At 44.1% G+C, this 144179-nt stretch overlaps 2 protein-coding genes across 5 annotated transcripts; both read left to right on the top strand.

The window, feature by feature from the left end:
- The first annotated feature begins 3132 nt into the window (after positions 1-3132).
- Positions 3133-17542, top strand: LOC122840129 (inhibin beta B chain-like). The gene is made up of 2 exons (XM_044132327.1): positions 3133-4005; positions 15408-17542. The coding sequence occupies exons 1-2, from the start codon at positions 3621-3623 to the stop codon at positions 16202-16204; spliced, it is 1182 nt and encodes a 393-aa protein (XP_043988262.1). The 5' UTR covers positions 3133-3620; the 3' UTR covers positions 16205-17542.
- Positions 17543-80708: 63166 nt separating this feature from the next.
- On the top strand, positions 80709-143755 carry gli2a (GLI family zinc finger 2a). 4 transcript variants are annotated; one of them, XM_044132013.1, is made up of 14 exons: positions 80709-81086; positions 97032-97136; positions 113795-113897; positions 118111-118316; positions 118939-119118; positions 126538-126739; positions 126951-127128; positions 130507-130617; positions 130784-130924; positions 132048-132197; positions 137015-137179; positions 137266-137538; positions 139945-140290; positions 140528-143755. In XM_044132013.1, exons 2-14 carry the CDS (start codon positions 97046-97048, stop codon positions 142744-142746), a joined length of 4365 nt encoding a protein of 1454 aa, XP_043987948.1. In that variant the 5' UTR covers positions 80709-81086; positions 97032-97045; the 3' UTR covers positions 142747-143755. The 4 variants fall into 4 exon arrangements, with proteins under 4 accessions (XP_043987948.1, XP_043987950.1, XP_043987949.1 ...); XM_044132014.1 differs by lacking the exons at positions 80709-81086; positions 97032-97136; positions 113795-113897 and adding an exon at positions 114142-114209; XM_044132017.1 differs by lacking the exons at positions 80709-81086; positions 97032-97136; positions 113795-113897 and adding an exon at positions 116883-116905.
- The last annotated feature ends 424 nt before the right edge of the window (positions 143756-144179 follow it).

The following is a 144179-nucleotide window of genomic DNA, read 5'->3' as shown; positions in this document are numbered from 1 at the left end:
TAAACAATTATATAATGAAACATATTACAAAAAATTAGACTCTCCAATTTATATAGATACGGCCCCCCTGGTTACCCAAATTCTAGAAAATTTACATAAAAATAAAATCATCAACTCAAAACAAAAAACTTACCTGCGTGGTTCCTCGGAGCCCAGGGCCAGGAGGTTCTACTTGCTCCCTAAAATTCATAAAGAACCTGAGAAGTGGAGCAAACCTTATGAAATCCCTCCCGGCAGGCCCATTGTCTCCGACTGTGGTAGTGAGACCTACTACACAGCGGAGTTTATTGATCATTATTTGTATCCCCTATCAATTCGGCACCAAAGTTACATTAAAGACACTTATGATTTTGTAGAAAAAATTAAATTAATTTCTCTACCTCAAGACTCTATTTTATTCACAATTGACATTGACAGTTTGTATACCAATATTGACATAGATGAAGGAATTAGTTGCATTAAAAATATATTTTTGAAATATCCAGATTCGAGGAGGCCAGATCGTGAACTCATTCAATTATTAGATATTAATTTAAAAAGAAACGACTTTGTTTTCGATGGCCAATTCTTCCTCCAGGTTAAAGGGACAGCGATGGGCAAAAAGGGATTTCCTCGTCCGTGCTGAGGTCAGACCCTTGAAGACACCAAGGGTCAAAGGTCAGAGTGGATTCTTCAAGCAGCTGCACTGGGTACAAAACAGATTTAAAAACACAATTTTCAAATCAGACCCATCAGGAAACCCCAAATCAAAAAATTGTGTTTATTTGATAACATGTAAAATTTGTAAAATCAGTTATGTGGGTGAGACGGGTAACAGCCTCCTTACTCGTTTCACCCAGCACAGACACAACATACAAAAACACAAAAAGACACACGTACCCTTAGTGCAGCACTTCATCAACCATGGCTGGGATGCAGTTTCAGCCCTTGTGCTGGAATGCAACCCAGAGGAGAAGGAAAAAGCAAAAAGTAGTCTTATCCAATCAGTCCCACTGGGAAATACATCTTCTGTTTTGTTAATGTTGGTTTTCAATATGTTGAAGTGGTTTGCACCTCAGGGCCACCGTACATTTCAACAACAACTCATAAGAACAAAAAAAATTCTAATGAAATGACAGGAGCAACATAAAGTGTGGACTGATTCACTGAATGAACTCTTTAAAATATAAAATTCAGAAAACATCAGCTTCCCGTCTCTCTGTTGCTTCTCATTCTTACTGACTTCCCTCTGCTGTCAATCCAAGGTGCTGAAAAGGAAACCTAGGTCTCAATGCCTAACCCACTATGGTCTATCCAGAAAAATACATAAAAAAATGTTCTATTAGTTTGTTTGGCCAACTCGTTAGTGCCATATGGGTTAGTTAGGCTTAACACTTACCTGTCGGCCCTCCACCTCAGCCTCGACATCCACCTGCTAAGAACTCACTCAGTCAAGATCTCAGACTGGAACCCGGATCACTTCACGGACCCCCACTGAGACCAAACCCCGGAAACCACTGCATTGCCCCTCTGGCGGAAGTTTGTCTTCCTCTCAAGTAAGATCAGTCTAATTCTTCATGAATTTCCACTTTCCGACTACCTCAAACTCACCATCTCTTTCACATTCTCACCAAAAAAATAAATAAATAAAGCTATGGAAGAAACAGCTTCATTGCAATCAGACTATTTTACATTGCATTTATAATACTGAATTTTATACTATGCACTCATATATATATATATATATATATATATATATATATATATATATATATATATATATATATATATATATATATATATATATATATATATATATATAAAAAATTCCCTTCTCACCCACCGCGGGTGGTGATTCTTCTTCCTCTTAGCTCGGGTCCTCTACCAGAGGCCTGGGAGCTTGAGGGTTCTGCGCAGTATCTTGGCTGTGCCTAGGACTGCACATTTCTGGACTGAGATGTCTGATGTTGTTCCTGGGATCTGTTGTAGCCACTGTTCCAGTTTGGGGGTGACTGCCCCGAGGGTCCCGATGACCACAGGCACCACTGTGGTCTTCACCTTCCAGGCCCTCTCCAGTTCCTCCCTTAGGCCCTGGTATTTCTCTAGTTTCTCATGCTCCTTTTTCCTGATGTTGCAGTCACTTGGTATTGCCACATCCACCACAACGGCTTTCCTCTGTTGTTTATCCACCACGACTATGTCTGGTTGGTTCGCCCTCACCATTTTGTCTGTCTGGATCTGGAAGTCCCACAGGATCTTAGCTCGGTCATTCTCCACTACCTTCGGGGGTGTTTCCCACATTGATCTTGGGGGTTCCAGTCCATATTCTGCACAGATGTTTCTGTACACTATGCCTGCCACTTGGTTGTGTCGTTCCATGTATTCTTTCCCTGCCAGTATCTTGCACCCTGCTGTTATGTGTTGGACTGTCTCAGGGGCCTCCTTGCACAACCTACACCTTGGGTCTTGTCTGGTGTGGTAGATCTGGGCCTCAATTGCTCTGGTGTTTAGGGCCTGTTCCTGGGCGGCCATGATGAGGGCCTCTGTGATGAGGGCCTATATATATATATATATATATATATATATATATATATATATATATATATATATATATATATATATATATATATATATATATATATAAATATATATATATATATGTATATATATATATCTGATTAGATCTTGTATATATCTATTCTACACACAATCCAGAGTGGCAACAAGTAGCAGGACATAACAAAATGAGTGGAAAACTAGCATAGCTGTAGATTCAAACTGTTTCAAAGATCTCAAGTTACAATGACTGGATCAAAATTTGCCTGACAATGAGTAATTTATTTCTGCCAATAGGTGGCGCGATTTCTTTGATTAAAACCTCCTAACCTCTGAAGTTTAATATACTACAAATAAAACAAGTTAAAAAATGGAAACTTTGAGCTGTTTGAAAGCTTTAAAGAATTGAAGGAGATTCAGTCAGTTGTTACATTTTTAAATGACGTTATGAGCAACTAGAGGCTCGAGCTTTACACAGTTTGGAAACAATGAGAACTTAGTTGTTCCTGCATTTACCGCAACAGAGAGGAAAGCGGAAAAGACTAAAGACAAAGTGAGACTGTTAGGAGGTAAATAACGCAACCTCTGCGTGGGGCCGGAGGGTAATGAAAGTGGGACTGAAGATGTCGCGATTGTCCCTCCTATGGGTGGAAATCCTCACGTGTGTGTGCACACAAAACACTCGGGACAGACGGAGCGGCTTCAGACGCTTCCGACTGAGCTGCTGGATGTAAGAGCGGACTGGACGCGTGGCGAGTCCGTTTCTCTGCTGTGCGCTGATTTGACAGATCTTCAAGTGAAGGCGGTGTGACCGAGACCCACAGAGATGAACTTTTATCTGGCACAACATTTTACGCAGTGTTGGGTCAGGCGCTGATTGATGACTGGAGGACGTTAGTCCCAGTTCCTGCTGCTCTTCTGCATGTTTGGGAATGTCTGAGTGGATTTCTGCAAGTGTCTGCTGGAGCAGCGGTTCATGATCCCCCGGAACTTGCAAACGTGTGAGCTGAATGTAGCTTTAATTTATTTGTGTGTGTAAATTAATTAACCCTATATCCTTATTTGAACTAAAGCTTGGAGGCAGAATGAGCTTATACAGTTTGGCGTTGTCATTGGTTGCGTGCGCTGTGTGCGTGCGCAGCAGCACTCTGAGCGCCACGGAGACTCCGAGCTCATCCCGGGAGTCGTGCGCCTCCTGCGGCCTCAGGGCGCCGGATCAGTCGGAGCGGGTGAACATCGACTTCGTGGAGGCGGTGAAGCGGCACATCCTGAACCGTCTGCAGATGCGGGACAGGCCGAACATCACGCACCCCATCCCAAAGGCAGCCATGGTGACAGCGCTGCGGAGGCTGCACGCCGGCAAAGTGCGTGAGGACGGCCGGGTGGAGATTCCCAACTTTGACGGCCAGGCCGCCTTTAGCAACGACGTCCAGGCAGAAACCTCGGAGATCATCAGCTTTGCCGAATCAGGTAATAATAATTCATTGCGCATGTCTGACTCGACCCCCACGTGAACCCCCTCACCTTTATTTTATGAAAGTCGTGCAACAGGTGAAGTAATGACCCAACATCAGTCCTAAAGGATTACATTTTATTCCCAAGGCTTAATCCTGTCTGGGTTATGGACACAATGGAGAAAGCAGTCACAACAACAGTTTAAAACGGCCATAAACTAATGAGATCGCGTGGAGTCATCATTTTCATCCTCTTATTACATCACAGCTCCCTCCTGTAAATCCAGTGACTGCTTCTAAATCCCCCTGTTTTAGTCTGATGAAAATCAAAATGAAATCAAACTAAAGCCAGGTCCTTAAATTACCTTGATGTGCTAAGCAGAGGATGCAAAACCTTTGAATCAAATGTCATCTCTGAAGTTCTGCTCCCACTCAGCAGAGCATGAATTCTTCTTCACATAAACACCAATTGGCCTCAATTGGACATTTCTCCGTTCCTTTAAGGTGAATCTAACTAATTATCTGAAGTGCAAAGACTCTTGCTCAGTCCCTGGCACACCTAAAATCTTCTGTTCCCCACAGATCCACTAATTGTCAGCCAGCTCTGGCAGAACAGTGTGTTTGACACAAACTATTAGTTTGAAGGAAAGAAAACTTGTAATTAAAGGCACCAACATGGACCCAGAGCCAGCTAATTCCCCGCTGGCCTGGCTGCTACAATTAGTCTGAATGAACTGTGAGCTCCTGCATTGCCAGTAGGAATGATCTGAATGCTTTCCTGACAGGAGAACAAAAAGCCAGGCAATTATTCTAAGAGTGTGAAGAGTTCCTGCTGAACACGCCGTGTCAGAGATAGAAGGAAAAAGTAGGCAAACAAAAGAATTTGCTTGGAATAATGCATGAGATATATGAGATCCAGCAGCGTTGTATTGGAAGGGCTGTGCTGATGGAGTAATATTGTGTGTGTGTGGGGGGGGGGTGCGTGTGTGCGTGCGTGTGTGTGCGTGTGTGTGTGTGTGTGTGTGTGTGTGTGTGTGTGTGTGTGTGCAAATATTGCAGCATTGAAAAGAATGCTTTTGTCATTCTAAAGGTTTGTTGGCCTCCTTTGATTCTTCTTGTGTTTTCTTTCCCTGAACTCTATTCTTCCTCACACCTTTGAGCCTTTGTGTGGCATTGTACCATAAAACTGGCTTGGGTCCCTTCTGTCCTAGACCCCACCTGCCTCATGGCCAGTTGGCTAAAATCCCTCCTTTCCTCAGATGCCATGCTGCCAGCTGGGGCCCGGCCCGGTACTGGGGTCTCCACGCTGCTCTGGGGCCAGGGTGCAGGCTTGCTTTTGGGCAAGGTTGGTTGAGGGGGCAGCTGTTTTGCCAACAGATGGATGTGGATAGGTGTTTCACTCGCTTTGTGTTCCTATGGAGCTCAGAGGTCAGCTGGAGTCCTCCGCCTCCCTGCAGCACAGGATGAACTGCGGCGTCTTTGTGACGTCTTTGCGGTTTGCAGTGGTTAGGGCTTTGCCAAAAGGCACTGGAGCAGGTGAGGTGAGTCGATGCCAATCTCCCTTTAGACCCTGCAATGCACCCATGTGTCTTTGCTGAGGGATTCGATGTCCCGTATTCACAGGAGCGGAGCGGGAAGCACAAGAGAGGGAAAGAGGTGAACGAGAGAGGTCAGCAGAGAAGTTCAGCTCCAAACTTCTCGATTGCCCCTTTTAGCTCTTTGAACTCCGTGCAACATCCAGGGTTAAGACTTCATTATAAGAGGTCATTACTGGTTCATCCAAAGGTTCAGTCGGAGCCTTTGGATGTTGTTTTCAGTTGTTTTCATGAGAAGATGTCACTCATGGCACACTTTGAACAGGCGCAGTCTGTGTCTCAGCGTCACAGATTCAGTTCAGACATTTGAAATTGTCTATATATTCTTGTTGAAGTTTTTTGGGGTATCAGCACCTTTTCTTTCTGGACAATTTCTGGAGAAGTGAGTTTCAGCCCTCAGAGACTTTTGGGTCTGAACAGAGAAGGACAGAAAGTATTAAAGTCTGGTTATTTACTTTGACTTGTTCTTGGTCCGTCTTCTGGTTGTTGCAGATTTTTCAGTTTTTGATTAATATTTTTTTCCTACATTTGATGGGTTGAATTGGAGGTAGCTGCAATTCAATCTTTCTACATGACTGCACTGTGTTGAATTGTTTCATTATTTATTTTTGGACATAAGTTGGAGGTTTTTGTCTTGTATTAAATCTTAAATTTGACTTTATTTAATAAGAGACAATACATTTTGATCACTCTGAGGAAATTAAACAGTCATATAAATATGCCAGATTTAGCTGCAAGGGCAAATTTTCATGGTAAAGTAAAAAGGAAAACAATACTAACATGCATATGGACAAAGAATTGATTATTATTAAAACAGATTGGCAATTATAAGTTCAGATGTTATTTTAAAAGACTAATGCAACATTGCTTCAAAGTCACTGTTTACATGATTTGCTCAAAATGTCCAGTAATGTGTTTTAAAATTTTGATGGTACTTTATGCCAAGAGTTTGATGCTCTGACTGAAAACAGATTAGGATTAAAGAGCTTCTCTGAAATTCAAAGTTACAGTCGTCCTCACTTGCTGCTCAAGCAGGTTTATTTAATTTGATTCAAATAACATTTTTAAAAGGCAGTGAGGGGAAAAACATATTGTTCCAAGACAAAAAGCTAAAATCTTATTTTTTTTAACCAGTTTTCAATGTCTGCTCATACAGTGTACTGGTTGCAATGTGGTCCAGCTAGTCAAACAATAAGTTATATGGCAATGAATTTTGGCATTTTGAAGCTTCTACTGTCTGATTATTTCTAATTTTTCTAAAGTGAGATATTGAATTAATTTGATTTCTTTATTTGTTAACATGACTTCTAAATGGAAGTTGTGAATCTGGAACCCTTTATACTTCTACTTCTGTTCTGGTGTTGCTGTTTGCCCAGAAACCCGGATGAGTGGATCTGCCTCTTTGTGTTAGAAGAATAAACTGAATTCAGCTGAACTCCATGTGGAGCAGGTATCTGACAGCCATGCCTGGGCGTTCGGGGATTTGAAGAGACCAAACTTAGGCTACGTTGTCCCTCCACAGTAGTCCTCAGCTCTGCTTCACCCTCAGCAAGGTGGTGCAGGTGGAGACACGCTGGAGCGGCTCCTTAGCATCCCAAGCCCACCCAGGTGTCCCTGATCATCACTGACAACTTCCTCTCCAGCGCAGGTCAGGTGAGGCGTGTTGAGGCCAGCACCTTGTTGTTAGTGAGGCTGGATGAAACCAGAACTGCATTAAAAAGCATTAGAGAAGAACGATAAACCCGAAAGGGAAGGAATTTATTGAGCTGTTTGTAATTAGCTGTGTTTTTAAAAAGAGTTCTTGAGGAGTTAGTTCAAATCACAGTTTAATTAAAACTCATTAGTTCTTTTTTAACAGAAGCTGTTAAGAAATGATTGCACTATTTGAATCAACTTAATTGCTTCAGGCTGTGTGGAGAGTAAATTCTGTTTAGGTACAGAAACAGCATCCGTCCTCACCCCCTTCATATTTATGACTCGGTTGCGCTGCAGAGCCCGTTTTTCTCAGCTCGGAGCTGTTGAGACACGTAAGGAGGCTCTGTGCTGAAAGAGGCAAGGTTACTTACTTGTACCCCTGAGGGGTGTTTACAATGTTTCCAGGCAAGAGCTGCTGTTCAGCTGACTCCTTTCTGTTAGCCATGTATTCACTTTGCTTTGTGCTACTCATAGTCCAGGCTGTTTGATATATATTGTTCCCTGCTTCCAGGATGGGTGTGTGTAAATATGCATGGATGGATGCAGATGTGTGTTTAAAGTAGTCCGGTCTCTCGCTGTGGTGCCTGAGAGAGGAGAGCTGGTCTGAACAGGTCTCTTTGTGAATGTAAAGCTGTGGTTTACAGGAGGAAGAGGCAGTTTAAAGAGGACGAGGGGCCCATCTTTGGTGGCCACCTGTTGACACTGACACACACTAATCAGTCAGCAAACAAAGTAATTTAACTGCTTTGAAAGGCGCAGCATGGGCACATTGTACCAAAACTCCTGAAATAGAAACCTTTCAAGTTACCTCAGGGTGATTTGGGAGACATCATTAAACAAGAAAAAGAGCCAAAACAGTGCTGAGTGTCACCTTTGGACACCCTGGATCTCTTCATTGTGCTGTTGCAGAAAGTAGCCAGTGTCATGTAAATGCCTCTTATTTTTTGCCTCATGGTGCTTTTTGCTGGAAAAGCCACGCGTTTGAATGCCTTGCTGCTGCGTGCCTGTTTCCTGGAGCATCAAGTACAGCGCAGGCCTGTCACTCTCCAGCGCTCTCACTGGACGGATGCAGTGATGGGTGGGTTTTTAGCGAACTCGGTGAACCCCCCACAGACTCTGACCATGTCCACCAACACCCCCCACTTTGCTCCCCTCTGATCTCCTCCCTCTCCTTTTTGGTCCTGTCAGGTTCAGTGGAAGACTTGGAGCCAACTGGGCTCGATCCCAGAACCGGCCAGTCAGAACTGACCTATCAGAAGCTGCTGCAGAGGTCACCTGATGCAGGGATAGAAAGTGAACAGAGAGAGCAAACCTTAAGGGACAAAGCAGTGGCCTTTATAAAGTCTTCTGTGTCAGTCAGCATGTGTTGGTGTGTAAGTGTGTGTGTCTTTGTGAAAAGCCACAGAATAAAGCTTGGTTTAAATCATGTTTCACTGAAAACTAAACAGTTTGTTTGGCTGTTCAGTGAGAAATATGTGAGGATGTTAACTGCTACTTTATCGCGTCGTGTTTGAAAAATGTCTGTAGGTTCTGATGGAAGAGGCATCAGAACAACTTTTAGGAGCTTTGAAGGTGCAGAAAGTCTCCACATAAAACTCCAGATGTTTGAGAGCTATCATTAATTTCCATGTTCCTTCGACACATTGCCCTTCCCCAACCCAGTGGCAGCAAGAAGATCCTGGGTTCAATTCCCAGTGGGAACGTTCATAGAGCGTTGGCCCAACACTCCATGATCGTTCGGTCAACATGTTCATGCTTCTCTGTCATGAGATGGACTGGACTGAGAACCTTGCCACTTGAGAGTGTGGTATTATTTCAAACTGGCAACCTGTACAAGGTGTACTCCACACCTTTCAGCTGTTGAAAACTGGAGATGAGCACCAGGCTACCGAAGTTTCCCCTGAGGGTCGTGACCTCGTGTATCAAGATACGGCTCCTGGCCACACTGCAAAGGAACAGCTTTTGGAAAGCATCAGCAGCAAATACAACTTTGTCTTTAACTCTAAATGTTCAGTTAAACATCTGATGGATGTTTGGGACAAGCTGCCATCCAGTGCCTGAAGAATCACTTTGCAGACCAGAAGAGTCTGCAGTGAGGACCAGGATGAAGCGCAGTGTGAGGCGGGCAGTCGTAACCAGAGCTGGGTAGAGCACCTGAATAATGGACTCAAGGTAGAGTGCTACTGCATTATCATTTTTGTCAAGTAAAAGTCAAAATTAGTCATTCAAGGAATGACTTGAACATGAGTAAATATAGAACTCTGTGAACAAAGCTGACTTCAGTTCTCAGTAACTGAGCAATACTATTGGCTGAGATTTAATTTCTGAAATTATTCTAATAGTCTAAAAATTTGTGCAGGTTCTGTTTAGAACAAACAATTTAATAATATGTAAAAATAAATCGCTTAGTTGCAGAATCACTGATTTCCAAAACTCTGTTTTCCAGAATGTAAACATTTCAAACCGATACTTACAGCAAAATACTTCTAGTGACAATATCTACAGTTTACTGCATGTTGGCCTCCAAATGGCTCAGCAGATAGAAACTAACAATCAACATGTGATGGTTTGTTTCTGGTGTAAACTTTTTGTCATGGCCAGAAATTGTGTTTGATTTAAAAAAGTGAGAATAATCTAAAATAAAATCAGACTTAAAAAATGCTTCTCTGGAGACTCAGATGGTCTTTAAAGAAATCAACCGTTCCAGTTCAGGCAAACCCTCCGCCTCTGATGGTGGTGAGCTACTGGACAGTAGCCACAGCTAAAAGCCAGGGTGCCATGCGCCGACGCCCCCTGCTGGGCCGTGGAGTGTCTTTCCCAAGGACACAGCAAAGGCAGATAGAGTGGGAATCGAACCAATAACCTACCGATTGTAGGATGAACTCCCATCACCTTCCTAAAAAAAATGACTCCAGTTAAAGTTAAAGTTTTAATGGAGTAAAATACAATATGTATGTATGTATTTTTTTTAAGTTACTTAAATAACCTCTGGTCATAATGTCCAAAAACTTTCTGGGTTTTTAGGTAATGCTGCATCTTTACCTAAAAACTCAGGCTTCAGTAAGACATTCTATTTTTGTTGGGTCACATTCAACAGTAAACTGACCCTCATTCATACCGAAACGTCACTGTGGCTGAAAGGAAAGGCCCAAAGATCCAAAAGCTGTGGATTATATTCCAGCTTTCTCCTGCCAAATGTCAGTGTGCCCCTGAGCAAGGCAGTGATCCATGAAACACACCAATTTGCATATCAGTGTAAGAATGCATGTGCAGTTGGGTGAATATGGTCGCATTGACTATTGATGTTGTTGCTGTGACTTATTGTGGCACTCCTGATCAATAGTGTAAGAAAACATGGACAACTTTGTCACAAAATGTTAACCATGGAGAGGCTGGAACAGATGTAACGTGGCTTAAAAAGTTTTTAAAGTGTTCAACCTGCAGGACCAAACATGACTAGTAAGTGATGGTGCATAACTAAAGTGTTTTGTCAGTAAACTAACTGTTGAGACCCATAAAGTCAAACTAAAATTCAAATGTGGTTTAGATCTGAGTTTGGTTCTGAGTCACTGATCTAATCTCTGCTACACCTTTGTAAAAATTTAAGACTAAATAAAAACAAGTTTTAATGAGTGACTCTACTTAATCCAATTCCTCATGGATATTAATTTATTGCAGTGGCTCTCAGTACAAGTTATCTGTTATTTAGGTTATAACTTGTTAAGTGGCTTTATTTTTAAACCTTTTCTGGTTTTCCCGTCCTGGTGTTTGAGAACCTGGAAGGTGAATATCTGGGAGAATCATAACTTCAGTTTAGAGCACCAGGGATTTGATGGAACAACATTTAGATTTTCTTGTGAGGTTTTAAAGGCTCTACGTTGAAGATAGAAAGAAATAAATACTTTTTTCTACACTCAGTTGCTTAACAACAGCCCCTGTGCCGTGGGCTAGTGCTAACGCTCAGTTAGCCAGTTTCCATCTCTTCTTATTAACATACGAGTTAAAGAGCTAAATGTAATGAGATATCAAAAAGTTTAAGTCTATGAAAGAAACGTAGCAGTTTAGCTAGTTTTGATTATTACAAAACTGAGGAGGTAATTTATCGTGAATCAGCCAAAGTAATGAAATAATAAACTGTAGTTTGATTTTTATGAATGTTTCTTCCTATTGAGCAGTGAAAGGAAATAAAATGTGTTACATGTCTTTTGCTTGAAGTATTTACTTATTGGAGGGTTATTAGTTTGCACTGCAGAGCCACAGCTAACAGTTAGCTCCTTTGCACTGAATTTTCTTTTCTTATTAATATTACCATCACTGTTAGAGCTGTTTTGATTTTTATGCTTGTTTTTGTGTTTATCATCAAAAATATTTCCCCAGAGAACCAAAAAGCAATGTGAATAAAAATCCTTTTTACAGGCGTCTAAGAAAAATTCAGTGAATGAACATTCAAGTTAAAATCGTAGGCCTAGCAGCAGCCAATCAGAGAGGAAAAAATATTCTTGTTCTAACCATTTTCTGATGTTAGTTGCTAAATGTTGCACAAAATGACCAGATAAAAGATGCACAAAAATACCAGTTTAAACTTTGATCCATTTGCAAAACGACTCTGCTTTGCAGTTAGCAGAGCACTGTCGTAACATGAATAGAACAGCAACTATATCAATCATAACTTCTCTTCTCTTCAGTGTTTCTGTCAGTTTCTGGCGGAGCTGCTCTGTGCTGCCTTCAGGAGAATGGGACATCAGAGTATCATGGCATTTACTGTGTAAACCAGAGCTTTCAGTGAAAAAACAAAAGTTCCAGATAATTTGAATTCCATACAAATATGAGACAGAAACATGGATTATATCTTTATATAGACTGTCTATTGATTTATAGATTCATAGTTTTACTGGACAGAAATTACAAAGACCAAAGCTGGTTCTTAATCCAATCCTAATGAGTCAGATTGAGAGTGTCATGGAGTCATCAGCATCATGACATTAAAACTGACATGAAAAGTAATTTTAAATAAATAAATATATCAAATCTAATTAAAAAACAAACGTTCTTTACTGTTATCATCTATAAGACATATTTCTACTTAGTACTAGATGTGGTTCCAACAAAGTCATGGCACTTTAACTATATTATTTTACCTTTTATTTGAAAACAGTGTCTGTTGTTGCCATACAATCCTTTCTATTAATTACTGCTCAAAAGGTCTTGCCATACCAGTTTGTTCCTTTACTTTAGTTTCTTAATTTATTCTTGCATTTTGTTCTTCATTCATTTCCATTTAGTTTTCTCTGATTGGTTTTATCCTGTCTTGGTTTATTGTTATGTCTTCTTTAGTTTCTTTTTAGTTTTATTTGGTTGTTTATTGATCCTCACCACCAGTAATCTTCACTCATCACGTGTTGATTTGTCACTCATAATGATTTTTCACTGTTCAGCCTCAGATTCTCTGTTTTTATGCCCTGATTTCATCTAGTTTGTTGGTTTTCCGGTTTCAGAGTTTTGATGACAACATAAAAAATGCTGGTATTCAGATGATTGCAATTCAAACATGCTGTGACGCTACTGTTTCATACCAAACCACTTACAGCGCCGATGGTAACTCTATAAAATAAAAGCTCCCTGTTGTGGAATCAACCATGGATGGATTTCTTTATTTAAATGGCTTCATTTTCAGACGGATACATAGTGAAGGTATCATGATTTTAGTCCTTACATGTCCATAAAAGGGATATTCTGTTGTCCTTCTATGGAAGCATTCAGACGGACAATAAAACACGTTTTAATATAAGTTGCTGCTTTAACATGATCACAGCACTGCCAAAACATATGCACAAAAATCCTCAATAACACATAAAATGTTTGAAAATCAGACACCAGACAAGTGAATCACAGCAGCATCATCAGCCGGTGTGACGCTGAACTGACGCGGTGAAGCTACCATTAGCAGGAGAAGCTACCATTAGCAGGAGAAGCTAACATTAGCAGGAGAAGCTAACAGACCGTGAAGAGAAGAAGAGCTGCAGCTAAACATGTTTTAATGTCACAATACCGTTTTAGCAAGTTGCTCAAAGTCTAAACTGGTATTGTTGTGCATTTAAGAAGTAAAGTTTACCTTCAAGCAAACGCCCCCTAAAGAATCTCAGCGCCCCCTGCTGTCCCCTGAATGCCCCATGGGGGGGCGGTACCGCCTGTTGAGAAACGTTATCTTAGATGAAAGGCAGATTTATTTTGTTCTTTGTTTCCTTTGCCTTTTTATATTGATATTATTTAAGTACAAGGGTTTTCTTCATGAGTTCTTTGGGGTCTGGACCCCCCAGAATCTTCTGGGATTTACGCCCATGGTTAGCAGTGCAAGTCAAAAATGTTCACCTTTAAATTTTCTGCACTTACACAAAAGAAATGTTCAAAAGGAGAATATTTTTACAGCAATAACTGCTATTACATCACAAAACCATCTGTGGTGGTCAGTTCATCCCCAGATAACAATATGAGTGAAACAACATGGAAACAATGAATCTACGTTGAAGCCTGACATTCAAATGGAATTAAAAGTGATCGGTGACTCACTTGTTGAATCAGCGTTTCAACCATAACTGACAGAATATCAATGTTGATTCAGCCATCAACTGAATGTGGGTCTATATGCACATTTAGTTTGATTTTATATTAAATCAGTCAGGAATCAATTATTGATTCATCTACACTTTTTGGTTTCGATAAGTCTACATCAGAACATACCACTAAATGTTTCTTTACTGGTGTTAATTTTATTGGCAGATGTTGGGTATTATGGGTACATGTTGTTCAAAATGATGTATTATTATACATTAGCATATTTCCAAAAATGTGTTTCCAAAAGGTTAAAATATTAATATTATGTTTGATTTAAGAAAACAGGAGTAGATCTGTAGATTTGACTCCTTTTAACAACCAGATTATCAGTCTGTGGTCCATGAAGATCAGCATCATGAGGTCCAGTCTGGTTCTGAAGGAACCAGGACCAGTTGGGCTGACCCAGGTCCGACTCTGGTCGGCGTCACTCTGGTTCCTTGGTTCCTTCCTCCCGTTGTGACGCCTAATGAAGCCACTTCCTGACCGTTTCCCTGCAGTCGGTCGGCTCTGGGTGGAAAACAGAGATCAGAGTGAGGAAGGCGCCGGATAGAAAGAGGATAAACATCAGAAACATTTGGAAAGACATGGAAATATTAAATAGTGTACTGGTTAAAGAACAAACACCAAGCGTTCGGTTCCTCATGTACACTTAGTTTAATTAATAAGGACACGCTAATGAATATTCATTAACATTTAACTCAATGTTAGTCAACATATACAATTACATTTACCCATTAAGCTGCAGCATCGTGTAGCATTTATGATGCTGCACTCCTTAAAATGAGGGAATCAATATTTAAAATAAACTCTAGATCTAGAACTCTAGAGCTAGAACTCTAGAGCTAGAACTCTAGAGCTAGAACTCTAGAGCTAGAACTCTAGAGCGTTCCTGTTTCAGTTTCTGTTCAGAGAGTTTTGTCTAATCTTCACATTTCTTTGTTCTCAGCATCTGTTCAGTGATTGGATGGGGTCAAAGGTCACCCGGTGACATCCTAACGTAGAGCCGTGTGTGTGTTGTCATGGTAACTGATCTTTTTTCTTGCTGTAGCTGTACCCAGTGGGAGCATATAGATATTGAATGAGAGGAATCCTAGGATGGAGCCCTGGGGAACTCCACAGGTGACCTCTGACCTCTTGATGAGACGTTCACTATAAGAAACCCCAGTTCAGTTCTTCAGTTCAGATTTGAACTGGGTCACATTCCTTCATTTTAAATAACACAGCAATTTAAACATTTTTCACTGATAAAAGTTTGCCAACAATATTCCCATAACAATCCCAAAACAGGAATTTGTAACGTTTTCCAGACATGTGCAGCAGATGGCATTTATTACCCAGAATGCATTGCTGTAGAATTACAGACAGTCCGTCTACAGTAAGCAGTAAATCATCCACTTAATGTTATCATAATTTTAGATATTTCAAGTTATGGATGAATATCCCATTGTGATGTTCCTCTTTATCTACATCCATGTGTAGATAACGGACTGAGTTTTGTTTTTTCTGTTTCCACCAGATGAAGAGACAAACGCTAAAACCCGTCTGTACTTCCTCATCTCCAACGAGGGCCACCAGAACCTGCATGTGTCCCAGGCCAACCTGTGGCTGTATCTCCGTCTGCTGCCCGCTGGACCCGAGAAGGGCCTCCGGAGGAAGGTCACCATCAAAATCCACTACCAGGAGGCCGGAGCCGCCGAGGGGAACCAGGCAACGGGCCGCTGGGTTCTGGTGGAGAAGCGTGTGGACCTGAAGCGCAGCGGCTGGCACACGTTTCCCCTCTCGGAGGCGGTGCGGGCCGTGTTTGGAAAGGGCAGCCGGAGACAGGACCTGGAGGTGCACTGCGAGGGCTGTGAGACGGCCGGAGTGGCTCCGGTGCTGGTGGACCCGGGCGACCCGTCCCACCGGCCCTTCCTGGTGGTGCGTGCGCGTCAGACGGACGGGAAGCACCGCATTCGGAAGCGGGGCCTGGAATGCGACGGCACCAGCGGGGGGTTATGTTGCCGGCAGCAGTTTTACATAGACTTCCGCCTCATCGGCTGGAACGACTGGATCATTGCTCCGGCTGGTTACTATGGTAACTACTGTGAGGGAAGCTGCCCCGCCTACATGGCAGGCGTCCCTGGCTCGGCTTCGTCGTTCCACACAGCAGTCGTTAACCAGTACCGCATGAGAGGCATGAGTCCGGGCTCGGTGAACTCCTGCTGCATCCCCACCAAGCTCAGCACCATGTCCATGCTCTACTTCGACGACGAGTACAACATCGTGAAGCGCGACGTTCCCAACATGATCGTGGAGGAGTGCGGCTGCGCTTGAGTCTGCCCAGCAGATTCTGTGCCTGCAAGACTTTTCTGTGCAGAACATCATCTCCATTTATCCATATCTACTGAGAGCACATTCACACAGAGCTGGTCTAATCCAGAAAACACGACGTAGATGTTGCGTCCACATGAGTGTGTCGGGACGAAAGAGCGTGTCTTTTTCTGACTTAATGAAACACCTGCGTTCAGTGATGGGGTGACAAGCAAATTATCGTCACCAAATCACATCTTGCTCTAGTTTGCCATTTCTAGTCAAAAACTAATGGCCCATTATCTCCTCTGAATGAAGTTTTTTAAAGCGCTTAAAGACAAAGACAGGATCAACCAGTGGAAATCCTGCTGTCAGACTTTCTCCAACCCTCTTAAGTACTTAAAGCACAAAAGAAACTTGTATTCTTAAAGCACTGTCAGTTCATCACCTTATACAATTCAGCACTTCTCCACTATGCAGGCAGATGCAGCCTGACTGTCCTTTCTAGTGGAATTCGATAAGCAGCCACAGGTTTCGATGCCGAGCCGCTGCTCAGCTGCTGGTGAAGGGACATCCGGACAAAGAAAAGTTTGCCTGCTCTCCCTCCCTGGGGCTTGGCAGAAGACAGGCTGCAGACTCAAAGACTAGTTTCCACCAAACAGGTCACCACAGTGCAGTGCAGCACTTGCAGGAACTGAAATGCACACCCTGAATAGCACTTGTATAAAACTGCCTTCCTAGGGTCCAGAGTGTCCTGTCAGATTGCTGAACAAGTGCCACATGAGCTATGCAATGTGTAGAACTCCATAAAATCCATAATCAATTTGCTCCATTAGACTGAACTCTGCATCTTCTTTCTATCCTTAAGTCATTTCTTTACTCCTCAGCTCTTTAAAAATACTTGAAATGTGATTTTTCGCTTGCTTTCCAAAGCGAATGATTGTTGTGATGTTTGCACTGAGACGTTGCGGAATTAACGAAACAGAAACTGCCATTGAAAAGTTATTTTTCTATAGTTAAATTGAAATAAGTTTCAGATGTATTTTACAAAATAAATGAAACCAAAGACGCCGAGATTCCAGCTGTTTCACTGAACCTATGAGGCCGTTAGTGACAGTTCAATAAGTAGAAAGGACCTGTCACTGTATCAGGGTATGATAGACAGACGACAGATTTTCATTTTTCCAGCTCTTTTTTTCCATTCTTTTTTGTACAATAAACATCATTTCATTGTTCATCTTAATGATATATATTTTTTTCTATTTAATAAAAGTTATTTTTAGTTCATTTTGAATCATTCAGTCAAATAAATGTACAATTTCAGTACAATCTATGTAATATAAATGTTTTCTTAAAATATGACAAAATGTGTGTCTTGTGTTTTTGTCCTTCTGACTTTTCCTTCCAGGCGTTTTGGGACGATACCCACCTAAAAACAAGGCGGGGTTCAAATCCCTGCCAGGAAAACAAGCAACACATTTCAGTCTCTGCCTGCACTGGTCCAGACATAAAACATCTCCACTCTGTCAGTTTGGTATGTTGATACCATTTTGTTCACCCAGTATTAACTTTTGTATCAAATTTAAATAAACACAAACGAAGTTTGATTTATACACGTTTTGGTCTACATTGTGAACATCACCAAGAATATTCAGAATCCTGGCAGAACTATCTTTAAAATAATGTTCATTCAACCAAAGAGCTTTTTTTCTGATGCATAATGAAATGAACATATCTTGAGATAAAATGCATTTGTCTGAAAATGTTTCCATCTACTTCAGTTCAGTCTGATATATTTTCCTGCAAGGCAAATAGCACATTAGGGAGGGACAGAGTTTAAAAAAGGTTTTCCTGCAGCAGGAGAGATGGCTCCGTTTTCCTCTGGGTGAAAACATGTCAGGTTTTTTATTGACAGAGAAACGGTAACGCTTGTTTTTAATCTTCTCACTGCTGCTTGAACTGTAAATAAAAGACATTTTTTACTGAGAGCAGGGGAGAAGTGTAGCTGTCTTGTCATGCTTCCCAATGCATGCCAAGATCTCCCAGCTGGAATGATAATGATGCTCAGCTTGAGCTGCAGGCCATTAAACATGCTGCTGCTCTGCAGGCCAGCCAGTCACTCCTGCAAAAATCCCATTATAGACACCATTAATGTGCATCATGTTCATATAAAGCAATGATTTAGAAAATAAGTCTGCATTATTATAAGCTCTTCCCAAATGCACATGTAGCTCTACAACTTCTTTATCAGTTAGAGCAAATGTCCCTCAGCCCAACACACACACACACACACACACACACACACACACACACAGGTTGAGGTCAGGGCAGCTGCAGCTCCGTCCATCAGCTGCTTATCTCTGCAGTGTTTATTCTTCCAAATCCGTTTGCGTTTACTAATGAATTTATGAGTATTTGATGCCTGAGGCCAGACATTCCTGCGCTCCGCTCCAATCGGAGTCTGTTCTCCAGGAAAACACCTTTACCTGCCTCTGCTCTTTATCTGCAGTTTGATGAAAACAATCAGAGCCAATAAAAGTTTCTTTGCTTCCAGCAGAAACACGACAGGATTAAAGTTGAACCTTCTGTGTCTGTTTCCACACATCATTCTTATTTTAAGCATTTATGCTGTGAGCATCTTAAGACAAGAGGATTATTCCTGTCATGTTTAATTTTCTACAACCCAAAGTGACATTTTGACCTTTGCAACATGGACTGTGCCCCATGAAGCTCTTTGTCACAGACGGATTACTAGCAGGAGTCAAACAGATTCCATCTTAAAGTGACAAGTGATAAAACTCCATCCATTTCTTCTTCTTTAAAGCCGAGTTTCTGTGGTTGACGCAAATGATAATAATCAAAATAAGAAAAATGATCAGTTTAAGGTGATACTTACACAGGAAATATTCAAAATCAAAGCCACTACTAATTTGATCCAAAGTTTTTTCTTTTCTCTGTCCAAGATCCGATGGACGTGAAAACTGCAAATAATCAACAATGAGCAAAGAAAGTCAGTGAAGCAGTGGGAAGATTTTTGTGGCTCCATTTTTACAGCAACGACTTTGACTAACCCTACCCTCAGTCAAAGTATTGTAGTGGTAAAAGTATTTACAGGTGAGAAAAACACTCATGTAGAAGTCTAATATATAAAAAAGTCCAAGCAAAGATGTTGCCTCCTTGGTCTCCATGACGACTCTCTACAGAACCAGGACGGCAGCAGGTGGAGTCAGATCACGTTACTCACAGCTGGACTCTGATCAGACAGCAGGTTGCAGTGAATTTTATGAAGGGGTATCGGTGTAACAGGGGCACAATATGAATACACACCACACTTTTCAGATCTTTCTTTGCTCCAAATGTAGTAAGCCATGTCTTAAACTCCACTTAACAATTATGCTAACATATTTACAAAGCATTGAAAAGTTGTAGAAGTATTAATATTTTGAAAGGAATTTTATATCCATCAACTTTCTGAATTCATCTTACCCACATCAAGACATCCACGTTTTTACAGGAATCTGAAGACAGAAGATAATCATATAAAATACCTTCATTTGTAAGTAAATCATGAAAAGTAATGAAATCGTCCTTTACTGTAGAACTAGTGCGCACAGAGCTGTTAGCATCTTCCATCTCTCTTTGTTTTTCACGAGTAATTTGGTTGAACTTTAGTGCAAACAGAGTTGTTGTGTCTAGATGTGACCAAAGTTTGCTCCATGTTAACCATCAGCTTCCTGGATGCATCCAGTTAAATTTAGATCCCTGCTGGGATTTTGGACACATGGTGGGATTTTTGTGTCCTTTTAAAGGAATCAGAGTTCCTAAAGTCCCATCCTGGGATATGAAAGCAGAATCAGTCTAAACAGTCTGGCTTTTGTTTCCAAGGTTTCCTTCCCCATTGAAATGACGTCAAATTAATGTGAGAGTCGGGAGCTGATAGGCTGGCAGTAACACACTGATACCGACACTGATACTTTGCAAACTCTATAACTAAAACGTGTGTGTGTGTGTGTGTTGGGGGAATTCCCAGCAGAGTGAGATGAGGTGTGTATACAGATCATCTCTGACCACAAGCTGTTCCATCATCAGCCGGCTGTGTCTCTCTGAGGGCTCATTATTCTGGCAGGTGCCTCTTTGTTCCGCCTTTTTCTCAGGCCTTTTCATGAGCATACCAAAAACACAACAGCAAAAAATGCTGCAGGGTTGGAGGAGGGGGTGTTAGCTGGAGTCACAGCAAAGAACTAGACAAGCATCTTCAATGTTGGTAAAGAATTCAGTAAAAGGGAGAAAAAGGACACAAGGCGTTCTTGATAGTTACTGGCATTTAATAACGATGCCGTGAGAACTGCACAAAACACAAAATACATTTTTACAGAAAGTAAGATATTCTCATATAGAATAGACAACTATTACACAGCAAAACATTTACAATAAAGTGGCCTGACTTACAAAAACAGACGTGTTACGTCACCTTTAAAAAGACGTGGCTAACAAACTCGACAAATTCTTCAAATAAAGATTCTATTTCCACACAAATCTAAAATACAGAAATGCGTACCTGATTGGCCGCTTCAACCTGAAAGGATTAAGAAAGAAACCAACCCGGCTACATGAGCCTCGGCGAAGGCTTCACCACACCTCAACACCAACTAGGAAAATACAGCATGCTGCCCTCTACCGAGTGAGGCGTGTAACTAAAAATATGAGCCTAAACGAAACAACAAATTAAACATTGGTTCCACTCCGGTAACATTTCTATAACCCTTTAATAATCACAAAAACTGTACATCACTTTGACTTATCTACACCAATTTAAAACCATGAACTTAACCCAAACTGTATAACTGTCACCGATGGCAGCCACATTAACAAAAAATGAGGAGTTTTGCTGTAACTTATGCAGAGACCTTTCTGGTCTCAAATTAGACTTTTTTCTTTCCAGTTGTATTTTTTGCAGTTCTAATGAATTTTAGCTGGCTGTGGGTTGTTGATGGGTTGTACAATAACAGCCTCTGGTTGGTCTGTCTTTGTGTGACAGAAAAGGTCCATCTCAAGGCTTTTGCAGTTTTGTACTGAAAAAGGTCCAAATTTGCATTTCTAATAATGAATCTGTCATGATGTGGTGTTGTGGAGGACCCAAACGCAGCAGACAGAAGACGTAGAAATAACTTGATGTTTTAATGAAGGAAATAAACCAACCAAACATCCTAAATCCAAGGGTACAGGAAAATCAGAGTGTCAAAAAACAAACTGGAACCACAGGGGAACACAGGTCATCCAGGGAGGAAAGCATGGGCAGCATAAATCATGGTGACAAGACGGACTGGCCAGTTGTGGCTGGGACAGAGGAGCTTAAATACTGGGAGGTAGTAAATGGAACAATGGCCTAGTGAGATGAGAGGAGTGATTGCAGGTGTGAGTGACTGGCACAGGAGCTGGCTGAGGGGTGGGGAGAAGGTGGCACAGAAAAACTAAGGAAATCTGCTGGGAACACAAAAGGGAGGAAACAGACACTAAAAGTAAAGAAAACCTGATGAACCAGGAGAGAAAGATATGAGGAAAACCATAACCAAACCTAAATAGGAACAAGGCTGATCTAACAACAGTAAGAACTAAGGAACATAGAGCTACAGAAACTAGAAGATCTAAATAAAGAAATAACCTAAATAGATACACAGACATGGAAGAATAACTGAACCTAGGGTGATGAAATCAAGAAATAAACATTACTAGAAACACATCAGAGAGTCAGAAATAAGAAATAACTAGAAGGATAAAATGGAATTAAAGTATAGTGATTAAAGAAGGTTTGACATATACTTAAACAAGGACAGAACTTGAGGTAACTAAGAATAAACCTAGAAAAACTATAAAGGACTGACAATAAGGAAAGCAATAAGAGAATTCTTACTTCACTAAATACCTGAAATAATAATAATATCAAAAGAGCAGGAAGAGCTAAACTAAAGTGAACTAAAACATGAAGGTAAATAAAATGAGAAGCAAAACCAACCCAAACATCCAGAGTCCTGACAGAATCACTCCAACAAGCAGAAAGCTTTTAATACTTATTACACAAGTTGTACAAGTTGCCACGATAGACAGCAAAGCAAAATGGATCTAGAAACATTAATTCATAGTAATTGTTTGCTCAAGAATTTTGAAACATTAACTTTGACATTTAGGGGAGAGATGAAACTATGGAAACATAAAATCCTGAAGGATGTGAAGTTTAAACAGCCAACACTCTCCTAACATCTCCCACCAATGCAGCACATTTCTTACTCATAAGGTGGTTAATTCTGCCGTACTATCATGCCTCATGTCTGGAAGTGACGGAGATCAAAATGAATCTTTGGCACAGGATCAGGGTTGAATGCGCCACACACAGTCTCTGATCGGCTCTAAATTCTCCGATGCTGCAGGAGAGGAGATGTTATCAGCAGGTACCCACCCTCTAAAGTCTTTTCTTTTTTTCTCATCTCAGATTACAGCCATGAATAGAGTCCCCGGCCGCTGCTGTACCTTTTTCCATGCAGAGAGTACACAAACAAAGGCATCTGTTGTACTCGCCTGTCATTGTGTGTAATTTAATGTCTCATCAGTACTTTTATTGTTCACTCCTTCAGGTGCATTCTTTTAGAATGCTTGCAGCCTTGCCAAGAAGCCACACAAGTTTCTGTCAAAGAAGAAAATGATTATTGTCTGTGATGACTTCAGGCAAGCACTTTAGCTACACCAAAACAAAAACATGCTAAATTATTTCACTCATCTGGGAAATCTTTCAACTTTATAGAAAAAAACATGAGCAGGCATGACTTCTAACAATATGCAAATTAGAAATGAAATTTTAGTCAGTGTTTCCACTCAGCACAACCATAATAATGAATGTAGCCAAGTTTCCTAAAATAGGAAGCGTCTCTGTGGTGGGTGTGTTTTCTACAAGCCACCAGAGCAGTCAGATGTAATTCCCCGTCAGATTCCTGTTGCCTTACCTCATTCTCGTCTGACTCTAACGCCTCACTTATCTCATTTGCTTCTCTTGACCACATACATATCAGCTGATGTAAGGCGGAGCGGCTGAGCAGCAAGTTGGGCCCGATAAGAACGGATCTGCTGTGAGAGCTGAACAGTGAAGTGGATCTCAGACAGAAGCTAAATTTAAAGGATGAAATTCTCACTTAGTGTTGTTCTTCAATACTTTTAGTCATGCTGCTTGGTTCAACATCTATGTTTCCTGAGTCAGACTGTAAAAGAGGCTCCTGGAGTCTCGGCTTAAAGATGGTGGTAGTTAAACCACTTTTCATCAATTTTAAGCAATTACCAACCAATATCAAATTGACCTTTTCTGGCTAAAATATTAGAAAAATTGTTTAACAGATAAATGGCTTTCTAGCCCCGAACAACTGATGCTCATCAGTCTGGCTTCCATCAACATCACAGCATTAAAACGGATGAATTCAATGACCTCCATCTAAACACCGACCGTAATAAAATTTGTTTTACTTGACTTGAGTGCTGCATTCGATTCAGTCGATCATAATATTTTATTATCCCGATTAGAAAACTGGTTTGGTATTTCTGGCATAGCCCTCAGCTGGTTTAAATCGTACTTGTCTGACAGAACAATTTGTGTCTGTAGGCAACTTTAAATCCAAGCTGAATGAAATTATCTGTGGGGTTCCCCAAGGTTCCATCCTGGGGCCACTTCTTTTCAGTATCCATATGCCTCCATTAATTCAAATTATATGAAATAATAAGATTGAATTTCACAATTATGCCGATGACACACAACTGTACTTTAGTCTTTCACCAGGAGATTACAGTCAGGTTCAAATACTAACTAAATCTATTGAGCAGATTAATCTCTGGATGGGCCAAAATTTTCTCCAACTAAATTAAAACAAAACTGAAATATTAGTGTTTGGAGCAAAAGAGCATAGATTAAAAATAATCCCCCACCTTCAGTCCATTGGATTAAAATGCTCTGATGAAGCCAAGAATCTGGCAGAAGAGAAACACCTAAAACATGCAGGCAGGGGTCCTGAGGACTGGAATTGGGAAACATTGCCTTAATGGTTTTCAAAGCACTTCATAGTAGAAACTCAGATTACATTTCTGATCTTCTTCAATCCTATAAACCACTCAGACCTTTAAGATCATCAGAATCAAACCTTCTGACTATTCAGAGTCAGAACTGAACACGGTGAAGCAGCTTTTAGTTTTTATGCTCCAACACTCTGGAATAAACTTCCTGTTCACTGTAAGACTGAGTTTATTTAAAACAAGGTTAAAAACCTTCTTATTTAATGTTGCCTATTTTTTCATTCTATTTAATTAATATTATATTTAAGATATTCAATATTTAATTTGCTTGATTTTTTTATCATCTTGTTGTATGCTGGTGTGATATAAATACAGTTTCCTTAGCAGTTATTAGGTTTCTACATGTGGATCAGTGGTAAAGCAGAAGCACCACATATGGAGGTGACAGTCCTCTCAGGTCGTTGTTCCGGTTTGATTCCCGGCCCAGAACCTTTTCCTGCATCTCCCACGTTTCTTTCTGCTTCTCCTTCTGTCCATCTACTGTTGAAAAAAGGCCACAAAAACCTTACAAAATGTTGCAAATGAAAAATTTTTAAACATTATGAAAGTTTTTTTTCTTTGGTATCTTTAACTTTGAACATCTCCTACAGTTCTGTTCAGTCCATCGTCTGAACATGGAGAGAGGATGAGCCAAAGCCAAACTAACCTAGGAGGAGCTACACAGATCTATAGCTCAGGTGGGACAATCCAAAGTCAAGGTAACAACTGTTACCAATAAGGAAAAGTTGCTAAAGCCAGATGAAGTCTGTGGGACATGGACTTCCCAGTGATGTAAGTTGAATTATGTAAGGAACAAAGCAAACATGAAAAGTCTGCTTGGAAAATGTTTTCAGGAAGAAAACTGTAGAAATTACTGTGTATAATTCAATGAGGCATTAAATAGCCGTGCAGCATTTCACTAATTTTGCTGGCCTGGTTCCCATGCCATGAAGCAGACCTCCTCAGTGTTTACTGTCGAATCCCTCTGATCACCAAGTGTCTTTGTTTGGGTGTCACTAATGACACATTCTGCCCTGCACTTCCTGTCTCTTCTTTGGACACTCTCCTTTAACTACCATTCATCGTCTGCTCGTTCACCGACTGTTTCATCCAAGTACAGGACCAGCAAGATGATCGACAAGACAAGCAAATGCAGAATGTAATTCTCCACAAAATGAGCGTCTCTCCCCTGAGCAGAAACTCTGCAGGACGGACGGAGAACTGGAACAGTACTCTGGTCACTCATTGGCTTTGTTTGGAGAATCATGTCTCCGCATGAAAAAAGCACAAAGGACACACAAAACAACCCATCCGGTGCCTCAGTCTAGGATATAAACTGTAATTGAAAATCTCATCAGGGACTTTCCCAACCACAGCTGCAGGGTAGAGTTTAGATTTATGGCCTGAGCCAGAGCTAAACCTGCAGCAAAAATCTAACCAGAATTATTCCCTTGATGGCTGAAGAGACACTGCTTACTCAAACGAAAGCAGTAAAACCTTAATTAAAATAAGATGTTCTGCTTACTGTGGGCTCGGCTCTATAATGAAAGTTAATCAGTCGGGTTGTATCGGGCCGGGTTGGATGTTTCTGAGCGCTGATGCCTTGTCACTCTGACCTTGGAGTCTGAGAAACTCATATCTTCACTAACAAACGTCATTTGACCCTCTAGTGGTTTGTGTCTAGTTAAATCACTTGTAAACAGATTTCAGCCGGAAAAGCTGCGTTTGATTTTCTGTCCATCCTGCTTCCCTTTTTTATTTGTTTAAATGCAGCAGTTTGTAAATGTTGGATGAAGCAAGGATTTCATTCTGATAATGACTGTCTGAGCCTTGTTGTGACTGGGAGAAGCAGCCAGTTGTTAACTCACGGCCAGACGGCTGGGAGTTTGTTCATGGTGACTGAGTCACTGATGCTCCACCTCAATGTGGAAAGCAGCTGCTGGCGCAGCTTCCACGCTGCAGATGCCCACACAGCCTGGAAGAAATGAGGAAACCACAAGCCTGGCAATTATTTACTGTAGTCCATGAAGGAAATTCTCCCACGAGGAACAATGACAGTCGGATTGAAGCCTAACAAAGGAAAAGCTTTGTACTTTCTGCACTGAGTTTGTCTTAAATGCTGTCAAGCTCCATTATTTGGTCACGTAGAAACATTTCAATTTATGTGGCCTTTTTCTATGATTGCACTAAATGCTACATATATTTAGGAATCTTTTAACTAAAAGTTCATAAATTGAAGCTGAAAAAGACAATAATTTTCACTCAAGATCTCAGTTTGACAAAAAAAAAAAAAGAGTTTTAGGGTTAAAAAATAGCACACCTTGTCACAGACTCTCCCAAGCCTAGAAATAGAACAACATAGAGACGTTTTCAAAGTGTGGCAAAGGGAAGATTTGAGGCCCTTGGAAAGATTTTATCCAACCCTGACAAAAATCCATGAATGGTACAAATTTTGCAAAGTGGTTCAAGAAAATCTTAAGCATTCACTTTATTAACATTTTTGTCTTTCTGTGTGTCAAAGGGACCAGAAATTCCTCAAAAGTGGGTGTGCTGTGGTGGCGTAGGGGACAGCGCGACCCACATTTGGAGGCCTTCAGTCCTCAACACGGCCATCGCAGGTTCGATTCCCGGACCGGCGACATTTGCCCTTTCCTGTCAGCCTGCTGTCATATAAGAGACACTGGAGCCACAAAGAAAAAAAGAAATTATTGTCATGTTTGGTGCAAGATGACAATAACTTTGAGAAGAGCTAATTACTAATCAAGTAGATTCAATGTCAGTTGTAGAGATTCTTCCTTGTAAATCAATGGCCTGTGCTTAACTTCAGAGGGAGAATGCTGATAAACTTGCCTTTTTATCAGTGAGTTGATTCAGTGGCTGATTGGTGACCAGCTGCAGCTGAGAGCTTAGAGTTGAAAGGTAGAGAAAATGGCACAGGGAACGAGGAAAATAAAGCTGCAGCAATTACCACAGGATTTAAAAAGGACATCTAAAGTAACTAAGACTGACGAGAACAAGACTGAGCAAATCATGGGAGAACAAAGATAAAATATCTGAATTAACAGGTAAGATGAAGAAATAGGAAAGAGAAGCAAAGAGTCCAAACATGATGCTGCAGGTCTGACCAAGTAGCACTAGCTAACACGGAGTGACCCACAGGCTTTAGTTGTTGCTGAGAATAGAAAAACATTTCTTCAGATTTCAATAAAACAATTAAAAAGGCAGGAAAGTAATTTTCTTTTAAAGTCAAGCATACAACACAATTTATAGGTAGCTAATTCACAATTACTACAAAAAGCATGCTTCTTTCTTTACTGCATTTTAGTTTATTTTTCAAATATCAAAAGTCAAGAATCCTTTGCATTAATTTACTTTGGCGTGATAAAAAAAAAAAAAAAGAAATTTTAAATTTGATGGTTTTGCTCCATGTGGAAAAAAGTTTGCTCACCACTAAGACATAGAAAAATAAATCTATTGGTGTTTCAGCAGGACATGCAGAAAGTGAAACATTTCAAAATGTTTGAATTTCCAGGCATATGACTAAGCATGCAACTCCTGCAGAGGTAAATTAGCTCGTACCACAGCGACGTTGCCTTGACTACAACCTTGGTTCATACAATCAGCGGCAGGAATCAAGCCGTTACATAACGTCTCCGTTCCTACAGTGGACCGGCCACTGCTCCTTAAAACAGACACTAGAACGCTTTTGGGCTGTTCACGTGTGTGGCTGTGTGTATGCATGCGTGTGTGTGTGAGTGTGTGTGTTCATCTGGACGTAAAGAACTGCGCTATTGTTTTCATTGAAAGGTGAGGGAGTCCAGGGTCCTGAAAAGCACCTCTCATCCAAACCCTTCCTTCTACACTTGACATGCACGGGACAATTCCTCCTGCTGGCCAGCTGAGCAGGACACCGGGGGAAAAGACCGCGAGAGAAGGGCAAAGGAGAGAAATGAACACAAGAAAAAGAACAAACACGTCAGACCTACGTTTGTAGCCGTACACCATAAAATAACAGAGAACAACTATTGTTTTTTAGTAGCGGTGCTAACGGGGTGTGTTTGGTAGACTATGTGTTGGAGGTGAGTGGGTCCATTAGCAGGGTCAGGAATCTTTAAAAGCACATCCTCTAGAGCCTGGGGCATGCTAGGAGAGGAATACCAAGATCTGCAGACAATCGGGTTGGGGGTGGAGTCACCGCTGCCCACCAGCCTCTTACCACTCTGACCACTGGGTGACTACCAACATTACACTGCAATGTTTCACCATCTCTTTTTCACTTTCCACCAGTTATGAAACTGATTCAACCAGTCCACCCAACAATTAACACATTTATGCTTCTGTTTGTGTGTTTGGCTTGGAGGTGAAGATGCTCTCTGCAGAGCCGTCCTCAAAGTTTGATGAAGGTAGACGGGAAGGCCCGTATATTCTGGTTGTGATTTGTTTCTTCCACCATTGTCTAATGACACACAAAGAGTCTGGACTGTGCAGTGTGGCGAAGGAACTGCTTGCAGAAAATCCCATGATGCAGCAGTTTCACCTCAAAGGATGGAGTCCAGCTAGTCAAAGTGGGAGATGACCATAGACTGAGCTGGATGACATGTTGGGTTAGATTCAAACTATGTTTAACCAACGCCAAGGAGTTCCAGCGACTCAGGAAACACTGCTTCTGGCTCAGTTAGTCATCGATTATGACATCCAAGTTTGTAACTGCCTTTGATGGAGAAGAAGAAAAAAAGTCCTATGGATGAAAGAAGCAGTTGGTCAGGTGAGCAGGCAGCTTTGACGGCTGTTGGGTGAGTCAATGTGGGCAACTGTCAGCAGGTGGGAAGGCGAGGATGTTGGGTGGGTCGCCATATTTTCTGTTGACCACGTTACGTGGCGCCTCAGCGAGACATTGTTTGGACCTGGTCAGTCTGTGTCTCCGCATGAAGATTTGAAGTAGATTAAAGTGATCAGATGAAGAGGTGACCTGGAGTTGGTTTGGAGCAGGAGGTGATGCCAGTGCAGCACCATCAATAGTTTGATGGACAATTAGATCTTGTGATGAAAGCTCAGCTTGTCTGGGAAGGCAATCAGTTTTAGAGGGTTAGTCGGACATGATGGAGTTTCATCCATGTTGGTATGTTAGACAGTCTGAGATTCACTCTGGGGAGAGATGAGCATCGCCAGGAGGAAACATTAGATTTCCTTAGAAAACATTTAAAATCATATAAATTATAAAGTTAATTAATGAATTAATAATCATCATCAATTTGGAAGACAGACTGTTGCACAAGCAACATGGACAGCAGCAGCCTTTAGATGACCTCTGACCTCTGTAGTAACAAAGTAAAGCCAAAACATCCAGCTTCATTTCATTTTAAAATACTCTGAGCAACACAATGAGTTTTCACCTGGTTTTTAAAAGACGGCTTTAAAACAGTCGTACTGAACTCTGGCTTCCTCCCACAGACCAGAACCAGAACTTCAGCTTCGCTGCTCTCTCTAATTTTGTCCTTGAGGTTGTTTGTCCTGTCAAGGCCTGGCAACCTGTCCAGGTGATGGACGCTTCTTTCTCCTCAATGACCATTGGAGGTACACACCAGATCTCAAATCACTCTTCTCAGACTTCTCGCTCGGTGAAATAAAAATAAACCAGGTTTTTTAAAATAGGCTGGTTTGTCTGGAAAAAGGTTGAATGATATTATATTAGCACAACTTTGTATGTATGAAGGTTTTTCCCTCATCTGTTTAACTTTGTGAGGTCTTCAACTGGTTGTTGTTTCTTAGTGAAGAAGATCTGCGCTGGCATCACTCAGCAGAATAAGAAGCTCATATTTACATACATGCATCCGTACCTGAGCGATGGGCTTGTTCATTTCATTTTCAGTGAATACCTCCAAGGCGTATTCAGTCTGTAGCTAATTACTGGAACTTGAAACATTAACTTGTGTATTAACAGGAAGCATGCTTTGTCAGTCAAGCCTTTTCATCTCAGCACCTTTAAAAATCTGTCTCTGAATGTTGCCAAAAAGCCAAGAGACGGGTCTGCTTGTACGCTGCGGATAGCAGAGGATTGTTGCCGTTTGTAGACACAAAGGAGGACAAGCTTTCAAGAAAACCTCAGGGAATGAGATCAGTTCCTTCGTCTGACAGAACGCAGTCAGGAGTTGAACAAAAATGTGTAAAATATGGAGAAAAGAAATATTCGGACTGAAAACTGACATGTGTTGCATTTAAGAGTTCACAAAGGCATCACCTTAAGATATTTGTGAGGTTGAGTCAACATCCTTCCTGACAGAGAGAACAAGATGAGTTGTGTAGTTGAAGCCTGGATTTTCTGGTCTAAGCAGCTGTCAGTTTGTTCACTGACATTATGCATGCTCAATATCTGCCATGCTGCTTTCTACTCTGTCAATGGGGGTAATTTAGGGAACAATGAGGCCCTCTAGTTAGTAACAGAGCCCTCTTTGTGGCACGGGCCCCTGGGGGCCGCTAATCTCTGCCAAGGAAAACAATGGCTCACTGCTGCAGTAGAGGCCGCTCCTGTTAGTAATGCTTCAGGTTCAAATACAAACACACAACCTTAACACAGATGGTTGCTGCCTATCTTGATAATGACAAGTAGGACTAAACGACCTCATAACCGTTTGGCCGGTTTCCAGGATAACATTAGAGAAATTAGAGACTATGACAGTATACAATATTTACCTTAACAACCTTTTATTATGCTCTAAACAGAAGGTGCTTCTGCTGGCAGAGGATACCTGTAACCTAGCAAATTCTCCTGTTGATACACCACTCTGCAATAACTCAGTGTGACGAGGCTGCAAAAACAAAAAACAATAAAAAAAAATTCTATACATAAAACTGTCAATCCATTAAAAGCCTATATCAGATTAGTCACAATAGTGCTGAACTTAATCCTGATTAGTTGCTGTCTTTCATTTTGAAGCTTGGCCTGTAAAAACACACACTTTAATTTGAGAAAAGTGACTGATGGGAGAGGAGAAGACATGGCAAAGGTCATCAGCCCAGGAATCAAACCTGCGACAATCACATTGAGGACTAAGGCCTCTTTAAGTGCGTTCGCTTGATCCTAAAGTCATCTTCAACATTTGCACAGCAGGAAGAGCATTTCTCAAAGCAAAACAGAGCAGGTTACTTGGAAAATCTGTTTCTATCTCAAACTCCTGAGTCATGCTGCCAGTTTAACATTGACTCAAAAAGGTTCTGACCTAAATTATGGATAAAGTTTTGATCATAAATGATGCTTATGGGAGATCAATGGACAAGATTCACATTTATGCTTCCATTTGTTGACAGACTGACTGGTTGTGTTAAACAAAGGGAAAGGCAGCGCTGCAGAGAATAACAGCTCAATAGAAATGGGAACATAAGACAAGGTCCTCAAGGAAAACTGCAGTGTGTAGGAATTATAGCGCAGTTTTCATATAATTTCCATCTCCATGCTGACAAAACATGCTGGGTGTGGAAAGGAGGGCAGGCTGGGAGGAAGTCCATCAGCATCATGTTGTGGGTCCCAAAGTGCTGCCCGGTGATGATGGAGGGATGGAACCTGGAATAAGTCCTCAGCTTTTTCTGCCTCTTCCTCCTCCACAACCTCGCTCCTCTTCCTCCTCTTCTTCTCTCTGACCGTTGACCTCGTCCAAACTCTCATCCATCCTTTGTCAGAAACGTAACATGGTGACGTTCTCCGGCTTCATGCGCTAAATATTCACTGACAGATAAATACCAGCTAAAATATGACTGGCATGGTGGCGCAGCGGGTTAGCACGCCCCACGTTTGGAGGCCTTAGTCCTCGACGCGGACGTCGTGGGTTTGACTCCTGGTCCCGATGACCTTTGCCGCATGTCTCCCCCCGTCTCCTCATCTGCTTTCCTGTCTGCCTACTGTCACAAAAATACAAGCCACTAGTGCCGCAAAAACTCTTCGGAGAAAAAAAAATGTAAAATGTGACTGGCATGTTATGACTATATCCAGCTTATCCAGGTATTTTGCATTTAAAGATTTATACGATGATATTTTCCTAACATGTTGTGGAGGTTGAGACAATTTATCAGACACTTCATCAAATCCTTATTAGAGTTTTCCAGACAACAGTGGATCACACAAATTATTCACGTTTTTTTTTTTTGTACTGTTTTTTTCTACAATCTCCTCTTCAGTTCAACCTTATCAGTGGAGACACATTGTTGATGTTACCATTATAAATTAGCTGACAATTAAATATTGACAAAGATCAATGTGATTTTCACAGGAGGTGGAGCGTTGTTGTCAGCAGCTGCTGAAAGTAACTAAAAAGTTACTTTTAATGTAACTTAGTTACTTTATAAATCAAGTAGTCAGTAATATAACTAAGTTACTTTTTCTAGGAGTAATCAGTAGTCCGATTAAAGTTACTTTTTCAAAGTAACTATGCCAACACTGCTAATAGATATAATAAATCGACATGACAAAAGCAAATGAAAAGATAGGAAAAAGCAGAGAATTGGACACGATTACTTGAATGATTTGCAACTTGCTGAAAGAAACAGACACAAGTCACAGTGATTTGAAGATTGAACAAATAGTTTAGAGAAATTCACCAAAGCAACTAAGAAGATGTTTCATGTCTCAAAGCAAACATCTTGGTTTTCCAGGCTTTCATGTTCAGGAAGAAGAAATTTTGTGTCAAACATAATTTTAAAATAAGAACAATAAACTGGTTGTGCTTCAGTGGAAGGATAATTTGTCATTGCAGTAAATAGGCTGCCTACAATCTGAGTTTGTTCCAAACGTTCATTGCAGGGTTTCTTTTTTTTTCTCAATTTTCTTTGGTACTAGTGGACTTTATTTGACAGTAATCTTACAGGAAGGCAGGAGAAAGAAGAACCCGTCCTATTTACCGCAAAGGAACCGAGTGGAACCTTTCCCTTTAAGAAACTCTGTGGTTATCACACCAGTCTGCTCCTCTCATCTTTTCACTGGTATTTGTGCCTCTGGATTGTTGAAGCGTGAAACGCGCTGCTTTGAATGAGGTGACCCTCTGCAGGAAACAGGCTCAGGTCACAGTAGGTAATGTGATTACTCTGCATTATGTAAGATTAATGCATTCAACTTTTTAAATTAATTGCATGTGTTAACGTTTATTTATATATATATATATATATATATATATATATATATATATATATATATATATATATATATATATATATATATATTCATGCAAAAAAGAGGGAAGGAGGGACTATAAGGAGACATTACTTGTATGTTCAGAACCAAAATGAACCAACTCTTTACTGCCATTTTCTATTAATCAATCCAATATTCTTGCATGTGTTTGATCAACAGACGTTCATTCTGACCATAGGATTGTAAACATGCTCATCTGTAAATGGGTTGAATGTTAATATTTCCATCGGATAGATGCCGTCATTGTTCACACTTCTTTACAGTCTCTAATTAAGAGTTCATATTCATGTTTTGTGTTGTCAATAACCGACACTTTTGAGTTTACAGAGGCTCACTTGTGAATATTTTAGGGTCACACATGGAACTCTGTGATTTCTAATTGAACTTGATGGAAAGCCACCAGAAATCAGAAAGAGCTCCTGGTTCATCCTGGGAAATATTTCCAGACTTGAAGGAGCCACGTTCATAACCAATGGAGACAAAATGCAAATGTCCCATCGTCCCGCTTCAGAAGGCCATGATTCCCAGAGATGAGCGGGTTCTGATCTGAAATGTGCAGAATGACCCCAGGACATTCTGCAGATCATACACTGATGTGACGTCCAACGTTGTCATCAGCATCCAGAGTCTAAATTTCTAAAGAAGAAAAAAACTGAAGCTAATCAACAGATTAAAACCCAATGCACATCATGTCCAATCAATAATTTAGCAATAGAGAGAGTTTTTGAATGAAAAGGTTGAATATAAATGTTGATATGTGGTTTTCAATTCAAATGAGATTAATTGCGATTAATTACAGCCGCTGTAGTTAACTCAGTTATATTACATAGAGAGAGATCTCCAGTATGAATCCTTACCTGTTCATTGATGGTTCACAGGTGTTTTACAACCTGATCCTCTTCAACATTTTAACCTGCCCACATGACTCGACTCTCACTCACGCTAGGCTGCCATGTATTGTCACCAAACATTCAATAAAGGGGATTAAGCCCCCTTTCATCTCCTTCTTCTGGGTTTTCTGTTGATTCTACGCTTCATCACATCCAGCTGGGGACTCTTCACTTTGCCCAGAGTTCTCACTAAAGGATCCAACTGCTGAGCTACTTTGAAGATCAGCAGCTATTATTCCTCAAGTGCCCACATTGTTCTCCGCCTGAATTAGTGCACCTGAATCCACTAATCGATGGTTGTTGGTACACGAACGACATCCGAGTGCTGACAGAGAAAAGCTGCTGCTCTGATGTGGAGCAAACTGGGATTATCTCAAGAGTTTGGGTTAAATTCATTGGGAGCCATTTTTAAAGTCATGCTTTTGTACTTTCATATAAGATGTTCAATAATGTAAATGTTTCAAAATTCCCATTAATGAAAAAAATGAACAAAAGTGACCTTTGTTGTTTCTAGTCAGCTGATTTTTCCTATTTATAAATGTTTTTAAAATGCTGTGAATACTTATTATAACTTTTATGATGTTTATAATTATTATATCTTTCATAATGTCACAGTTGTTATTGAACAGTTAACATGTCTGAATATGGTCAGGTTTATATTCTACACATTCATTTACTTTTATCTTTAAACGCTCCGTTACTTCTCAAATGCTCCTCACCATTAACACTGACAACTAAAAAAAGACTCTGTTTTTCACTAGAGCCACATCCTACATTCATCCACTGATGTGAAGGTTGGGAGGCACTCTGGGAATAAACAGCTCCACCTGGCTCAGAGTAGCAGGAAGTGGTTGGAACCAAACCCAGAACTTCACTCTGCCTGGCAGCCGCTGAGTCAGGCGGAGGACGGCGGTTCGCCTTCCTGTCTCTCACCTCAGTGGAGCTCTACTCATTGGCTTTGCCCCTCTGCTGGGCATTTGGCCTGCCTGGGGCATTTGGACCCCTGGGGCAATTGGACGCCCTGCTCCTCAAACCCTCCACCAGTTTATGGTGGTGGAGGGTTTGAGGCCCCAATGATCCTGGGAGCTCTGCTGTCTGGGGCTTCATGCCCCTGGTAAGGTCACTAAGGCAGACAGGTCCAAGTGAGGGACCAGACAAAGTGCAGCCTGAAGACCCCAGTGATGAACAGAAACATTGGACTTGGTGTTCGCTCGCCCGGATGCGGGTCACCGGGTCCCCACTCTGGAGCCAGGCCTGGAGGGGGGGCACGATGGCGAGCGCCTGGTGGCCAGGCTTTTACCCATGCTAGTGTGTGTGAGGCTGAGAGGTTCCGGCTAGAAATAGTCGGTCTCACCTCGACGCATGGCTCTGGTTCTGGTTCTGGAACCAGTCTCCTCCAGAGGGGCTGGACATACTTCCTCGAGTCCTTGAGTCCATGGAGCTGAGTGCTTCAGGTCCATGAGAAAGAGCCAAAGGGAAGAGTGGAAGAAAAAGCAATCCAACATGTTCAATGTTCATTTCAATGAAAAATTTGTAAGTTTTAAGTTTTAAGGACTTTCAAGAAGGACAATTTAATTTCATTTATATGAGAGTTTCCCAATCAGTTGATCTCAGTAAGGTTGTAAAGAGATCTGCAGTGTCATCTTCAGGAGATGGACATGAGCACTTTGGATAATAAACAATTGATTAATATCCAAAAGGTTAATAACTTTATTCAACAGAGAAGCTCTTTATAAAACATGGTCAAATTAATTAGCAACAACAAATGATCAAGAAGAGTAAAACAAAAGATGAACTGAACCATAACAGATAAATAAATAAAAGGAGGAACAGCAAAAACACAGAACACAAAACCAAACTCAGAGTCCTGAGAGTAAACAGTGAACAGGAATGTTAAAGTAAATCACACATTTGGGTTCCATCTTCAGTGGAACGAATCTGACACACGGACTCTGCAGGCCGTGACTGGACACCAGGAAATATGTTCAGTGGAGGTCATGTGAAGACGGATCAACATGCTTGGAGATATCTTCAGAGCAGAGCCTCATCCTGGTTGTGGTCTGTGTGGTTCCTCGTCTGACTGCTCATTAGTTTGTGTCTGTTGGTATTTTATCCCTCGTTGTCTGGAAGAGCAATCACAGCGTCTTTCCTCTGGCTGCTTGTGCAGCAACTAACTTCCTCCTTTAAAAGGGATTTTCCAAAACTTGCTTTGATGTTTAAAGGTCAGGCTGAAAGAACTTCTACATAACCACACATTTACTGCACCTCATTGACCTTTGAACCCTGGCTTCAGTTTTTAAGCAGTGACAGTTCACAAGCAAAAGGTTGGCATTACCAAACAGCCAATGCAGGAGCACTATTCCCTTTCCTTGATGCTGATTGGCTGTTCTCCCCAGAGCAATGATAAGGGAGACGGTGGATGTTTGCTTCCATGGGAGTGTTGAGATGCTTTTCACTGTGTGTGTTAATGCATATGAAAATAAATGTAGTGCTTTAACATTTAAAATGGGCAGAAAGAAGCATTTCAGAAGCAGTCTCAATTATTAACAGATTTTAGCTAATCTTTTATCTCTATCATTATTACTTACACTGGAAAAGATGAAAAGAAATCGTTGTTTGCTCAGCATGACTGCTGTTTCTCAGCAGGTTTCTGTTCTGCATAAAACACACAGATAGAAAACATCACATCATGTTAATGTATTGAGCTGCAAAGGGTTAGGGATTTCTTAACTACCAGCAGCACAACCCAGTTCTACACCAGGTATAGAACCGGGTTATGTAGAACCGGGTTGTGTAGAACCGGGTGGTGTAGAACCGGGTGATGTAGAACCGGGTGGTGTAGAACCGGGTGATGTAGAACCGGGTTATGTAGAACCGTGTGGTGTAGAACCGGGTTGTGTAGAACCGGGTGGTGTAGAACCGGGTGATGTAGAACCGGGTGGTGTAGAACCGGGTGATGTAGAACCAGATTATGTAGAACCGGGTGGTGTAGAACCGGGTGGTGTAGAACCAGGTTATGTAGAACCGGGTTATGTAGAACCGGGTGATGTAGAACCAGGTTATGTAGAACCGGGTGATGTAGAACCGGGTTATGTAGAACCGGGTGGTGTAGAACCGGGTTATGTAGAACCGGGTGGTGTAGAACCGGGTGATGTAGAACCGGGTTATGTAGAACCGGGTTATGTAGAACCAGGTTATGTAGAACCGTGTGGTGTAGAACCGGGTTGTGTAGAACCGGGTTATGTAGAACCGTGTGGTGTAGAACCGGGTGATGTAGAACCAGGTTATGTAGAACCGGGTGGTGTAGAACCGGGTGGTGTAGAACCGGGTTATGTAGAACCGTGTGGTGTAGAACCGGGTGATGTAGAACCAGGTTATGTAGAACCGGGTGGTGTAGAACCGGGTGGTGTAGAACCGGGTGGTGTAGAACCGGGTTATGTAGAACCAGATTATGTAGAACCGGGTGGTGTAGAACCGGGTTATGTAGAACCAGATTATGTAGAACCGGGTGGTGTAGAACCAGGTTATGGAGAACCGGGTGGTGTAGAACCGGGTGGTGTAGAACCGAGTGGTGTAGAACCGGGTTATGTAGAACCAGGTTATGTTGAACCGGGTGGTGTAGAACCGGGTGGTGTAGAACCGGGTTATGTAGAACCGGGTGTTGTAGAACCGGGTTATGTAGAACCAGGTTATGTAGAACCGGGTTATGTAGAACCGGGTTATGTAGAACCGGGTTATGTAGAACCGGGTTATGTAGAACCGGGTGGTGTAGAACCGGGTTATGTAGAACCGGGTGGTGTAGAGTTGCATTTATGTGCTCCAGCTTCCTGGTTTTAGTCAAATCCCAAGCAGCAGCGTTCTGGATCAGCTGCAGATCCATAGATTTTAAATTTATGATCTTTTCCCTTGATTCCCAAATATTCCAAATAGTCTTATTTTCCCTGGAATACCTTTTTACAGTTTAGTGAACTGTTAAATAATGTAGCAACCCCCCTCCCTTCTCTTGTGTTTTTGGCTCTTGCGTAGAAAATTGTAATTAGGAAGCGTTGATCTGATTAGTACATTTTCACTAAAGCATTTTTTTGTTAAAATCAGGATGTTGATATTTTTGCTCAGCAGTGAAGGAATTTATGAAGAAGGGTTTCCCTGGGAAGAATCTGATGTTTACCAAAGAGAACTGGAGGATGTTTCAATTGAATAAATCTGGGGTTCCATCCATCCATCCATTTTCTTTACACCCTTCTTCCCTAAATGGGTTCGGGAGGGTTGCTGGTGCCTATCTCCAGATGCGTCCCGGGCGAGAGGCGGGTTCACCCTGGACAGGTCGCCAGTCTGTCGCAGGGCAACACAAAGACATACAAGACAAACAACCATTCACACACACACTCACACCTAGGAAGAATTTAGAGAGACCAGTCAACCTGACAGTCATGTTTTTGGACTGTGGGAGGAAGCCGGAGAACCCGGAGAGAACCCACCATGCACAGGGAGAACATGAACAGAACATGCAAACTCCATGCAGAAAGACCCCGGGCCGGGAATCAAACCCAGGACCTTCTTGCTGCAAGGCAACAGCTCTACCAACTGCTCCACTGTGCAGCCCTAAATCTGGGGTTTATTTACCATTTTTGGTAATAGTAGTTCTCTTACTTATTAGCAGTGTATTTTAGTGGAGGGGGTAAGACGGAGTCTGGGCTGAAGGAAAGGTGCAGAACTAACATCCAGTCAGATATCCCATATCTGGAGGAGTTGGTGCAGATGTAGTCCAATCCGATGGAGTTCTTGGGCCACATGGTGGTATGAGTTGTGTTCCCTTATTTAGCTTTTCATTCTTTTATTCTGAGATGATGAGTAAGGAGGTAATGTAGTGATGGAAGATAGAGAAATAATATGCAACTCATAAGGGAGCAAAATACACACAAATGAAAGTAAATAACTAATTCAACTCAATTCTGTGTGTTTATATAGTAAAAACTATCCTGAGGCACTTTAGAAAAATATCCTTTTAATTCAGTTACACGTGGATTTCAACTAATCCTAGTTCTTTATTCAAGTTACCTGAAAAGTTTTAAGCAAACCCAGCAGAGCATCACTCCTCCTGTCCAGCAGGGGGCGACAGTGGAGAGGAAAAACGCCATTTTAACAGGAGGAAACCCCAGCGCCCATCTGAAGGTTAAAGAAGATGGAGAAAAATTGAGCCAGGAGAAGTTTCTATGTTCACAGAAATGTATTTATTTTCCCTTTGGGATTAATAAAGTATTTCTAATTTTGAAATAAACGGTCAGGTGATGGCAGCATCATGCCCCACCTCCAGGAAGGAATTATCCCATCAGAATGCAGAGCAGGAGTAGCTTCTGAAGAGGAAATAACTGAGAGAAATCAAAATGTTAACAGTTAAACTAACAGCAAATATTGCAGATTGGAGAGTAGTAGGAGAAGAAAATCAGGAGGTCAGTTTGTCCTCCAGCAGCAGAATATAACAGAATGACCTACATTAAAACAAAGATGGAGTTTTAGAGGCATTTCAGTCGGGTAAAAAACACAGCATGAATAACCAAAAAGACACTTTGTGTGATTATAATAAAAGACAAATACAACTTGGTTACAGAGGCAGCACATGGAACACTCTACTGCCCCCTACTGCCCACTGAACTGTCCGAGCAGCTCTGTTTTAACAATCAGCTTTAGGAGAGAGGAACTACAGTCCTGGTCCAGAAAGTATTCAGACTAACAGTCAGAGTTGCTTCCATAGGAGAGGAAACGCCTGCAGTCTACCCATCAGACTAACCCCAACCCTACTTCAGAGTTTACGGGTCGATGAAGTTATGCTGAGTATCATCAGCATAACTGGATATTTATGGTAAATGTTCTGTGCTGGTGTAGTACTTTATCAAGTCCAGACGACTCCAAAGCTTTTCTCCAGATTAAGCCTCTGATGGTGGTGGATGGTAGCTACAGCTGCCCTCAGGTAGTCTATCAGAGACCAGGCTGCCATAATTACATTCTCTTACATGCAGAGAATGTAAGAAGCGGATGGAGTGAGAACTGAACCAGCCTCAACAGACAATGTGAACTTAAATCTGAGGAACAGGAGAAAATATGAGAAGTTTGTCTGATGTGACTGAATGTGTTCTCAGTTTGTTCTCTCTGCTCCTGTCTCAGTGCTAAAGCTACGCAAACAGCAATTACCAAATTACACTCTCCAAACCAAACACTGTGATTCAAACAGAGGAATCAGCTGGAACTGCTCATGCTAAGCTGCTGGGACTCTAGTGACAACCTCACAGGCAACACTGGAAACCTTTGGGTCAGACCAGTATGTTAATGGAGGTTTGTACTGGGAAACAGCTCTGGCCTGTGCTGGGACCAAAGGGTAAATATCTTGAAATGGGTTTTTGCTGTCTTAGCTTCTGCTTTTTCTTTAGGGCTTTAATCTGAATATACATCAGAAGAAATGAAAGCAGCAGAACCATCTGGACTCAGAACATTTCAGCTGTTTAAAGGTTCAACTAAAAATGACCTTTCTGTCATTTTTAGTTGAACCTTTATTAATCATAGCACTTATAATTATTTTTTTTAAATTAAGTTTTCCCTGAATTTGATGAATGCAATCTTCTTGAACGGTAGAAGTTGTGAATAGATGCACTAAAAAGAGAAAGGCCCTGATTAAGTGAAATATTCTCCTGTTACTATCAGGCCAAAAATTTTAATTAAAGCTGAAGTTACAACACAGTGCAATGTGTCAAATCAGCACCGGGTCATCATTTGAGTTTAGGAGCTAGTCAGAGTCACAGGAAGTAGATTAACAAAAAGGACTTTTCTCTGAAAGAGATACTGAAGTCCTTCACCCTGGTGAAGTGTGAACTGGTTCTGGACTGTTGATGAAGATCACAAGGAAGATGAAACAGTAAGACAAAGTGGGCCAACGGGATTTTCTCTACAGGTCAATGGGAAGACTTCTTTGTCTCTGATATTTGATATGGCACAATTTTATGTGATGGCAGCAATTTACTGCACATGTTGAAACATGATGTGAAACAAAACGCTGGGAAACTATAATCCTTTTTGTAATCATTCTCATACATAAGCACATGTGGGTACACAGACACTCAGTCGTTCACGAAGATCCGGTCAAACAGCATTTACTGACAATTTAATAAACTGCATTGGTACTTTCTGTTATTCATAAAGTCAACATCCAAATGAGTCATTTTACACTTTTGCTTTCAGAAGATGAGGAAAAACTCAATAATTATTTTTAAATTATTCAGTGCAGCTGAATCTGATTGGAATATTGCTGAGAGGTCAAGCTGATGATGAAGAATCTTTAATGAGTTGGTATTATTTATCCCTGCAAGAGACACTTGTGGAGTTATTACATAAATCCAAAAATCATCATCATTCAGACTTTGTCCCAGCTTGCTTGACTTTAATTACTTTAAGCGTTTCTGAGTGGTTTATTGTTGAGGAAGTTTTCCGCTGTAACTTTACCCATGAGCAGCACTGGAATGTTTTTCTGAAAAATGACATCATTCTGAATTTTTTTAAAGATTTGTTTCTGAGTTTAACGTCAGGTGAAGGTTTCTATTCACAGTACAGGAGTTGCATCATCAAGTCAATTCTCCACATTTTGAACCGTTGAGCAGAACTAAGGTCATGACTCAGGGACTCAGACCGACTTTTCCACCCCCACCTTCAATGCTGTTCAGCTGCGCTCACCGTCCTGCTCACTGTTTGGCACTCAGTGCAGAAACCCCCCAGCTCCAGGGTGGAAAAGCCCAAGCTGCTGCCAGCAGAGGTTACGCCCTTTTCAAGTCCCTGCTTGGTCTCGAATGGCTTCTACAAACCTCAATGTATTTTTCTTTAAAGGCCGGTCATTTCTAGACATAAGCCAGAACAGATCTCAACTTGTGGATAGACATGTTGATTACACTTTTTATCTTAGGACAATGATCAAAGTCAGAACCTATTAGCAGCTAATGGGTTAACCCTCATACTAACACTAGTCTCTCTGGACCCCCAGTACCCATGCTAGTGTCTCTGGACATCCAGCATCCATGCTAGTCTCTCTGGACGCCCATTACCCATGCTAGTCTCTCTGGAGCCTCAGTACCCATGCTAGTCTCTCTGGAGCCTCAGTACCCATGCTAGTCTCTCTGGACGCCCATTATCCATGCTAGTCTCTCTGGAGCCCCAGTACCCATGCTAGTGTCTCTGGAGCCCCAGTACCCATGCTAGTGTCTCTGGAGCCCCAGTACCCATGCTAGTGTCTCTGGACCGCCAGTACCCATGCTAGTGTCTCTGGACCCCCAGTACCCATGCTAGTCTCTCTGGACCTCCAGTATCCATGCTAGTCTCTCTGGAGTCCCAGTACCCATGCTAGTCTCTCTGGACCCTCATTACCCATGCTAGTGTCTCTGGAGCCCCAGTACCCATGCTAGTCTCTGTGGACCTCCAGTATCCATGCTAGTCTCTCTGGACCTCCAGTATCCATGCTAGTTTCTCTGGACCCCCATTACCCATGCTAGTCTCTCTGGACCTACAGTATCCATGCTAGTCTCTCTGGACCCCCAGTACCCATGCTAGTCTCTCTGGAGCCCCAGTACCCATGCTAGTTTCTCTGGACCCCCATTACCCATGCTAGTCTCTCTGGAGCCTCAGTACCCATACTAGTGTCTCTGGAGCCCCAGTACCCATGCTAGTCTCTGTGGACCTCCAGTATCCATGCTAGTCTCTCTGGACCTCCAGTATCCATGCTAGTCTCTCTGGACGCCCATTACCCATGCTAGTCTCTCTGGAGCCTCAGTACCCATGCTAGTCTCTCTGGAGCCTCAGTACCCATGCTAGTCTCTCTGGACGCCCATTATCCATGCTAGTCTCTCTGGAGCCCCAGTACCCATGCTAGTGTCTCTGGAGCCCCAGTACCCATGCTAGTGTCTCTGGAGCCCCAGTACCCATGCTAGTGTCTCTGGACCGCCAGTACCCATGCTAGTCTCTCTGGAGCCTCAGTACCCATGCTAGTGTCTCTGGACCCCCAGTACCCATGCTAGTCTCTCTGGACCTCCAGTATCCATGCTAGTCTCTCTGGAGTCCCAGTACCCATGCTAGTCTCTCTGGACCCTCATTACCCATGCTAGTGTCTCTGGAGCCCCAGTACCCATGCTAGTCTCTGTGGACCTCCAGTATCCATGCTAGTCTCTCTGGACCTCCAGTATCCATGCTAGTTTCTCTGGACCCCCATTACCCATGCTAGTCTCTCTGGACCTACAGTATCCATGCTAGTCTCTCTGGACCCCCAGTACCCATGCTAGTCTCTCTAGAGCCCCAGTACCCATGCTAGTCTCTCTGGACTCTCAGTACCCATGCTAGTCTCTCTGGAGCCTCAGTACCCATACTAGTGTCTCTGGAGCCCCAGTACCCATGCTAGTCTCTGTGGACCTCCAGTACCCATGCTAGTTTCTCTGGACCCCCATTACCCATGCTAGTCTCTCTGGACCTACAGTATCCATGCTAGTCTCTCTGGACCCCTAGTACCCATGCTAGTCTCTCTAGAGCCCCAGTACCCATGCTAGTCTCTCTGGTCTCTCAGTACCCATGCTAGTCTCTCTGGAGCCTCAGTACCCATGCTAGTGTCTCTGGAGCCCCAGTACCCATGCTAGTCTCTCTGGACCTCCAGTATCCATGCTAGTGTCTCTGGACCCTCATTACCCATGCTAGTGTCTCTGGAGCCTCAGTACCCATGCTAGTCTCTCTGGACCTCCAGTATCCATGCTAGTGTCTCTGGACCCTCATTACCCATGCTAGTGTCTCTGGAGCCTCAGTACCCATGCTAGTCTCACTGGACCTCCAGTATCCATGCTAGTCTCTCTGGACGCCCATTACCCATGCTAGTGTCTCTGGAGCCCCAGTACCCATGCTAGTGTCTCTGGAGCCCCAGTACCCATGCAATTCTCTCTGGAGCCTCAGTACCCATGCTAGTCTCTCTGGACGCCCATTACCCATGCTAGTGTCTCTGGAGCCCCAGTACCCATGCTAGTGTCTCTGGAGCCCCAGTACCCATGCTAGTGTCTCTGGAGCCCCAGTACCCATGCTAGTGTCTCTGGACCCCCAGTACCCATGCTAGTCTCTCTGGAGCCTCAGTACCCATGCTAGTCTCTCTGGACCTCCAGTATCCATGCTAGTCTCTCTGGAGTCCCAGTACCCATGCTAGTCTCTCTGGACCCTCATTACCCATGCTAGTGTCTCTGGAGCCCCAGTACCCATGCTAGTCTCTGTGGACCTCCAGTATCCATGCTAGTCTCTCTGGACCTCCAGTATCCATGCTAGTCTCTCTGGACCCCCATTACCCATGCTAGTCTCTCTGGACCTACAGTATCCATGCTAGTCTCTCTGGACCCCCAGTACCCATGCTATAGTCTCTCTAGAGCCCCAGTACCCATGCTAGTCTCTCTGGACCCCCAGTACTCATGCTATTCTCTCTGGACTCTCAGTACCCATGCTAGTCTCTCTGGAGCCTCAGTACCCATGCTAGTCTCTGTGGACCTCCAGTACCCATGCTAGTCTCTCTGGACCTCCAGTATCCATGCTAGTGTCTCTGGACCCTCATTACCCATGCTAGTGTCTCTGGGGCCTCAGTACCCATGCTAGTCTCTCTGGAGCCTCAGTACCCATGCTAGTCTCTCTGGACCTCCAGTATCCATGCTAGTCTCTCTGGACCTCCAGTATCCATGCTAGTCTCTCTGGAGTCCCAGTACCCATGCTAGTCTCTCTGGACCCTCATTACCCATGCTAGTGTCTCTGGAGCCTCAGTACCCATGCTAGTCTCTCTGGAGCCTCAGTACCCATGCTAGTCTCTCTGGACCTCCAGTATCCATGCTAGTCTCTCTGGACCTCCAGTATCCATGCTAGTCTCTCTGGAGTCCCAGTATCCATGCTAGTCTCTCTGGACCTCCAGTATCCATGCTAGTGTCTCTGGAGCCCCAGTACCCATGCTAGTCTCTGTGGACCTCCAGTACCCATGCTAGTCTCTCTGGACCTCCAGTATCCATGCTAGTGTCTCTGGACCCTCATTACCCATGCTAGTGTCTCTGGAGCCTCAGTACCCATGCTAGTCTCTCTGGAGCCCCAGTACCCATGCTAGTCTCTGTGGACCTCCAGTATCCATTCTAGTCTCTCTGGAGTCTCTCTTTGAAATTTGTTGTAGTCCAGAACAAAATCTTTCTCTCTCTGATCTTCTTTTAGATCTGTGATCTGCAACATTTTTGCACATGTTGCTCTTTTTATCTTGTTATTCTTTTAACATTTTACTTTCATAATATAGAGCATACTTTCATGCTTCTTTTGGTTTGTACTGTGGATTTAATATGAGCACATCTTGTTTATTTATTTAATAACATCTGAAAAATAAAATCAATTACAAAAATATTAAAAAGTGTTTAGTGGCTGGAAGGATTTCAATTGAATGGTCTTCCTGTTTGCCGTCCTCTTTGCTCAATATTGGATGTGAATCACAGAAGTAGAAGAAACCACACAGCGCTTCTGGAGGCACCCTGCCCGTGTCTCGGTGCCTAATCCGATGAGATCACACTCAGTACGCTCCTGTTGCGAGTTCTGCATGACTTGCGCTGCCCCCAGAGATGAAGAATGGACGGGCCGCTGTCTTCAGGGAGAGGCGGGGCAGCCAAGGGATATACTGAGGCCTCAGTGTGCGTTTGTGGAGGTGGGGGTAGATCTCATCATTGGTCTCTTTTCCCGCCTCAGACACTGACCTCTTTGTAAGGTTTGTATTAAAAACTCTGGCCCCGTGAAAACAGAGCCCCCACTTCCTTCCACTAATCCAGGCTGCTGACCGTTAGTGGGCTATCTGACAGTACGGCACGTTAAACTTACACTGTGTGAGTGTCTCAGCATTCTCACCTCAAGGGCCCTTTGACAAAAAATACTACATTGTCAGGAGCCACTGCTCCTTATAGGGCCCAAAGCTGAGGCCCCATAAGGAGAGGTGCTGGTTAATGAAATGAAAGGAAGTCAATGCAAGTCCTTCTCAAGATAGAAAGACACGATGCATTGGGTGTGTGTGCGTGTGTGTGTGCGTGTTAACTCAAGGTGAAAGGAAAATAGATCTGCAGTTTGTTCATATTGGCGTCATTGAAGCTTTTTGCTTTGTGAATCAGATGCTGAGGAAAATAACAGCAGCTTCACAGGAGAAATCGATGACATCGTCGCCTCTTACAAATTTTCCCATGAATTTAATCGTTTTTATCTTTATTGGCCTGGTAAAAAATCAGACCCTTGCTCCATCCAGAGGGTTTGGCCTCTTGGCTGTTGACAAACAATCACTTCATGGAGGCGTGGCTTGAAATTTTACCCAATCGCTGATGTTTGTCTGTGACAGATGTCATGCTCCAGTTCATCACTAAGAATCTTACTGGAAATCACGGCGTAAACAACCATCTTCCACTGTGAAGAGAGAAGAGCTGTTCTGAATGAGACAGCTGTCGATTTTAATTTAATATCTGGAATCGTTGCCAACATGGCCTGAACGGCTTCATCCACTTCCTCTGCTGTCGTTGATCAAACTACAGCCAGACTGATTCTGAAACAGCAGGAAATCAACGTCAGCATTCACAGCTTCTCCTTCTGTTCACTGGTTGGTGTGGAAAAAAAACGGAGCAGAGACAATCTGAGTGAATAGGAGAAAGAGCTGGCTGTGCTGCAAGAGAGAACCTCTTTTGAGTGAAGTTGCACAGGAAGGCAACAGCAACAGTGTTTAACCAGCATTTCTTCATTCTTAAAAAAGTCAAACTGTCATAAAGTGGTGATGAGGCTCACAGTGTTCTTATCACCACCCATCCATAGAGCATAATTGTTTTTAAAACCGAGGAAGACATTATAGTCAAAGCACAGACATTAAATCACCTGAACAAGCTTTGATACCATTCATGAAAACTCTTTGCTCTCCAGAGGAGTGTCACGACTGACGGCTTAAGTTCTGTTTTATAGCTTCTCATGTTTGTTGCCAGCTGCCCATTTGGTCGGCAACGTTCAATCAGAGCTCAAAGAACAGTCTTGTTGTCTGTTGAGGATATTTTCTGTTGCTTTTGGAGGCAACTTTATGTGGTGATAAAAATAGGGCCAACAAAGCAGCAGCAGAGCCTTCAGAGCAGCTCTCTGTGTTAATCACAGCAAACAGTTGGAGATCCTTTCAAAAGGGATTATATCAGGGTCAGGAGCATTTGGACCTTAATTACCCTTGACATAATGTTTGACCATTCTGTTACCACTGGGGAGGGCAGCACTTATTAAGGACACAAGGAGCAGTGGGTCACCTGGGGTCAACACCGGCCCAGCCCCCGCAGAGGACTTCCTCCACCGTTTAGACGTCTATCAGTCCAACACCGGGGACAGACGTCCAGCAGAGGGGACAGACGTCCAACACTGGGGACAGACGTCCAGCAGAGGGGACAGACGTCCAACACTGGGGACAGACGTCCAACACTGGGGACAGACGTCCAGCAGAGGGGACAGACGTCCAACACTGGGGACAGACGTCCAGCAGAGGGGACAGACGTCCAGCACTGGGGACAGACGTCCAACACTGGGGACAGACGTCCAGCAGAGGGGACAGACGTCCAACACTGGGGACAGACGTCCAGCAGAGGGGACAGACGTCCAGCAGAGGGGACAGACGTCCAGCACTGGGGGCAGACGTCCAGCACTGGAGACAGACGTCCAGCAGAGGGGACAGACGTCCAGCACTGGAGACAGACGTCCAGCAGCAGTGAAGGCTCTGCTCTTTCTTTTTTTTCCGGCTCTCTGATGAGCTCCACCTGTGAAGGCTGCCCAGCCTCTCCACCAAGATCTTCGCTAGAAAAGATGTGTTACTCGCTCACACACACACACACACACACACACACACAGGAACCCTCACAGAAACGCTGCTTTAAACTCAGTGTTCAGCGCCGCCTTTCTTAAATGTTAATTGGAACATTAATTATTCTGGTCTGGAGTATAATTTTATTTAGAATTATATAGATATATTCTAACTTTGATTTGCCACAGTAATGTCATATTTTATGTTTTTATCATGTAAAAAACTTGGAAATGTCACAAAAAAAAAACTGGACATTAATTTTTTCAGGGTGAGATGTGAAAACCTCAACCTGAATATTATTAACATATTATGGCGTTTTTATGAAGTTTCTGTTTTATTCATAAATTCACTTTACAGGAAAAGAACCCGATGGACTTCAGCAGTTCACTAACTGACCCAAAGCCTTACAGCAAGAAGCACCAGAAACTCTCCTACCCCAGCAGCCTGGAAGCTGCCTCCTGGGAGTCGGCATGGGGGCAACAGGGGCAGATCGGGTTGGGGGGTGTGGGGGTAATTAGAGAGGCTGTGGGCAGATTGGCAAAGGATTATTGAAAGGTTGGGCGGTAATCTGTAATTACTCTGTAACTGCATTTTAGAAGAATAACTGACAGAAGATCAGTGGAAAAACTCTGATCTTTATTTCAAGTTGTGCATAAAATGTACAATTTTCTTTCTTTAGTTTTTAACAGAGTAGTTTTTGTCTGTAGATTCGCTGTCATAACAGAGTCTGCACAAAACATTAAACTAATATTCTGCTGTTTTATTTCTCTGTATGGACAATGCTGATGTCCATCAATCAAATTAGCAAATTATTAAATTAGTGAAAAAACAAAAATATTATCAGGGCTCTGCTGTTCAGCAATAATTTATCATATATTACAGAAAAAAAATGTAATCAAAAAAAGATTCTCCCTTCATCTTAAGTAAAGACATAAAAAACATAAAAGGAAGCCTCAAGATCACAGATAATTTTATTGCAAAATCCCATAAAAGCTCCTGATCAACAGATTAACAGGAAGCTGTGCTGATGAAGGCAGCGAGCCTCCGTTACAAACTGCACATCAAAATCATTTCTGGCTTTCTTCTGGTATTTTTATTCTTTAATCTTTCAGAAGAGAGAGGTGCAAAACTAATGTTTAGATCGCATCTGAAGCAGTTATCGGTTCCCTTTGCTAATTTCTCAAAGGTTCTTTGTTGCCAATAGTTTCATTTGGTTTTGATCTGAACACAAAGTGAGCAGTAAAGGTTCCTTTGTTTCTCCCTCGTCTCTCTTCACCTACATGTTGACAATCAGGCGATTAGCAGACCGACTGCAGACTAGCAGCTGCTTGTTGTGGGAATTGGTGCTGCGTAACTAAACTGCAATGAATTCAACTGATGAGCATCTAAACATTTCAGTCCTCTGCTCTATTCTACTCAAACAAATTTTGTCTCAAAACTGTGAAGATGCTGCAGCAGGATGGAGATGAGGAGGAAACGAGCTTTTCTCTGTCTTTATTATTTTATACATGAAATCCTCTTCATAGATATTAATTTGTATTCATCATTCTTCCAGGTTTCAAGTTTCAGTTCAATCCAAACCATCATTAAAATCAAGTTCATAAATTCTTATTAAACATTCTGATTTTGGCTCATTAATTGTTCATGTTGAGTCTGACTGGGTTCTGTCTGCAGCAGAATAACACACATCCACCTAACTGAATGCAGTCTGCTTCTGTACAAAAGAGACATTTAAGCAATTGAATGGTGGCTTTTACTAAATAGAAGCTGAAGCATTAAAAATCAGACAACGCTTGTAACTTTAACGATTCCTCCAGCAGGGATAACAGTGAAAGTGTTCAGCTCAGTTTTGGGGGTAGTAAAAAGTGACAGAGCCGCTCCGGGTTACAGTGAGGCGTTGTCTGCAGAGCGGCGCTCCGACGCTGGCCGTCGTTAATCTGCTGGGTTTGGAGGTTCACTCAGATTTACGAAGCAGTTTGGGACAGATGGAAATTTAGGATTTTATGGAATGGAATCTGCAAGGTTTTATTGCTGAAGTGAAAATATATTCATGTTAATGTTTTAGGAGGAAAGTTCTTAGAGTCAGAAGCTTTAGTGATGCTGTCGTTTGTATGACTAAAGTCCTTTAACAGCCAGTTTGGAACCTGAGGAAAATTCAAATATAAATTAGAGAGAATGAACATTTTTGCCTTTTTGGAAATAAAATCCTGACAAAGCTTGTAAAAGAAAATCGAACATTGATGCTGCAGGAAGTCTGGAGGCAGGCTAACAGAATGCAGCGCAGCTATTATGCTAAATATTCACACAGAACCGCCGTACAATACCTGACATACTTTCATCTCTGTTTCTGTTCATGACCGAGTTAAAGGACCCGACCGGCTCTCTGACACCCGAGTCCTCGCTGCAGGACACCAACAGGTTTTCATGGGACATTCGTTACCTTTTGCACTTTAGCATAAATCTTATTTTACTGGGCCTTTGAAAAGTTTAAACTATTTCAGATTGTAGAAACTTCAATATGTTTTATGAATATTTTATCAACAAGTAAAGCAGAAATGTGAGGTGAATGAAAAATCATTCATGGTTTCTAAAATATTTTATAAAAGAAACTATGACCAGCAGCATATATTCAAATTCCAGTAATCTTGAGCTTGATTAGCAGCACTAAGCCCCGCCTCCGGGCTCTGATTGGTCATTTGTGAGCAGGTCTCAGTGGAGCCAATGGGAGGAGCTTGACCTTTTCATGACCTGTCTCATATTTTACTGTCAACATATAATCACACTTTTAACAAACATGTGAGATTACATTTTTATAAGCAGCTTTACTCAGAGAAGCAGCCAAGAGGACCACAAAGACTCTGGAGGAGGGTTAGGGTTGCTTTTATGTTAGCAATCATTTTTAAATACATTTTCTGCTATTATTGCACATCTACTTTCTGCTCTAATGTACTGAATCTGTAATCTTCTTAATGTTGAATAAACATGAGCATTAAAGACATTTTAAAAGGTCACCCTAATCAGCTGCACATCCCTGGTGAGTGGCTTGCAAAAGTATTCAAACCCCTTTTCCATATTTTGTCATAATACAACTACAAGCATAGATATATTTCATTGGAATTTGATGTGAAAGACCAACACAAGGTGGTTTGTAAATGTCAAGTAGAAAGAAAATTATACATGACTCAAAATATGTTTAATTAATACAAAATTTTAAAGTGTGGTGTGCAAAAGTATTGAGCATTTTTTTCTCTCGGTGCGACAAACTGCCTTTTAATTCCAATAACATTTATTAATCTTTGTGACAAAATGGAAAAATTCCAGGGGTGTGAATACTTTTGCAAGCCACTTTGTCAGTTCTAACCTTACATAAAAACACTGAAGCTTCTTAAAAATCATTTAAATAACATTTTAAATAATCAAATAACATAAAAAAATCTGAATGTCTCGACATTAAGAATCCCTGAACACAATTACAATCATGTTTCTTCTTCGTCTGAATGTGGCTTCCTTTAAAATGTGGTGCCATTTATTCCACCAACAGTCACATTTAGCTCAGAGCAACAATTAGTGGCGTGTATTTTTAGCAGACTTTGTTTTCTTGGTTTTTACAGGAACATCACCTGGAATCTGTGGCAGCGCATGTTGCTGCATGTCTGATATCCCTCGCTGCGGTTACACCCATCCCATCCCATCCCGCTGCGTTTTCTTTGAGTTCAGTGGAAGTAAACAGCAGAGGACAATTAGAGCCACGAAGAAAAGCGGTGAGCCGTCAGTCACATGCTGGATGAGGGAGGACGGACAACAACACCGAGATTCGGATCTTTGCCGAGCATCAAGGATCTGCTGAACGTCTCTCAACAGCAGAAAGAGAAACTACTTGCAATCAGTTGAGATTTTATTACTGCAGCAGCTGTTGGTTTAAAACCACAGGAATCATCACAGCAGCAGAACTTCATGAAGTCCTTCAGGCTTTTCTGTAACGGAGTTTATCTGCCACTTCCTCTTTGAGACTCGGCTCAACCTCCACACCTCGAAATTTCAGAGAACCATGAAAAGTCTCTCACCTTTAACACCAACATTGCCTTTAATTCTCTTTTAGTTTTGCCTTTGGCATTTCAACAGATACAAAGATTGAGCTCAGCAAGTGGTTACATGTGGAATAGAAAACTTTCTGTCTGTTTGAGGCTGAAGGAAAACATTTTGTTTGTCGTCACATTGAGAACAGCAACAAGAGGAAATCCCTGAAACTGATTATATGAGTGGGTCACCCAAAAATTCACTTTTAATCTTAGAGAGCAGGCAGAATCTACACTTTTGACTTCCTCAGACCATTTTTTCAGGAAGTGTTCCTCATGGATTTTTAGTTTGCGTATCCAACGTAAACTGACAGCCTGGATGTTTTTCACCGTTAACCTGGATTTGCTTTGCGTTGAGTTCAGTTGAAGACAAACGGAGACAAAATGCTCAGTAACATGCAGCTCCTCCAAACACAGGAGAAACCCGATGGCTGTCGCTTAGCAACATCTGCTCTGAACTCAGGAAAAATGTTTTGATGTTTTAAACCATGTAAATATTCACAGCTGCGTGTATTTCCATTTGTGTTGTAGAATTAATAAAACATGAGCTTATCAAAGAGCCAAGGAAACTTCCTGCTTCTTCTCAGGCAGCCTAGTGATGTCATAACTGAGTGCTCTCTTAAAGAGACAGTACAGGTTTTAGTATTTAACAATATTGTCAAGAAATCTGATATGTGTGTATGAGATCTGTCCAGGCTCATTGCAGAAAAACCGAGCATAAAAAGGCCTGAAGAGATTGTTGCAGCTTTGTAGGTTGATTAATGCTGTTTATCAAATGTGTATTCCTTATTTACTTGATATGTAGTCCCTCTATTGATAAAGAGAAAGGAAAAGTTATAATGATGAACTAAAATCAAATAATCTATGGTTGTTAAAATGTAATGAATTGAGGTTTTACACAGGAGGAGAAATAACCCTTTGCAGCGACAGGAAGTGGTTAGAAGTCAGAGCGTGTGCGGATTCTCAGAGAGTTCTAAATATTCCTTAAGAAACAGATGTCAGACACGGCAGATTTATAAAAATAGTTCAGACTATTACTTAGCATGAGAGTTTAATTATAAATTTTATGATAAATTCTAGTTATCATAACATTATGAATGATTGAGAAATGTAGAGGAGGAGAATGGCTGAGTTGTGTGTGCACGGAGCTGCTGACATCCTGTCAGTTGCAACAGGGAGCAGCAACAGGAAGTCAGCAAAGGTGCTTGCTGCCGCTGATTCTCCAGTTTTTAAATAGAAACGAAATGTCATTTGTCAAGAAAAAGTCTAAGTCAAGAAGAGGCTGGAGATTTTAGTTAACAATAAACAAAGTTATCTTTAAAATGAATCCCTTAAGTAGAAATTTATACTCAACAGTAAACTTAAAGGTTGAAAGGTGAAATGTTAGTTGCTTGTAGTAAACATTTACTCTTATATTAAAACTGTAACTTTGATGTCAAGTAATTAGAATTATGGATTATTCCTAGTTTCTTTTCAGAAAACTTGTAGTAAGCTCACGTTAAGTTACAACTGATGAATTATGGATATTATAATGAATTGGTAGATGATGAATTGGAGAGGTAGAATAAGTTATAAATGTGATTTGTACTCTGAACTTGAAATGGTGGAAGGATGCAGCTGCCTGATAAAGATCAGAGGAAGGGCGTGAGGTGTGAATGGAGCAGATCTCGGGTTGCAGGTGTCACAAGTGCATTAGTTCAACCGCCCACGTGGAAAAAGAGACACGTGGAGAGTTGGGGCCTGGATGGGACCATGGGTTGCGTGCGCAGATGTTCTTTGTCTTGGAGAGAGAGAAAAGAAAGAAAGGTATAAAGCCACGAGACTGAAGGAACACGAGGTTCTTCGTCTCCGGAGCTGAGGCTCAACACAAGAGCGGCAAAAAGACCAGCAGAGGATTACGCCGATGGAACCAAGGAAAGCGAGACTCACCTCACTCTGGATTAACAAGGCGAAGATCCACCGACCCACTGCCTCGGTTCCTCATTGGATTTACCTACTCTGCACTCGACCCAACGATCTCAAAATACATCGCACAGACTTGGGGAATTGAACAAAAGTCACAGGATCGATCAAGAGCTGTTCGGTTGGATATAACAGACAGTTCACCTTATTTCCATTCCGAGGGAGGATTTACTTTTTTAAAGATAAAGATTCCGATCAAGAGCTGTTCAGTTGGATATAACAGACAGTTCATTTTGTTTCATTTCCAAAAAAGGATTAATTTTTCACGGTCACAAGTGGAAGGATTCTAACCAAGGACTTCTGTTGCCGAGATCCAAGTCCATCTGGGTAGGAGTATGAGTTTGCCGCACCCCAAAGCCTTATTTGATAGAAAGATGACAGTGTAGGGAGATTATTAGGAAATAGTTAAATTGATCTAAATTTTATTGATTTTCTTTGTATGTTAATCTCAAGTGAATTCTGTATGCCTGTCATTTACCCTGCTAAAGCTTGCATATAATATAAAATTCTAATCAGGTTGTGGACCTTGAAATTAATTGAGTCATTTGAATCAAAGTTCTTCTATTTATAGTAAAACCAGTATACACGATTCTAGTAATGTGGTGGCTTCAGACTTTCCTTTGGTGAGTTTAAGATGATGGCCTTGGGACTTGATTTTAATCCTAGTCACTAAAGATTATCCAGCCGTTAACAAGTACTCGTTACATTTTAGAAAGAATACTGCCGTTAACAGAAGTGGTTATTGAAACTATGCAGTTGTGAGGGCTACTCGGCTGACCGTTTCCTAACTTAAGAAGGCCATAACTTCTGAACGAAGGCAGTGAGAGCTGGACGAATTTCTTTCGCCACCAGTTTAAACAGATTATCTCAAAGATCTTGTTCAGGGTAAGACCCTGGTCTTAAGAGATTTTCCGGACCTGTTAGACAGAGAACTGGTCAGTAGTCAGCCCCGAGGAATTGAGAGGAGAGGGCGAGGCAGGCTATTGCGTAGTAACAAACATGGCGTCCCTGGGTGGGCACGAGTCCAACGGAGTAGGAGGGCCCCAGGTAATAAGTCAGTGAAAACAGATGTGTGATTCTGAATAGCTCGCTTAGGGGCTAGCTCTTAGAGAGAAGAGCTAGTGGTGACTGATAAGGCCATCAGTCACAACCCTCGCAGTAACTGTATAGCATACAGGTGAGGGAAAACTTCTACTGAGGATAGATGTCTAGATCCAGACAGTGAAGCTAGTAGCCAACCCAGCCTGGACCCATCCCTGCTCGATAGTACTAAGAGAGGCTTTGGGGGACAGGCAGCTCGACAGACAAAGAAGAAGAAGGGGATCCAAGGAGTTGAACAGCTCCCTCCAGTTCCTGACTAAAGAGAAACAGAAGCCGGTGAAATGGCCAGTGGATCATGTAATACCCCACCCTATCTCGGACTAGCCACCGTAGAGGGGGTGGTTGTAATTAGAAGAACAGCTTCAGGGATTTGGGCAGGAAGAGCCCTGAAGAAATTGGATTGGGCCAAAAATGGAATCCTGTCAATGGAGAAAGAAATGCTGACGTGGAGTGAAGCTAAGAACTGCTGCCCTGTTTGTTTAATGGCCGATCGGCTCCCCACCATCTGGGAAGGACCGGGCCGTGATAAACCCAGGAGACAGGAGGCAACAGCAAGAGTACTGGATTCCCTCCCTGTATCTCCGGTCACCATTTTGAACAACATGATCTGCGGGAATTGCAGGATAGGCTACCTGCCCCGACTTACAATAGTGGCCCAATGGGGATGGCGGGAGGAGGAACTAAAAGGATGTCATTGTATGTGGGACGGAAAAGAACTGTGCTACTGCTCCGTCTGTGATGATCAGATTGAGAGTGGAAACGTAACACCAACGGGACAGGCTGAAGGCTGGCAGGTAAAGAGATACTACAGCTCCCTACGCTTTTACAGAGCAGGTGAGGATGCACTATCGAATTATGAGAGCCCCATACCATCAGTCCATTGGTACTCTGGACCATCCGCCCCAGAAGGGCCAATGGGGACAGGACGAAGGGTGTGGAGAAGAGCAGAGGGCCCCATGACGACTTGTGGGCGTCTGTCTATGCTGCCTGGCCATATGACCCCTCCGGACGTACCATCCCCACCAATAGGCACCCAACATACCCCAGTGATCTTCCGGGTATACCGGCATCCGTTGAGTCACCTTGCCGAAGAGTTAAATCTACTCCCGGATGACACCAAAGTGCAGGCTGTCAACGGGGGCTGGACAGGCCCTTGGGAGCTGACTACCTGGGCACATCTGATTCTGGAAGTCATCAATGACTGTACCATCCCAGCAACAGACCTACCAAAGCGTGCCAAGGAGAGTGGAGTTCGCGCTTGAACTTATACTACTACACTACCGAACTCGACGGATGGGGCAGTAGTGCTGGGAGACCCAAGGAGAAGTCCTCCCTTTTCTGGGTAACGGCAGAGTCTAATTTTCGCGATGGAGTACTGCAGGTTCCTGGGGGTGTGGCTCACAGGGCGAGAACGCCCTCCGACTTAAGCACCACCCGTCAAGTTCAACTGTCGGTGCGGATGGTTGTTATCCCTTATAAGGGGATCTACTCGGTTGGAGCAACAATCAAGACGGTGCCGGATGAGCAGGTTTATGCCACCGTGTCATGTGCTGGACCGGAGCCACCTCATAAGAAAATTAAAACCAGCACCTGGCAGATGCTCACCTCCACATTACCATGGAAGAAGAAAAGTCAGAAATAACGGATACACAGGCAAGAGGAGAACGAGTCGTCAAGACCAAAGGTCAGCAGAAAAATAGAGGACTAGACGGGAAAGAATATTTTTGGAAAAGTAGGAGATGGCGATGTAAAGATGTCGAGACCATGGCACAGCATGCATTACTTCGCCCCATCAGAACCTCCGGTTTGGAGAGGGCGGGAACCTGGCCCCCTCCAACCTGGCTCTCAAGAAGATCTGCAAAAAACCAAGTGAGGCAGACCCTGGAGAACAACTGACTCATCGAGCGACAAAACCAGAATGGAAGAAGTCCGCCTGAAAAGAATGCCTACAATACCAAATCTGCCTGCTGACACATCAGATCCCGAAGACTCTGATGACAACGACGACGACTCGGAAACCTCTGAAGGACCCTCGCTACGGATAACGACTACGAACATGGACAAATCCCTTTGTTGCAGAAGTTTGCTGCCGCTTTTAGCTCTACTGATTGCTGCTTATTCTTTTTGCTTTGCTCTACTGAATATTCGAGATTTTTTTTTTTGAGGCCTCCTTCCTTCCAACATCCTGAAGAAACGACAGTCATCTAGCGAAGGTTCCGGTGAAAGAATCAGAGCGATCCAAGTTCTCTTCGACATTCATCACCTAATGGGGGAAATTAAAACTCCAAGGAGGGGGTGTCAAAAGAAGTGGAGTTTTGATGGCTACACTGAGCCCTTTGTGACAACTGAGGGTGAAGAATCTGCAACTTCACATCCCAGAAGAACCTCTATTCTTTCCAGAAAACAACGACGCGCGAACGACCCATCGAATTTGACGGAGTACGACTTTGTGGATGCGAGGACACCATCTATTTCTCCTGCATCCTGGCATGAAGAGTATATTCTATTTCTTTGCCGTGATGACGGTCTTGATTTCTTTGAGTAAGACGGTGTGATTTCTGCTGAGCACTGTCTGATCTCATGGAGGGGGTGTCAAGAAATCTGATATGTGTGTATGAGATCTGTCCAGGCTCATTGCAGAAAAACCGAGCATAAAAAGGCCTGAAGAGATTGTTGCAGCTTTGTAGGTTGATTAATGCTGTTTATCAAATGTGTATTCCTTATTTACTTGATATGTAGTCCCTCTATTGATAAAGAGAAAGGAAAAGTTATAATGATGAACTAAAATCAAATAATCTATGGTTGTTAAAATGTAATGAATTGAGGTTTTACACAGGAGGAGAAATAACCCTTTGCAGCGACAGGAAGTGGTTAGAAGTCAGAGCGTGTGCGGATTCTCAGAGAGTTCTAAATATTCCTTAAGAAACAGATGTCAGACACGGCAGATTTATAAAAATAGTTCAGACTATTACTTAGCATGAGAGTTTAATTATAAATTTTATGATAAATTCTAGTTATCATAACATTATGAATGATTGAGAAATGTAGAGGAGGAGAATGGCTGAGTTGTGTGTGCACGGAGCTGCTGACATCCTGTCAGTTGCAACAGGGAGCAGCAACAGGAAGTCAGCAAAGGTGCTTGCTGCCGCTGATTCTCCAGTTTTTAAATAGAAACGAAATGTCATTTGTCAAGAAAAAGTCTAAGTCAAGAAGAGGCTGGAGATTTTAGTTAACAATAAACAAAGTTATCTTTAAAATGAATCCCTTAAGTAGAAATTTATACTCAACAGTAAACTTAAAGGTTGAAAGGTGAAATGTTAGTTGCTTGTAGTAAACATTTACTCTTATATTAAAACTGTAACTTTGATGTCAAGTAATTAGAATTATGGATTATTCCTAGTTTCTTTTCAGAAAACTTGTAGTAAGCTCACGTTAAGTTACAACTGATGAATTATGGATATTATAATGAATTGGTAGATGATGAATTGGAGAGGTAGAATAAGTTATAAATGTGATTTGTACTCTGAACTTGAAATGGTGGAAGGATGCAGCTGCCTGATAAAGATCAGAGGAAGGGCGTGAGGTGTGAATGGAGCAGATCTCGGGTTGCAGGTGTCACAAGTGCATTAGTTCAACCGCCCACGTGGAAAAAGAGACACGTGGAGAGTTGGGGCCTGGATGGGACCATGGGTTGCGTGCGCAGATGTTCTTTGTCTTGGAGAGAGAGAAAAGAAAGGTATAAAGCCACGAGACTGAAGGAACACGAGGTTCTTCGTCTCCGGAGCTGAGGCTCAACACAAGAGCGGCAAGAAGACCAGCAGAGGATTACGCCGATGGAACCAAGGAAAGCGAGACTCACCTCACTCTGGATTAACAAGGCGAAGATCCACCGACCCACTGCCTCGGTTCCTCATTGGATTTACCTACTCTGCACTCGACCCAACGATCTCAAAATACATCGCACAGACTTGGGGAATTGAACAAAAGTCACAGGATCGATCAAGAGCTGTTCGGTTGGATATAACAGACAGTTCACCTTATTTCAATTCCGAGGAAGGATTTACTTTTTTAAAGATAAAGATTCCGATCAAGAGCTGTTCAGTTGGATATAACAGACAGTTCATTTTGTTTCATTTCCAAAAAGGATTAATTTTTCACGGTCACAAGTGGAAGGATTCTAACCAAGGACTTCTGTTGCCGAGATCCAATTCCATCTGGGTAGGAGTATGAGTTTGCTGCACCCCAAAGCCTTATTTGATAGAAAGATGACAGTGTAGGGAGATTATTAGGAAATAGTTAAATTGATCTAAATTTTATTGATTTTCTTTGTATGTTAATCTCAAGTGAATTCTGTATGCCTGTCATTTACCCTGCTAAAGCTTGCTTAATAAACGCATATAATATAAAATTCTAATCAGGTTGTGGACCTTGAAATTAATTGAGTCATTTGAATCAAAGTTCTTCTATTTATAGTAAAACCAGTATACACGATTCTAGTAATGTGGTGGCTTCAGACTTTCCTTTGGTGAGTTTAAGATGATGGCCTTGGGACTTGATTTTAATCCTAGTCACTAAAGATTATCCAGCCGTTAACAAGTACTCGTTACATTTTAGAAAGAATACTGCCGTTAACAGAAGTGGTTATTGAAACTATGCAGTTGTGAGGGCTACTCGGCTGACCGTTTCCTAACTTAAGAAGGCCATAACTTCTGAACGAAGGCAGTGAGAGCTGGACGAATTTCTTTCGCCACCAGTTTAAACAGATTATCTCAAAGATCTTGTTCAGGGTAAGACCCTGGTCTTAAGAGATTTTCCGGACCTGTTAGACAGAGAACTGGTCAGTAGTCAGCCCCGAGGAATTGAGAGGAGAGGGCGAGGCAGGCTATTGCGTAGTAACAAACAATATGTTACAGAAAACTCTTCAAACAAACCAAAAGTCGGATTCTTCAGTGATGATCTGGATTTGGTGAAATTTCAAACATTTGCTACAGTTGCATTACAAATCCCTGTGAGGCTGAAGCATGAGGACTAGGGTATAGTCAAAGTCTCTTCCTGTCTGATCTACTAAAAAGTGCAAAACGCAAAATTTAAGATGTGAGAATTGAGCTGCCTGAAAAATCTGAAATATGTCATTTATGTGTCGAAATGTCGCTCAAAAGGATTATTATGAATCACATGATCATCTTCAAATTTACCCATAAATAAATTAGCTGCACTTGGGCCTCCATACCAACGGCTTGGCAATGAACACAGAAACATTTTTAAAAATTTGAAATGGCTCCTGTTCAAATCTAACAGGAACCCAGCGGAGGATTTTCTCTCTTGTTCAGATAATATTTCAATGCTTCTGAATTGTCTTAATGATCAGAGAAGCTGACGGCACCAGATCAGCTTCTAACGGCTCTTGATGCTGTAATAACTGGATATATCCAAACGCAGAGATCAGTTTCACAAAGATGGATGAAAATTTGTTAAAAGAAAAAAACGTAAGTGATCCCTGATTGGTGGAGGAAAAGGAGGTAAAACAGTCAGTTCATTTTTATTTAGGGTTTTAAAAATCTTGGCAAATCAAAAACATAAATAGAGGTTTTATTGCAACATCTGTTGCTGACTGTCGTGATCTGTGTTTTTTGTGTTTATTCTGAGTTCTTCTGAGTCTCCGTGTTCTCCTGTCTCCCCTTGATTAGTTCCCAGGTGTGTCTCGTTCCCTGATTACCTCCTGTGTATTTAGTGTCACCTGTGTGTCTTTGTCTTTGTCGGGTCCTCGTCTGATGTTCCCTCAGTTTGTTGTATTCCCTGTTGCTACCTGTGATTAGCATTAGCCTCCGCTCAGCAGTGCTGCCAGGTTTTTGGACCGTGTTCTGGATTATTGTCACTATTAAAACTCATTATCTACATTTCATCTGGGTCTGCTGCATTTCCCTCACCGCTTCCACCACCACAATTCCTTTACATTCATTCCTCACCAGGTTGATGGAAAACAACATTCCAGAGGTTTTCCTTTGGTTTCCAGTTTCTCCTTCCCTCCATTCATCCCTCCATTCCTCTCCTCACTCACCTGCACATTTCTCCTGTTTTCTTTCTTTCAGAGCAACTTCAACACAAGTAAATGTGATTATGATTATGCTGTAGATTCTGACAATTCTTTGTTTTTCAATCTAAAGTTTAGCATAAACTGTTAGCTGGTTGTTTCTGTTCTTTCCTGATAGATTTTGCTTCTTTTCACCTCGGTGTTGTCGTAGGGTCAAGCAGGATTAAAAGGAGAAGCCAGGAGGATATTTCTTGTCAGGGAAGACTTACTGACATGTTTAGTATATTTTCCAGACGGGTGTGACTGAAGGAAACGGCTGTGTTGTTTTCAAGAACTCGAAACAAACTGAAAGTGAAACAAGTTCAGAGACAGAAGAGACTAAAGACCTGGACGGAGAGCTGGGGTTTTATTTGTAGAGAATCGACATGATTCATACTTTGTGACACTCGTTGTCTGTCACTGACGTTTCTACATGTGACAACAAGTAGAAAGAGTGAAGCTGTTAAGGGTTTCTAGAATAAAGGCTAGAGAAGAGTTTTCCTTTATCTCTGGCTGAAAGCGATCCAACTTTTCCTCATTGGAGTGAGACGGCTAGTCTGGCCTCACAACCTGAAGAAAGGAGGATTTCCTCCAGGCAAAACCTGACAGGCAGCTGGAGCCAGTAAAGGGTCCAGAATCCACTGGGAGGAATGTAGTTAATGTTAATAAGGTGTGATGGTTGTCAAGGTCAAGGTTAGCAGAACCAGCTGCAGGGCCTTCATGGTGTCACCAGAACCTGAGCCATCTCCTCTGATCAGCATCAATAATCAATTACACAGATTTTTACATGTTAAAACTTTTAATCACTTTTTTTTTTTACACATTGAAGTTCCCACCCTAACTTTTATGTTCATGTGTTTCTGGTACGCTTATAAATCTGACGCCATCAGCTGTTGCTAACGACAGCAGTGGACTTCTCTCTGATCTGATTGGACGCTTGAAAACACTGTTGCTATGTTCAAGTTGTGCTAAAAGGAGTAAGGCTATCAGAAGCTATGTTAGCCTAAAATAGCATGTCAATGCTAAACAGGTAGCAGCTAATGCTAATGTCAACATCCACAGTAGCATCTAAAGCTAGTTATTCATTAATTTAGCAACAAATGTTGTTTTTTGAATTGAAAATGTTTATTTTGTTTATCTCTGTCAGCTGCACTTGGAGCTGGTCACTGGACAAAGGTCACAGGAGGTCACAGTGTTGATGAGGGGCTGAACTGTCTGACAACAACAAGGAGATTCATCCAGGGACTTAAGGATTCCTGTTTTCATTCACAAACTGTTCAGTAGGGAAATTACAGGAGATTTAGAGTTTTACTTTGGATCTAGAATCATTTATTATTAAATTTGTTTTGTTGCTTAATTCTGCTAAAATGCTTGCTTAATAAAGACTCATCAAAATGAGTTTTGGACAATCAAATGTATTGAGTCATTTTCTGAGTCGAGTTCTTCCGATGTTGTAAAAACTTTCTAGAAGTTTGGAGGTTTCAAAAGTTTCTTTAGTTGGTTCCAAACAATACCGTCTTCTAGTCTAGAACAAGTGCTGGTTGTTCAGTAGAAAGAGGGGCAGTTTTTGGAGTTAGGCAGCTGCAGGGCCAGAAGTTTCCTTTTCATCACGTTGCTCTTTAGTTGTTGCTGCTTATTAATTTCAAAAGGGAAAATACACGACATAAACTGCTAGAATTAACCAGTTTTCATCTGTAGTCCCTCCAGCATCAATCAATATATGACAATAAAATACAAACACATTAAAACAGATGATAACAATGATAAACAAAAAGCATTTTTAATCTAAAAGGAGTATGTCAAGTTGAAAATGTTAAAAGAATAAAAAGAAACATAGCACTAAATTTAAACACAATACATAAAAAAGTACAACTAAATAAAATTCAGAATCACATGATTAGTGCTGCACATTTGACCATCTAAGAGCTTTTCAGTTAATAGAAAATCTTTTAATGTTCTTAAGCTTCCAGTTGTGAAAAGTTTTCTCCGTCTGCTGGAAGCTTCATCAGCAACGCAACATTTTAAAGACCAAACAGACTTTTGCAAACAGGGTCATATTTGCCCAACTCAACAGATGATGTTTCTGTAAAATCCGACAGGCTTTTTATGAATATTATAAAGTATCTCAAGATGAGTTTGTTAAACAGCAAACAAGACAAAATCGTAGCATTCATCAATCAATCGATCAAGTGTATTAGTATCACATTTCAGTAACAAGACAGTTCAAAGTGCATCACAAAAATACAATCATGAAAAACTCAAACAGTCAACAAACATTACAATCTGAGCAGCTTCACCGAAACCGTCGTTACACTTCAAAATACTGATTCATGTGGTTTAATTTATTGATTTGAATTATTTTGGAGCCATGTGAGTTTTTGTTGCATATTATTCCTGCATATTTGTTTGACGTTGGGATTCCCACCCATGAGACTGATGGGGCTCCCAAGGGCCCGGTGTTTAAAAGACAACTGGGGGTGAAGACCCACACCAGGAGCCGAGCGGGGCCGGCGATCCGAGGCGCGGCTGAGACCAGGAGCCCCGGCTCCAGCTGCAGGGGCCTCCAGGTCTGGTGTCGAGGGTGGAGGACCGAGAGTCGGATCACTAGAGACCGCCAAGGAAAGGCTGGGGGGCCACACCCTGCTTTAACTAGGACTCTGCTTCTGCCTCGTCCTGAAAACTGTCACTGAGCGTGATGCTCTTTATTACGTCTCTCTTTAGACTCTCCTACCGCTGGTTTTAAGGCGTAGACACTGCCTATGGCATCTTTCTGAACTGAATGTAATAAATTATTGTAAACTTCAATGGACTGGTTTTTGAAACGCAGCTCACCGCTGCTGTTGTTTTAGGAGCGGTTGGCTTGTTGCTGGTTCGATTCCCACTCCGCCTGGGGCTTGGCTTGGTCAGAGCCGCTGGCGCCACCAGCTGCTGGGATCAAACCTTTAATCAGCTTTATTAGCTTTGCCTCTAATTCCAGATTCAGAGCAAACAGGACGGATCAGACGACCAACTGTCCACACCGAGACGACACCGAGTCGATACCGAGTCGATACCGAGTCGATACCGGACCACAGAGCACAACACGTTGTTGGAGGATTGATTTAGACATTTACAGGAACTAGTGCAGACGTCAAAGACCTGGCATTGTGGCGATGGTGGTAGAAGTAGTCGGTGGGTTGCTGGTTCAAAGCCCGCTCCACCTGGCTTCTGTCAGACTGCCTCAGTGCAGCTGTGGCTACTGCCCAGTAGTTTGTCACCATCAGCTTGTGAGAATGTGAAAGGGTGAAGAAGGACCCCAACCCCGACTCCGATGACCCGGCTGGGTCTCCCTCGCTGATAGCAGCTAAATGAGGCTAACACCATCACAGTCCAGGCAGGAATCCTGCTGCATTAGGTCACGTTCCTGTCTGGCTCGTCACCACGGCGACACCAGTTAATCTGGTCTAATCGCCGTCCAGGTTGAATCCTGGAGTTGGAGCACCAGGTTGGTTCTGATCCACTGGCGGTTTCCAAGTCAGATTAGCTGGAAGGAGGACAGTAGGTCTGCCAGAGTCAACATGGAGTTTCCTGTCTGCTAACAGACCAACCAGAGGCCGTACACTACTTACTATTAAAATTAAAGAACTGATAATGTCTAGGAATGCACAATATTATCGGCATGGTATCGGTATCGCCTGATATTAGCTGTAAAATTTTAGATTGATCATGGGTTTTCCACCACTGTTATAAAACGTGTGACTAACAACATCATGGCGTTTAATCTGACCAGAGCAGGACTAGGGAAAATGTCAGCAGTGTGGAAGTTTTTCAAAATGTTGGAAATTGATGACAGAACTGTTATTTGAGATGCATCAGGGATGAACGAGGAGCAACAGCAAAGTTCTGTAGCATCAAACCTAATTAACCATGTCAAGAACCACGACTCCGACCGTCATGATGAGTTCATGGCGGCCAAAAGGGAAAGCAAGAGAGCAGTTAACCTCAGAGAAAAAACCTCACCAGGAGTCCATATCGGTATCAGTATCAATTATCGCTCAAATGACTTTTAGTCTGGCTTCCCTTTGAGTCCTCCAGGATCTGAACAGAGGAATCCGAGGCTCTGCTGCAGGTAGTGGGAACGTGTAACGGCGCTGCTCAATGGCTCCTTGGTGAACCTAAGGAAGGCTGTGGGACCTGACGGTGTGTTGGGACGGGTGCTTAAGGACTCTGCAGACCAACTGGCTGGAATCTTCACAAAGACTTTTAACCAGTCCCTGTCTCAAGCCACTGTCCCTCTCTGCCTAAAGTCCTCTACCATTGTCCCCCTGCCCAAAAGAACCAACGACTACCGTCCAGTGGCACTCACACCGATCATCATGAAGTGCTTAGAGAGACTGGTGCGGAGTCACATCCTCTCCTGCCTGCCTGCTTAGCTGGACCCTCTCCAATTTGCCTACAAAGCAAAGAGGTCCACAGAGGACTCTGTATCCACAGCACTTCATGCCGCTCTGACCCACTTAGAGAAGCAGGGGAGCTACATCCGAATGCTCTTTGTGGACTTCAGCTCAGCATTTAACACTATACTCCCCCAACGTCTGGTGTCCAAGCTAGTAAACGTTGGGCTCCCATCAGCCACCTGCAGTTGGATCCTGGACTTCCTAACAGGTCGATCCCAGAGGGTCAGACTGGACCCCCACACCTCCACTGCTCTGAGCCTGAACACCGGATCGCCACAGGGTTGTGCTCAGCCCACTTCTCTACACCCTCTACACTCATGACTGTGTCTCCAACCAGCAACAAGATCATAAAGTTTGCAGATGATACGACTGTTGTTGGTTTCATCTCAGACGGGAAGGTGGAGCTGGAGAACAGGATGAGGTGAAGCGGCTGTCAGAGTGGTGCAAAGTCAATAACCTGCTCCTCTACATCTCCAAATCAAAGGAACTGGTGATCGACTTCAGGAAGAACAAAACGGACATCCAGCCTCTCACCATCAGTGTGTCCTGTGTGGAGAGGGTCCCAGTGTTCAGGTTTCTGGACATGGAGTTGGAGGACAAGCTAACCTGTAAACTCTGTTCACTCTGAGACCTCCAGGCTCTGCAACCATCTTCTGATGTCTATTTATTTCTCGTTTTGTGTTGTTTGTTTCTTCATCTTTTTATGTGTGTATATTTATATTGTGTGTTGTGTGTGTGTGTATATAACCTGCACTTTAACTCAAGTCAAGCGCGTTGTAATCTGGTTGTAATCTGGTTGTAATCTGGTTGTAATCTGTTGATGACAATGACTAATGAATCTTATCTTATCCCTAAATTACTGAGTTCATAACGACATGATGGATCCATCCGTCATGTCTGTTCCCAGACATTCAGACATGTTGGATTTTTATCTGTTTTCTCTCATTTTTGCTTATAACTTAGTGTTTCTGGGGTTTTCAATTGCAACATATAAAAATACTTTTTTATTAATTCTGGATCATTTTAAGTGAACGTTGATTATTATTCTCAGTGCTAATGTCTTTGTTATATTTAATGCTTTTCCTTTCCAGCTGTTGAGATAAATCTGGTTTTAGTGACAATTTACTGAACTCAATTCAGCTATTTACATTAATAAAAATCTGAAGCTTGATTAGGTGTGATTAACCTTAAAGTGAAGTTAACAGGAATGGTCAGACGTTGGGGAAGTCCACTAATTCTCCTTCCTGTCGAGTCAGATCAGATCAGCCACAAGTTTTAATTTGTGGTTTCTCGGCTGCAGGAACTTCCTGGGTGAGGCCTGTTCTTCATGCTGTTTCCAGTATTTTATTTCTAATTCCTCTCAATTTTATCATCACAAACATCTTGAAAGTTTCCAAGAAAACATCTCCAACTTTCTGCTGTTCTCACCAAAATCTGCCTGAAGCCTTTCTGGCTGTTTTAGCTGCAGGTTGTGGAACAGCAGCTCAGTGATTTACTATTTCCTCTCAGCAGTGGATAAACGCTGCTTCGCTTCTTAATGAGCCTCTGACAGGCTGCGTGTTCCCAGCATGTTTTCTCTTGACTCAGTGGCGACGGCCGCCTGATTGACGCCCGGTGGGCTTTCCTGCTGACGGCGGCGCACCGTCAGTCAGACGCGACGAGGCAGAGAGGCAGCACCTGCTGGTCTTCTAATCAGACTCCAGTGAAAAGTTTACGCAACACATTTCTGTCAGTAACAGAAACATGAAGGGTTAGGTGTTAGCAGGGCACCCTAAACCTTACCCTGGACTAAATAACATCAGGACAACGTTAACTCTGTGCAGGACTCAGACACAGACTCACCTGAAGGACATGTTGGAAAATTACATCTTGATGTTTCAGACAATCCAGTAAAATTGAAAAAAATTAAAAACTAAATCTACATGAAAGAAATGCAGCTCCCAAGCAGAACAGTCTGGAGAAGCAGCCATGCAGCACCGAGGCAGGTGGAGACAGACTGACAGTTGCAGCATCAGCATCAGAGTCAGACCAGGACCGCAGATCCCAGTTTGCCCCAATTCCCCACAAACCAAATCCTCTCTGAGAGCCTGAAGCTGCTGCTGCAGACGCCGCAGACGCTGCACCATCGGGTAAATGAGGTGAAAGCTTCATCTCCAAATCTCTTCCACAGGGCTGACACTGACCTCTGCACAGCCTGATTTACCAGATTTCTCCTGACTTTACCTGTTTTCTCTTGAACATGTGGGTTTGTAGGAGACCAAAAACTTTGATTTGTTCAGTTTGAATTCTTTCTGATTCCAGCGGATCAAACGTTGAACTAAAAGGCTCCAGTGTTTCCTGCCAGCCTGGCCCGATCCACTGCAGATGATGTGAGTATGAAGGAAGTGGCCGACGGCCTGATGAGCATTGAAGGTCAAGCGCCTCGTCGGCAGCAGCTAATCCTTCTGCTCTGGCTGCTCAGAGTCCTTTCCACTCATCAGAGATGGTTTTTACCTCCACCCTTCATCAGTGGAGCCAGAATTCACAAAGATCGGCTAATTATTCTAGGGTTTACTCTTAACATAAAAAGTTCTGGTTATGAAGAGTATCAATAGTCACTATGGAAAGGTGAAGACAAATCTCCTTACTGCACAGATGGAAACACACACACACACACACACACGCACACACACAAAATGTCCCGGCTAAATATTATTAAATATTAATTGTTGGTGTTTTGTTGTTTTTATTGTGACCTTCAGTAAAATGAATTGCCCATTGGGTCAAGATTAATGATTTCTGAAGGTTCCTGACGGCCCGATGCTGCAGCAGCTCCAGATCAGGACTCTGTTGTCCATCTGACCTCTGCAGCCTCATTATGATGCTGCTCTCTTCTTCTCTGCCCATCTAAAGCTTCGCTGTCAGCATCCTGGCTTGTTTGGTACTGATGCTTATTTCAGTTATGTTTCGGTTCTGCTGCCTTGTTTTTTTCTAGTTTTATTATTTTGTCTTACTTTCTGATTCTGGTTAAATCAGTCATGTTCCTGTTTTTCCTTTAGGTCTGTTCTTGGTGTTTCTAGTTGTGCTTATTTCTTGTTCATAGTAATTATTTAGTGTTAGATTTATTTCCTGTTTCCCTGCGTACTCCTTCAATGTCTGTCCTCACACTGTAACCAGTTAGCAGGTCTTTTGTTCTGCCTTCATCCTCCCCAGTAAAATGAAAGTGGTGTCAAAGTTGGCATAAATACACACACATGTTTTCTCTGGTGTGAAAATGTGCAGCAGCCACACAAACTATCTGTGGACAATATCAAACTAGAAAGAGTCAAAACTAAATCCACTGAAATCTGATTCAGTTATTTAGAGCAGGAAGCATCAAACCCCAGGATTTATGATTTTAATATTTTATTGTTTAAACGATGAAACTGAACCCGTTTATCCTCAGACAAGAAGCCAACAGAAAATACAGAAAATAGAAATAAAGGATGTGAAAACCTCAGTCCAATGTCAATAATCATGTTGCTCAGTTTGAGTCTCATAAAGATGAAACTCCTGGTCTGAATGAATCTATTTATTGTCCCTAAAGAGAAACCAGGGCTGATCAGACAGTTTGATTATTGATCAGGTGTGGAGACAATCACAGGTCCATCAGTAGCTGCATCCAGGTGAGCCGCTACCTGAGGAGAACATGGAGCCATTGATCAGAGATCAGATTGATCAGATTGATCTGCTGGTTTATCAGCGTTTAGATTCATCCAGACTGATCATCCTGGAGCTCTGAGCAGAACTTACAGCTGGACCGGTACCGGTACCGGTAGCGGTAGCGGTACCGGTCCAAGCTGCGGCCGCCCGCTCTGTGAAATCATCTGGACTCTGTAAATGTAACTTGTGCTCCTGATTCCTGGGTTCAGGTAGTGATGTTACGTGATGAGCCGAGGCTTCGAGGCGTGTGTCGAGTAATGGAGGGGGCGTTTCCGTAAAGCGCGTATCGAGGCTTGCTTCATTTAGGGGAGGAGCCGAAAACGATGACGTCCGAGGCCTCGCTGCCCGGCTGTACCACGTGACTGCTTCGGGAAATGGCTCAGATTTTGTCGCGCGGTTTGACAGCTTTATAAATCCCACAGGCTCCATTCAAAACGTGGGTTGTTGTAGGCGAGTTGCGGTCAGTTGAGAGAGTGGATAGAGTTTTGATAGTTTGGATAGCAGAGTTTGGATAGTGGTTATTTAGTTTGAGACAGTTAGTTTGGTGTTTGGAGAGTTTAGGAGAGAGATAGATAGATAGATAGGAGATTTAGGAGCGCGAGGACAGGATAGGAGTAGGATGGAGCCAGCGAGAGGTAAGGTGAACTGAACATTTGCAGATGCATTAGGTTTGCTTATGAGGAACTGTATTTTTCACTGTTTCTTATTTTCTGTAAAGGTGAGGTGTTTATTGTGCACCAAGGAGTTGGGGTACAATAATAACACCTCATCCATGCTAAGACACTACCGTGCCTTGCATGAGAATAGGGAGGAAACTGGAGCTTCACCCAGCCAAGGTATTTCATTACTATATAGTATATACTATACTATAATCATCGGTCACTGTACCCCAATCTGTACAAACTTGCACTTATTTATTTATGCACCCGGCATCATGTGTGCCATGTGAGTGTGTCTTTTCAAATGCTGGAGAAGTAGTGTCAAAAAAGAGAAATCATTTGAAACCTAAAACTGTGGAGAAATTGTTGTTTCTTAATAAAAATGAATGAAATCATCCAAGTTACACAAGCATTAGCCTATTCACTACCCCCTCCCTAGTTCCACAAGCACTTTCACTGTCCTCTGCCTGATTAAGCTCATGCCATTTTTCTAGAGTCACAGAAAAACATTATTACACAACATGCCATATCACATGACACTACTATTTTGGGAATAATTACACACAGAGAATACATTCAAACAATATTTTATTGTTCAAACAATATTTTATTGTACACATATGTACACCTTTTGTGAAGTCATTCCCAAGACCCATAATAGACAAAAATTCAATGCATCACATGTGTTAAGATACAGCGGGCTGTGATTATACACCTGGCCAGTAGGTGGTTTCGTGTGCACATGAAGCCTCAAGAAATGAACCCTTTCTCGAACCAATTGGCTCAAGTGGTACAATGCCTCATGAGGCTTCATCTCACCATCACTAGGTTCAGGATAAACGTCCTCTGTCATGATGTGTGGTTAGTGGCGGGGAGGCAGACGCAGAGGATCCAGGTTGGTGTGAAGAAATGATGATTTTAATAATGAAATGAGTTTAAGTCCGAAAATCCAGGCAGCACAGACTGAGTAGAAGCCTAAGGCTCAAAACTGGTAGCAACTGGAAAACAATGGACTTTTGACGACAGACTAGACAGATTAGAGCAGGAACAAGGAACACAGGAGGGATTAAATACACAGAGGCTAATCAGGGAAAGGAGACCCAGCTGGGAACAATCAAGAGTAGACAGGACAACCCAGACTCAATTAACTGAAAACGACACAGAAACCTAAATTAACACAGAGAAAAACCCAAATCCTCACATCCACATTCCCACTCAGAGACTCTGTAAAAAGTCCAGGCTGAACTCTCTGCTGCTCTGGGAGGGCTTTATTATTTCATTTGGATTTTTTTCTTTAAAACGTATTATTTTTATTTTTGTGCCCTGAAAGCACCTTTTAAATAAAATCTATAATAATAATTATTATTATTATAAATATTTATTTTGTTACAAAGATGTTGCCATGGTTACTGCTTCACATGGCGGCAGACCTCGTGGTATTTATACTAATTTACATTAATATGTGTTTATGGAGGCGACAGGCGGAGCAGCAGCTGCTCTGCTGTCTACCAATCAGGATGTATAAAGGAAAGGTGGGCGGGTCGATCGCAGCTCAGCTTCAAACATCTGGAGGTTTTTGTGCGCCGCACTTTTCTAAATTTCTCCTACACCATGTTTTAGTGTGAAAACAGCAAACTCTTGTATGCATGAGGCCCCTGGACTGTCGTAGCCCATCAGGCTCCGCCCCTTTGGCCCATCAGGCTCCGCCCCTCAGCAGCATCACCACTGGGAAGCTTTTCCTCATGTCTCGCCCGTAAGCTTTAACTGGTCCAGATCTTTGCTGCCTCAATCACCACTGCCTCTTCTCTCATGAGTGGTTTCTAGTATTGACCTTTGAACCCTGCTGTATCTCACCTAGCGAGTTGAACTGGTCTCTCACCATCAGCTTAGACTGGTTCGATTCCCAGGGTCCTGCAGGGCTGCCAGCCAGCAGGACTGGACCTGAGCTCATCTTCCCCAGAGATTTACGTTCACGTGGTTTGAGGCGAGCGCCTGTCCGACCTGCAACCAGCGAATGTGTGTCAGATTTGATTATTACAGTTAATAATAAGTCTGTGTTGCCATGGAGCCCATCAGCTGAAGCCAGCTGGGCTCAGCTCAATAAATCTGGATCACAGTTTCAACAATAATCACAACACCTGAAGAGCAGGAGTGTGTGTGCAAACCAATACTTGCTGGGATCAGTGTGTGTGTGTGTGTGTGTGTGTGTATGCAGTAAAAGTGTGAGTCCTGGTGTGAAACGCGACACCGTGGCGTCCTCAGGGGGTAAAACACACCAGCATGACACATTTCTCAGAGGAACCGCCACACATTGAAAAATGTGTCGCATCGCCACCAAACGCATCACAATGCCTTTACAATGCGAGTGTTATGGACACCGCAGGGGGACGCAGAGGAACAAAAAGACAAATGATGGCATTGTTGGACGCGTAAGCCGGCTCTGTTTCACTACAAAGAGCTTTCTGGACGCTCACACAATCAGAGATGCTAAAGAAACTAGAGCACAACAAAAGCTTGGAGAAAAACTCTTGATTTCTTCTCAGCTGCAGTTGATGCTTCACTTTACTAAACCAGAACGGGTTTAGTAAAGTTCAGTCCCTTTATTATTCACTGCATGTCGTCTGGAGGAACTTCTCCATCCAATCGATCTTCTATCCCTATTTATTGATCCCAGTTATCAGTCAGAACATTCAGCCCAGTCTAAGGAAACCCACGGAGTCGTTGACCCACAGCGTCATTCCTCCTGACCAGCAGGGGGCCACAGTGGAGAGCATAGACTCCACTTTGTTAGGCAGAAACCTCCATCAGAACCAGAACCAGGCTCAGTACCATCAGAGCAGGTTTCAGGTCTGATCAGTGGATTCTAACTGGTTGGTGCACCAATTTTGGACAAGTCCTGAACGTCCCAGAGTTTCTTCTTCAGGTTTTTAATGTGGCTGCAGTAACATTATTTTATTAATGTCTCCTTGCTGTCAGTCGGCGGTCGGCTATACTCTGCGTTAGGAACGTCTGATTGACTTGGAAACAGGTTTTCTTATGAAAATGAGTTGTTGGTCGAAAGGCTTTATTCTGGAAATGACAGTTTGATCGATAAGATGTAGAGCTTGGATTTTAAGGAGCATCAGTCCAAGGCAGCATCAGCATCAGCATCAGCGTGGTCCAGTCCCAGAGTTAAACATGTGACCTCAAGCTCATGTCCTGATCTCCCAGTCCCTTTTTTCTCTCTTTAACCTTTGACCCAGAGGTCCAGTACCCTTTCAGCCAGAGGTTCTTCTGCAGTGAAGACCGCAGCAGAAGCAGAAATGAACCGCCAACCGTCTCTTTGACATTTTGATGCTTTGGTGGGTTTAATGGGATTATCTGTGAAGGCAGCTGCCTTTGAGACTGGTCCGGTCCGGTCCGGTCCAGTTCAGTCTCTGGCTGGTTCTCAGGCTGAACTCAGATATCATCAATGTGGAAACAGGAATCCTGATAAACCAGCAGCTCATCTGGCCGTTGGGCTGAATGGGTTTGGATTTAATGAACTCAATAACAAGCAGAACTGAAGTCTTGTTCCAGTTTGGACCTGGAGTTTTCCTGCAAGCGAGGACTGGACAGAAACCGTTGGATGCTATCTGTGCTTTAATGTCATCTATTATCGACCAACCAAATTCAGCTCCAGAAAGAAAACATGTTTTATCCACTGATGTACAAACTTTGTCCACTGAAACTACAGGGAAAACATTGTTGACTTTCTTTCTTCATGTTTTGTTGGTTTCAACTTTTAGCTTTTGTTTTAGCAGGATCATTTTTCTCCTGTTCAGTTTCCTCATTAATCCTCAAGGGAAGGAAATGGATGATTTCTTGCAGATGTTCCAGATGTCACTACTGTAGTGTCTGCTGTCAGTGGCAAGCGAGGAAAATGGCCGCCGACCCAGAGACTAAAGCGAAGCTGGCATCGGCCAACGACTCTCAGCTGAGCCACTTACAGGGACGCCAGCCAAGAAAACCTGCTAAAGATCCTGAAAGGAGGTCGTCGTCTCGCTGTCTCACCTGGACGAAGGCTGGACAGCCAGAGACGAGGTCATGAGGTCAGCAGGGTCACGAGGTCGTGGACCGTCACTCTGGTGAGGCTCAGCTGGATGTTGGTTTGTTGATGAACATCTTCATGAATAAAGATTTCCATGTTTTTCTCCTCAAAGTGACAGAAACACACTGAAGGATGTTTGAATTTTGAGTTTATTGAATTGATTCTGAAAAGTGTGGCAGGCATCAGGATTTACCTCTCAGAACTAGCAGTTACAGCAGCGCTACATGCTAGCATCCGTAGAGGAGGATGACCTCTGACCCTTCTCAGGTTGTTGTGCAGCAACAGTTGCTGCTATGAGGTTGTTGCTGATGTCATCCCAACCTGGCATTGATTATCCACTCAGAACCACCAGAACCAGGTTCTGCTGGAACCAGAGGATGCACTCAGTGTTTCATCCATCCATCTTCGTCCACCTTGTCCCCAGTGGGGTCGGGAGGTGCTGGGCGAGAGGCGGGGTCACCTGTCCAGGTCACCTGTCTGTACAGCATCCATTTAATTTCTGATGATTCAGCATTCTGTGTTTTCTGATCGTTTTCTGTTAATCTGAGTTTTAGTCTTTGTATCACTTCCACCTCTTCTTAACGTAACAGAGAGTTTGTTGTACTGAATGTACAAAGTCAGCTTTATTTTTGAGATACGAATCTTTAACGTTGTACTTGTTACAGCTCAACTTTCTTTCCCACTGACACCACCGTCAAACTAAAATAGCACATGATGTCATAAATACAATAACCACATAAAAAATGATGTAAAACATATAAACAGACCTCGCTGGTGTACCTTTCCTTTGAGGGAGAAAAGTTAAACCGATTCTTTGAATTTAAGTGTTTTTTACAGTCCTCCTTCCAGACTATTTTTTTTCTGTTCCTCATCAAACATGCTGGATTTTACTTCCTACTTAGAACCTTTCAAAATAAATGTCACAGAAACAAAAAATATGCCAAATAAAACAAATAAACTAAAATGATAGCAGTAAAACTGGGTTTGTGACCAGATCAGCTTTCAGCAGCATCTGTTGTGCTGCAGATGTCAGGAGCTGTTTCAGTGTTTTGCCTGTCCAGGCAGAAACGTAACCTCAGATTTTCAGAGCGATAGACTGAAAGGAAGCAACGTGGGAGAGAGATTTAGAGATGAGAAGGAGTTTATTCCTTTCTTCTCTTCTCTTGTCTTTTTATTCTCTCAGGCCCTCAACAGCAACGTATATCTGGGTCTGGTGTACATATTTAGGGCTGATCCGTCCCCTGGGTCTCTCTGTGTTTAGGCAAGCTGCAAACAAAGACGACTGATCGCATTCAAAGTGTGATGACAAGAGAGTGACGCACACAGTCCCCAGCTTTATCTGCACATCTCCCAGCTTCAACGCACGCCGGCCGGATCACGTTCCTGCCGCCGAAGGCGCAACCCGCCGGGGAGAGAGCGGTGATTTATGGGGCGTCGCCTGGAGAGCAAAACCTCATCAGGACCGAAACACAAAGTTTCATGATGGATGCAGCCATGTTGGTTCATGCAGAACCTTTACCGGGTTTCACCTCCAGTCGTCCAAATGAGTCCTGATCTGATTTGGTTTTGATGTTTTCATTAGTTTGACGTTTGAAACTAAAATTTTATTAAGTTAAAGCAAAAGAAAAACTCCCAAATATAATCAAAGAATAAAGAGAAAAAGTTTGTGTTTTTGTAGATGAACTTTCTAGAAATAGTTCTTAATAAACATTCTTCCTAATATTTCTTTAAAAAAGTTCTTGAGTATTTTCAGGATGAAGGGTTCTGAGCATCTGTCCACAGTTTCCACTGCTCCATCTTCTCTCTTAACGTTTGGACGTTTCATCTACTTGTGGTGATTCGCTCCTCTGGCCCGTCGAAAGACCTTAGAAATTGGACAATTTGTTCCATCGTTTGAAGTGTTTGTGATTTTTTTTCCTTTTATAGTTTGTTTGGGGCTGCACGGTGGTGCAGTGGGTAGAGCTGTTGCCTTGCAGCAAGAAGATCCTTGGTTCGATTCCCGGCCCGGGGTCTTTCTGCATGCAGTTTGCATGTTCTCCCTGTGCATGGTGGGTTCTCTCCAGGTAGTGTTATCTTATGCTACTGTATGCAGACTCTCTGTCTGCGCTGGTGAACATTCACCACCCACAGCATGGTGACTGCTTGAAGTCTAAGTGATTCTGCTAATAACATTTTGACCTTCACCTGACCTTCACCACACTAACTTCACCTTATTCTCTCTGAAACATCCCATAATTTAGCTTCTCTCTTTCTGTAAAATCGGTTTTATTTCCTTTGGGGTTGAAACAGAAAAACATTATTCATAAAAAAAGATTTCTTCTGTGGGAACAAACAAACATTCTTTCTCTCTCTTTCTGTCACTCTTTCCTTCTCTCTTTTTTCCCTCTCTTTCTCTCCCCTTCTCTTTCTCTTCCTCTCTCTCTTTCTCTGTTTTTTCTCCAGCTTTTCACTTTAAAATGTTTTTCTGACTGAACCTTTGTTGACAATCCGGTGTAATGCTGTGAATCGCCACCAGATGGCAGCATTGTCCAAGTAATCCAGAGCTGCTCCTTGACGTTCTGGTTCGGTCCATGAGATCTGAAGTCTCTTATTTAAGTCTTTAAGTACCCTAAGCATGAAATTGCATTCAACTGATTTATTTTCGTTGACATTTAAAATACATTCCTGTCTTTTAAAAATTAAATTAAGCTTAATCAACTGAAAATAATTCATCATAGATAATTGATCTGTTATGATAATGGGTCCAAAATATCTGGAGATTGAAATGTTTCTTGACATCAGTCTGACCAGAAATCAGAGGAGGTTGTAATAGGTCCAGATTGATTGATTGATTGATTGATTGATTGATTGATTGATTGATTGATCAATCAGAGTCTGGTATGTGAGCAGTGGCAAGCTGAGAAGGCGACCAGGAAAACATAAAAACATTCACACAAAGGAAATTTTTTTACTGCAAAAACAGGTTTTTAGTTTTGACACCATAAATTTGTATTAAATTATAAGACATGTTGTGAATGGTTTAAACATCAAAACTATTTAGCTCTACGCTCTCACAGCTAAAGATGCTCAGTGATATATTTCGTGTTTAATTATCCAGCATCACTTTTATGTCTGATATTAAAGAGAAACTATGATGTGATCAACTATGGAGGAATCAAGGTAGGTCCGTTTATTTCAACAGATTAATTCAACAGTAAACAAAATAATAAAAGATGGAAAAGATTGAAGACTGAAAGAAAAATCAGTACAATATTTCATCATAAATATACACTATCAAGCCAAAATGATTTATTCAGCCATCCAGATAGTGGAAATCAGGTGTTCCATCACTTCCATGACAGGTGTATGAATGAAGCCCTGGGCATCAGACTGATTTTACAGACATTTGAGAAGGAATGTTTCGCTCTCAGGAGTTCAGTGAGTTCCAGCCTGGAACTGTGATAGGATGTGCAACAAATCCAGTCCTGAAATTTCCTCGCTCCTTAATTTTCCACAGTCAGATGTATGAAAGTGGAAGCAATGCAGCCACCTAGTGGTCGGCCACCTAAACTGAGAGTCAGCGGTTGCCGAAGCTCACAGAGTGAAGACTTTCTGCAGTCAGGCACTACAGACCTGCAGACTTCATGTGGCCTTCAGATTAGCTCAGGAACAGAGAGCTTCATGGAATGGGTTTCCATGGCGACCAGCTGGCCACTGGACTAGAGCAGTGGAGGTTCGTTCCCTGGAGTACCAAATCCATCCATCCATCCATGAATCGATGTGAATTGATGATAAAAAAAAATGATGCCATTCTAAATGGAATATCTCAAGGTTCAGTCTTGGGTTCCTTATTATTTAGCTCATTAATCAGCTGCCAGCCTTTCTGATGCTACATGGCAGATATTTGCAGACGATGCAGTAATGTATCTACATGAAATAAAGAAATAGCTGCAGAGAAACTGCCAACATTCTTGTAATGGTGCAGTAACAATTTATGTAATAATTACAAACATTTCAAACATATTAGGAATCTCTTGACCGTGAAAACTTCAAAAGGATTTTAAAATGTGTGACTGTTGCTCATATAATTGACTGCATGGAGAGTCAATAGAAAGACTGAAGGTTCTGGATAAAAAGTAAAGTTCACATCATCATCACTGTAAAGTATTAAATAATTCTGACTTGTTGAGCTGGGAAACAACCAGGATTTTTTCAGACGTAATACTCAACCATCTTCTGATGTCTATTTATTTCTCGTTTTGTGTTGTTTGTTTCTTCATCTTTTTATGTGTGTATATTTATATTGTGTGTTGTGTGTGTGTATATAACCTGCACTTTAACTCAAGTCAAGCACGTTGTAATCTGTTGATGACAATGACTAATGAATCTTATCTTATCTTATAAATAAAGTTGTTCACCACTAAAAGGAAATCAGTCAAACTAAAGTTGGGTTGGAGTTAGTTATAGTGGTATTAATAGTTTTAGTTATAGTTTTAGTTAGTTATAGGTAGGCCTGTCACCATAACAAATTTTACTGAACAATTAATTGTCTCAAAAATTATTTGCGGGGGCGTGCTCCAGTGGCGTAGAGGGTAGCGCTCCCTATGCTTGGAGGCCTTCAGTCCTCGACACGGCCGTCGCGGTTCGATTCCCGGACGTGACGACATTCGCCGCATGTCTTCCCCTTCTCCTTCCCCCTTTCCTGTCAGCCTACTGTCATATAAGGGACACTAGAGCCACAAAAAGACCCCCTGGTGGGGGAAAAAAAATTATTTGCGAAAAACGATAATATTGTTTGAAGACCTTTGTACACTGATTTAATGGAAATTACATAATAATACATGTGATTTCCAACCAAAGACAGATACACTTTATTTTCAAAAGAACATTTAACACTGGAACTGATAAATAAAACAACCAAAAACCAAAATAAAATGGATTCTCAGTCTCCATTAACAAAAATGTACTTGAATAAAAACACCAAAGTGTAAATAAATACTGGATTCAACCAAAAGAGTTCAGATTATAAAGTCTGTAAACCATATTGTCCTTCAGTAATCATTAGATTTAAATAGAGAAGATGGAACATCGACTACCTGATGCAATAGTTCACACTACACGTTAGTTCACTCCTACATTTTCCCCTTAAGACAATCTGAGAACGTTGATGTTCTCAGATTGTCTCTTGTGGTTTCATAACCGATCATCCTGTAGTGTGTGGTGTGTTACGGTAGATCGTTGTGGCGCTCCGATCTAAATCAGGGGTTTTCCCCACTGGGAGCTTAACGCAGCCTGTTGAATGTGACAGGTAGCCAATCAGAAAGCCGGATTCTCCTCCTGCTTTCTGAGGGGAAATTACAGAGGGGAATCCCAAACAGCTGACACGGAGCAACCCGAAGTCCAGCGGACATTGGAGATGATATGTGGAAACAACATTAATGTTTATAAAACATTTGGTGTAAAGAATATAGAAATGATGAGGGGAGGAGTTGGAGCCAAATTGGTACCAGTTGATGAACCCGGTAACTTTTCAGCTGTTCTTCGTTAACGTGACATAAAAAGGTTCTAATGATTTTCATTCAGTCAGGACGTTACGCTGACACTAGAGACACATGCACTGCAGGGAGATTGTAGTAAAGCATTGATTAATGCCTGGTTTTAAAATGACTTCACTGGACTTGTAGCCATTATTTTGTGCCCATTGTTGGACACCACACGGCCCGATGGAACCCGATGGAACCCGATGGAACCCGATGGAACCCGATGGAACCCGATGGAACCCGATGGAACCGTTCTACCTAGGATTTCTGTGGGCTAATGTGTGATCTCTCAGGTTTTGAAAATGGGACGACAATCGGCCGACAGCTGTAAGATGGTGTAGTGTGAACTGGACATTACACTGAGGAAATGAGGAAGGGAGGGTCAGTGGAGAGCAGCGGAGTTGAACCTTTTTTCATTCAGTGTCATCAACAGAAAGAGAAAAAGGCTGGAAGAGACGATAATTAAAATGATGTTGATGGTTTTAATTAATCATACATTAATTGATTTATTGTTTATGGTGACAGGTCTAGTTATAGTTTTAGTTATAGTTTTTCTTTTAGTTACTTATAGTTATGGCTTTAGTTAGTTATCGTTTAGGTGGTTATAGTTTTAGTTAGTTATTGTTTTAGTTAATGTTTCAGTTAATTAAAGTTTTAGTTAGTTGTAGTTTTAGTTTTATCCGAGTGTTTTCTAACATCTCGATGTTAGGGTTTTCTGTCAGTAAATTCAACTTTCCAGAACCGAGCCTGTCCCAGAAGTTACTCTGAAAGTTTTGGGAAGTTCTGAGGAGCTGGGCCGAACCGGGCCGAATTAGTCCGGCCCATCTGCTGCAGCAAATGGCCCAACTCACCGGGGAGCGAGAGGGGAGGAGATCAGGAGGGAGGAGGGGGTCGGGCTGAAAACAGATCCGCAGCCAGCAGATCTCACCAGCACCGCATGTCTCTAAGGCAGAGAGAGACACGGAGACAGACAGACAGACAGACAGACTGGTCCAACTTTGACTCGCATCATGTCAGTTTGGTGAAAGCGGCGCAGCGCGGAGAAGCCGGACCTGCGCGGCTCCGGACCAACATGGATCACTGTAGGGAAAAGTTCCGAGAGTCCATCTCTGTCTCTGTCTCCGCTCAGGGACTCTCATGTCCCGCTCCTTCCCAGAACTTCCCAGCTCGCTCCACGGAGGATCCAGCGCGCTGCTGAGTCCTGGGAATCAGAAGCAGAGAAAAGTTTTCACTTTTTCTTCGGAACCAAAACTAGAGAAAAGGACGACAGAAGCTGGAAGAGCCTCGGCGGTGGAGCCCAGCTGAAGGTAAGAGACGTTTCTAAAGTGGTTTCTGCTGCTGGTTCACATGAAGCTCTCTAACCCGAACGCTTCGCATCTCGGCTGAACTTCTGACACAAGAATCCAAAAAATTTTCCTGCAACTCGATCCGAGGCGAAAGATGAGCTCAGGTTTCTGGGCGCCAATCCTCCAACTTTGCCTTTTTACTCCACATTATTTTCATTTCCTGCATCGAGTCGGAAATATTACCAATAAACACGTGACGTCCTAATCGATCACATTCAATCAATTCACTGTAAAAAGAAAAAAAACAATAAAGTTTCTGACACGGAAGACCCTCTGAGAAGAAAGAAAGTCCCCAACCAGAGAGCAGAAGAATGCAGCGGCATGGCGAGGACAAACTGGAGACCAACTGAGGACAAATTGAGGACAGACTGGAGACAAACAAGAGACAGATTGAGAACAGACTGAGGACAGACTGGAGAGAAATTGAGGACAGACAGGAGACAGATTGAGGACAGACTGGAGACAGATTGAGGACAGACTGGAGACAAACTGAGGACAGACTGGAGACAGATTGAGGACAGACTGGAGACAAACTGAGGACAAACTTGAGACAGATTGAAGACAGACTGGAGACAAATTGAGGACAGACTGGAGACAGATTGAGGACAGACTGGAGACAAACTGAGGACACATTGAAGACAGACTGGAGACAATCTGGAGACAAATTGAGGACAGACTGGAGACAGAATGATGACAGACTGGAGACAAACTGAGGACAGACTGGAGACAGAATGAGGACAGACTGGAGACAGATTGAGGACAGACTGGAAACAAATTGAGGACAGACTGGAGACAAACTGAGGACAGACTGGAGACAGAATGAGGACAGACTGGAGACAGATTGAGGACAGACTGGAGACAAACTGAGGACACATTGAAGACAGACTGGAGACAATCTGGAGACAAATTGAGGACAGACTGGAGACAGAATGATGACAGACTGGAGACAAACTGAGGACAGACTGGAGACAGAATGAGGACAGACTGGAGACAGAATGAGGACAGACTGGAGAAAAATTGAGGACAGACTGGAGACAAATTGAGGACAGACTGGAGACAAATTGAGGACAGACTGGAGACAAACTGAGGACAGACTGGAGACAGAATGAGGACAGACTGGAGACAGATTGAGGACAGACTGGAGACAGAATGAGGACAGACTGGAGAAAAATTGAGGACAGACTGGAGACAAATTGAGGACAGACTGGAGAGAAATTGAAGACAAACTGGAGACAGATTGAGGACAGACTGGAGACAAATTGAGGACAGACTGGAGACAAACTTAGGACAGACTGGAGACAGAATGAGGACAGACTGGAGACAGATTGAGGACAGACTGGAAACAAATTGAGGACAGACTGGAGAAAAATTGAGGACAGACTGGAGACAAATTGAGGACAGACTGGAGACAAATTGAGGACAGACTGGAGACAGACTGAGGACAGACTGGAGACAAATTGAGGACAGACTGGAGACAGACTGAGGACAGACTGGAGACAGATTGAGGACAGACTGGAGACAAATTGAGGACAGACTGGAGACAGAATGAGGACAGACTGGAGAGAAATTGAGGACAGACTGGAGAAAAATTGAGGACAGACTGGAGACAAATTGAGGACAGACTGGAGACAGACTGAGGACAGACTGGAGACAAATTGAGGACAGACTGGAGACAGAATGACAGACTGGAGAGAAATTGAGGACAAACTGGAGACAAATTGAGGACAGACTGGAGACAGAATGAGGACAGACTGGAGACAAATTGAGGACAGACTGGAGACAAATTGAGGACAGATTGAGGACAGACTGAGGACAGACTGGAGAGAAATTGAGGACAGACTGGAGACAAACTGGAGACAAATTGAGGACAGACTGGAGACAAATTGAGGACAGACTGGAGACAAATTGAGGACAGACTGAGGACAGATTGAGGACAGACTGAGGACAGACTGGAGAGAAATTGAGGACAGACTGTAGACAGAATGAGGACAGACTGGAGACAAACTGGAGACAAATTGAGGACAGACTGGAGACAAATTGAGGACAGACTGGAGACAGACTGAGGACAGACTGGAGACAAATTGAGGACAGACTGGAGACAAATTGAGGACAGACTGGAGACAAATTGAGGACAGACTGAGGACAGATTGAGGACAGACTGAGGACAGACTGGAGAGAAATTGAGGACAGACTGGAGACAGACTGAGGACAGACTGGAGACAAATTGAGGACAGACTGGAGACAAATTGAGGACAGACTGGAGACAGACTGAGGACAGACTGGAGACAGATTGAGGACAGACTGGAGACAAATTGAGGACAGACTGGAGACAGAATGAGGACAGACTGGAGAGAAATTGAGGACAGACTGGAGAGAAATTGAGGACAGACAGGAGACAGATTGAGGACAGACTGGAGAGAAATTGAGGACAGACTGGAGACAGATTGAGGACAGACTGGAGACAAACTGGAGACAAATTGAGGACAGACTGGAGACAGAATGAGGACAGACTGAGGACAATAAATATTTACTTGAAACTGTGACATTAATAAATGTAGCATTAGCCGCCGGGTTTCTGGTCCTGCATTCAGCCTTTTGTGAAGTTAACATGAGGGACTTTCGCCCCCTGCTGGTGGAGTGAATGCTGCAATTCAGTCTGTTTGGTTTCCTTGTTTGCTCTAGTGAGAATAATAACAAACTGATCGATAGGATCAAATGAAATATGAGGATGATTGAATTGGAATTATTTTTGTAATTGTTTTCTATGTGTTGTAAATTGGTGACATAGAAATAAACTGGACTGAACTGGACTGGACTGGACTGGACTGGACTTCTGTCCTGAAGAGGCTGTTTAAATGTGAGTGAGGGTCCGTTCAGAACCAGGGTCTGCTTGATTGATCTGGAGCAGATGGATCAGAGAGGCTGACGTATCGGACCGGGGGTTAAATACCGATGCAGTCTAGCGTTCAGAGACAGGGGGCCGCTGGAGCAGAGACTGACTCTGAGGAGGGGCATCAGTGCAAATCCTCCTCCTCCTCATGGTGAGTAATCTCTGATGCAGGGTAGAGAGGGTGCAGATCAGAACCAGAACCTGGTCCTGCTTTGACCCCATGGAGGACTGATGAGGAAGCGGAGGGGGGGGGGCGTTGGAGGGGTGGAGGGGGGGTTGGAGGGGCGAGGGGTCTCCGTAAAAGACGGAGATGTTCGCTCCTATCTGCTGCTGTGAGCAGAGAACACAGGATAACATGGATCTGCAATGAAACTACTTCCTGTTGCTGGGGCTGCAGAGAACTTGCATCATCCCTGCTTGGCCAGTGTTGGATGATATGAGCAGATTCAGGAGATCAACCAGGAGCAGACAGAACAGAGTCTTGGTAGAAAGGCTCACCTGGACCGGCTGATTGGAACCCGCTGATTCACTCCTCACACTTGTTGGATGACCTGAGAAATTTGACGTCAAAGAAGTTCTACCCGATGTTCTTTGCAGTTCTGTGTGAGCAGAACTGTCCGATCTGAATCCCTGGTGAATGAATCTAAAGACTCAGGTGAAAATAAGACGTTTCTTTTCTCTTTTTGCTCTAAAACTTGTCTAATGTCTGTTGACAAGACTGACCTGACTGAGGCAGCACAAACTTCAATTCCTCCCATGATGACATCATGATGACATCATGGTGATGATGCTCACAGGCTGCTGACTCATCAGAAAGCTTCCCCTAAACTTTCTTTAGGAACCTCATCGTTGTCCATCTGCTGACAAAGGAACAATGGAGCTTCAGAGGGGAAGCTGTGCTGAGGTCACGGGGTCACCTAAGGGTCAGGGGGCTGATTTCATCATCTGAACTCCAGATAAACTCTTATGACAATAGGAAGTCACCAGATTGACTTCTTCACCTTTTAAGGCACGTTTAATCTGTAGGGGAGACATTGTTCTGGTGTTAGCAGGAAAACACGATGAGACTGATGAAAATGAAATTGACTTTAGACTTTTAAGTGAAGAGATTTTACAGAAGAATGTTTATTTCATAAGAAACTTTAGAATCGTCAGAAAGCAGAAGAGTATAATGAGAGGACGACCAGTTTCACCATCAATCAAATAGTTACTCCTGTGATTCTTAACTTTTATTGCATGAAAATTTATAACGTTTTTTATATTGTTGGAAGGGTTTATAATTTGTGACAACAGAAAGTTTCATAAAGAGGTTTGCATGATGTGAACTTGGTAGCCGATGATTCTGACTCCAACGAGAAGATTAAAAATGTATTTTTTTATTAGTCAAGTTTGTCAGCAAAGGAGTTTCAGCAACAAGGAAGTTCAGAGGATTTAAATGATGGAAACATTTCAGTGAGAACAGGAGCTTAACAGGAGTTCTACATCACTAAGCTCTATTATTGGGCAGTGTAGAACTAGATGATGTAGAACCTGGTGATGTAGAACCGGGTGGTGTCTCTGTTCTCCTGGTTCTAGTCAGAACTCCAGCAGCAGGTTCTGGACTGTTGGGTTGTCAATCAGACCTGTGAAGACGCTGCTGCAGGAATCAAAGCCACAAAAGAGAAACTAAAGCCTGGATGAGTTTCTCTGATCTGAGACTTTAGTCTCTGGTTCTGAAAAAGTTCTGCAGCTGGGAGAAGGTCCACTTTGGAACCCAAGGGTCAGGGCAGAGGTCAGAGGTCAGCCTGATCTCTGGTATTCAGGTGAAAGAACTGATGCTGACTCTAGCTCTATAGCTCTAGAGCTATAAGTCTACATTGTTCTTTAATTTCAGTTCTCTGCTCAGGATTTGCTCAGTGATGGACGGTTCTTACTGCAGCTGTAACGTCGGGTTGAATGGAGGAAGGTCGGTGCAGAGGAACTTTTTTGAGTTGCTCTGGGTTTGTTTGTTTGTTTGTTATGAAACTTGTTGCAGAGATGCATCTTGCAGAATCTGCATAGATGTACGTAGAACAGAATCTGAGCTGTAGGACGGTGCGTTGGGAAGCAGAGAGGACAAACAGTTTGTCAGCTCTGATTTAGACAAGGGCTGTCCTGTAGCTGGTAGGTGGGCGGGGCCTGGTGGGCGGGGCCTGGTGGGCGGGGCCTGGTGGGCGGGGCCTGGTGGGCGGGGCCTGCCTCTGATGGGACGCAGTAGAGCTGAAGGGAGCTGAGTTGCCGCCAGGCCGCAGTCTCCTCTGTGATTGAAGTGGGAGACGCATCGAGAGCGAGAGGCAGGATGCAGCATCTTTAACTGTCCCCCCTCTTCTGGCACCGGGCCAGAACCGGCCTGTTAGGGTCACTGGTTCTGGACCCGTCTGGGCTCCGCCATGAAGACAGGTGGTCCCAGTAAAACCTGGGAAAGTCAGCAGAAAACCAGTGTGTAACTGGTTCTGATGGGAAGGGAACCTCCACATGGCTGGATTAACATCTGATCCAAACCATCGGGATCAGAACCATCAGAGCGGACCTGCGTGACGTTAATAAGATTCTCTGTGACGGTGTTCACAGTTTCACAGTTCATTCTCTAGAAGTTTGGTTTCCAGATGTTTCTGGGTTCCAATGGTTCCACCAGAACCTCATGCAATCAGAACCACAGTTCCTGCAGGAATGACTTCATTTTCATCAGTGGCTTCCCTGGTTCTGGAATTTTCCCATTAAAACCAGTCTGGATCACTGAGCTGCTGGACTCCACCAGTTTAGCTCATTAATGGTTTTTCAGCCACAAAACATCTCAAGTTTTTGCAGAAGTTGTTTTGAATTGATCAGTTTTCAACAACGATTTCTAATGCCAGACTTTACAATGCATGTGAAACGCTGCTAGTGGTACCCGACCAGCCCCTCAGGACCATGCAGCCACTGCCATGCCTCACAGTTAGTCCAGTTCAAGTCGGTCAACTGATCTTTCACTGATTCATATCAAATGTTATCTGAAGGCTCTACAGTAGAAACACGTCCAGTTTTTAGAAGATGCTTCAGTTCTGTGTCCAGTCAGGCGCCGTCATTCCAGATGAATCAGAGTTATGAAATAATTCAAGTTCAGGTTCTCATAAACTGGTCTGAGGAACATTTTGACATCTGTCGATTCGCAGCTTTGGAGCAATTAACTCAGAAGAGGAACCAGTTCAGGGCAGAGGAAGAACTGCTCTGAGTAGCAGGTTGACCTCAGAACTTCAGAACCTGAGAAACTAGAACGCCAGAGAACCAGAGAACCAGAGAACACCTGGACAGAAAGTGGAGGTTGGGTTTCTGTCAACACTGAGACAGAAGTTCCTGTTTCAGCTGACCTCCAGCTGACCTCCAGCTGAAACTGGAATATGTCCTCAGCTTCTGCCTCCACCACAGCCTCGCTCCTCTTCCTCCTCTTCCTCCTCTTCTTCTCTTGACCTTGTCTAAATCCTCGACCTTCCTTTGTCAGAAACGTAACATGGTGATGTTCTCTGGCTTTATACGCTAAATACTCGCTAACTGACAGTAATCGGATTACTGATTACTTGATTTGGAAAGTAACTAAGTTCCATTAAAGTAACTTTTCACATCTCTTTGCCAAAACGTAATTGCAAGTTATTTCATAACGGTAACGTCAACAATGTGTCTCTATTTAGGAGGTTGAGCTGAAGGAAAATTGTTTGATGGGTACAACAGTGAAAAAACAAAACCTCGTCATTTTTGCCTGTTTTTGTGTTTCACTACCGTCTGGAAAACTCTAAGTAGGCTTTTAGAGCCCCCCCTCTGCGCCCCAGCCTCCATCCAAGTTCTGTGTTACGGCCCTGTGTTTGCTGTCACAGCGCTTCTCCTATGGCTCCACAACTTCCTGCTTTTGGAGCGGTCTCTGGTCCACTTGGCGTTCACATATGCATTCAAACCGAACCCAGACTGAGGTTTGGAGGACCAGAGGTCAGAGGGCGATTAGCATCCACACCTCACCAACCGGACCTGACTTGGTCTAGACAGATGGAGCGCAGTTTGCAAAACTCCAAAAAACAAAAAAATTTGAGTCTGGAAGAAGTGCATCAGTGATTTATTCTCCAAAACATAAAAATCAAAGTCCTGCTTTATGAATTTTTTAGCGGTCACTGCATGCAATCTAACCACTTGTCCAAGATAACTGCATCAGTCAGGAAGACAGAAAAAATGTCAAACAAAGCCATATTTTGACTTTTATTGGTTGTTTTGTTCGCCTGCATGACTGGCTGTCAGAAACCTGAGTGCAGGCGGCGTGGGGGCAGCAGACCTCACTTATCCGTCCCTCCGTCTGCCAAGTGAGCAGAGTGTGCAGCAGCAGTTGGTGAGCCGCTCAACAACCCAATGTGTGTCTGTGTGCGTGTGCTGGCAAGGAAAGCAGCCGACCAGCATACGGATCGCATCCAGCGAAAGATAGGAAGGAAGAAAGTGGGACAAGCAAAGCCTGGAAATCTTCAAAACGAGAGAGGGCCTCTTTTCATGTGTGTTTGCATTCCTTTCAGTGTTGGTGAAAGGGGAGCTGCTGGACGAGAGGAACACTTGAAACTGAACGAGGTGCTAAGAAAAACACACACCGGGTCTCATAACAAAAGTCCTGCTAGTGTGAGACAAAAGAAGGCAGAAAGTAGATGAAGTTGAAGAGAGGAAGAGGCATAATCTGGAAAAGTCAAACGGGTCAAAGAAGAAAGAGACGTGCCGACCCAGTTACTGATCCTCTGCCTGAATTAAAAGCTTCATTAACCTCTGAGACCAGCTGGCATCATCAGACCAAACACTCACCACTTCACCTTCAGGATTCACCCTGTCACCAGCAGGTTTAGTGGATTCTATCTCTGTGCTGATTGGTTGATTTTCACAATTACAGATCAAGAATCTGACGAGGCTCTTCCAATGTTTCTGTTTTCCTTTTATATTATTCCACTTGCTGGCATTATTGGGACCTTTTCTGATTTCTCTCGTCACATTTACGCTGATTCTATTTTTTTATTTAGACGCACCAGCTGGACAGGTTGGTCGTTTTGTCCTGATCAGTGAAGGTAACTTTCTGGATCTAAACAGCAGTAAGAAGGAAAGTATGATTATTGCTCCCAGTCGATTAGATCAGCCAGACGACCTCATCCTTCTGCCCGTTAGTAAAATCAAAGGTAAAAAATCACTTTTGATTCATCATCAGGCTTTGACTCACATTAACTCTGGTCAATGGGTCAATGGGGCCACCGCCGTCTTCATGGCAGTTAAAGGGTTTAAGGCCGTTTCCTGTTCCTGTTTCTGTCATTTAAGAAACTTTTCTAAAATCAGACAGATGGTCTCTAGAGCTGATCTGGAGAAATCATTTATGCTTTAGTCTCGTCTCGTCTGTTACTGTAAGGCCCTTTTTACCTTCCTGGGTCAATCTTTACTTTCTTGTTTGCTATGAAATCAGAGTCCTGACTCCCTCCTTCACTCTGAACTCTGACCTCCAGGCGATTTTAGGGTCGGTTTTAAAGTTCTTGTGCTGACCTTCAGAGCGTTACATGGCCAGGCCGCTGATTATCTTTGATACAGCTCTACATTACCACGTCACCAGGTGACCTTTGACCCCATCCAATAACTGAACAGATAAATATGTGGATGTCCCAAAACCTTTCCCAGCTGAACAAAAACAAAACCTTAAGTTATTATCTTTGGACCTAAATTTGAGGATTTGGATTTTCTGTGTATTAATTCAGGTTTTGTGTTTCTCATCTCCCCCTTGATCGTCCCCAGCTGCCCCTGATTACCTTCCTTGTGTATTTAATCCCACCTGTGTCTCCTGCTCTTTGACGGATCCTTGTCGTGTCTATGCAGTCATCTGTTGTCATTTTGTACACCAGTATTACCAGTATTACCAGTGCTACCAGTGTGTTTGAGTTCCTAGCCTCGTCGTTCACCTGCGCTGAATGATGTTCACTTCTTCATTAAACCATCATTTACTCTCCATACCCGAGTCCATCGTGTCCACCTCACCACCCTACAGCCTCAACTCATGACACTGAAGAGGAACAATCTAGAGCTATAGATCTAGAGTCAGCATCAGTTCTTTCACTTGGATATTAGGGATCAGGCTGACCTCTGACCTCTGACTCTTGGGTTCCAAAGTGGACCTTCTCCCAGCTGCAGAACGTTTTCAGAACCAGAGACTAAAGTCTCAGATCAGAGAAACTCATCCAGGCTTTAGTTTCTCTTTTGTGGCTTTGATTCCTGCAGCAGCATCTTCACAGGTCTGATTGACAACCCAACAGTCCAGAACCTGCTGCTGGAGTTCTGACTAGAACCAGGAGGACAGAGACACCACCCGGTTCTACATCACCAGGTTCTACATCATCTAGTTCTACAGTCCTTCACTGAGAGAAGAGACTTTAAAAACTGCTGGTCGTTTAAAAATCATTTAATGGATTATAGATCTGCTGCTGGATTCCACCTGCAGACCTCTCAGGCCTTTTGGTTCTGGTTCTGGTTCTGGTCTGCATCCCCTGAAGCAGGATGCAGGTTTATTTGTATATTGTGCACGATACAGAGAGCTTGTAAGTACAGTTAATAATGAAGAAGGTCTGAATGAAAATCTCCCCCAGAGGGTTTCAACACATGAGTTTTGTACTAAGGAGAAAGGATCCAAAACATGGCGAGAGACGGCTGTAGGAAAACAACTCCCAACCTTGTACATGTAACCCAAATAGCTTCATTCGGTGGGAATTCACAGGCATTTAGAATAAACATGTAGCAATATACAGTGTATCACAAAAGTAAGTACAACTCTCACATTCTGCAGATATTTAACTTGATCTTTTCATGGGACAAAACTGAAAAAGTGACACTTTGACACAATGAAAAGTCGTCTGTGTGTAGCTTATATAACAGTGTAACTTTGTTCTTCCCTTAAAATAACTATATACAGCGATTAATGTCTAAACCACTGGAAACAAAAGTGAGTACACCCCTTAGAGAAAGTTCCATATTTTGCGTGGCCACCATTATTGACCTGAACTGCTGTAACTCTCCTGGGTCTGGAGTCAGCAGAGCTTCACTGGTTGCTGCTGGAACGCTTTTCCACTGCCAGATATTCAAGACTTGGCGCTTCTCCACCTTCCACTTGAGCACACCCCAAAGATGTTCTATTGGGTTTAGGTCTGGAGACATGCTTTGTCAGACTGGGATTAACTGGGTTGTATCAGTGAAACTTTATGGGAGACTGAAGTTTAAAATCTATCCAATCTAAAACACTGCATCTGAACTGGCTTTCCTGTGTCAGTTTTGGAAGGGCTGCATATTTCAAATCTCTTGGAGCTATGTCAACATAACGCTGCTTCCCTGTTATCCATGTGACTGTGAGCTGGGCGCTCCCAAAGACTTGCTCCTAGATAATACCATCATATCAGAATATCACAGGGAGACTGAGCTACTCGAATCATGGCCATATAAATGCAACGCACAAATATATACACTCATAATGTCACCGCCTTTTACTCATGTCTTTGTTTTGTCTGAATGTTGCTATGTTCATACTTCCCTAATGTGTCCTTTCCTCTCTTTATTTCACAAACTGTGGAATACTCACTATTAACCCAGAAAAGGAATTAGAATAAACTCAGAATGCAGAGACTCACTATTTAGGCCAATATTATACTTATTAGATTACTTTTTAGATTATTATGCAGAGAGACTCCTATTCTTGCAACCCAGAAAAGGAATTAGAACAAACTTAGAATCCAAAGAAATTACTTCCAAAACAGGAACATCTAGATTTTAGTTTTACTTAGAAATTGTGGAGTAGTGAATTGGCTCACTGAGTAAGTGACCCAACTCACTTAAGTTGAGTCAGTAGTGAGTACTTCCTCACTACTTTTACAAATTCAGAATATACTTGAATACTTATCTAGCAACTCAGATGAGGAGTATCTAGTCTATATACTTTAGATCAACATTATTAGATTATTTTTCTTCTTTTGCTCTTTCCTCTGATTTGTATTTTGTTTGTTTTTCCTTCTTATTCATGTAAAGTACTTTGAACTGCCCTGTTGCTGAAGATGTTCTATAGAAATAAAATGACCTTCTCTCACGTATCTTACCTAAGCTAGCTGGCCGGGGTGGTAGTGCTGTTAGCTTGAGTCCAGATTCTGGACCCGCGTCCTTCGAAGGGTGATTCCATTACAGCCAAGCAGCAAAAGCTGTTCCTCCTACTCTGCCCGCCATTTCCCAAGATGCATTGCTGGTCAAAGAGGAAATATTTGTTCTTTTAACAATGGTGGATGAAGCGGGACATGGAGCATATTTTTAAACTAAATTACATTTAAAATTGAAAGTTAGACATTGCCAGGTTACATGTCAGATGTGTAAGAAGTTTCATATTCATCATTCTGGATCCTCCGTTTGTCCCCCTGCTGCTGACCTGAGAGGTGGAGCTCAGTTCATGATCAGTGCTGAGGGCTGAAAGCCGGCGACCCTTCGCCTCTGGACCAGGTGATCTGACTGTGGAGGAAGAACCAAACTAAATAAACCTGGAAGAGTTGAAAATGTTTGATCAAGATTTAAATAGTGAAAACTTTGACATAAAGCAGAGTATCTTCTGGCCACTGGAGTCGTCGTTGCAGTTGGATGTTTCTACAGCGGGTCGGAAGACCAACCGTACCTCCATGAACCTTGTTGGTGTCCCAGAGAAAAAGGCCCAATCCGGCTCTCCGCAGTCACATGACTCTGGGTGGGATCAGGAGGCGCTTGTCCCGTCGGGCCGCCCTGCCGACCAGCAGACAGAAGAAGGAGCGCACCCTTGTTGTTGGTTCACCTTTGGCCGACGCCATCTGTCCGCTCGCTTCCTGACAGCTGGACCCGCCTGCCAGAGCTGGACGTCCCTGTCCTCGGCTCCTGTCTGCAGGGACGCTGAATTAAGGACGGGTGAACTTCAGGACATTTTTCAAAGCTAATTTAGGGTTTACTTTCCAGCTTCCCTGAATTTAACAAAAAACGATTTAATTCCTTCTGGTGATGACCGTTTGCGGTGCTGGCCCCACAACGCTTCACTAGAACCTGGCTCCTGTTTCAGAGACCCAACCGGAGAGCAGCAGATGTAGCAGCGTGCAGGAAGCTGCCAGATGTTCCTGAGACCGCCTGCTGCTGGTTATTCCTCTCTGAGCCACCAGGGCGTGCTCTGCTGGCAGAGCTGTGGAGTCACCGTTGCCCAGACTAGGAGGCTCGCTGCTGGACGCTCCAGGCAGGAGAGAAAAACAAGCTTCCTAAAGCTGCTGGTCGCCCACCTCTAATCGGCTTACCCTGGCGCCCTGACAGGTGACCGGCACCGCCCCGGTAGACACGGCTCTCGCTGGAGGACGACATGTTGGAAATCCACAGGAAGCCAAAGCAGCTCTTCACACATTCAGGCTCAGCAGATCACTGAGCGATCAACTACTGAAGGATCAGCTCACGATGCTGATCTGGACTTTTAGCGACGACTTCAGTTCAGCTGAAAATGCCTCAAACAGACTTATGACACAACTGACACGGTCTACTGTTCCTCTGACACGTCACGTCTTCAAGTCTTCATTGCAAGCCAAACTACTTTATTTTGGAATAAAAATTGAAAAAATCCAGCCGAGTCCAGACCTGCCAGGCAACGGACGGCTCAGAGCAAGTTGAGTCAACTTTATTTGGGTGGAACATTTCAGCAACAAAGCGGTTTAAAGAGTCACAAATTATGAAACAAACATTACATTTTGTCAAATATCGTCAAAGTCATCAATACGCATCAAAAAGGATGATCAACGTTCCACTTATTACTAATAAACTCCCACCAGCTGGTTTAGCCTGAGAGCAACTCAGGGTTTCAGCTGGTTGGCAGTTTTCTGGAAGTTTGTTCCAGATTTTGTTGCATAGAAGCTGAATGCTGCTTCGCCATGTTTGGTTCTGGTTCTGCTCTGCCTCCAGTACCAGAACCAGAACCTGAGAAGTTTGCAGTTGATCCAGCAGCAGCAGATCCGGTCAGTGATTATTTCCCACCAGCAGGATTTAAAGTCTCGTCTCTAAACGCCTGGATGAGTTTCTCTGATCGGAGACACTTTGGAACCGGCTTTATGTGGCTCTGGAGGCTCTTATCAGAGGTCAGAGGTCAGCCTGATGTCTACTATACAGCTGGAAGAATTGACTCTAATCCTAATCAACATCAACATAACTGACTTTGACCTGGTGATATAATCACCAGGTCAAAGGTCATTTGTATAGCACCTTTCAGCAACAAGGCATTTCAAAGAGCTTTACATCATAAAAACACCAATTCATAGAAACACAGTCAACAACATCACACATCAGATTATTGATCAATATTTCATGATTGGGTTTCAAAAGCAAATCTTTTAGTCTAGAATCAAACGATCTCAGCGTTTCAGCTGGTTTACAGTTTTCTGGAAGTTTGTTCCAGATTTGTGGTGCATAGAAGCTGAAAGCTGCTTCTCCTTGTTTGGTTCTGGTTCTGATACATTGATTGATGGGCTCTAACGTCCTGGTTCTGGTCAGAACTCCAGCAGCAGCGTTCTGGATCATCTACAGCTGGGGGATTGTTGGACAGAATCAATCTGAGTTTCTCTAGATCTAGCTGAGACATTAGTCATCTAGATGTTCTTCAGCTGATAGAAGGCCGACTTTGTGACCGTCTTTATGTGGATCTCAATGTTCAGGTCTACATCATAACGTAGAGCTGTGTATCATCTGCGTTGTCATGGTAACTGATCTTATTTCCTATTGTAACCTGAGCCAGTGAAAGCATATAGATCTAGAATAAGAGAAGTCCTAGGATGGAGCCTTGCGGTACACCGCATGTGACATCTGACCTCTGACCTCTTGATGAGAAGTTTCCTTTTGAAACAAAGAAATCCCAGTTCTTCATGTTAGACTGGAATCAGTTGAGTTCTGGACTGGAGAGTCCGACCCGGTTTTCGTGTCGGTTCGGTAATATGTCATGAACAACACTGAGGTCCAACAGAACCAGAACCAGGACTGTGGTTCTTCCACTGTCTGTGTTTATATGGATGTCACTAAACTCTTGGACTAGGCCAGTCTCAGAGCTGTGGTAACCATGGGAACCAGACTGGAAGCGGCTGTTTAGCATATTTTCCAGTAACGCTGCTGATGAACGGAGGTTGGCGATGGGCTGAGATTCATCCAGAACGATTCTACGCCTGATGAGAGGCGGGTGTGGAGATCAGATCGTTTGTAATGAAAGCAGGACTTTCTGAAAGAAAGCTGTGGGTCGGAAATCCAAAGGAGATTCATTGATTTCTAATTTCTTCTAGGCTTTTATAATTAAGTTGTTGAAATTGGATATTTGTTTATGTTTGCTACTGGAGTTAGTGGGGATTCGCAGATTAATCTTCTGATGTTAATATTTTTCTCTATAAATTTGTTGGTAAATCCATTGCAGGTTGTGTTTCAATGGACTCTTCAAGAGAGTGACAGAATAGTTTAGGATTCTGTCACTGCTGCATAGAACGTTCCAGCATTTTTCGTGTTTCTGTTTATTTCTGTAAAGAATGTTTTCTGTGTTTAGTGTGGAGTGATGGCTACCAGTCTTTCTTTCTCAGGTATCATTGGTTCAATAGAATCAATGATCTTAGAATGGAAATGATTATCTAGATCAGTGGAATCCAAAGTGGCCCCTGAGGGCCTCCTGCATGTTTTAGTCTCTGTTTTAACTCACCTGGATCCAATGATGGATCATTAGAGGTGAAGAAGAACATCAACCTGCTGAAAAGGTTCTTTCTAAAGCCAGGGAGAGAATATAACATGCAGGATCCCTCAGGGACACTTTGGGCTCCGCTGGTCTAGATAATTATAAAACACTCACTGGCCACTTTATTAGGGACACATGGCTAGCACCAGTTGGGCTCATTTTGGCTTCAGAACTGCAAATCCTTGGTGACATTGATGCAACAAGGTACTGGAAACATTCCTCAGAGAGTCTGGTCCAGATTGACATGATAGCATCATGCAGTTGCTGCAGATTTGTCGGCTACACATCCATGATGTGAATCTCCCGTTCCACCACATCTATTGGATTGAGGTCTGGTGACTGTGGAGACCAGTCGAGTTCAGTGAACTCATAATCAAGAAACCAGTCTGAGATGATTTATGACTTGGTCCGTTATCCTGTTGGAAGTAGCAATGAGAAGATGAAACTCTGTGGTCATAAAGGGATGGGCATGGTCAGCAACAATACTCTTGTAGGCTGTGGTGTTGACTAGATGCTTAATTGGTACTAGTAGGCCCAAAGTGTGCCAAGAATATATCCTCCACACCGCCACCACCAGCCTGAACCGTCGATACCAGGCAGGATAGATCTACGCTTTCATGTTCTGAACCGGCCGTCCGAATGTCACAGCAGAAATCAAGACTCATCAGGAGATCAGTAGTTTCTGAAATACTCAGACCAGCCCGTCTAGCACCAACAGCCATGCCACGTTCAGAGTCACTAAATCACCTTCCATGTTCTGATGCTCAGTTTAAACTGCAGCAGATCCTCTTGGCCATGTCTACATGTATTGAGTTGCTGCCACGTGATTGGCTGATTCTACATTTGCCTTAATGAGCACTTGGACAGGTGTGCCCAATAAAGTGTGAGTTTAAAGTGTTTAAAGGTGAGGTGGAGAAGTGATGAAATGTTTGGCTGATGGATAAAACTGAATCGATCAAACATCAGTCACATCCTGACTGATCATCAGCTCCAGATTTAACATCTTGAGTCAGAACTAAGTGCCTCTCTGTCTTTGGCTTAGTCAACATGAATATATATATATATATATATATAGAAATATATTAGTATTTTAATCATCCTGGAATCATTGCATTGAAATCTTTGAAAGTTGATCCAGAGAGAACAGCTTCACTTCTAGTCCTGCTAGTTCTACCTGCTGACCTCATTACCTGTCTATTATATACCTACCTGTCTAATATCTACCTGTCCTGTTACTCTCCAGGTGGATTCAGCAGCATGGACAAAAAGGAGGTCAAAGGTTCTGGTCCAGATGGAAGCAGCTTCTCAGAGATTCCCAAGAAACCGTTGCCCAGCAGCATGAGCAGAGGTAGACACTGTTGTTCTCTTTCCGGTTGTTCTCTCTCCACCTGTTCTCTCTCCACCTGTTCTCTCTCCACCTGTTCTCTCTCCACCTGTTCTCTGGTTGTTGTGGCTGATGTGCACTGCAGGAACAGGAAGTGTGGGATGATGAGAAGCCAGTTGGCTCATGAAAAGAGTCCGACCCAGAGTCGGATCCGACTTGTCAGAGAATCTGTGATGAGAAATCACAGAAATGCTCTAATGAGGGCGAAGGACGGTTGTCTCACCTCCCGAGTGTAAATTTCATGAATTACTAAAAGCTGCTTGGCATGGCAGCGGCCGGCGTGGAGCAGGAGAGAGGCTAGACGGGGGTCGTCTTTGAAATGCTAACAAGATGTCGTATGACAGTGTGGCTTTATTTGCGCCTAATGATGGACTTGGTGGCCTGCCATCATTAATTGTTTAGGGATGTTTGAAGAGAAACTGGGCCGGTCCAGAAGCTGGCACCTCCACAAAAGGAACCTCAAGTTCTTCAAACAAGAGAAGAAAATATTGAGATGGCCATGGCATGAATTATGGATGCTGTTATGACCACGGTGTGCCATGTAGGCTGAATTTTTATAACCTTGCTGAAGAGAAAAGCAGCTGGAGCCCATGAGGGCCGGAGAGCCCAGAATGACGAGAGCTCATGTTTGCATTAGAGCGAAGAAAAGTCTTAATGAGCCGGAGGATCCAGTTTGGGCCTCAGAGGTACGAATTACTAACCCTGCAGGAGGAACCGGCTGAGCGGAACCACAGGAACCATGATGGCAGAGAGAGGGTCCGCCAATGCCTCGAGACCAACAGAACCATCAGGTCCATCAGAACCAGCAGAACCATCAGAACTATCAGAACCAACAGAACCATCAGGTCCTTTGGAAACAACAGAACCATCAGGTCCATCAGAACCAACAGAACCATCAGAACAAGCAGAACCATCAGGTCCATCAGAACCAGCAGAACCATCAGAACTATCAGAACCAACAGAACCATCAGGTCCTTTGGAAACAACAGAACCATCAGAACCAACAAAACCATCAGGTCCATCAGAACCAACAGAACCATCAGGTCCATCAGAACCACCAGAACCAACAGAACCAACAGAACCATCAGAACCAACAGAACCATCAGGTCCTTTGGAAACAACAGAACCATCAGGTCCATCAGAACCAACAGAACCATCAGAACAAGCAGAACCATCAGGTCCATCAGAACCAGCAGAACCATCAGAACTATCAGAACCAACAGAACCATCAGGTCCTTTGGAAACAACAGAACCATCAGAACCAACAAAACCATCAGGTCCATCAGAACCAGCAGAACCATCAGGTCCATCAGAACCACCAGAACCAACAGAACCAACAGAACCATCAGGTCCATCAGAACCAGCAGAACCATCAGGTCCATCAGAACCACCAGAACCATCAGAACCATCAGTGTGCTCTGCATCAGAACCAACAGAACCATCAGGTCCATCAGAACCATCAGAGCTATCAGAACCATCAGGTCCATCAGAACCACCAGAACCATCAGAACCAACAGAACCATCAGGTCCATCAGAACCAACAGAACCACCAGAACCAACAGGTCCATCAGAACCAACAGAACCATCAGGTCCATCCATCCATCCATCCATCCATCTTCTTCCGCTTATCCGGGGTCGGGTCGTGGGGTCAGCAGCTTCAGAAGGGAGGCCCAGACTTCCCTCTCCCCAGCCACTTCCACCAGCTCCTCCGGAGGAATCCCAAGGCGTTCCCATGCCAGCCGAGAGACATAGTCCCCCCCAGCGTGTCCTGGGTCTTCTCCGGGGCGTCCTCCCGGTGGGATGTGCCCGGAACACCTCACCAGGGAGGCGTCCAGGAGGCATCCTGACCAGATGCTCCTCAACTGGCCCCTCTCGACGTGAAGGAGCAGTGGCTCTACTCTGAGTTCCTCCCGGATGACTGAGCTTCTCACCCTATCTGTAAGGGAGAGCCCAGCCACCCTACGGAGAAAACCCATTTCGGCCGCTTGTATCCGCGATCTCGTTCTTTCGGTCATGACCCAAAGCTCATGACCATAGATGAGGGTGGGAACGTAGATCGACCGGTAAATCGAGAGCTTCGCTTTTTGGCTCAGCTCTCTCTTCACCACGACGGACCGGTACAGCGCCCGCTTGACTGCAGACGCTGCACCAATCCGCCTGTTGATCTCCCGCTCCCTTCTTCCCCCATTCATGAACAAGATCCCGAGATACTTGAACTCCTCCACTTGGGGCAGGACACCCCCCCTGACCCGGAGAAGGCACTCTACCCTTTTCCGGTTCAAGACCATGGCCTCGGATTTGGAGGCACTGATCCTCATCCCAGCCGCTTCACATTCGGCTGCGAACCGCTCCAGCAAGAGCTGCAGATCACGACCCGATGAAGCCAAAAGGATCACATCATCCGCAAAAATCAGAGATTTGATCCTAAGGCCACCAAAACGGATCCCCTCAACACCTTGGCTGGTCCAGAGATTCTGTCCATAAAAGTAATGAACAGAATCGGTGACAAAGGGCAGTTTTGGCGGAGTCCAACTCTCACCGGAAACGAGCCCGACTTACTGCCAGCAATGCGGACCAGACTCTGACACCGGTCCTACAGGGACCTGACAGCCCGTATCAAGGAGCCCGGTACCCCATACTCCTGGAGAACCCCCCACAGGGCTCCCCGAGGGACACGGTCGAACGCCTTCTCCAAGTCCACAAAACACATGTAGACTGGTTGGGCGAACTCCCAGAACCCTCCAGGACCTGCTGAGGGTGTAGAGCTGGTCCAGTGTTCCACGACCAGAACCAGAACCACACTGCTCTTCCTGAATCCGAGGTTCAACAATCTGACGGACCCTCCTCTCCAGAACCCCCGAATAGACCTTGCCAGAGAGGCTTAAGAGTGTGACCCCCCTGTAATTGGAGCACACCCTCCGGTCCCCCTTTTTGAACAGGGGGACCACCAACCCCGGTCTGCCAATCCAGGGGAACTGCCCCCGATGTCCATGTGATATTGCAGAGTCGCGTTAGCCAACACAACCCTACAACATCCAGAGTTCTGATCAGGTCCATCAGAACCAACGGAACCATCAGTGTGCTCTGCATCAGAACAATCCCACAGCCTCCAGTACGGGTGGTACACTCTGACCAGGATCAGCCCAGTCCAAACTGGAAGTCCTTCCTGTGAGTTTTATGTCGCCTGAAATGAACAAAGCAGGTTTTCTATCCTCAGCTGCTCATTATGAGGCACCGTTCAAATGCATCACATCGTCGTGTTTTTCTGCAAATCAGTTTGGTGATTTCTGCCACTTCCTACAGGATTTTGATGTGTTGGTTGTGATTGGTTCTTTTTCATCCAATGAATACTCTGATTGGATGAAAGCGATCCATCTGATTGGCTGGTTGTGTGGTTTCAATTGTGACAGAATTTTGCACTTAAGGTTCCCACTGGTATTTAGAAAACACATTCCATAGCATTTCCAGGACTCTCCATGACCTTCAGTATAATTTTCCATGACCTACATACGAGTTCAGAAAGAAAAGACCTAAAGCCACCAAGGTGAACTACAGCCAACATGTGAAAGAGCAGGCAGATGGGGAGGAAATACATATGACAGCAATGTGTAAATAAAGCCCAACAGACAGGCATGAATTGAAAAGTGTCAATATATTTACTGAGGAATCATATGATGATGATAGCATCATGAACATAAACATATCAGCCGTAATGCAAACACAAGACTGTACATATGCAGAACTAACTGCTTCTATAAAAGTTCAGAACTGACAGACAGACTGCAACGCTGCTAGTCTTCAATCGGAGGCTTATTCAATAATAAATAAATATAGATTTTTAATATAATAATGTGCAGAGCATTATAAAAACAAGGAACTGAGAACCGGCTCTTTACTACCGTTCACAGTAAAGAATCGTTCAGAGCAGTGACGTGCGGTCAGGGGAGGCAGGTGAGGCAGTGCCTCACCTGCCATCATGGAAAGAAAGAAAATATATAATCATAAAGCAATTTAAATTGTTATATTCATCCGGTGGTTTGTACTAAAAAATATTTATTTTTTGTGTAGCTTCACCAATTTCGATTTTTATTTGTTCAAAATCGCTGAATTTTCTTATTTTCCCATTCAAATGCTTGGAAGCGATGCCGGTGAGGCAGCAGCGAGCTCTGCCTCACCTTGGATTGCGCAACCCCTGGCTCTGCGCTGGCTGCTAAGCGGAGAGAGCATGTTGCTGTACGGCGTCAATAAAATGGTTTAAACTAATTTAATATGTGAACTTATTTCCAATAATTTAGCTTATGTATATAATGTACAGTGCTTTTTGTCACCAACTGTGTTTGTGTAACGTGTTTCGTGTAATGAGCGATTATAAACGGCAGAGAACAGGTTCGAGGTGAGGCAGGCAGTTCTCTTGCCTCATGGCAGGGGGCGCTCAAGATCCCAGACGTTCGTCTTGTTCACTCCTCAACTGCCGAGTAAGTGACAGCGAGCTAGGCTAAACGATTCGGGAAGCAAGTCAAGTGCAGCGATAGATTATAATAGAGATAGTGATTTTTTTCCTCTCGCTTATCCCGACTTTCGACATTTATTTTGTTTTGTTTTTTAAGGAAATGTGTGTTTTGTGAGCTACAGTTTGTATGTGTAAGGATGCAGAAGTGAAACATAACCTGTAAACTGCTGTCAATCTATGCATCTATTTGCAAATCTGATTCTGATGACGTCAGTGCCTCACCAGCTATGAACCTCACCGCACGTCACTGATTCAGAGGAATCGGATCGTTCCTGAATGTTGCATCACTGTATTGCAGACTTTGGTTACAGTATTGTCTGTGCAACACAGGGCCGGACTTAGTAGGGCGTGGGGCCCTGGGCCTGAGCCAATGTGTGGCCCTCTGCAGAAATCCGCCACTGTCTCCTGTTGCTCTGCCGAGACAGACCAGGTCAACTCTCTATTTGCACGGTTTACAACAGTCACCCCAAGTTGGTGACTTTTTCTCTATATTTTGCACAAACAACACAAATCAGCAAGTCAAGGTTTTTAAAGATCGGTGATCGGCCAGAAAACTGCAATCAATGCACCGCTGCTTTCTTTTTGATCTGTCTGCAGAACGGTTGATTATTTTAATCACTGTACATTTAATGGTTATTAAAGAAATACTGGAACATCTTGAATATGTCTAAATATTTGAGAGAACATGCCTAAGGAAGAAAAACTTGACAATGTTCTCTATTCATTCTCTATATACTGTATTTATTTATCCTTCATATCTTTTTTTCTCTGTCTCCTGTTCTCCTTTCACTTTTTATCAACTATCTTTCTCTGTACTTATCAGGTTTATCTCCTTACCGATCTCAGACAGTCAGGCTGAGGATTTCCCCTCTGACACCCTAACTTTGTCAAAACTTTTACTCGGTGATGATTGGACTTTAGCTGCATGGCAGGACGCACTCCAGCTGACCTGTCCACTTTGACCTTTGCCTGTAGCAGTAGGACAGTTCCTCCCGCCGCTGCTAGCTGGAGGCTAACGGTGCGTTCACACCAAACACGTTTTGAGCGTCAGGCCCGTCTGGCTTACATTCAAGGTCTGACGCGCCTCCACGTAGACTTTGAATTTAAATCAGACACGCCTGACGCTCAAATCGTGGAGAGGGACGCTGGTTCTGTTCCAGGTCCATTATGACTTTAAAAATTTTTTAGCTAGGACAATTTCTTCATCACCTCTCTGTGGAGCTCTCCTTTTTCATTTGTGCGCTCCGCTGTCATACTTTCTGTTGTCCACCATCGTGAGAAATCTCTTCCTGACGTTTATTGTTTATTACTGCCGATTAGTTGGAGACAAACTGCACATGTCTCAGAGCGCTGCAAGCGAGTTAAAGGGGAGCGACAGCTGACAGTGGAAACACGTAATTATTAACTTAACGTTATGGGTTAGATTGGAATCGGTATGTTTAGCATCCAGTGAAAACAAATCAACTGACAATCAATCAATCAATCAAATATTATTAGTATAGCACATTTCAGCAGCAAGGCATTTCAAAGTGCTTTACATCATAAACACAAAAACACAATGCAACATAGAATCAACAATCAAAACACAACATCAAGTCAGATTCCGTCAATAAATTTGCAATTGATTACGTTTCAAATAAAACTCTAAACAAGTGGGTTTTTAGTTGAGATTTAAAGGAAGTCAGTGTTTCAGCTGTTTTACAGTTTTCTGGAAGTTTGTTCCAGATTTGTGGTGCATAGATGCTGAATGCTGCTTCTCCTCGTTTGGTTCTGGTTCTGGGGATGCAGAGCAGAACCAGAACCTGAGAGTTCTGGAAGGTTGATACAACAACAGCAGATCTTTAATGTATTGTGGTGCTAAACCATTCAGTGATTTATAAACTAACAACAGTATTTTAAAGTCTATTCTTTGAGCTACAGGGAGCCAGTGGAGATACTTTAAAACTGGTGTTATGTGCTCTATCTTCCTGGTTTTAGTCAGAACTCCAGCAGCAGCATTCTGGATCAGCTGCAGCTGTTTGATTGATTTGTTGGACAGACCTGGGAAGACGCCGTTACAATAATCAATACGACTGAAGATAAAGGCATGGATGAGTTTCTCTATATCTGGCTGAGACATTAGTCCTTTAATCCTGGAAATGTTCTTCAGGTGATAGAAGGCCGTCTTTGTAACTGTCTTTATGTGGCTCTGAAGGTTCAGGTCAGAGTTCATCACTACTCCCAGGTTTCTGGCCTGATCACTGGTTTTTAGTTGTAATAACTGAAGCTGTGCACTGACTCTAGATCTATAACTCTAGATCTATAACTCTAGATCTATAACTCTAGATTGTTCCTTTTTAGGTCCAAAAATAATAACTTCAGTTTTGTTTTTGTTCAGCTGGTTGGAAGTTTTGGCACATCCACACATTTATCTGTTCTAAGCATCTGTTCAGTGATTGGATGGGGTCAAAGGTCACCTGGTGACATCGTAATGTAGAGCTGTGTGTCATCTGCATAGTTATGGTAGCTGATATTATTTCCTGTTATAACCTGAGCCAGTGGGAGCATATAGATATTGAATAAGACGGGTCCTAGGATTGAACCTTGGGGTACCCCACATGTGACCTTTGACCTCTTTGATGAGAAGTTTCCAATTGAAACAAAGAAATCCCTGTTCTTTATGTAAGATTCAAACCAGTTAATCTCTGGACCTGAGAGTCCGACCCAACTCTCCAGTCCATTCAGTAATATATCATGGTCAACACTGAGGTCCAACAGAACCAGCACTGTGGTTCTCCCACAGTCCGTATTTATATGGATGTCATTGAACACTTTGACTAGGCCAGTCTCTGTGCTAAGGTAACCATGGAAACCAGACTGGAAGGAGTCAAAGCAGTTGGTTATTGTTAGGAAGCTATTTAACTGTTTAAACAGCTTTTTCAATAACTTTACTGATGAATGGGAGGTCAGAGGTCAGAGGTCGGCCTGTAATTCTGCAGTAGTGATTTGTCTAGATTGTTCTTTTTTATCAGAGGTTTGATTACTGCTGTTTTCAAAGCCTGATGAGAGCCATGAGTTACTATTTGGATCAGATCAGTAGCAACAACAGGCAGAACTTTCTTAAAGAAATGTTCTAGAGTTATAGATCTAGAACATCCAGACAGCAGGAACTGGAGCTGAGTTGACTTATAATTTCCTCTAGGGTTTTATATACTGTAATTTCCGGACTATAGAGGCACCTGATTATAAGCCACACCCCCTACATTTTTAAAGGAAACACATTTTGTACATACATAAGCCGCATGTTCCTACATTGAAACATGAGATATTTACAAAGAAAGACGGTACATAGAAAGTGTTTTTAAAGTTTTAATAATATGCTGTAGCTTTTCCTCCTGAACAGCAGCAATATAACAAAACATCACTAACAGGGCTGGTTTAAATAACATACAGTTAAAAGTCACGGAGAGCCGTCATCCTCTTCCTCCTGTGCACTGAAACCATGGAGGTCTTCTTCCTCATCTCTGTTTCCTTCTTTATCGGCTCGATTGATTTTAACTTGAAAGCTGCATCATATGCATTTCTTCTTGCATTCTCCATGATGAGGGTCTGTTCAAGCTCATTTTTAGCCCCTCTGTCTTGGGGTTGTCAACATGAACTTTAAAATCACCGACAATTATTAAGCATTCATAATCAATACATAAGAGAGATAGAAGTTCATTCAAGTCAGTAAAGAAATTTTCCACATATGTTGAAGTTTTGTATAAAGTTAGTGTTAAAGTTCGTTTTGCTGCATTTTATGACATTTCCACAGTTGTGGTCTAGATAAAGTCCTTAACGGTCGAGACCAAGATGAGAACCACAGAAACATGCATCACAGAGAGAAAAACACCATTTTTTGTCTTTATTTGCAAATTCCATGGTTTTCCATGACTGGAAATTAAAATGTCATAACTTTCCAGGTCTTGAAAATGGAAAAACGAAATTCCATGATTTTCCAGGTTTTCCATGACTGGTACCAACCCTGGCAGTCTTTGGCCTTCCTGGTATACCATACACAAGGAGCAGGAGCATCGAAGTGAAGCGTGCATTTTACTAATCGCTCAACATCACAAATTATCGTTTGTTTCCAAGGATACGGTCCGCCGAAACAGCTTTTCGGCAAAACTGCATGAAAAGTGAAAGAGTTAAAACACCCAGATCCCCCATGACGGTGACGACGCCTTGACGACGCCATGACAGGGTCCATACATCAGCGTGTGGGCGGGGCTTTCAGGAAGGAGGCGTGGAAACCATCTGAGTGTTTCAGGCATTTCCAGGCTGCTGCTGCTGCTGAAATCTTCCAGTTTTTCTTGACGCCCCCTGCATCGTTTTGTGCAAATGCGAAGTTGATATGTTACTGCAAATTTCCCACAAAAAAACATTGAGTTGAAGTGATGCTAAATCCCCCCTGCAGCGAGAAGAAGACAGACAGACAGACAGACATTGTCAGACTTGCTTCATGTCAAGTCTGACATGAAGCAAGTCAATGGAAGTTCTTTAAACCATAAAAGTGTCTGCTTGTTTTTTCCCTCATTTTTTATCTTGGATATGTGGATTTTGGATGGAGTTTTAAAAGTCTGGAACATTTCTTGCTAATATTTCTAAAGTAGCTTCACAAAGCCAGTGATTATGATTATCATGAGTCACTGAAGCGACAGTGAAGTGGTGGAGGGACTGCTGAGTAAGACGGATACAGCTAGCGTCGATGGGTTAGCTTCAAGCTAACAGCCATCAATTACATCTGTGAGTAAAACAAACAAAGATTTTTGATTTGAGGCTGCACAGAGATCCCTTAATGCAACAACATCCTGAGCAGACCCTAATCTGGGATTAAGGATCTTGTCTGTTGTGAAAGCAGCTCAGGTTGCTCATGTCTCAGGAGGACGGGCCTGGTCCTGCCGGACCAGTTCAGTGAAAACGCTGTGGAAGCTCCGATGGACGAGGGACACTGGGACCGGTTGTCCTTCATCTGTCCTTCTGTCTCACTGCGTCCCAGCGTGCGAGACGCTGCAACCCGACTCCCAGCCAGTCCTGTGGGTCCTCCAGGTGTTCACATGTGGAACCGCTGCCTTCACATATTCTGACTGCCAGGTCACATGACCCACCATCGGGTCACATGATCATAACATTTGGTGATTTGTGGTGACATTGCTGCAGTTACAGAATTTCCACAGTTGGATTCAGGTCTGGACTTTAACTACGCCATTCCAACCATGAACCTGCTCTGACCTAAACCATCCCATAAAACCTCTGGCTGCAGGTTCAAGGTGGTGCCCTACTGAAAGGTGAACTTTGACCCCAGTCTCCAGTCAGCTGCTAGATTGTCCTGATTTAGCTCCGCCCATCTCCACCAGCTTCTGTATGGATCCAATCTTACTGGTTGGACTGGGAAAGGTCAGCAGATTAATCATGGACCCAATGATTCTGGGTTGCAGGTTGAGTCTAAAGGTTTTCCCGGTGGTACCTCCCCACCCTCCATCCCCTCGTCCCTCGTGCCCCCCCTCCCCCCAACATTTTTTCAGTAATCGTCATAGAAACGTTTCCTTCCTGCAGCTTCAGACGTCAAAATGAACCAATAAATTTATGTAAAGTTGTTCAGATCCAGAAGGAATATTTGAAGACACGATTCTCTCTGTCCTGAAAATGGGAATATTTGTATTAAACGTGAAACATTAATATTATAAAACCTGAATGGAATATGACCACTAGCGCCGCAAAAACTCTTTGGAGAAAAAAATCAAAAATTAAGAAATAAAGCCTGACACTGGAGAAGCAACCAGCTTCCAGGAAAACTTATTGACGTTCCATTCCTGCAGTCAGGAAGTCCCTGCTGCCTCCTGGACGGGGGGAAGGCGTCCTGCTGAGACCAGGACGGTTCACAGGTCCTGGAGAACCTTCTGCCTTCATTAACATGAAGCAGAAATGAACCATATTACATCAGAACTGGTCCACTAAGCGGTTCTGTAGGTCAAAGGTCCTAAGATGTTCTGGACGATGAAGAGTTATGGAATGTTCCAGGGATGGCCCGGCTGCAGGTCCAAACCCAATCGGCCCGTTTTAACGGAGACCCGATCTTAGTTCCTACAAGTTTCTGCATTTATCTATTGCTGCAGCGTTTCGCTGCCTGCTGTGTAAACATTAGCATGCTAACCGCTCACGTTAGCTCAGATTTCCCATGAGCCACTGTGAGTCTTTTAAACCAATTATTGACATAAAATATTGACCAACCCATCTTCCTGCTTTCAGGGTCAAACTCGCCGTTAGCAACGTTAGCAACATTAGCAACGTTAGCATCCTAAATCATTTTTCCAGTTCAGGTCCTGCAGCGCGTTGTTAGCATCGAAGAGCTACAGAGGGAGAAGGGTGTCTGCTTCGCGCGTGTGCGCGTGTGTGTGTGCGTGTGTTGCTTGTCTGGTGATTTCCCTGCGCTCTTTGCTGCTCCTGTGAATTCTTGGCTGGGCTTCAAAGCAAAGCGGGTCATCCCCGACCCGGCAGCTGCAGGTACAGACAGGTCTGCTGCAGAGCCGGAACCGACCCGATCCGACCCAAACATCAACCATGGAGGGAAGCAGTTTCCTTATTAAGCTCTGCTGCAATTATTATTATTATGATTATTATTATTATTAGGGATGACCAGCTCAAGACTTTCAGCATACTTGGCCTATTCCAAGTACTGAAAGCGAGTAGTTAGTAACCGGCTCTCCTCTGCAGGCCGACCGTCCATCTGTGTTAACAAATTATTAACGCTGCTGCAGACATTTAAAACAAATTCAAAATAATAATTCTGAATATGCAACTAAAATATTTCAATTCAAATCCAGCCAGTAAGATTTAATAAACATGGAGGGAGATCTGGCCCCGCCCACCAGGAACCCTTACCGGGTCAGAGCATCGGGTCGGTACCATCTTCATGATACGGATTATTATTAAAAATCTAAACTTTTTGGTTTGTTTGTGAAAATCAGTGAAATCTGAGCGAGTCCAAATGGAGCTGATCAGAACCCGATGGAACCGGGTCAAACAGAACTCACTTACCGGGTTCTTTATTTGACAGAGGAAAATTGTTATAAATGTGGTAAAAACCAAATATTAATGAGGTCATAAACATTACAGACGTTATTGAAATGTAATCATTTAATTTGATCAAAAGGTTCAGAAATAAAAACTTTAGAATTTAATGAAATTCTGCTGATTTGATTTATTTTCATATTTTCTTCCTGATTTCTGGATGAGTTCAAAGTTGAGCTGGTGAAGCAAAAACCAGAACCCGCAGTGGGTCGGAACCAGAACCGGCTGGCTTCATGCTGCTGTGGGTCTATGTGATTTTTCCCATGGATTCCCAGGATTTCCAGGATTTCCAGGATTCTCTCCACTTGTTGACGTTTCCTCTCAGTTAAACTGTAATTTTCTTCTGCAGGTTTTAATGTTTCGTTTCTGGAGGAAAACCTGTAATTATGGACCGGGGCGGTTCTGGACTGCTTCACGCAGTCGGGTTTGGTTCTGCTCAACCTGTAGCTCAAAACTCAAAACATCTTTTTTGGATTTCTGGTCCGGTCCGGTCCAGTTGGGTATTTTTTAGCTCTTTCAGCTCCGTTGTCCAGAAGTTCTTATTGTTTACAAATCCTCGGTTCTGCTGCAGTGGTCGCTGTGGGTTCTGCTGCTCGTTTCTAGTTCAGGCTGCTGGTTTGGGCCGATAGTTGGTGTCTTGTGATCCAGATCAGCAGCAGTGACCCGGTTTCCTCAGAGGAAGCCGTTAACAGCAACAGGTGGAGGGGGGGCCGTCTGGGCCAGTGAAGGTCATCCAGGTTCATGAGGCGGCAGAAGAACTGCAGGTCCAAACCCGGTGTGACGGTGGACCGGGTCGGTGGGCCGATCCAGGACCTGATGGCAGTTATTTGTTTTCTTTTGACTTCTGAAGGGCTGCTGACCCTGACCCCTGACCCCTGACCCTAAAGCCTGACCCCTCATCCTGCTGCTGGAACTCAAAGCAGAAAAGATCTGCGAGACAGGAAGCAGTTTGACCGGGAGGAAATGTCAGAGGCCGAGGATCGGCGTTGGAGGCGGAGCTTAGTGACACCGGCAGCGCAGCAGCAGCAGCACCAAGCCGCTCACTGGGCCGAGCCAGCTGATGGCCTGCGGGGGGCGCTGCAGCGGACCAGCAGGCTGATCACAGACATCAACAGAATCATGATTCAAAATGTCAAATAAAAAACTGACAAGGTTAAAAACACAACAACGAAGAAATCCATCTGCATAAAATCATTTCATCTTGCAGTAAAACATCTTCTGTGTTTGCAGCCTGTCTGGTTCCCAGTGGGAGCCTTCCCAGTTTAACCATTAAGGAACCAACAATGCAGCTGCAGCACCAATGCGTTAAAAGCACAGATTCTCCATAAACTCAGCACCCATCTATCTTCTGAACAGCTGATCCTCCGTTGGGTCTGGTGGATCCGCTCTTGACTCCAGATCTTGTTTCCTGCTGAACTGAGCCGTCTGTTGATCAACTGATGGTTCCGGTTCTGTGGGGAATCGCCAGGCGATAAATCAGGTGCTGCTGGGTCTGGCAGCTCATTGCTCTTCTTCATCAGAGGTCTGAAGGTTCCCACCACAACCAGACGATCCACTTCGGTCGTTTCACGGCTCTCATGTGACCAACAGAGACGTTTCCCCCGTCGGCAGCAAGACGCTTTGATTCAAGTTTGATTTAAGCTTCTTTTGTAGTTTTGTTGTTGTTTGTAAGAGACCTGGGAGAGAGTTGCTGCTGTTGTTGCTGCTGCTGTTGTTGCTGTTGCTGTTGTTGCTGTTGCTGTTGCTGTTGCTGTTGTTGCTGTTGATGCTGCTTCTTCCCTGAGCACCAATTAGCTTCTGCTCAGGTGAGAAATAAGAGGAGCAGCAGCTCCTTGATGGATGAGGCTCACAGGGAGGAACCGGCCGGGTCGGGTCCGCAAACAGGCCGGGACAGGAACCGGAGCAGGAAGCAATCAGGGCGCCATGGTAACCACATGTAAACACAGGCCTGAGGCCCACATGGAGAGATTTGAATCATGGACCCTCATCACGGAAAAATCCTTCCGCCTGAATCAGAAAACAGCCAAATATTCTTCAGCATTAATGATCCATAAAGCATCAGAACCAGAACCACAAGACTGGGCTCTAAGCTCAGAACAGAACAGAATACTGTAGAGTACAATATACTATAGTATTCTGGTTCTGATAGACGGACCAGTCCATGGTCCAGATCCGGTTTGAGGTTCTGGTTTTAGTTCCTGGAGAATTTGATCTCTTCCCAGAGATCTGATGTTCTGGCCCGAACCCGGTACTGTTTACTCTCCCTGGAGGTTCTGTGTGGATCCGTCCAGAGCCACAGACCCTCTGGGTTTCATGAGGTTCTGGAGAACCGGCACCGCTAACTCAGAGTTTCAGTCGTTTCTCCTCTGAGCTGTGTGTGTGTGTGTGTGTGTGGATGTTGGCGCGGCGCTGTGTCGTTAGGAACCGAGCCAACTCTTCCTGCTGGAATTTCCTGTCTGAGCGCCCCTCCCCCGCCTGTTGGCCTCTTTGTTTGGCCCCTGGCCCCTCAAAGCTCCACAGAGACGATTCGTCCTGGAGGACGGAGGACAGACAGCAGATGGACAGACGGATGTTTCTGTGTTATTAGCATCCAGAGCTGAAATGATTCACTTCAGTTCATTTAGTTCACTTTTACTCTGATTCAGTGAAATCACATTTCAACATTTTATTCATTTAAAAAAAAATTTATTATTGGTCATTCATATAAAATCCCAATAAAATGTATTTTTCAGTGGATGAAATGTGACAAAATATGGAAAAGTTCCAGAAGGAATAAAATTGTAAATATTATTTCAGTCTGTCGTTAAATTAAATGTTAAATATTAAAACTCCCCGTGACGTTTATCTGTGGTTATTAGTATCTTTCACATTTCATTTCTAGTTAAACATGCTGTCCTCTTCTCAATCAGATCAAATAATCACTCTGAATAAATTTGAGTGAATGTACAAACATTGACTGAAATAAACTATTATAATTTTAGGAAATAATTCGACTTTATTGCCGCTTAATTATTTTTATTCCAGTTTCATGTTTTTGATCATGAATCTAATTTATTTTTAAAATATTTTATTCTGATATCAGAACAACTAAAGTCCATTTCCAGAAAAATTCCTGGTTTGTGTCAGAAAGGGAGGAATCGATGAGCGTCAGTGTTTCCTCCGGAAGCAGCCGTGTGTCTGTCCTCAGACGTCGACGGTCCTCCGTGTCTCGGCTCAGAGGGCCGTAAATCAAACCCGCGTCTCTGAGGCTGCAGAACAAAGCAGCTGTCTGGGTGATAGACGGTCCTGCTGAGTCCTCCTCACCCCGCGTCCACCGGGAGGAGCCGAGCCTCCAGAGCGCCGCTTTCTAACACGCCTCACAGCCGGCAGGCAGCAGCCCGGCCCGGGTTCTGGTTCCGCCTCTGAAGCAAACACTCTGGATCACCGGGAGGCAGCCGACTCTGAGTCAGTCGCTTAAACAGCCGGGAAAGCTCCGGCGTAAAGCTCCGCCGGTGAAAGCAAATGTGTTGGGCCTCATCTCGACACTCTGCGATCGATGAAACCCGACATGCAGGACGCCATGGTGACCACGGCGCTCTCTAGGCCCGCTAAACCTTTCTGCACGTCTACATGTACAAATTACAAATGTATGAAAGTTATGGGTCTCCTGGCTCCACGCTGCTGGCTCATCATGCTAGCTCCGTAGGAAATGAATGGACAGGAGCAACATGGCCTCCCATGTGGCCGATACGTCCAGTTGGCTGGACGATGTTGGTTTTTGTCACTGGCTCTTCCTGTTGCCAACCGGACGAGGCTGGAAGCGTCGACAGAAAACCTGTGGGGTTACAGCTGTGGGGCCATGAAGGAGCTCAAAGCCAAGAGCCACAAACAGAAACTTCACAACTTTTGCTTGATTGTAAAGCAGCAGGAATTTTTTCAGTGTTAAATTTCATTCATGGAGGCATTAAAAGGTCCTGAAAAGTCTTAAATAAGACTTGTTGAAACATGCAGAGTCTACAGAAGAACCCAATGCTACATCCAAACATGTTCTGGTTCCAGCTCAGCTTCCTGTTTTCCTCCATGCAACATCTGGGGACAGAAATTCACCTTCACTGGAACTTTGTAGGAGATCCTCAACCAGGACAAGACTTGATTAAAGAAGCAGATCTCATCCTGATCCGGAGATTTAACCCGAAGAGCGGTGGCAGCCAAAGGTTTGTGTGCCTGGAGGGAAACTCTCCTCTTCCTCACTCAGCTGTAATCCCACCAACATTCACAGAGAACAAGACGCTGCAGCGTCACCATGATTGCCTCAGTCACACAACAAAAGGCTCAATCAGGCTTAAAGCAGCAGAAATGTCTGGCTGGTGTAAAGACAACAGTCTGCTGCGCTGCAGGAGCCTGCAGCAGCAGGTTCTGCTCCACCGCCGCTGCGTCTTCTTGACTTTTGAGGCTCGTCTCCAACAGGACAAAGTCCCAAAACGTTTCTCCTTCTTTCAAAGTAAAGTTTTATCATCAGTTTGTGGCGTTCCTCCGACCGGACGCGCTCGTCTGTCTGGGTCAAAGTTCAGAGTTTGTATTCAGACTGCATGGTGAAACATGGTTAAGAAATGAAATTCATGTTTCATCTGCAGAGAGGTAAAATCTGAGAACAGATGACCTTTAACCCCAGCTCTGGATTGTGTTTTTCTCTGTGGAACACGAGGCGGATCGCTGCTGGAATGAGGGATAATTAATGAGGATCCGCTGCGTTGTTCTGACGGGCCTCGCCCGCGGCCTTCAGACGGTTTATGGCGGGAAGCGCTGCACTCTGCAGACTTTGTTTGAGCCATAAAAACTTGGCAGCGTTGAAGCTGCTTTGGTCTCGCTGGATGAGGGAGTCATTAATGGGTCGCTGTTTCTCGGGGCGACAGAATAAAAGCTGGAATTAAGTGCAGAGTTACGGGAACAGTAAAAGGTTCTGCTGGGCCCACATTAATAAGAAACTGGATCTTAGCTCAAGTATTTCCTGTCAGCACCCTGATGTGTGTTTTTATCGTTACAGGTGCTCACCACCTCTTCCCGTTCCACAGCCCCGTCCCCATCGACACCAGGCACCATGAGGGCCGGTACCATTACGAGCCACACCCGCTCCACGCCATGCACAGGTAGGTAACCGGACCCAGCTGGGTTCCCTCTCCTTGGGTACAGGAAGTGCTGATTCACTGGTTGCTATGGTGACTCCTGCATTTTCCTGTTCATCATAGATTCAAACGGTCCCTGTAAGGAAGTTCTGTTGGTGGACCCACAGAACCGATGCAGGAGAACTGGTCTGTTGAACAGAACCAATCAGAACCAAATCTACTGGAGGGTGGGTGTGTCTCTGCTCTCTGGACTGATTGGTCAGAAAACAGAAAGTCTTAAGCAATGGGAGAAAAAAAGACCTGTGATTGGATGGAGAAGCTGGTTCGATCCAGAAGGTACTGAATGTTTTACCGGGTCAGAACCGTCATCTCTCAATCTGAGCATTCTGGAAGAAATCTAGAAAAATCCAACTTTACCTTAAATTAGGTAGTTTCTCTTTGCTCCTTTAGTTTCTCTCTGTATTTTCCAACCTTATTGGGATTTATTTCAGAGTAGCCTCATGTGGAGGAGTCTTCTTTCACACAGCTGACCAACAGTGTGCAGCAAAGTCAGGGAGTCTCACTGAGCGCTTCCCACTGATCCAACTTCAAACCGTGGGAGTTCTCAGCTCATTAGGAGGCTGGAGGGAACCGAGGAACCCAGATCGATAGCAGCTCCACCAAGACCTGTAAATTCAGCAGCAGATCAGGCGACACATTGCAAACACTGCAGCTCTTCATCGCCAGCAGCACAGGAGGTGCTGTGGTTAATGCTGGAAGACTCCTGCTAATTCATCAGGATCTCAGCTTCAATAAGATGAGACGAGTTCTCTAACGGTTGACAGAGACGTCATGTGGCCCAGGGTCAGGAGTTCAGGAAGGGTTAGCAGAGCTATGATCTGGAGTTCTGGCTGTCACTGCAACGTTTCCTCTTCAGTCCACTTTGACTTGGAGCTTTTTCTCCCGCTGGTGGTCAGGCATGTTCAGCAAAAACCAGAAGCCTAGGAGAGTCGGAGTGTTTGAGCAGGTGATTAGCACCCAGGATCCAGCCTGCCGTTCCCAGAAACTCAGCGACAACACACCAGAATAAGGAACACGGATCCTCCAACCGTCCCCCATCCCAGACCTGGGCGTTGTGGGAAGCGGTCAGACAGCAGAAAGAGGCTCTGAAACGTTCAAATATGCTGAAGGTTTGTGTGTGGTGGAGCTGTGGTCTGCACCGCTCTGTACACAAACACATGTGGCCGTGTTCAGAAGCCGCGGCCCGGTGAATCCTCGCAGCCCCTCGGCAGGGACTGTGTTGACTACATCCAGTTTACAGATGAACTGTTCCTTTGTTGGTTTGGTTTGGAGTGGAGGAAGAAGGGAAGCGTACAGCGGACATGTTCTTCATCTCCAAGTCCTACTCATCGTCACGGCTCCCCTGACTGAGAGCCAGGAATGTGCTGCTGAAAACACAGAACCTTGGAGCCATCAATCAGGGAGTGGCATGTCACCAGTCAGCAGCCAGAGAGTTTCATGCTTTATCGCATGGACCCAACACCCTTTTCACAATCAAGACAAAAGCAAATGCTTGGCGACACAGAGAGCAGCTGGAAGGGTGTACGGACTGACCAAAGGTTTAACTAGATCACAGAATCAATAGAACTACCTGAAAAAGGTTCAGTGTCATTGTTTTTCAATAACTCTGTTGACAGTTGATAAAAATGTAAAGAATCCAGATGTACTTGAATGCAGCATTGCAGAAGCTGCTGGGGGACGGTGGTTTGGGTCGACAGGTCTGGTTATGGATCATCTCAGCTCATAGAACCTTCCAACAAGTCAGTTTCTCTCCATCATTACTCGGAACCAGGAGCTCCATCCATGGTTAGTTCTGGTTCTGGATGGAGCCAGGCCCGGACTCTGTTGCTCAACAAGCTGCACCGTGTCCCAGCAACTTTCCTCCCGGCAGTCAGAGCCACCAAACAATGGAACAATGCAGAGAACACAGAGCCAAACGGCAGCTAGATGTTTGAGAGCATCTCACTCCACCAACTCTGCCACCCACAGAGCTGGTGGGTGACGGAGGTCCAGTCGGTGCTAACTCTCGTCCGACTGCTCGTGTCAGGAAACATCTCGTCCCTCCTGGCTGCTCTGCTGCAGGGTTCATTGTCAAGGTCCCACCAAAGTCACAGAGAACAAGTGAAATCTGAGGTTTATTGAACCGTTGGCAGATGATGATCAATCAAAAGCACCAAGCTGCTCTTTTCTCCAGATCCTCCAGCTGATGATTCAACTCCAACCCTTTTCTTTATCCCCAGGCATCTCTTGGTTAACTTCTTGACAAATTTACCTCATCTTGTTTGCCATGGTTTAATTAACTTGTTTTTATATCTTAAAACATTTAAGCCTGAACATAGAAAACAATAATAGCTATTTTATTTCATTTTTGTTCCCTCAGAGGAAAACTGCAGCTTAAACCAGATATTTACAAACAGTTTGCTTAATTTATTTAGTCTGACATTAAATCAGTACAAGAGTTTTAGATCAGTTAGGATGAAATAAATTAATATTTAGTTACATTTGTGATGAATATTTAGGCTTTTCCTGATCATTTACATCAACAGACGTAACCTGCTACCTTATAATGGGATGCATCCAGATTCCTGTGTTTCAGTGTCTCACTGGGAGCCATGGTGAGCGATGACTTTCAGACACCTTGTAGAAGAAGCAGAGAAGCCGTCCCAGTGCCAGTTATCCCAGCAGATCACCCCAGCACTAATCTGAGACGGCAGTGCCAACCTCCATGGATGGCGAGCGAAGCCTGTTTTTGTGTATGGACCGTCTGTTTCTTCTCACGTCTCCCTGCCGCCCCAAACAGAGGGGTCTTTATGGCTGTTTGCAGTGGAAGACGGCAGAAAGTTGGCACTGGGACAAGACCAGCAGTCTGCAGGCGCTTACTGGAAATGGAGCGAGAGTTTGGGCCAGCCCTGCCAGCTCCCTGGCCCACTGTTCACCTGCAGCCAGCAGGACTTACAGAACAGCAACATTCAGAGCCTCGTTAACCGCAGAAGGTTTAGCTTCTTTCTTTGTTCTGAGTCACTTCTATGTTTCCTGTGTTTTACTGTTGAGTTTGAGTCTCAGTGACAGAAATTGGGTGGAAAACAGCAGAGCTGAACAAAACCAACATCTGGGCCAAGGATGCAAAGGCGACGGCTCAGAAAACGGGACTGCTAAGGAGAAAAGAAACGTGGAATGTTTTCACATTATCTGAACGTTAATGTTACTCATAGTGAGCTGTAGGTTGGACTCTGATCCGTTAGTCTGACAGCCTAGGAGAGGCCGGGGTCATGACCTCTCTGTGGGGTTATTCAACTTCCTGATACAGCAACTGGCTCAGATGTCTTGAAGGTCGAACAAAGACTGAAGCAGAAAGGGCTTCAGCAGATGAGCAGCATCATCACCGGTCAGGAGAACCGGTCTTTCTTTAAAAAGAAAGAAATCAGTTTCATCTTCAAATTTCAGAATTACTGCCAACACAATTTGGACAGAGGAATCAGGTGTTTGCAGTATGAAGGAATTGCTTGTCATGTCAAGATGTCCCTCCTCTAATGGTCACTCAGGTGTTTGGACCTCAGACTGAGAACATGATCAACATGAGACCAAGTTAAAAACCTCTTCATCTCCAGCTCAGGAATTACAAAACTCACCAGTCTTTGTTCTCTCAAACATCCATCAATTAGCTGCCAGAAACAACAACGTTACTGCGCCGCCTGATCCACCAGGCGGACAAATCCAGATACAGGTTCCACCCTGCAGCAGACTGGACCCTAGCTGCTCCGGGTTCTGGACCCTAGCTGCTCCGGGTTCTGGACGCCAGCTGCTCCGGGTTCTGGACCCTAGCTGCTCCGGGTTCTGGACGCCAGCTGCTCCGGGTTCTGGACCCTAGCTGCTCCGGGTTCTGGACCCTAGCTGCTCCGGGTTCTGGACCCTAGCTGCTCCGGGTTCTGGACCCTAGCTGCTCCGGGTTCTGTCTGGTCCTGCAGCCTGGTGGGAAACCGATGTAATCTCCCTCCTGGGTCTCTTGTAGCCTCTCAATGAAAGCTATCAGTTCAGGCTTTAATAGAAGAAGGTGAACACGGAGAGATTATTGTGTATTATATCTGTGGAGCCAAACTGACACTTAAACATTTTAGTTAAATAAAACACACCAAGTCTAGTTTTTAAACACACCAATGTGTGATTCTTCAGGCGTTTAACTCCTACCTCTTCTTTACAGCCCCCCAGGACTGACAGGAAGTCCAGTCATCACAGACATTTCTCTGATTCGACTCTCGCCACATGCCGCGGCCGGGACCGGCGAGTCCCCGTTCAGCCTGCCCCATCCGTACATCAGCCCTCACATGGACCAGTACCTCCGCTCAGTCCATGGCAGTCCCACCCTGTCCATGATCTCAGCGGCACGAGGACTGAGCCCAGCTGAAGGTACAACTTTAAATCACTGCAGCACAGAGTTAACTAGTCTGAATTGTTTAGTTCTGGGTCACGATCTTTGGGTTGATGGGTCTCTGATGACCTCAGGGGTCAGGTGCTGACCTGGTGACCTACCTAGCAGGAACCTACAGTTGAGTCTTGTGAGACAGAGAGAGAATCGGGTCCAGTTTATTGTAGGGCTAGAACATGAAGTCGTTCCATAAGAACCTAAATATAAAAACTAGGAGGCCTTGTCTCACCTCATCCAGTCCAACTGAAACATCACCCAGGTTCTCCATTGAACTGATTCTGATGGATGCAGACTGGGTGCAGTAGAAGCTTGTGGTATCCAGTCCAGGTACCCCCCCCCAAATGCCTCTGGGGTCTCTTCCATCTCATCGGAAGTGGGGGTGGGTCCGACCCATGAGCCGTCAGCTAAAGCTCTGGTTCTGATCGTTTCTGACGTCTTAAACGCAGTCTTACTGTGTACAGGTTGGAGCACATTTTATGTCAATATTGCTGTTGCTCCGGTACAAGAAGAGCACCTGCACTCTGGAAATGACCTCATTTGGTCTGTCCTAGAGGAAGCCCCCCCCCCCAATCGCTCTGATTCTCCTCCCTTCTGTTCCCCCAGTGACCCACGAGCATCTGAAGGACCGGGCCCTGTTCAGCTTCCCCCCTCCACCGCCAGGGGCCAACCCCTCGGAGTACTACCACCTGATGGCCAGCGCCAGCCAGAGAAGTCCCTATGGCGACCTGCTGATCCAGAACGGCGCAGCGGTTCATCTGCCGGATTACATCGGCCCTGTGGACGGTGAGGAGAAGCAGCTAGCATCCAACTAAAGCCCAAACAATGATCGGCCATCATGCCGTCCCTTTCTCCTTCCTCTAGAAGCATTTGCTGGAACGCTTCCCACCATTGTGGGCATGGTCATTGTAGGGGCGTGACCATCTGGGCGTGGTCATAGTGAGGGCATGGTCATTGTACAGTGTGGCCACAGTGAGCGCCAGAAGTGTGTAAAACATTGAAATTGTGCTTTTGTTCTGTTTGAAGACAAAGATCCTGAAAACCTAGAGAAGAACTCTTGAGATCACTCTTCATCTCGTTCACCATTCTGTCCGTCCATCTGTTGTGCCAGTAGGCATTTAGCTTTGAATAACTATAAATAATTCCTTATGGCAATCTTTAATACAATCAGTAATTGAGATCAAAATTACCATGTCAGGGCATCACTCAGATATCAAGAAAACAGCCAAACAGTTGAGTCAGAAAGCCCTGCATCATTAGGCACCAGCCACTGTGGATGGAGTTTTTATTGACCAAGCAAGCTTTCAGTTCACTGCGTCTGTCAGGAACCAGAGGTTAGCTTCCGTGGCTAACAACTACGTCTGCTAACATGATGTTCTCAGCTCTGGAACAGGCTGGTGGGTAGGGCTAGGGCATTATCAGCATGTCAACAGCAATCTTAAAGAACCTGAAACCTCAAGGTTCCTTCTGCAGAATTCTGAGTAAAATGAGGATCAAGGTTAATTTCTTTGGCCGATCAATACAATAGAGTCAACTGATTTTTACATCCAATGGAGCGGCCTTCCACCGCCAGCAAAGGAAGGTTTCAGGTCATGTGCCTTGTCCTCTCCAGCACCACAGAAAGAGAACATTTTGGTCCTAGTTGTGGGTTTTTAAGGTCCTCTTGACATCCCAGTTTCCTCCCTAAACTCCTCCTCTTCCTGCTGTTGGAACCAAAGTGGGTCAAAATCTAGCATATTGCTGAATCAATGAAAACGCCAGCCTCCTGTAGACAAGTGGAGATCCAACACGTCTGTCCATCCATCTTCAAAGCTATGATGCCACTAAGTAGTACAGTCCTGGTTTAAAGAGACCAGGAACTCTTGTAATGCAAGTCTGGAATCCTGACAAGAAGAATGTGTAAGAACCCTGTAAAAGGGAGAAGTATTTACACAGCAGCCTACAGAGACCAGCCTGTTCTTTCATGCAGGTTAGAACGTGAACTCCTTCGGCAGAGCTGGAGTTGGATTTCAGCAGCAAACAGCTTCCAAAAAGCTCTCTCAGTTCAGTACAGTCAGTCTTCCTGGTGCTCCATCCTCCAATCGCCTGCTCCTCCAGGAGTCTTTGATTCCAGCCAGTCACCCAACAACCAGCCGCTGCAGGTTCATAATCTCTGCAGCCATCTTGACAGGACACCGAGTAATAAAATGGGATATTGGATTACTGGGCCATTAATCTTAGAAATGTGGCCCATCACAGAAGTAAACAAGAGGAGCTGAAAGTGTCCAACCACCTCAGCAACCTCTGCTGGCCATGCTTGTTTGAGACGCAGTTAGCCGGCGTAGCCACAACCTCGGTCACCCTGATGAGCCGCCGCTCGGCAGCATCAACGCTGGCAGCCTCTAGCCCCGGATCTTTGTGAGTGATGTGGTCAGGAGCGGACCGCTCTGCCAGTCTGAGGCTCTTCCACTCACAGAGACCATATTGACCGAGGCAGCAGCTAATGGTGGTTGCGGGCCGCCTCAGATTTAATCAAAGAGCTTATTTAGACTGAGAGCTGGGCCTCAGCAGTGGTGAAGGTGGCAAATAGAACCTGCATCCAATCCTTTCTGTTTACTTTGGATGGAGCCACAGATAAATATCTTATTAAAAAATCAATTGAAGCATTAATATTCAGTAGACCCACCACATGGCCTGAAAGCCCTCAGTGAACTCATGGTACAACTGGACAGAAGGCCATCAGGACCGTTGGGGGAAGGTTTTCTCAATCTGTGACCCAACTGGAAATCAGCTGACCCAGAGAAACTCCAGCAGGTTTCTCTGGAGTACGCCTGGGACCAGACAGTTTCTAAACATAAGAGGCTATGACCCAGGACCCATACCTGGTTTTCTCCAGGTATTCCAACTTTGTCCCACAGCCCAAAACCGTCCATCAGCAGTTTGATCATCAGACACACATTCATGTATAAAACAAAAGTTTCATGAACATAAATATATGTAATCTTTTGACCTGCCATCAGAATGTGCCTCATAATTTTTTTCAGTCATTGATCAAAACTACAAAGCACTGAAATCTGACTCTATTCAGTGTTTTTAACTCAAGGAGCAAAAATGGCTTCTGGGAAAATATTCTGTGGACTGAAGAGATAAAAGTTTGGCTGATCTGGAGTAGAACTACCAATGTTTCAACCAAAACACCAGGCTGCTTCTGGATCTGGACAACAGGTTACAGTTGATGATGGGACCAAGGAGAAGGTCACGACCTCCACCTCTGAATGACCAACAGACAAACGTTTGAAATGGCTTAGTCAAAGTCTCGACCTCAGTCTGACTGAGATGGTCCTAAAGATGAGCAGCTGTCACTGGAGAGTCCGCTTTTAGGGTGTGATTACTTTTCCATACAGCTCCAGCTTGATTAGATTCATGACTTCAGTGAATGAAATCATAAACTGCCGTTTGTTTTCACTCAGGTTATCTGTGTGTGATATTAGCATTCAACACTGGCATCAACAGAGCAACGCTGGGGGTTGCTAATACTTTTCACAGCACTGCAGGTTATGCTCCTTTAAAGAGGGCGATTTGAAGCTGGAGTATTTTTCAAACATGATTAGCCTAGCAGTGTTGAGTGAGAGCAGAAAGTTCACTTTGGGAGGCAATCAGAGGACAAGCGGGTCGCTATGTCAGGGATTGGGGGGACGGTACGTGACGGGGGAGAGGCCGGGTGGCGAGAGGAGAAACTGCCACGACAAAAGCAGCAGCCAAAGAAAATGTCTGCAGAGAAAGAGGTTTATGTGCAGCTGCAGGCGAGGCAGAGCGAGAACGACCCGGGTTCTGATGTGGTGCCGGAGGCTCAGCGGGGGGCGAGGCGTCCCCTCGGACTGCAAACACAAACACTTAGCTAAATGTTAGTTCACGAGCGCCTTGCTGGAAGTGTGAGAATAAACATGCTGGCGCTGGGCGCCACGCTCCACTGAGGGCTCGCCGACGATTCATAAAACTCCCAGAGTTGGGATTGAAACAGAGGCTGACAGGGAGGAGCACCATGGACAGGCCTGAGGCAACAGCACTGGCACCAAGTCAGCCGCTGGAGCTACTGGTGGGTGTAGCCGAGGTGGCAGCACTGCTAACACTGCTGAGGAGACAAACCTGTTTACTGATCAATAATCACATGCTGTCATTAATGACATTCAACACTCTACAGGTTGGTTTCTCTAAACCAAATTGGCAACAGCAGCCCAAGTACAGCAGAGCAACAATCCAGAAAATGACCAGAAGGATAATCATATCTATTTCTGCATGAAGCCAGAGTTCAGATTCATGAGCTTAACATCAAGGCACTGAAAGCGGACAGCAGCATCCACCCATTCTCCAACCCTAACCCTCTCAGGGTCATGGGGGGCGGAGCCCGTCTCCAGAGATCGAGAGGGGTCGCCTGGCCAGGTCACCAGTCCGTCGCAGGGTAACACAAACAGGAATCCAGAAACCAATCAACCTGCCGTGTTTTCAGACTGTGGGAAGAAGCCAGAGAACCGGGGAGCGCCACGCATGACCAGGGACAAACTGGGATTTCAACCTCACACCTTCTTGCTGCAAGGCAACAGTTTCACCAACTGCAGCCCAGACAACGAGATATTTCTGAGTTTATTACATAATAAAACACTCTGATCATCACATAATTTTTACACACAGAAATAGGAAATACAACTTAATCTACATACCCAACTTGTCATAAAACGGTGTGAGGTGGTGAAGGCAGCATGCGGGAGACCCAGCATGTGAAGAAATAAATGTTTTTAATGAAGAATGTCCAAACAATACTCAGTTCACCAAATCCAAAAGCTGGGCAGCACGGCTGAGCGGACGCCTGGGCTCGACGCCGGTAGCCACCGGTAGTGATGGATCATCTGAAGCCAGGCTTCATGTACCCAGTAATAAGGGGGCGTGTCTCATGAAGCCAGGCTTCGATGCTTGTGTCATCTTGCTGAAAACCACGTGACCGGCAACAAACGAGGCCTCGCATTGCATGGGTCACGTGACTGCTTCATTTTGCGTGTCGGTTTTCAAAATAAAAGCGTGATGAGCCGCTGCTTGATCGCATCAGAGGAGTATTTGTCTTCATAAGTGGCCGAAATAAAAGGAACCTTTTATAGTTCATGTGTTTTAATGATTTTGACGATTGCACTTATAAAAATGTAATGTTTGTTACCAGTTTTCTTAATGGTTAATTATGGCATATTTTGTGACTTTATATTTATGTTTTTATTATGTAAAACATTTTGGCACTGCATTGTTACTGAAATGTGCTACACAAATAAACTTGATTGAAAAGGAGCCAGCAAGAAGAAAAAAAATCTGACATCAGGGAAAACTGGAGATGATAATTCACAAGATTCTTAAATAACAATAATTAAACCTTCATCTCCAAATTTCTCACCTTCTTAAAATTTCCTCTATTTCTTTGTTTTGCAAAAATATATCAGTCTTGCTCAGCAGAAACAGACTTAAAGCTGTTGGAAAAGTAAAATTCTGGCTGATGAGTAAAAATATAAGGGATCAGATCAGAGAGCCAATAGAAATCCAAGAAAAAGAGAATTTTTGAAGAATTTTAGATTTTCAGGAGGCAAATCAAAACTCAAGGAAAACTGTCTGCCCAACAAGCTGCACTCCAAGAACACTAAAACAAACGTCTATTGTCAAATCAGCCACTGACAGTCAACATATATCAGGATTATCTACAAATTATTTTAATAACTAAAAAAGATTAGTTAAATAGGATTTAATTGACTCTTCCGTTACTAAACATGAGTTTGACAAAAACTTTGTGACAATGTTGCATTTACTAATTGTTTTTAAATATGTCTGTCTGAGTAACAAGGCTGTTGCAGTTTAAACAGCAGGTGTCACTAGTGAGAAATGAATGAAGCATCAAGTGATGAACCTTTGGGTGAAGCAATGGGCCGGGAAGCTTCATTGCTTCATGAGGCTTCATTTGGCCATCACTAGCAACTGGTACACGAAGGATGGGAAGAGAAACTGGGCACATGGACGACAGAACAGGATGCCAAGTGAGATGAGGACCCAACACAGACACACAGGTGACACTAAATACACAGGAGGTAATCAGGGAACGAGACACACCTGGGAACTAATCAAGGGGAGACAGGACAACACGGAGACTCAGACACACAGAAAAACACGGAACATGACACAACTTTCACCAAACACGACTTCAGTAGCAGATTTTTTTAGTTGTGTACGAACTGTAATGTCACTTGAGCCTTATTTATGGATTTAAATTAAACATTTAATAGACAACTTGTGTACCAAAAAAAGAACAACAATTTTTGAAGGGCGCATTTATTTGTCCAGAGGAAGAAGGGCTGGCTCTCCAGCACCACCTAGTGTCCATCTGTAACACAGGCATCCTGATGGAGCCAGAACTTCAGCTGAGCCTGGTAGCTAGTTAGAAGCTAACGCCACTTGGCCTGTGTGATGAAATGTGTTGCGTCCCGGTCCAGACTCTGTCCACATGTGGAGTTGGTGCACCGCTCTCCCATTGCTGCCCCCTGCAGGCTGGTGGTTACCAGCAGAAACTGGTGCAGAGCTCAAAGCTGGAGTCTTAGACTAACAGTTGCCACAGCCGCTCTGTGAGCCGCCATGACGACACCGGAGCACAAACCTCAAATTAACGTTCCTCCTGAATCTGCAGCACATGCTTGAAATAATCCTGAACACATAACTCCCCTCTGCGGTGCTTTCTAAATATTTCCCTCTCTTTCTGCATCGCTGTGTAATTATGTCTCTCTATATAAATCCAGATCCCACAATTACAACCAGCCTCGACTCGGCCCGCATAGCAACCCGCTGCCGGGCACCCACTCACACTTCCAGACACGCATGCCGCTGCACCGCCTCGGCCTGCGCAACATCTGTTTTCTCACTCAGAGCCGGAACATGCTCACCCTCTCAATTATACCCTCCACCTACAAACACCTCCCTCTTCAGGGGGTGCAGGGCATCTGGGGAGACTTAGGCCAGATTAACCTCAGTTTACAGAGGAATGACTGTTGGACGTTTCAGTGCTGGATCTCGGTGATGTGAGGGTGGTGAAGATGGAGGTGTAACACAGCACTGGACACCACGCCATGAGGTCAAAGCCTCATGTATTAATGCAAATATGGTAAAGCTGCTGGCCTTACTGCAGAAAGGGTCCCGGCTGTCTGCATGGCGCAGAGAGGCGACTTGTTGAGTCAAACGTTCCTGAGAAGGCCTCCTTGTTTCCAGCGGCGTTCCTTTCACTCCTCGTCTCGGGGCCACTAGACGCCCCGGGGGCCCTTTAATCGAGGCCACATGTCCACAGTTTACGACTCAGCACCTCCAAGCGCTGCAGCTTTACGGCTGCCGCTGCCTGAATCCATTGATCTGAGGAGCTGTGAACTCCTCCATCTAGGGCTGCAGTATCGGCACCATGCTGCCAGCGCTGCAGCTGAAGCCAGGAGGGTGAGCTGCGATGGGCCCATAAATGGCTTCCTGCCTCTCACACCTCTGATCATGTCCTGGTTAAACACAAAGCACCCTGCGGCACCTGCTGGCTCCAATCTGGGCCTTTCTCAGGAACCCTGCAGCTAAATGTTTCAATCATCAATAAAAAGAATGGATGGTTTGCTCGTTGAGCAAAATGAACAAAGAGGTGGAGCCTGGAGTTTTTCTGGATGGCCCTGAACTCCACCTTTGTTCTAATACTATTCTCAAATCAATTAGATGGAATTGCCTCCATTTAACTTGAGATGCTATCACAGTAATGACTGAGAACCGTTCATTATTTATTAGAGTCTGCGCATGCTGAGCAGCACAGATGAGGAGATAGACTGGAGCAGAACCAAACCTCCATCTCTAGGCTGGTTCTGGTCCAAGGCTTTGGTCCAAGGTTCTGCTCTGGTTCTTTATTCAAGGTTTTATCAAGACTGGAAACATCTGAAATGTAACCATTTCCTTCACCTGGATAGGTTGAAGGAACTTTCAAAGAAAAGGAAAACAGATCAATATTCTGTTCATCGGTTCATTCATAGATATTTCTGCTACAAATTCAAGGTAATTTTTGTATTTCACCTAAGTGAGGGAAGAAGCCTTGAAATTTGTTTGGAAAAGTCAGGAATTCTGTCATGAGAAGCCTGATGAGGGAAACCTCCAGCTAAATCCTGATCTTGAAGTTGTCTCTGTCTCCAGTGTCCCGTTTCTCCAGCCCAAGGTTGACGCCTCGGCTCAACAGGAAGAGGGCGCTATCCGTCTCCCCGCTGTCTGACGCCAGCATTGACCTGCAGACCATGATCCGCACGTCGCCCAACTCCTTGGTGGCCTACATCAACAACTCGCGCTCCAGCTCAGCAGCCAGCAGCTCCTATGGACACCTGTCGGTGGGAGGACTCAGGTGCGGATGTTAGCCAGCTCTGCACAGCGCTAGGCATGTTAGCAGTCTGACGGTTCACGGCTCTTTCCCCTTAGTTGGAGTTGTGTTGGTTAGCAGGACACTAGAGTTCCTGAAGGTCTTTCAGAGGCTCAGCTTGTTTTCTGGAGCAATGGGTTCTGTGTGAAGTCTCCAGGCCTTCATTCTGAATCTTCTGCTCTGTATCCTCCTGCAGCCCGACCTTCAGCTTCCCCCACTCCCTCAACCCTGTGGCCTACCAGCAGCTGTTGTCCCAGCAGAGACCTCTCAATGCCTTCGGTCACACGGCCCCCCTCCTGCAGCCACCACCACCCTCTTTCCCAGCCCGCCAGCACTCCAACGCTGCGTCCTCCATGTCTGCAGAGGTGAACCAGGTAGGACCACCATGACAAGCCTTCTGAACTCGCTTCACTTACAGACCAGCTTCACCTGCTCACCAGTGATTCTCACGTTGTGGGGTGAGGGCCCTAGAAGACTCTAGTGTCATGATGGTAAGTGGGGATAGTTTCACCAATTTCAGACCCCAACTCATTTCCATGGCAACAGCATGAGGTGGGATTATGAAAAAAACATTGGCTCCAGTTGCTGCCATAAGAGGGCAGAGTTTATTGATTTTGATAACATGTAAACATGGCACCATTTCAGATGGAGGGCAGGAAGTTCTTGTTAATGAAGGCAACTGTTGGTGAGACTCTAAATTGTAGAGCTTGAAATCAGTCTTTTTTTGTTTGTTTGTTTGTTTGTCTTGTTTGATTAAAGGTTACATTGGCCCAAGTGGTCTTTACTTTAAAATGGTCAGACAGGAAAGTGGGTAATGAGACAGGGCATGTGACAAAGGTCACCAGGCCAGGTCTTGAACATCGAGGACTAAGGCCTGCATATGAGGGTTGTGCTTTACCCGTGCACCATCTCAGCACCCAGTTCCAATGCAAAGGTACACAAAACAAATGAACAAATATGCTGGATATAAAGAATGAAACAAATTCAAGATTTACCAACACTCGAAGATGTTGGTATCAGAAACTACCTGGTTCTTTAAGTATCCCACAATACCAAGCAGCAGACGAAAGCCTAGAGAAGTCTGGAGTTGTAGAACTTATTCTCAGTGGGTGGGTCCAGATCCTTGATACCAAAAAGTTCCATTCAAAATGTGGTTTGGTCTTTATTATGATGAGTGTCTTATACTCTTTTATAAGATATGATTCTATCAGCTAGCAATTGTGGCTATAATGTCAATGTAGCCCATGTGACTGCCATGACTGAATCCTATTCCCTTGATGTTCCAGGAACATCGCTGGCCGGTTTTCAGGGCTGCTGTCTACTGTGGCTCCATAGTCAAGCGAAAGAACCATGTCTTGGATAATCTAAGGGCAGAAGTGGGTTAGATGTAGAAATTGATTAAAATAGGCTAAGGTACATTTATGCCCAACTGCATGAAAATACCCATTTTTAAGCCCTCTTATTTCTTTGTTATGGTCCTGTTTATTCATTCATGCACTCCTGGCTAGCTCGCCACATAAAACACTATTTGGGTGCGCTTGGTAAACACAGCCGCAGAAACCAGGTTAGATAGCTAACCTGCTGTTAACAAAGCAGTTGCCTCCTAAACGCCCTGATGTTAAATTCACTTTATACAGTATTGTTCTGTGAGTTCTTCACATGCCACATTTACAAATGATGACATTTGGCCCTCGGTAATAATCTTTCCTGTTTCCTTGATTAGAAGAGTCAGAGCAACAGGGGAATTGTTTCAACCACCTGCCCCCCATCTGCACTCTGGAGGTTCAGCTACGTGAAGTCAGGTGAAACCAGCCTGTTGCTTTAGCCGAGATCCCTGACCTGAACAGGTGCTGCCAGGCCAAGTTATCATAGTGAACCAACAAAGAGTTCAAGTCAACTCTGATCTTTACCCGTTTGAGGCCTCTGATTGGTCTAAGTTTTATTCATGTTGGAGTTCTTTACTTTATTTTAATTAATCTTGTCTCTGCTGTAAAATAAAACCTACTTTAATGTTGGGTGACGGAGATAGGAAGGAAGGAGAAAAGGAAGAATGATAGATATCTGGGTAGAGTTACCTTCTCTATTGAGAGCAAACACAATCTTTGTTCAAGTACATTTTAATAGGACCCATATTTTCTCCACTATTACTGCGAATAACATGCTGATTTTGTTCAAATGTCTAAATAATTGTATTTTTATTATTTCTAAATGTGTCCTAATCTCAGTTAATCTGAATGAGACGCCAGGAATATAACATGGAATATAACACTGAACACAACAGGATATTAAGGGTTGATAATAATCGTAATAAAAATGACAAAATATTGAGTTTTATAAATCAGTTGGATTTCTTGCCACAAATGAACATGCTTGGTTTAAATGTTAATAATTAAAGGTTGATTGTTTAATGAGACAATAAAAGGTTTATTGTTCAGAGAACAAACTGCTCAGACTTTAGTTATTCGTCACTTTTCACAGATAAAAATCACAAAGTGCTTCACAATAAGATCAAACAGCAAAATAATTCAAATGAGCAAATGAAGGAATAAATGACTAAAAATGAATAAAGAGGTAACAGAAAGGTCGTGACCTCCAGCTGACGCCCTTCCTGGCGTCTCTGGGAATGCCGCTGCAGCTTTATTAGCACTGATCAGAACCATATCCTGTCTTCGCAGAGCGTCTGGGTGGGATTAGACCCCTCCGCTGATGCAGCCTCAAACCTCCCCGTCTCTCTGCCTCCATTAGCGCTTAAAGGCCTTCAGCCTCTGTGTCATGTTCAGAGTCATTGGGTAGATCAAAGCCCGACTCCTAATGCATCCGGCCCAATCTGCAACAGCCACAATAAGTCTTCTTTCATATTTTGGCGAGGTTTCTGCCATCTCAAAGTCATCTAAACTGTTTAGTCTTGGCCGCGGCTCCCACTCTGATGTATCCAGCTCTGCATTTCTGCTGCTACAGAGTTTTAGTTATTCGTTTCTCTTCTGCTGCCCCTGATAGGAAGGTCCTAAACATTTCAAATCATACTTGACAAGTATGCCAATAAATTGAAGGAACTTAGAGCATTGATGGATGAATCACACAGTATAGGGGAGCATTGGGGAATCCAACATGGAGATTGCCATGTTGGAATCTAGATTGGACCAACGCTACGATGGACAAACGTAGCGTTGGTCCATCACCGGTGAGAGCACTCCATCTCAATGTGCTTCTTGTCCATCAGGTCCAAGCTTTCACATCCTTCACACACCTGCAGACCGCGGCTTCATGATTCAGAGCTGGAGTGGCTCTGAGCCTGCAGAATCAAGAAATCCTACCAGAATTTCATGTCCACTGGTCTGCTGAAACACCGAGGAGGGAAAACCTCATTAGGCAGAATCAGACAGAATGCACAAAGATGAGCAAAAGTTTTATACAACGACTTATCTGAACTGTTCAGAACCACAGACCAAAGCTCATCAGCTGGGTCAGACACGCCTCAGGTGCTTCCTGCTGGACTTTCTGCCCCGGCTGCATCTGGTTGGCGGCGGTTTGGTTCTGTTCAGAGGTTTCTGATGAAACCACCCCACACTTGGTTCAGGTAATCTGTTCTGCCACACATCTATAATGCTTCACCAAAGACCTAATGAACTGACAATTCCCTGCTGTAGTACGACGGGCTTCATCCAGAGACCAGTTCAGGAGTCTCTTGGTCATCTGACTTTCAGATGTTTTTTCTTCCACTAACATCCTTCTCTTGTCTTTGTGTTGCTCAGAGCTCCGGTGGAGATCCAGCGGTCAGCAGCACCGTCAATCCGCTGAACACCAAGAGGACCAAGGTGAAGACTGAAGCAGAGGGTCCAGTTCCCATTTCACCATCTGCTCAGGTGGGACCAGCGGAACCAGAACTAGGAGGGGGAACAGCTCCGCTCCCCGGAAACCAGCGTTTACCGATTCACCTTTGATTGATTGTAACGAAGCTGCAGATTAAGAATCAGATTAACCAGTCGGAATAAAGCGGTTGTTCTCCCTCCCGCTTGTTGTTGCCATCAGGACCACGGCGCAGGAGTCCTGGACCTGAGTGAAGATCTGGACAAGGACGAGTGCAAGCAGGAGCCAGAGACCGTTTACGAGACCGACTGCCACTGGGAGGGCTGCGGCAGGGAGTACGACACCCAGGACCAGCTCGTCCACGTGAGACCCAGGGATTATTTAATCCAGCTGCTTCACAGCCAGTTTGCACTACAGCCATCTACAGATGAGCAGTAGACTGGCTCATTTTCTGTCAGGTGTAGACCAACAATGAAGATTATGATTAGGGGTTATGAAACGGTGAACTGACCCAGAGTTCCGAGAATGGGTCGGCTCAGCTGATCGGAAGTCCAGAAGGAGTACCTCATTCTGGTCCTCCCATCCATAACCGGGCTTTGGCCCCAGCACCATATGAACCGAACCAGTCGGTCCAGTTCAGATATTAAAGACATTTCAAGTTAATTCCAGTTCAATCCAGACTAATGATTCTGGTTCTGATGGATCTAAACCCACCCAGAACCCTAACAGAACTTCTGGCCCACAGGTCCTTACTCTCTGGACCAGGCAATCATTACATGGTTCTGATTGGGTCGGTTCTACCCCGGATGTCCTTCACGTTTGGTTTAAACTGACCTTAACCACCCCGCACAGAGCTCTCTACGTCGCAACCCATGAAGGCACAGCCATAAATCCGCCGACCCCTCCCCCACCCGTTGCTGACCCACTGTCTCCCAGCTGCAACAGGAAGGAAACATTTCTGCAGAACCACATCCATTGTCGTCCATTTTGTGTTAGCAAAGCGACACAGAGAGAGCGCCACCATGCTGCTGTTTTCATCCAGGAGCTTTTAATCTGGGAGTTTGGGATTATTTACTGAATTATGGTGAGCAACAGCCATAATTCCTCACTCCATCGGAAAAACCAGCGCCTCCAAACTAAATGCTCCAGGCTACATATTTAGTTAGCAGGCTAACCGTTTGTCTACAGTCTGCTAACTATATATCAAGACTGAAACATTCATGATGACATGACTTTGAAAAATTAACTCCAATTTATTTCTCATGAAATACGTTATTGCTGTAAAATGTAGACTGTAACAATCAGCAGCCGATAGCCGATAGCCCCAGGCTACCAGAAGGTCCAGACCCAGATCAGGCATACTTCCACTCGTTCCACCTGCTCTTCTTTACTTCATCACTTGGTTTCTATAGTTCTAGCTGCACTGTGTGTAGAGCTGTGTCTGCTGCAGAAACATGGCTGACCTGAGCTGCTTTCCTCCACGCAGCATATCAACAACGACCACATCCACGGAGAGAAGAAGGAGTTTGTGTGCCGCTGGGAGGACTGTTCCCGGGAGCAGAAGCCGTTCAAGGCCCAGTACATGCTGGTGGTCCACATGAGGAGACACACCGGAGAGAAGCCGCACAAATGCACGGTGAGGAGGGCTGGGAACATGTTGGGAACATGACGGGAACATGTTGGGAACATGACGGGAACATGTTGGGAACATGACGGGAACATGTTGGGAACATGACGGGAACATGTTGGGAACATGACGGGAACATGTTGGGAACATGATGGGAACATGTTGAGAACATGATGGGAACATGTTGGGAACATGTTGGGAACATGATGGGAACATGTTGGGAACATGATGGGAACATGATGGGAACATGTTGGGAACATGTTGGGAACATGATGGGAACATGATGGGAACATGTTGGGAACATGACGGGAACATGATGAGAACATGATGGGAACATGATGGGAACATGTTGGGAACATGACGGGAACATGTTGGGAACATGATGGGAACATGTTGGGAACATGATGGGAACATGTTGGGAACATGACGGGAACATGTTGGGAACATGATGGGAACATGATGGGAACATGATGGGAACATGTTGGGAACATGTTGAGAACATGATGGGAACATGTTGAGAACATGATGGGAACATGTTGGGAACATGATGGGAACATGATGAGAACATAATGGGAACATGATGGGAACATGTTGGGAACATGACGGGAACATGTTGGGAACATGACGGGAACATGTTGGGAACATGATGGGAACATGTTGAGAACATGATGGGAACATGTTGAGAACATGATGGGAACATGTTGGGAACATGATGGGAACATGTTGAGAACATGATGGGAACATGTTGAGAACATGATGGGAACATGTTGGGAACATGATGGGAACATGATGAGAACATGTTGGGAACATGTTGAACGTAATGGGAACATGATGGGAACATGTTGGGAACATGTTGAGAACATGATGGGAACACAATGGGAACATGTTGGGAACATGATGGGAACATGTTGGGAACATGATGGGAACATGATGGGAACATGTTGGGAACATGATGGGAACATGTTTAACGTAACGGGAACATGTTGGGAACATGTTGAGAACATGATGGGAACATGATGGGAACATGTTGAGAACATGATGGGAACATGATGGGAACATGTTGAGAACATGATGGGAACATGATGGGAACATGACGGGAACATGTTGGGAACATGATGAAAACATGTTGGGAACATGATGGGAACATGTTGGGAACATGTTGAGAACATGATGGGAACATGATGGGAACATGTTGGGAACGTGTTGGGAACATGATGGGAACATCATGGGAACATGTTGAACGTAATGGGAACATGTTGGGAACATGTTGAGAACATGATGGGAACATGATGGGAACATGTTGAGAACATGATGGGAACATGATGGGAACATGTTGAGAACATGATGGGAACATGATGGGAACATGACGGGAACATGTTGGGAACATGTTGAGAACATGATGGGAACATGTTGGGAACATGACGGGAACATGTTGGGAACATGACGAGAACATGTTGGGAACATGACGAAAACATGTTGGGAACATGATGGGAACATGATGAGAACATATTGGGAACATGTTCAACGTAATGGGAACATGTTGAGAACATGATGGGAACATGATGGGAACAAGTTGGGAACATGTTGGGAACATGTTGAGAACATGATGGGAACATGTTGGGAACATGATGGGAACATGTTGGGAACATGTTGAGAACATGATGGGAACATGTTGGGAACATGTTGAACGTAATGGGAACATGTTGGGAACATGTTGAGAACATGATGGGAACATGTTGGGAACATGATGGGAACATGTAGGGAACATGACGGGAACATGTTGAGAACATGATGAAAACATGTTGGGAACATGATGGGAACATGATGAGAACATGTTGGGAACATGTTGAACGTAATGGGAACATGTTGGGAATATGTTGAGAACATGATGGGAACATGTTGAGAACATGATGGGAACGTGATGGGAACGTGATGGGGACATGTTGGGAACATGATGGGAACATGTTGGGAACATGTTGGGAACATGTTGAGAACATGATGGGAACATGTTGGGAACATGATGGGAACATGTAGGGAACATGACGGGAACATGTTGAGAACATGATGAAAACATGATGGGAACATAATGGGAACATGTTGGGAACATGATGGGAACATGTTAGGAACATGTTGAACGTAATGGGAACATGTTGGGAACATGTTGAGAACATGTTGGGAACATGATGGGAACATGATGGGTACATGTTGGGAACATGATGGGAACATGTTGGGAACATGTTGGGAACATGATGGGAACATGTTGGGAACATGTTGGGAACATGATGGGAACATGATGGGAACATGTTGGGAACATGATGGGAACATGTTGGGAACATGATGGGAACATGTTGAACATGTTGGGAACATGATGGGAACATGTTGAACATGTTGGGAACATGATGGGAACATGTTGGGAACATGATGGGAACATGTTGAACATGTTGGGAACATGATGAGAACGTGATGGGAGCATGTTGGGAACATGATGAGAACATGTTGAACATGTTGGGAACATGATGGGAACATGTTGGGAACATGTTGAGAACATGTTGGGAACATGATGGGAACATGTTGGGAACATGATGGGAACATGTTGGGAACATGATGGGAACATGTTGAGAACATGATGGGAACATGATGGGAACATGTTGAGAACATGTTGGGAACATGATGGGAACATGATGGGAACATGATGGGAACATGATGGGAACATGTTGGGAACATGTTGGGAACATGTTGGGAACATGATGGGAACATGTTGAACATTATATCCATAACCTCATGATGAGAACGTGATGGGAGCATGTTGGGAACATGATGAGAACATGTTGAACATGTTGGGAACATGATGGGAACATGTTGGGAACATGTTGAGAACATGTTGGGAACATGATGGGAACATGTTGGGAACATGATGGGAATTCAGCGGTTTGCATATAGATGTTGTCCCAGTGGTCAGTTGGAGACTCCAAATGACCACTGGGACAATATCTCAAAAATAAACATGTCCCAAAAGAACATTTGTTTTTGTGCTATTTTGATCACTCTTGAAATCCATGAGCAGAAAACTTTACTCTACAGATTTATTATATTTCCTACTTCATACATTCAAGACTAAATGAAATAAACATGAAATATCTGGGTGAAGCAAATTTGTACAATTTATTTTGTGTTACAAACATAATAGCTACAAACTACTTACAGTTAAAGTATATTTGACTGCAAAAATAGAAAATGTATCTTGTCATCTTCATAAAGAGACCAAACTTTTGCATGACCTCCAGATTGTTCAAGAACAGCTGCTGATTTAATTTGGGTTTATCTTTTCAGGTGTTTTTGGTGATTTTGAACAGCCAGTTAAGGGGTTAAGTTTGAGCTGCTGGTTAGAATCCATCAGGATGAATATAGTTATATATATATAGTTTCTGTACTTATTTCAGTGTCTACCAGTCAGAATCCCACCTAAACAGTTCTCAGAATGGGATAGATTAATAGCGAGGTATTTGTGGCAGGATTAGGGTAAAAAGGCCAGAATTAAATTTAGAACTCTGAAATTCAAAAAGAAAAGGGTGGAATGGGCTTCCCTGTTTCCAGGAATACTAGCACACAGCCCAGCTGAGACCTTTAGTCTGTTCACCATCATACGCCGCAGCTAGGAAGGAAATGGGAGACACGACAATAAAAGGAATCCCAATAACAGCCCTACTTAGTGATTATAAATTACAGGAAGAACAGCAGAACCCAGAAGACTAAATAACAGGCAGGAACTGGCTAAAATTTGCAGAATAGGAGAAACATCTAAAATTATGTTTAGATAATAAAACCATATTGGGAAGAGTTCCACAAACATATTGAATATATATTCAATGTAAACATTCCATTCAAATGTGAAACTCTGTATTTGGGTAACCTACATTTGGACACATGGAGCAATAAAGACAGAAAACTGCTGGCTATACTGGCAGCCAGTAAGAAATCCATCACCAGGAAAAGGCTACAAGCAGATCCAGCCGCTATCCATGAATGGATTGAAATTGTTTACCAGATTTATACTATGGAAAAGATTTTTTTTTCCCTCCAAGTAGAAAAAGAACAATTTTACACGATCTGGACCAAATGGACTGAGTATGTAAAACCAATTAGATCAGACTTCATTTGATTGTTCTTGTGAATTATGTCTCCTGCCCTTTTTTGTCCTTGTGGTTTTTATTGCTTGGGATGATGTAATCCCCATTTTTGTTATCATTCACAACTAAAATCAGTAACAGTCTGTAAAAAAAAAAATACTAGAGAGCAGTATGGACAAAATCACTTGGACTGTCTGCTTCCATCCTGATGTACAACCTGAAATGGGTAAAGCTATTACTAATAAATGAGAAGGAAATCTGTCTAAATAAGAAAAAACAAAAAAAATTGTTTTGCAGCAGAGCAGGAATATTCCATGTTGTCGACTGAAGCAAAGCTTTAAAGCTCTGATTCTGCTGCAAGCATGAAAGCAGTGAGGGGGGTAATTAAGATAACTCCCCAGCAGGGGGCCCCGCTGGTTAATGAGTCCCTCATGGACCGTCTCAGAGCTACGGCTCTGAAAGGAAGAAGTTTTGACATTTTCTCTGATTTGATTTTGTTTCCTCTTCAGTCTCTTTGACTCCAAGAAGGAGTTGATGAAACCAGATGGTAGCTTGTTGAGAACAAGGAGCTGCAGACAGCAGTACTCTACTTGGAGCCATTGGGCGTTTCTTGACTCGATGTATCAGGCAGGGTGTTTGTACCTGCATTAAGCATCCAGTGGCCAGCCGGTCCCTGATTGGTCCCCTGTGTCTCTGCAGTTTGAGGGATGCTTCAAGGCTTACTCTCGCCTGGAGAACCTGAAGACTCACCTCCGGTCCCACACCGGCGAAAAACCATACGTGTGTGAGCACGAAGGCTGCAACAAGGCTTTCTCCAACGCCTCGGACAGGGCCAAGCATCAGAACCGCACACACTCCAATGAGGTACCGGTCCCCTCTGTGCCTCCATGAGGACGGTGTTTAGCCAGCTGTTGAATGTGTTTGGCAGTAAACTAGACGTTTGTTTGCAGAAACCGTACGTCTGTAAAATCCTGGGCTGCACCAAACGCTACACCGACCCTAGCTCCCTCAGGAAGCATGTCAAGACGGTTCACGGACCCGACGCCCACGTCACTAAGAAACAGCGGAGCGACGCGCCACCTAGACTGCCCCCTAGAGGAAACGGGGAGAATGAGGCCAAGCACGGCCCGGCGGGCGCAGAGGGGAAGACGGAGGCCAACGGCACGTCCAGAGGAGGAGACGAGCGGCTGCAGGCCAAACCAATCAAGATGGAGGACTCTGTGGTGAGTTCCTGTTACCTCACAGCGCGGGATCGCAGCTAGCAGGACGTTTTCTCCTCAACCAGCTTCGCCAACAGACTAGTCAATCTATATCTACTCCTCTTCCCTAATTAATCGTCTCAAAGGCTAATTAGCCATTCCTCTATCAAACTGCCCGTTTCCCTCTCCATGGCATGAGTGGCATGAATGTTAAAATGTGTTTCTGGCTGCATTTTTCAGGCTGTTTTATCAAAGACTGATCACAGAGCAGATTGTGAGGATTTCAGTCAGATGGAATCATCTTTAAACTGGGGATCAGGCTTTTTCTGGAGTTTGCTGGTTTTGAGACTTCAATCCAAAATTACAAAATAATCTCCTATTTATTTTTCTTTATTTCCTAACTTATTTCTGGCCAGTTTAATTGACGACACCAACTCCCCCCCATGTGGAAGTAGAGCAAACTCCGACAAACAAACAGTGTTACGAATAGTGGTAGGTAGTGGAACTCCTTTTTTTTTTTTGGAGTCATTTTTGCCTTATAATACAACACTGGATGGCGGGCAAGAAAATTCTCTAACGAGTCCTACGTCAGGTCTGTAAGGTTATTAGTAACAACAGAGAAATAAATGATAAAATGAGAACAGTGCTGAGGGGAACAAAGTCTGGCTGGATCCAAGTATCATCGCTGTCGGACACATTTTGAACATACTAGCAGATGAGTAATAACTTAAATAATACCAGCTTGTGAAAATCTGCCTTCAGGGAAATAGTTAAAAATAAACAATAGCATAAAAAATTTCTTAAATGTAAATACTGCAGTTACTGCAGCACATTATTATGCTGCCACAGAGCTACCGTTGGAATCTACACATATAAAATCCAGCATACATTCACATATTGATCTTTGATTTGATGACTATGAAGATGTGCCATTATGACATAAAAAAGGATGTATTCTACCAGTTGACTTTGTGCAGACTAACATGGTAGTTACTGTTGATCACAGTTACATTCAGCAAGACATGAACGATTTCTTGTGATATTCCAGACTCTTTTGGTTTTGGAAATGTAATAAAATGCTTCTACTAGTACTGGGTGACGGCTGTTGGGATTGCCCATTCCCCACTGACAATGCTGGGCCATGACTTCCTATTGTTTCCCTGGAAATCTCTCTGACCACAGCGTTTGCTGAAATAACCACTGGCATTATTGTTGGAGGTCAGGTCCTCCAGATAAGGGCGTGAAACCTCTGGACAAACTGCGACCACCAATTGGTCAGTTGCTGACAAATGCACTGGAATGACTGACGGAGGATTGCTCGACGTCCACATGTGGGTGGAGCCGGCGTCATGTCAATTATTCCCGCAGCATGCTCCTGCCATTACCATGTTCTGCTGTGTGGAGGATGTTCTGTTTCAGCCTCAGCTATCATGTGAACTCTGGTGCAGTTCAGTTTTTTAAGTAATGGTGATTTTGGGCAGCCCAGTATTCACAGCCCTGGCAGATTTAAAGGTTTCAACAAGGAACTTTTTAACTAAGAGGAAGAGAAGAAAGGACACTTCAATGTTCAAGAAGTTTTCAATAAAATTTAAATGTTGAATAGCTTTTGCACCCATTAGTTAGCATCACAGCATTCAGACCATCTAATTACAACTGAACAGCTTTCCAAGCCTCCAAGGAAGGCCTCTCTACCATCGCCCTAATCTGCAGCTAAGTCTCTATCAGACCCGAGTCCGCAGCGGAGTCTGGACCGGAGTCTGAACATTAAAATCACCTTCAGTCACCTCCAGGGGTGTGAACACTGGTTGCTGCTGGGGAAGCAGGAGAATGAAATGTGTGTCGGGTTCCCGTAAATGTTGACTGAGTCATTTTCCACTGAACTGTCTGGCTTCTTGCTTTCCTCTGCTTCTCCTCTAACAATCGGACAGACATCTCTGAGGTGAGAGAGCATCTCCGTCTCTTTATTCATATGAAAGACCTGCATGAATCGTTCCAGTCGAGCCGATCATCCAGCCGCTGTCACATTAATATTCAGAGAATCAGACAGTTTTCAGCTGTGGGTCAAACTGTGATCAGACTTCTGCGTTCTGGACTGTTTAACATAGAATCATCTATTATTCTCTTGTTTTCATATTGTTAATAAATCGCATGCATCCATAACTAATGACTCTGGAAGAACAAGACTGCATTAGTCATTACAAAACACCATTACAGTCAGAATATCTGAACTTTGGTAATAATTAACTAGAGATTAATGCATAATGGAGCTGTGTGAACATGGCATGGTTCTATTTTCACTTGCATTTTTATCACCTTTCATCTCATTCTTTGTCTTTATGTGCATCAAATATTCCCACAGAAAGCCCACGTCAGTTTGAGCAAAATATTTTCAGTGTTGCATGACCGCCGCTCCCTGCTGTTCCTCTGCAGACGCATCAGTCCAGTCCTGGCGGCCAGTCATCGTGCAGCAGCGAGCCGTCGCCTCTCGGCAGCGCCAACAACAATGACAGTGGGGTAGAGATGGCCATGTACAGCGGGGGCAGCTTCGGGGACCTCAGCACGCCGGACGAGGGTCCCACGGTCGACTCCACAATCCCCGCCGGGGTGCCACAGGCGGGAATGGGGCTTCAGCTCAGGAAATCGGCGGCTCACGGAGGAGCAGTCACCATCAAGCTGGAGAACATCAAGCAGGAGAGGCTGAAGGCGGTGCGGGAGACCTGCAGCTGGGCTACCAGCAAAACACAGGGCATGAAGCTTCCTCCCATCCCTGCAGCTGGTGAGCATCACGTGTTGAATGTCCATGAACCACTAATGTCTCTGCGCTCCAACATGTGATCCCAGTAGCTCCAATGAGGAAGGTCAGGCCAGTGAGAGTAAAAACCAGTGGACAGCATTTACCAGCAGCTTCCCTCTGCCCTATGGATGCAGAAATCAATCATAATCTCTCTGTAAACTGTAAAACTTCACAGAGCCATCTAGGATCCTGGTGTAATTTTCCCTTCCTGTCTGCTAGGTTCCTTGCTGGAGAGCTCCATCATGACAAGCAGTCTCCACTCCCCCTACGCTGGCCAACCCACTGGGGAGCTGACCTCCTGCGACATAACGCTGCTGAACCAGCTCAACGACCGCCGCGACAGCACCACCAGCACCATCAGCTCACCCTACACCTTCAGCCGACGCTCCTCCGGCATTTCGCCCTGCTACTCTAGCCGGCGCTCCAGCGAGGCATCCCAGTTTGGCACTAACCGTCACAACATCAGCTCGGCCGACTCGTACGACCCGATCTCCACCGATCTGTCTAGGCGCTCCAGTGAGGCCAGTCACTGTGGTGGGGGTGTGGCTGGTGGAGGAGCCCTGCCCAGCCTTCTGAGTCTAACCCCAGCCCAGCATTATCGGCTCAAAGCAAAGTACGCTGCTGCTATTGGGGGTGCTCCACCTACTCCTCTCCCCAACATGAATCGAATGAGCCTGAGGACAAGAATGGCTCTGTACAGTGACTGTCAGGAAGGCTCCTCCTTCCTCCAGCCGGCCACTGGCGATGCACCCCGGCGGTGCAGCGACATCACCTATGGCTCACACAGCATGATGCCCCATGAAGTTCCGACCAACCTTCCACGTCGGGCAAGTGACCCCGTCTGCCGTCCACTCCTAGACCCGCTGTCTCTTCCAAGGGTTCAGCGCTACAGCAGCATGAACAATGTGAACCATATGAATGCCCCGTCATCTGCCGAGCGCCATCAGGCGTTGGCTATGCAGGGTTACACACGCTCAGATGGGAGTCTCCAGCGTTACCCATTCACCCCAAGACCCCCAAGCATTTCTGAGAACATTGCCATAGAGACCATGGTAGTCGACGGGCTGATGAGCAGTGGGGAGCAGAGTGCAGAGGATGAGATTGTGCTTCCAGATGATGTGGTTCAGTACCTGAGGTCTCAGAGTTCTGGCCCAACAAGTCACAGCTATAACAGTCAGGGCTACCAGGCCAGCATAGCTCCACCGCTGCACTTTCATGGCCAGAGGAGGATGGCCATGGTGGACACCACACTGGCACAGTCTGGTCATGACATTTCCTACCAGGGGGGTGTCAATAGTTCCCAGCAGCTCATCCCAGCACCACGAGAAAATAAGAACAACATGCCAGTGCAGTGGAACGAGGTGAGCTCCGGGACGATGGACACCAAACTCCCCAAACCTCAGCAGCATCCCTTCAGGAGCAACCTGTCTTCTGCTCAGCAAAGGCACAGCTCTGGGGTGCTACATGTCCCGAGTGGCAACCAGCAGGTCGTCCCGATAAGCCACCACTTCTCTACACAGGGGTACCATTGCCTCCAGAGCCCGGGGAATACCTCCCTCCAGCCTCAGCAGCAGCAGAGGCAATGTAGCTTTAACGAGCACATGAGTCATCAGCAAGAGCTCAGTCAGGAAGGAAGGCTTCCTTCGTTATCTGGAAGCTCTAGCATAACCCTCAACACTGAGGCTAGCTCTGAGCTGCAAAGCTTTAAGACCAGAGCCCAGGTGCACGGGTACTGTCATGGGAACCAAGTGAACCAGGAGCAGAACTACAGCATTCCCCTCAAGCAGCAGCAGTATGTGATCCAGAACGGAGCCAGAAGGATGTTACAACCCCGGCCACCTAACGAGCCCAAGTCCTTCCCCAGGCAGCACTCAGCCTCTGCCATGACACAACCGAGCCCCAGGGTAGTTAAACTAAACCCCAGTAACAACTGCTCTGAGGCAAGCCCAAAGAAGCAGAGCCAGGGGCTGCACAACAGCAGCCCAGTCAACCAGAACTCTGCCGTGTGCTACATGGCTCAGATTCACGTGTTTCAGCCTTCGTCTCACGGCAGTGATGATGACTCAGTGTCTCCAAGTGTCAATGAGGCCACCTGCAGCGACATGGCAGCTGCAGCTGCCATGGCCTCTCCAGGAGCCAACCAGGTTTCCAGCAGTATCATTGACTCGTCAACTGGTCGGTCCAGAGCCACAGAGCACACTCAAGTCGACTTCGACACCATGCTAGATGACGGAGATCATTCCAGCCTGATGTCTGGGACGCTGAGTCCAGGGCTTCTGCAGAGCCTGTCTCAGAGCTCCTCCCGTCTCACCACGCCACGCAATTCCATCACCCTGGCGTCCGTCCCAGCTGGGATTGGCAACATGGCCATTGGAGACATGAACTCCTTGCTTACAGCTCTGGCTGAAGAGAGCAAGTTCCTCAACTTGATCAGTTGATACCTCCACTTCCTCTTGTTCCTGGAGATGGGAACATCTGGATACCTTCAGGAAACTTGCAGAAAGCACTCATTGGCTGCTTCAGACCTTTGTTTCCGCTGTCTATGGCACCATGACAATCTTCTCTTTTTCATAGTTAGCTTAGCTGGAGGGACTGTTTTCTGTCTCTAAAGCCATATTTTGACAGCAACCCAGCCCAGGGTGTATTAATGCCAGTCAGGACTACTGGTGTTTACACAGTGATGCACTGAAAACAGACCATATTGTGCCTTTCTGGGACATCACAGCTCAGCACCCGAGGACACACTTATCAGGAAATGGAAATGTAGATACAGGAAGACTGATCTCTGATGCGTTTGGAGTTTATCGTTTTAACTTATATTGTATTCTATGTGTTTAAACTGGGGCTTCTTACAGCTCCACTCTATATCTGGAATGTTTCCTTTTGCTTTTTGATTAAAGATTGACCCCGACCCAGCTGGAGGCCATATTCCTCAGCTGGAAGGAGACGGACCTCCACCTTCCAGTTGGGAAGAGACTGGCCCAGAAGATTCGGTTCCAGGAAAGTGGATGAGAGCATCCGTTGTTGGGGTCAGTTATGGAGACGAAAACCCTCCGTCCCAGAGGATGCCTCCTGTCCTCTGTTCCCATTGAGAGAGTGAAACCAGCTGCCTCTGCAGGGGGCTGGACTCACCCTACAGGACGGTGTCTTCTGGGAAGAGTAGTGACCCGTCTGCAGGGAAGGGTGACTACAAATCGCAGAAGACGGATGAACGGCCTTGTTAAAAGTTACATTTAATTCTGAAGGTTCTGGGTTCTGTGTTTCTGGATCGAAGGTTCTTCTTCATCCCCAGTGGTGATGATGATGATGTATTTTCTGTGTCATCAGCAGAGACTCAATCCCAGTGAACTCAATCCCTTCCATGTTTTCCCATGTGTCCCGCTCCACTTACAGTGAGTGTGTAGCTTTTGTACATTTTAAATAAACTATTTTCTCTTTTCTGTTAAATTCATTTTGTGTTGTCATTGGAGTCTGATGTTACAATTAGCAAGTTTTCAGATTTTCAGCAGGACTTTGACTAGGCCGTTCTAACAATCCCACAATATCTCTGGCTGCATGTTCAGGCTTGTTGTCCTGCTGACCCCAATCTTTGACCCCAATCTCAGGTCTGCTGCTGCCAGGTTTTCTTCCGGGACTGTCCAGGTTTATCGCCATCCCACAGCATGATGCTGCCAACTCCATGTTTCAGTGTGGTGGTGCTGTTGGGGCTTCTTCCACCCAGCTGGACTGCATTTAGGGCTATCAGAGTACGGGGGTCCACTCCTTTTCAGCTTATCCTTCCTGACAATCTTCTCAATGTTGGTCTAGTCAAATCCAAAGAAGGATGAAGATGTGAGGCTGGACTGCAGAAACTAAGTAGAGCAGAACTCCG

This window comes from Gambusia affinis, linkage group LG11 (assembly GCF_019740435.1).
Source record: "Gambusia affinis linkage group LG11, SWU_Gaff_1.0, whole genome shotgun sequence".
NCBI lineage: Eukaryota > Metazoa > Chordata > Actinopteri > Cyprinodontiformes > Poeciliidae > Gambusia > Gambusia affinis.
This window is presented reverse-complemented; position numbering and strand designations above follow the sequence as displayed.

What these genes read in the sequence shown, in the direction of transcription:
- LOC122840129 (XM_044132327.1), top strand. Translation starts at nt 3,621, where the DNA reads ATGAGCTTATACAGTTTGGCGTTGTCATTGGTTGCGTGCGCTGTGTGC. An exon ending in CATCAGCTTTGCCGAATCAG is followed by an intron (nt 4,006 to 15,407) that starts GTAATAATAATT and finishes TGTTTCCACCAG; the next exon opens with ATGAAGAGACAAACGCTAAA.
- gli2a (XM_044132013.1), top strand. Translation starts at nt 97,046, where the DNA reads ATGGACAAAAAGGAGGTCAAAGGTTCTGGTCCAGATGGAAGCAGCTTC. An exon ending in CCATTTCACCATCTGCTCAG is followed by an intron (nt 130,618 to 130,783) that starts GTGGGACCAGCG and finishes TGTTGCCATCAG; the next exon opens with GACCACGGCGCAGGAGTCCT. An exon ending in ACCGCACACACTCCAATGAG is followed by an intron (nt 137,180 to 137,265) that starts GTACCGGTCCCC and finishes GTTTGTTTGCAG; the next exon opens with AAACCGTACGTCTGTAAAAT.